Source organism: Anabrus simplex, chromosome 4 (assembly GCF_040414725.1).
Source record: "Anabrus simplex isolate iqAnaSimp1 chromosome 4, ASM4041472v1, whole genome shotgun sequence".
NCBI classification, from domain to species: Eukaryota; Metazoa; Arthropoda; class Insecta; order Orthoptera; family Tettigoniidae; genus Anabrus; species Anabrus simplex.
The window spans coordinates 241182211-241326389 of NC_090268.1; positions in this window are offsets into that span (position 1 = coordinate 241182211).

Sequence of the window (144179 nt, forward strand, 5' to 3'; positions counted from 1 at the left end):
GCATTCGGGAGATAGTGGGTTTGAACACCAACTACCGGCAGCCCTTGATGTTTCCACAAAGACGCACACAAAATACTGTCAGTTGCGAACACTAATTCATTTACAAACTGTTATACATTTGTCACACACATCAATAAAACACAATTTTGAACAACTGCCTACCGCGAAGCATAAGAAGGAGACTGCACCAGAGGCATGTCAACTGCCAACTCAACAAAACCAATTCACATACTTCAAACACGACTTCTGCACATGTCTCATCAAAACAACTCCTGTTAAGCAATAACTCAACTCAACCATCAAGATCGCCTCCTTACATACGGTATACCTGACCAGGCTTCTAAGAAGGATATGTCAGCATATCTTTTCTAGAGTGCTTAATCGCCTAGTTACAATGTATAGAACTTTCTACAACCATCTAGTGCCTTATTCTGCACAATATTATAGTGGAATATACTGAGCTACCCCACCCCCTAGATGCCTCAATTAATAAATTATAACACTGTGGAAACACCTATTTTTTGCATATGCAAGCAGCTGGGTATGAAGTCAGGGAGTCCATTGAACACCGATGTAGGCTCGGCACACCCAGTATTTTTCCAGCAAGCAGCGAAATTTTCAAATTCAAATCGAGCCGTTGGCTTGGTATCTAGGCACGCCGACCCAACTCCACTTTTCAAATTCAACGATGCGAGCTAGGGGAGGAAATATTTGAACGTCGGGAACACCAAGACAAGTAATTCAGGTTGACAAACTTTATCTTCGCAGAACCGGGATCTCTGAATTTACCTAGAAATATTCGCCATCTACCTAAAATTCCACAGGTCCCAATTAATAAGAAATTGGAAGTATATTTATCATTCATTTTTATGTGAAAATAATGGCCACCTGAGCGCTCCGGTATTAAACTTATTTGAACGTAAAACCGTTGGACTGAGGGTAGAACTGCTAGCTAGCCACCGTCTCTGTTAGTCGAGGAATCACCAGATGCTAAAAGGGACTGTGAGTCTATTTAAACACCCGTGGTGGCGGAAGCAGCCCGACAGAGGACGAGCTTGACTATGCTAGCGAGAACACGTACGTGTCTCTCGCTCCGCTGTCCCTCTCCTCGCCAGGTGATCTCTACTTCCTAAGTGCAAGCCAGGCAACTGTACTTGTTGGTACACTTCCGAAGCAGCATTTCTCAGAGCTTAGCACTTCTCAGTGCTCGCTTCTCTTTCAGGATTTCTATTTCAGGAGGGCTACTACGGACAACAGAGGGCAGCCAGATGAAACCGAGGAAGCCCGAGGAGGTTGCGAGGAGGTTCGGGCTCATGGTCCGAAACCTCTTCAGCCGAGTCCCACCAGCGACGGAGATCAGTATCGAGCCGGAGACCCCGGCACCCGAGCCAGAGCTGGAGCAGGAGGAGCCGGAGATCGAGGTGGAGATTGAGCCGTACAGGGACGGGTGCGACTCCCCTAACGACTTTTTCTTCTCTGAGGGCTACACGGACCCGGATTGTGAGGCGCTGCTGGTGTACTACATGCCGGGGCGCCCTGTCCCTTCTGAACGGGGCCTAGTCCTAAACAGAATGCGACGCCCTCGCCACGGAGGCAGGATCATCTCGACGACCATGTCCGTCGAGAGCTTCCTACCAGGAGGCTTCATCATTAGGCACTACGACCAGGAGCGGATGCGCGACCCGGAGAAGGAGCTCTCTATTCTGTTCCAGGTCATCCGCCTACCAGGGAGGGACGGCGTGTCAGGGACGAATGCCGGCGCCCTCAGGAGGAGGGCCGAGACAGAGACCACGGAGGCCATCACCCAGACGCCGAGGAGGCTACGGCATAGGGCGGTTAATACCGACCTAGTCCAGGCCACCCAGCCGGAGACCAACGACGCCACCACCCAGGTGGTGCGCGCCGCCCCGCGGAGCAGCGACTGTGCTACCCAGGCCGAGCGCTCGGCTCTGCCAGGTGGACGCAGACCAAGGCCTACCGCGAGGGGCCTATCACCCGGTCGCAATCCAGGAAGGCACCCCGGACGGTAGACGGCAGCACAGCAGTTTAGAAGGACGCCCCCTGGCGTTCTGAGGCGGCTGTCCAGGCCCAGCCTCTCAGCGTGTCTGTCGAGATGCAGACATCGACGTGCACCCCGAAGGACAGGGAACGCAGTCGGGTGTCAGCACCGACCGACGCCACCGCCAGGAGGAGGAAGACGCCGTCTCCACAGAGGGTTCACCAGCAACCCCTGGGTCACCAGGTCGGGAGGAGGGTCACCAGGAAGAGGCCTCTTCCCCTGCCGAGTAGAGACCCCCACCCCTGGGAAGAAGACGCCCCCGGATGAGGAAGAAGAAGACGACGCTTGCCCACCAGGAGAGGTCCGTCCAGCCGCAACCCAGGACTGCTCCCAGGATTGTAGTCTACCGAGGAACCAGTCAGGAGAGGACCCCAGCGGAAAGCGGCAATCAGGTGAGACCGAAACATCCCCTCGGCAGCTCTTGCAGTGTTTCCGCTCCTGGTGAGGTGCAACCGTTGTGGAGGTGATCAGCACTACACGGCCTGTGTAGCACGTAAGGAGGCGCCGGTGTGCGCCAACTGCGCGGGGGGCAACCCGGCCTCCCATCGCAGTTGCCCTGTCTAGTGGGCCATGGCGTGGGCAGAGAGGAAGGAGGCCCGGCGTCATGACCCACCCCGTTCCAGGAGGCGCCGCCCCGGCGGGCTTGGCCTCATTCTCCGGGATCGGAGACTCGGTACGAGGGACCCCAAGGAGGGGGCGCTGTGGGGCGGGACCTAGTGATGCTAGACGCATGGCTCCGCAGGCGGTAAGGCCCGCGCTAGTCACGGCAGTACCCAGACGGACTGATCCCCTGGCAGATGGAACGGCGAAACGACGGATCATGACTGGTGCATGATACATCTTCTCAACTAACACAACTACTGGACCTTTCCAGCCCACACCTTGGCATGTGCTATCGCAAGATGTCAGGTTTTACATGTAGGCTCTTTCTGCCTATGCGGCTTTCCCCTGACCGTTCAATACCACACCTTAACACTACCTAACCAACACAAACTCTTGCTGTGGTAGCGAGTATAACTCGGAAACCGGCAGATACTCCTTGTATCACTTCCCACTCTTCCCTGCTCTCTCTCTTCTTAGAAATTAATAGCGTGTCTGAGGCCATGCAGATTGATTCGATGGTCACGGCGGGGGGAGCGGTCTACGGTGGCCCCCCGTAAAAGAAAGGAAGCAGCCCCATTCGCCAGAAGTATTCTGAGTGAACTGCACGTTGTGCGTATTGATGAAAGTCAGTTTCACGCTATGCGCTCGTTCGTAATTAACATTTTGCTTATCTCTAGCAGTACTTTCAAAAGATAATTATTTATACCCTAGTAATATTTCAAATACGTTGAAATACCAAGTGCGGTTTGGTACCGTGCGGATGTAATAACTTCATTAATCTGAGATTTGTAACAACTCGAGACCAGCGAGTGAAATAGAAGTACAATTCAAACATAAACCAGTACCTCATGTCGGCGCTCGTGAGATATGTGTGAATCGTGTACGTTTCGCTTATTCTGAGCCGCAAAGAAAGACTGATGTTGATCGGGCCTAGACCCTTAATCTAACGACGTACGAGTCTGAACTAATAGCTTGCGCGTAGGCTAAGCCGATTGTAGCCTGGCATTAGAATCAACATTGTGTACTCGTGCACGCAAGCAGTGAAGAGGAGATCTTAATCTACAGTATATCTGCAGACTTTTCCAGGGACGGGAAGAAGACATCATGGCTGTACGTGGAGTTGACGCCAGTATACCCGTCAACTTCGGTCATCCCTGCCACGATGAGCTGAGCAGATGTGACACAGTGGATAGGTAATCCATAGTGAGTGACAGACACTTGCAAAAGATAAGTACGATATCCATTTAAGCATGTTCCGGAAAGTATAATACATTAGGATAGGGCAATTTTCAATATGTTTCGTGTAATTAAATGTCAGCCACTTTGACAAGAGCATGGTTCAAGTTTATTTAACGTTGAATCTTTGGCCGGGGCTGGTGTGCATGTAAAAGCCCAGGCGATGTGTGTATATATTGAAGATAGATGAGATAGAGGGAAATTGTTAGGAGTGACGTAGTTAGTTCATTTCGCTTGTTTAGTGCATTCTGCTATATTTTATGTCATTTTCATAGAGATTATCGGGTAGAGTTCCTTAAAATTTAAACAAGCTCTACGCCCACTGCGTTGGTATAGGTATATTACAAGAGATAACAGTAAAATTTAAGTCAGGCTTCTTTCTGCGCATGTGGAATGTATTATTTTTACCTACTACAAGATGTGCTGTGACTATGTGTCCATCGTTGGGATATACGAGGGTCATTTATATAAGCAAGAAGGCAAGTCCGGGAACAACCACGGGATTGAACCAAGGATATGCAAGGTGAAATGCTTGAAATGCCAGAGAGATAATTTTAGAGGCCAAATATGTGTGATTAGGCAAGATATGCCGTGTTATTGCTGGAGGCTATGACTGAATATGCGATAATTAGCCAGCTGATGAGTTGCATAAGAAAGACACAGCTGAGCGAAGAAATGTGAATGAGTATTTGTTTTCTCGTTTAAGAGGAGTAGTGTGGCTGAAGGCCAGGCTGTTTGTGTTAGCTCCCCAGGCATTGAATGCGCCTGTCTGACAGCGGACCGCTTTCCCCTCGTGTCGAGAGAAAGTGAACTTTATAAGATTCCGTTATGCTCCCCAGACTCATGCACTTCCTTGCCTGTCAGATTTGTTTTGATTTCACAACAGCTGATCGACCGAATTACTGAGAGAGAGAGAGAGAGAGAGAGAGAGATGGACCATTTGTGGCTGCATTCAGACGCAAGCCTACATAGCCTGCTGACTTCGGGTTCGATCCCCGATACCTCTTTGATGTACATCTTTGTATGTGTGTGGATTTTGTCCACAGGTGTGTTCCTTTCGTGTGTGCTATGTATGTGTGCGTTTGCATGTTATTATTTGTCCTGTGTTCTTTTAATTATGGGTTTATCAGCTCGATAGCTGAATTTTCTTGACAACCAGTTCTGCCTGGTATAAGTTTGCATAAGAGTACGGACTCATACAGTAGATTCAGTGTTACCTTTTAAGTTAGATAAGGGAGCCTCCCTGGGCCAAAGTGCTTATTTATTTGTGCCCGTATATGTTGGAATGTAAATATAGAGTGACAGATATTGCACTAATGTATTAGTATTCCCGGTTCATCACATAAACGATTCTATGCCGATGCTCCCGGGGAAAAATGGATGTTCAGACTTATCTGGAGCAACTGCAAATTATTATGTAATAAAGCTCAAAATTTCCATGTGAATAGATGTTGTAACCTTGTTTTTTGGGTCGTTACCCGCTTTTAGTCTAGAATGTATAGCTATTCAGGGTGTATCGCAGTTTAGGACCGATTTGGGGTCAGTGTTTAAATTATAATTCTTGATTTTGAAGTTAGTATGTGACATGAGAGGAAGGTCGCACAGGTTTTTACAGAGCAGATGAGAAAACAAAGGGCAGATGGCCTAAGATTAATGGAAAATATAACCTTTACACCGTTGCAAGACACAGATGGCAAGTTAACAATTACATTACACCGGTTTCACCTGAGACAGGTGAACCCTAAAGATCCTCTTAGTGGCTGGATTGCTCACTAATAGTGTTACCGGAGTTAAGAAATCCAAAACGGTGTACGGCCCATGAAATCTGGGGGCAAGCTTGCCCGCGGGAACAAAGTTTTTGACCATCACTTGGTCTCCTATTTTTAAATTGGTGGGCCTCCATCCGCAATCTTATCTTTCCCTAACCTTTTCATGAGAAATTTTAAGATTGGCCTTAGCCTTCTTCCATAGATCTCTAATGTTATCTGGATCTATTGTCTCAGGTAAAATATCACTAAGAGACCAAAGGTTAGAGAGCGGCGTGTTGGGCACGAACTTAAACATCAAGGAAGCTGGAGTAAGCTTATGAGATTCATGAACCGCCGAATTCAAAGCGAAAGCTAACCAATGCAAGAACGTGTCCCACCTAGAATGATCATCATGATGATAGGCAATAGAGCCGACCTAAGATTACGATTGACCCGTTCAGCTAGAGATGGTTGAGGATAGTATGCAGAAGTTGTTACATGTGAGAAGGATACATCAAAACGGAATTTACGGAAGAGATTGGGGGTAAAGGCTTTAGCATTATCAGAAGCAATATATTGACACTGACCAAAAGAAGCAAAAAGGGAATTTTAACAAGAAATGGTGGACTGAGCGGTAGCCAGCTTAGTCGGAAATAACCAGGAAAATCTTGTGAAACCATCTACACACACAAGGATGAATTTGTTGGCATTCCCCTTGGATTGGGGAAAGAGGCCTACGTAGTCGATATATAGGCGTTCCATGGGGCGTGACGCTTGATGAGAAGACAATAGCCGTTGCTTAGTGGACATGGTGGGTTTACTAAGCCAACAAGATTTACAGGCTTTTACCAATTCACGAATTTCACCGTCCATACCTTTCCAGATGAACATTTCTCTGATCTTTTCTCGAGTTTTGAAGATGCCTAAATGCCCCCATAATGGGGTCTCATGGTAATACTTGAAGATCATAGGTACAAGAACAGCTGGAACCACAACTTTCATCTTCTGATCATGCCTCGACGGGCAACATAAAACACCATTCCTCAATACATAAGGGACGACATGTTCCTCAGAAGAAAGGGTTTCCATAACAGAAGCCAGCACTGGATCTTCACGTTGATATTTTTCAAGATCCCTAAACAACATGGGAGCATCCGTTAGTGTGGCATTCACACCAGGAGGTACGGACTCGGGAAGTGAAGAACTGTTTTCCTGTTCAGAAGTATCTACATCATTGGAAAACATACGGCTTACTCCGTCAGCCACAGCATTTTCAGTTCCTCTTATATGCCTAACATCAAATTGGAAGACAGAAATTCTGATGGCTCAGCCGGCTATGCGACCAGTGCGACGCGGCCTAATTGAGACCCAACTTAAGGCTTGGTTATCTATCTCCAAGTCGAACTTGACATGTTCCAGATAGAGGCGGAACTTTTCTAGTGAAAATAAGACTGTCAAACCTTCTAGTTCATAAATTGAATACTTGGCTTCTTGAGCCGATAAAGTTCTAGACGCAGAGGCGATGGGTCGCCTCCCTAGTTCAGTCTCTTGAAGGAGGACTGCAGCCACCGCCGACGACGACGCGTCGGTTTGGACGATGAATTTCTTCGAGAAATCAGGCATGGCAAGAACAGGGGCATTACACAGCGCTAATTTGAGATCTTCGAAAGCGCCTTCTTGAGAAGGTCCCCACTCAAATTTGACGCCTTTCCTACGAAATAAGTTCAAGATCGCCGCTCTATTAGCGAAGTTAGGAATAAATTTCCTGAAGAAATTCACGATGCCAATGAATCTGGCAATACTTTTGATGTCCTTAGGAGGTTTGAAATCACGGATGGTCTGTGTTCTAGAATGATCTACAGCGACACCATCGGGCGACACAATATGCCCTAGAAATGACATGGAAGGCTTAGCAAAAGCAACCTTGGACAACTTCACCGTGAACCCTGCCTTACGAAGGCAACTCAGGACCTCTTTCAGATGATCTAGATGTTCTTCAAAGGTCTCAGAAAATACGACGACATCATCAAGATAATGGTATAGATACTCTAATTTGATGTCGGAGAAAACCCTGTCTAGCAGTCGCGTAAGCATAGCTGCTCCCGTCGGGAGCCCGAAAGACACGCGGTTGTACTCATACAAGTTCCAATCCGTGGCAAAAGCTGTCAAATGTTTAGATTCTTCAGCTAGAGGGATCTGATTATACGCCTGATTAAGGTCTAAGATGGTGAAGAACTTAGCTTTTCGAAACCATGAAAAAAGAGTGAAGGTGGGGAAGGGGCACGGATTGTAACACCACCTTCTGATTTAAAGCCCTATAGTCAATCACAAGCCTGAAGCCACCTTGGTGTTTCGGAACTAGAAAAATAGGCGATGAATACGCCGACTTAGAGGGCCGAATGATACCATCTTTCAACATCTGATCTATGATCTCCTTCAGAGCCTTCATTTTAGGTGGAGATAACCTATAAGGTGGAAATCGAACAGGAATCGAATCCGTAACTTCAATCTTGTATTCAATAAGGTCAGTAACACCAAGAGTATCGGAGAAAACCTCTGGAAACGACTGACACAACTTACGAATACTATCAGCCTGCTCCTCAGGTAGATGTCTAAGGTCTAAAAACATCTCATCCAGGGTAGGCGAAACAGATGAACATGACACAGAACTACATTTAAGTAAGGGGATTTTGAAATTACTAGGAAATTTGAAGGTGCACGACTTGCTCTGAATGTCGAGCACTAGACCGGTGTGAGACATGAAATCCGCTCCCAATATAATGGAGCAAGACAAGTGCTTAGCCACAAACAGTTTAACTTTCCAAGTAAATTTAGCAATTCTAATTTTGGCATACAGAAAACCTAAAATTTCTAACGGAGAAGTGTTAGCCGAAATGCATTGAACCGAAGACGAACCAAAGTAAAAAAAATAACAAACAGATTTTAATTTGGAATACCATTCAGCCGAAATAGTGGAACAAACACTGCCTGAGTCTAATAGAGCAGTTACACGTTCATTATTCAATTCAATTTTGAGAAATGGTACGGGTGCGGGGGAATCCGCCGCAATCCTAAGACATTCTTTAGGGCATTCAAATATGGGGTTGGAAGACTTCCTACCATGTTCCGAGCCTGGGATTTCGGCTGGTTTACTTGGGGCTGAGCCTCGGAAAGGTGAGTTAGCCGACTCAGCCGAAGCCACTAGTCACTTTTGATTATTGGTGGAAGTTGCACCCAAAGTTGAGCAGGAGGGAGTGCTATTAGAATTCGGGCAATTCTTGGCAATATAGGAAAAAGCGCTGCATTTGAAACAGCCTCTATATGACCCTGCTCCATTCTTTGCCCCGTTGGATCTGATGAAAGGGCACTTGTTGCGGAGATGGTCTGCAGACCCACAAGCATAACATTTGCGGGTTACGATGGTTCGGCGAGGTGGAGGCCGAAGATTACTTAAAGAAGGAGGGGGCTCCCTCGCCACACGTAGTGTATCAGCATATCTAACTCCCTCGGCTGAGACAGCCATAGCTTCTAATTCGGCAAAAGATTGCGGACGCGAAGCAAAACACAAGTATGACTTGTAAGATGGTGAAATTCCTTCCACAATGCCCTGTACAGTTTGATCTTCAGGGAAATGTAGAGCAAATACCCCCGTGTAAAATTTAATGTCTTGGATGAAGTCGGCAAGATTTTCATCCACTCGCTGTACTCTATAATAGTACTTCTGTATTAGAGATGACCCTGCCCTAGCCGGAATGAAGTTTGCTAATAGATGGGTGTGGAAGTCTTCTATAGAGGATTGATGAGCAATGGCTCGTACTATTTTGTATGAGAGGAGACCAATGGAATAGGGATAAATAATCTGCAAAATTTGACACGGAGAAAGAGAAAATACAAGAGCGTGATCTTGGAACTCAACTAAAAATCTTAGGAATGAAATAACATCACTGGTGGAGGCAACAGAAAACTTAGAAATACCCCTGAGCAACATTGCTAATGGATGAGGCAAACTACTGAACCCGGGTGACATAGTAGGTAACGGCCTAAGGGGTGGAGAAGCTGTTTCAGAGGGTGCATTATTCAACACAAATGGAGGGATGGATGTACGGCGACCTGAGTCGGTTTCCAATGGGGCAGATGTTTGTTGAGTTGCCACGGATTTTCTACCTCCTTCACCCGTGGGAGAATCCTCCTCGCTAACTATGTTTACCAGAGGGGGTTGGTCGGTTTTGGCGGGTACTGTCCCAGTTAACAATAGGCTAACTTTACTGGACAATTTAGAAAGGTTTTCGGGAAGATCACTAGCCTCCTTCCCTTGAATGTCATTTAACTTAAGAGCAATAGATCAGTAACCCTATTGTAAAAATGGAACAATCTAGCTTGTACACGTTTAAGTTGGTTAGGGGATTGATAACCCCCTTCAAAAACTAACTACAGTAGCATTATCAGTGATCGTGGAGAGCGCGTCGTCAATATCTTTCTCCCCCAAGATGGTGATACTAATCGGCAAATCAAGAGAATCTTTAAGCTTAGTGGTATCGGGCGCAACCAGATTGAACATTTCTAATAGTTAATTCATACATTAATTCCTCCTTGCGCAAATAGCCGGGATGGAGGAAAATAAGAAAGAAAATTCCAGCGACGGAGAAAATTGTTGGAGTTCAAAACAAAAGCAATGTTTAGCCGTCAAAAGGGGCAAAATTGAGACACATTCAACCACGCTCTGCTACCACTTGTTCCGAGATATCTGTGGAACAGCAGAGGTGAAAGAAGGTGCGGGCTGGAATGGGTCTAACAAGTCCTAAAGATGAATTAAAAATTTAAATAAAAGTTATATTTTCAATAGACAACAAGATTGAACCAATTTTCACTAGGTGAAATAACAATGAAAAAATCAGGTACAATTATAACTTTACAAACGAAAGCACAAGTTAAGGGGTCCTTACAAATCCTGGGCTTCGAGAGGGTAAAGCACTCTCTATACCCGATTTACAGTTAAATTAATAGGAAAATATTTACAAAAGCCGACACTAAGTTACATTTTTCGAAAGGTAGGTTACATTGAAAAGGTTTCGGACCTTCCCCGAGGGCTAAACTGCTGAGCTAGCAAGAATTAAAGATGTTAAAAGGCCATTACCTTGTAGAAGAGCTGCTGGTGGATGAAAGAGGGGCTTCCCGCCTCCTGCTATACTTCCATACACTAAGCTCACAACCACAAATTACCAAAGGGCAGAAAACCCCCAATTGCATGGAGCACTAGCTCCCACCTAGTAATGTCAAGCCTCCTAGAGGCACCTTTCAAAATAGCAGAAGGAGCTGACCCGCCCTCAATCTTTCAAGCCTATTCAAGGCAATACCTTCATTTACAATCACTTGCCATCAAGGCACAACTTACAAGAATTAAACAGGGGTATCTCGTACCCAGCCTACAGGGCCTTAAAAGAAAATAATAGGTTAATTTAAATGGCCCTAAATGCAAAAAAAGAAAGGGCACGATTTAGCACTCCTAAATATACCATTAAAACCTAACAGGCACTAGGACGATGATACAGGGGCTATTCCCAAACTAGGAAGGTGACTCGTATAAGAAAAATAATTTAACATATTAATGAAGAGAAGAAAATCGGTTATGAAAACGTAGTCACCTCAAATCAAAATTGAAGGGGAACTCGAGAGGGTAAAGCACTCTCTATCCCCGATTTACAGTTAAATTAATAGGAAAATATTTACAAAAGCCGACACTAAGTTACATTTTTCGAAAGGTAGGTTACATTGAAAAGGTTTCGGACCTTCCCCGAGGGCTAAACTGCTGAGCTAGCAAGAATTAAAGATGTTAAAAGGCCATTACCTTGTAGAAGAGCTGCTGGTGGATGAAAGAGGGGCTTCTCGCCTCCTGCTATACTTCCATACACTAAGCTAGATGTTGTACGAGTGGCCAAGAGCCAGGAAAATTAGCATTTATACTCTCGGGGAAGATTCGAGACCTTTCATGAATGATTAAGACACACCCACAAACGTTTATTGAGTAGCTTATAGTTACACATCGACATTGGTAAAGAAAGACGCCATTGGCTGAAAATTAATGACAGAAATTTACGACTGGCTAATTTCAAAACTGGCGGAAAGAAAGATTAATATTGCCAACCCACAAATGAAAGAACAACATTTAGTAAAGAACAAGCTTATGAATACAAAATATCTTCAAGAAAAGTTCCTTCACTTCGCACCAGGGTGCATGATCATAGTTTTTTGGTAGAGACATCTGTGAGAGAATGTCCACACTTCTCGATAATTAGTAAACAAAAACAATTCGTAATTAACACAGTGACATCTTCTGATAAACGGTTGAATTAATTCAGTTTCAAAGTTCAGAGTTTCAGCTGTAGAAGAGTACTTTAAGGCGGAAAATTCAAATGTGCGGCATATAGGTGCACCAACCGGTACAATAATAATAATAATAATAATAATAATAATAATAATAATAATAATAATAATAATAATAATAATAATAATGACTGAAAATGGAATGAAGAATGGGGTAAAATAGGTTGTAGAATAATGCGAAGATGTTGGACTGCCTTCGCAGACGACGTCGTTCTTATTACAGACAACCACCAAATAGCCAAGAAACAAACAAGTTGAAGAACTACAAAATGTTGCAGTCAAAACAGGGTTAAGAATCTCTTTCGAAGAACAGCATTCATGGATTCAATAAAAAAAGGCGACACGGACAGACTCGTTACACTGTATGGGGATATCAAGCGTGTGCAAAAATGTGAATACCTGGGAGAAATACTCGCCCCCAATGGAAATGAAAAGGAAGGATTTAAGGAGAGTGTGAAAAGGATGAAGTTGGCATTCAGACTATGTCATGACACCTATAAGTCCAAGTCCCTCTCAATTCAGGCCAAGTTAAAACATTACTGCGCAGTGGTTAGAACAGAGTGCCTTTATGGAACAGAAACCTTGACGAGGATGGCTGATCCAGTCCTTAAAAAAAGAGAAAGAAGATTCTTACGAAAAATCTTAGGCCCAAGAAAGTCGACGAGTGACCCAAACACATTTCGGTTAAGATAGAATTTGGAGCTCTACAAGACAGTATAAAGAATCACGACTGTGATGAGGAAAAGGAGACTGACGTGTTATGGACATAGCAAAAGAATGAACCCTGAGAGATTGGCCAGCAAGACACTTCTTCTGCAGGAAAAGTGGAAAAAACAACCGAGATGGCTTACACAGGTGCACAATGACTTGGCAGAAATAGGTATCAGGGAGGAGGATATAAAAGGAAGGACATCATTTAGGAAGAAGGTTGTGGGAATGAGGGATGCGTCTGAAGAGCAACATGTGAAGCCACGGAACATCTCGGTGGAAGAACGAGCAAGAAAAAGTCAGACTCAAGAATCTTTGGTGAGAGTGTAAAGAGAAGGGTATCAGTCTGCGTGATAGGAGGAAGATTGTGTAAATGTGGCCCACAGGTGGCCGTATAGATAAATTCATATATATATATATATATAATTCGAGCTCGATACTTGAATTATTTACCCATGGGTTAAAGAATATTGTTTTCAGGTTATATCAGTATATTACCCTTGCGTCAACCTGAATATATTTTTCCGTGTTTTCCATTTTAGCACCCGACAAATACCGGGACTGTACCTTAATTAAGGACACACCCGCTTCCATCCCACTCTTATCCCTATCCTATAGTCACCATAAGACCTATCTCTGTCGGTGCGACGTAAAACAAATTGTAAAAAACCTTCAATTGGCCAAGAAACGTGAAAAGCCGCAGTTTATAAACCTTCGGGGAAGGTTAGAGATCATTCAAGACTAAACTAGCCACACCCTCTCAATTTTATTGGTAGATTTCAAAAGTAACACTCAGAATCGAACAAGAAGCCTGTGATAGGTGGAAAATGAATTACAGAAATTAGTGATTGGCTAGATTCAAAACTGGCGGAAATAAAAGGGAAACACTGCCAACCCAAAAATAAATGAACATCAATCAGTTACAAAAACCTAGAAATACAAAACTTCTTTAAATTATAACTTCTTACACTTTGCACCAGGGTGCATGATCGTAGTTTCTTTGTAGTGTCATCTATGGGAGAATGTCCAAACTTCTTGATGAATGGCAAACAAAAGAAGGAGAAATTCACTCAGTTTAGGCAACTGCACAATAACAAAATTACATCATATTTCGGTGGTGACATCTTCTGAGTAAAGTTCTAAGTTGGTGTAGTTTCAGTTTCACTGTTTTACCAATAGAGGAGTTCATATAGACGCTGAATTTGAATTCGCGGCGTTGGGGTGTACCTCCCGGTATAATAATAATAATAATAATAATAATAATAATAATAATAATAATAATAATAATAATAATAATAATAATAATAATAATAATAATAATAATACTGTGGTGGATGCATTATATCACCCCCATCCACAGAGCCATCTGATAGTATTAGATAGTTATTATTATTATTATTATTATTATTATTATTATTATTATTATTATTATTATTATTGTTGAAAAACAGTCTTTAGATCTGTATGCAGCACACTTAAATTAGGGTTTGTACACTTGTTTTTGCTCAGTAGAAAAATCACTATAGACCAGTGTAAGCTATTGGTATTGGTTCAGTGGTGATGGTGGTAGTTACTGGTCTAAAAGGAAGTATATCTAGGAAACATCACCTCTTAAGAATAATCAGAGGAAAATTGGGAGATGTTCAACACTCCAAGAAATGAAGGTATCAGCAAAGGGGAGGGAAGAACCATTAAGGTCATGAGAGGGAAAAACACCCTAAACCTCACAAACACAATAAAATCGGTGTCAAAAATGAACAAGTGTTAGCCAAGGGAGGTTGGATAGGAAAGATAAAAGCGAGGAGACTGGCACAAGTAAGTGGAAGCAATGCCAGACTCAGCTAGGGGATCCATGGTCGCCATCCCATGCTCCCAAGCCTAGAGTCCCTGGTCCCTCTTTTCATGTTTCTTATGACAGGCCTAGGATACTGTGGTGGATGCATTATATCACCCCCATCCACAGGGCCATCTGATAGTATTAGTACTCTACGCTCTTCCTTAAGAAATTACCAAAAAATACATATGTACTTACGTCATAGACACAGATTAGTACAATAGACAGGAACAAGATTTTTGCAGCATGTACTTCCACAAACATCCACAGAAGGTTAACTGCTTCATTCCACAACGAAATGCATTTCTGTACAATTCTGTTGAATCTTAAGCTTGATCCTAAAAAAAGGGGGAAGAAAATAAGAGACAGACAGACAGACAGACAGTAAAACCTGTTTTAAATGGAATTGCAAGTTGACCAAGACATTTTTCCGCTGAAGCTAGGTTTCTAGGTGCTCTAGAAAATTATGTACTTTCTTCGCTTATTCATACTAGACACTTGAAATCATGTCGACCATTGTAAGATTACATTAAACTAATCAATAATCTGATCACCTTCCTTACCAGTGCAGCAGACACTCGAATAATAATCAAACATTAACAGAATATACAAAACTGATGTTTCCTTATCTATATAGTCCTATACATTCTCCAGCAGTAAAACTGAGTTTTCTTTATTGGAGTGTTCGTACTATTGATTGCCTGATGTTTCACTAACATTTCACCCTCAGAAGTTATAACGAACATATCCTAATAATTCCACTATAGGGCGAATTCCTGTACCACCTTTAATCTTCTGATGACATCTTGATGTCTTCAATGTGAACTCAAACATTTCTCTACTTCTTTCCCATAGAGAGAACTACTGAACCACAGATGTAAATTACAGAGATGGTAGCTGATAGTAGTTTATAGAGTTGAGTACCGTAATAGAAGGTCCGCTTAAGACAGGTTTTAATGTACATACATGTACGAGGAGAAATAGTTAACAAAAGGTGTTGCATGAATCAAACAAAAGATTTTGTTGTTAAGTTTATACGTGGGTATGTTTACAAACCTTAAATATGCTATTTCAATATTGTTTTTAAATTTTCTCGAAGTACGGTATTACGGAAAGGTAATATATAAAGAAGGAAAAGTTCACGTCGGTAGTCTTTTTTCTTCTTTTCTGATAAATATATCCATCTTTGCAAACAAATATGCAGATGTTAATCAGCAGAGCGGGCTGAGTGGCTCATATGGTAGAATCCAAGTTGGCTGGTTCGATCCTAGCTGAATTCAGTGGTACTTGAAGGTGCTCAAATACATTAGCCTCACTTCCACAGATATACCAGCACATTAAAGAATTTCTCCAGAACAAAATTTCACCTTGGTGGTTTCAAAAACTGTATAAGTAGTTACAGGGATGTCAGACCAACACCGTTATTATTATTTTCTCAGATTTTAAGCTGATACAAACTTTTTTAAAAGTTTTTAATAATGCAAATAAGATTCCAGACTTTGACCACTTATTGCTGACCAATAGATGACATAAATCCACAGTGTAACCAATAACTAAGCAATGAATAGTATCTGGGGTTTCCACAGCCTTTCGGAAAAAACATTATTAATTTCACGTGCCCAGTTTTCTAAATTCTCTTTTAAATTCTGACCTGAGTCATCCCAGTGTTAACATGGTGATGTTCTGAGAGAAGTCTTATTTTCTCCTTGATATACCGGTACTCATTTTCCCCGATTCACTGTATGTGCAATTGTAGATTTCTTCAAAGCCGCTTGCAGCGTGCTGAGCATGCATATGTGCAGGTGGCAGCAGAGTGATCAAACCAATCAATTCCCATTGACTCAAAGTATACAGCCGATGACATTGCTGAGGCTTCCTTAGTCTATCTTTGACTGTGAGCAGTTATACTTCACTTCATAGGTGAATGCTTTTGTATTGTCAGCATTCCTTTCCACACTTTCAAAAGATAAGACTCTCACAAACAAGTACGAATCATAAGAGACATAAGTTTATATAATTGCAACATAAATAAAATGGTCAATAGTGACAATTTCATAACTTAACAAAACAACTTAAGGTACAGATCCAGGTTAACGTCTTAATGTAACTTACTGGTACCGTACCTCTTTATTTAACAAATACCTTTTTATCCCAACTTCGTTCGGCTCCATGGCTGAATGGTTAGCATGCTGGCCTTTGGTTCAAGGGGTCCCGGGTTCGATTTCCGGTTGACTCGGGGATTTTAACTTTCAATGGCTAATTCCCATGGCTCAGGGGCTGGGTATTTGTGACGTTTTCAGCATTTGATTCCATCTTAGGTAGAGTCCGATCCTCACAGACGCACAGGTCACCTGTACAGCGTCAAGTAGAAAGACCTGCACCAGGCCTCTCCGTAGGCCACATGCCATAATAATAATAAATTATTTACTAATGCATAATAAATTATTAATATTTTTTTTTGCTAGTGGCCTTACGTCACACCGACACAGATAGGTCTTATGACGACGATGGGATAGGAAAGGCCTAGGAGTTGGAAGGAAGTGGCCGTGGCCTTAATTGAGGTACAGCCCCAGTATTTGTTTGGTTTGGAAATAGGAAACCACGGAAAACCATCTTCAGGGCTGCCAACATAGGGATTCGAATCCACTATCTCCCGGATGCAAGCTCACAGCCGTGGGACCCTGACCGCACAGCCAAATCGCCCGGTATTATTATTATTATTATTATTATTATTATTATTATTATTATTATTATTATTATTATTATTATTATTATTATTATTATTATTATGGTTCATGTTTGTGGGTTACTGTAGTCACGTCCTAGTTCGTGAACCATGGGCAACGGCTGAGTGGCCTAGTAAGTGGTCCTGAGAGTCGGGATACCAGTTGCTATGGAATGGGAGTGGGCATCTCGGACATATTCTGAGTCGTGGCCCTCCTTATGCTCAGGCGGCTAGGACTACACAATTCACCGGTGGTCCATAACCCGTTAGAGGAGAGATCCTCACTTGGACTATGTGCAAGTAGGGCAGCATCCTGCTTCATGAATTTACCGAGCTCAGAACACTTTAAGCAAGCCTCGGACCTATGGGAGTAATGGAGTCCCACTCCCATTTGACAGGCGAGGGACTCCTTGGAAACAACTTGGCGAACGAAATGGAATTCGATGGGGAGCTATCAATATTAATGGGGCTTATGGAAGAAAGAAGGTAGAACTTGCTGAGTCAGCAAAGAGGATGCATCTGGATGTGCTAGGAGTAAGTGATATTCGGGTAAGGGGAGATAAGGAGGAAGAGATAGGAGATTATAAAGTGTACTTGACGGGTGTTAGAAAGGGAAGGGCAGAGTCTGGGGTAGGGCTCTTTATCAGGAATACCATTGCACGCAACATAGTTTCTGTCAGGCACGTAAGTGAGCGAATGATGTGGGTAGATTTGTCAGTGGGAGGAATTAGGACAAGAATTGTGTCCGTGTATTCACCATGTGAGAGTGCAGATGAGGATGAAGTTGACAAGTTTTATGAAGCATTGAGTGACATCGTGGTCAGGAACAGCAGCAAGGATAGAATAGTGCTAATGGGCGATTTCAATGCGAGAGTTGGGAATAGAACTGAAGGATACGAAAGGGTGATTGGTAAATGTGGGGAAGATATGGAAGCTAATGGGAATGGGAAGCGTTTGCTTGACTTCGGTGCTAGTATGGGTTTAGCTGTTACGAATACATTCTTCAAGCATAAGGCTATTCACCGCTACACATGGGAGGCTAGGGGTACCAGATCCATAATAGACTATATCTTAACAGACTTTGAATTCAGGAAATCTTTTAGGAATGTACGAGTTTTTCGGGGATTTTTCGATGATACAGACCATTATCTGATCTGTAGTGAACTAAGTATCTCTAGGCCTAGGGTAGAGAAAGTGAAATCTGTCTGCAAACGAATAAGGGTAGAAAATCTCCAGGACGAGGAAATTAGACAGAAGTACATGGATATGATTAGTGAGAAGTTTCGAACAGTAGACAGTAAGCAGGTTCAGGATATAGAAAGTGAATGGGTGGCATACAGGGATGCTGTAGTAGAAACAGCAAGGGAATGCCTAGGAACAACTGTGTGTAAAGATGGGAAAAGGCGAACATCTTGGTGGAATGATGAAGTGAGAGCAGCCTGTAAACGTAAAAAGAAGGCTTATCAGAAATGGCTCCAAACAAGGGCCGAGGCAGACAGGGATTTGTACGTAGATGAAAGAAACAGAGCGAAACAAATAGTTGTAGAATCCAAAAAGAAGTCATGGGAAGATTTTGGTAATAACCTGGAAAGGTTAGGTCAAGCAGCAGGGAAACCTTTCTGGACAGTAATAAAGAATCTTAGGAAGGGAGGGAAAAAGGAAATGAACAGTGTTTTGAGTAATTCAGGTGAACTCATAACAGATCCCAGGGAATCACTGGAGAGGTGGAGGGAATATTTTGAACATCTTCTCAATGTAAAAGGAAATCATCATGGTGGTGTTGCAAACAGTCAAGCTCATGGGGAGGAGGAAAATGATGTTGGTGAAATTATGCTTGAGGAAGTGGAAAGGATAGTAAATAAATTCCATTGTCATAAGGCAGCAGGAATAGATGAAATTAGACCTGAAATGGTGAAGTATAGTGGGAAGGCAGGGATGAAATGGCTTCATAGAGTAGTCAAATTAGCGTGGAGTGTTGGTAAGGTACCTTCAGATTGGACAAAAGCAGTAATTGCACCTATCTATAAGCAAGGGAACAGGAAGGATTGCAACAACTATCGAGGTATCTCACTGATTAGTATACCAGGCAAAGTATTCACAGGCATCTTGGAAGGGAGGTTGCGATCAGTCGTTGAGAGGAAGTTGGATGAAAACCAGTGTGGTTTCAGACCACAGAGAGGCTGTCAGGATCAGATTTTCAGTATGCGCCAGGTAATTGAAAAATGCTACGAGAGGAATAGGCAGTTGTGTTTATGTTTCGTAGATCTAGAGAAAGCATATGACAGGGTACCGAGGGAAAAGATGTTCGCTATACTGGGGGACTATGGAATTAAAGGTAGATTATTAAAATCAATCAAAGGCATTTATGTTGACAATTGGGCTTCAGTGAGAATTGATGGTAGAATGAGTTCATGGTTCAGGGTACTTACAGGAGTTAGGCAAGGCTGTAATCTTTCACCTTTGCTGTTTGTAGTTTATATGGATCATATGCTGAAAGGTATAAAATGGCAGGGAGGGATTCAGTTAGGTGGAAATGTAGTAAGCAGCCTGGCCTATGCTGACGACTTGGTCTTAATGGCAGACTGTGCCGAAAGCCTGCAGTCTAACATCTTGGAACTTGAAAATAGGTGCAATGAGTATGGTATGAAAATTAGCCTCTCGAAGACTAAATTGATGTCAGTAGGTAAGAAATCCAACAGAATTGAATGTCAGATTGGTGATACAAAGCTAGAACAGGTCGATAATTTCAAGTATTTAGGTTGTGTGTTTTCCCAGGATGGTAATATAGTAAGTGAGATTGAATCAAGGTGTAGTAAAGCTAATGCAGTGAGCTCGCAGTTGCGATCAGCAGTATTCTGTAAGAAGGAAGTCAGCTCCCAGACGAAACTGTCTTTACATCGGTCTGTTTTCAGACCAACTTTGCTTTATGGGAGCGAAAGCTGGATGGACTCAGGATATCTTATTCATAAGTTAGAAGTAACAGACATGAAAGTAGCAAGAATGATTGCTGGTACAAACAGGTGGGAACAATGGCAGGAGGGAACTCGGAATGAGGAGATAAAGGCTAATTTAGGAATGAACTCGATGGATGAAGCTGTACGCATAAACCGGCTTCGGTGGTGGGGTCATGTGAGGCGAATGGAGGAGGATAGGTAACCTAGGAGAATAATGGACTCTGTTATGGAGGGTAAGAGAAGTAGAGGGAGACCAAGACGACGATGGTTAGACTCTGTTTCTAACGATTTAAAGATAAGAGGTATAGAACTAAATGAGGCCACAACACTAGTTGCAAATCGAGGATTGTGGCGACGTTTAGTAAATTCTCAGAGGCTTGCAGACTGAACGCTGAAAGGCATAACAGTCTATAATGATAATGTATGTATGTAGGTATGTATGTATGTATGTATGTATGTATGTATGTATGTATTATTATTATTATTATTATTATTATTATTATTATTATTATTATTATTATCTCAACTTTCATTTTTGATGGATTTTTTATTTCATGTACATGTTTAGCTATATGATTCATTGAAGAGTTTGACAAGTTTTGAGTACTTATGAGTATTTGGTGGATTTCTTAGGCTGTAGGTCTATTCTATAAGAGTTCCTTAAACTGTAGTTATGAACATCACATTACTGGTAAATTTGATATAAGTTCTACCACTTCCAAATTAAGAAGGTAGGATTGTATTGTATGGTACAAACAATTTTGAGGATATTAGTATCCTCAAAAATAATATTTGTTCTGACAGAATAGTCAAGGCCACAAAGTTTTCTAACGGCTCTGTCTCATACAACCTGAAGTAGTTCTAAGAATTCCATTTCTTGCACCAACCTCAAAATGACAAAAATGACACTTTCTCCACATGGTAACAATGAGCCACCTATGAGCAGAGTCTCAGCCCCAACCTCCTCACTAGTTCTCCTCCTCTCCCGGTTGCCCTTAACTTCCCTGTTACCTGAAGAACCTATTTCTGCCTCCTTTCTCTCTCACCACACTGTTCCACCTTGCTTCCGATTCTCTACTCTATATTTCCCTTTCATACTGTTATCTTACCTCTTGCTCCGCCCCTCTTCTGTAACTCTTTCTTGACCTCCATCTTCCCTCTGCTCATCTACCTGCAGTGATTCACCACTACCTCTCGTGAGCCCTCTTTTTCCCTTCCAGTTAAAATATTCAGCCAACTAAGTCGTTTAGTTCCAAAACGCGACGTAACTACAAAAATTAAAAAAATCGGATACTTTATGTTATATCATCTTTGTGATTCTTTATTTAATACATGATAATGTTTTGCTCCATAATTCTTCTTTTTACTGAGATATATAACCCTTAAAATTTCAATTCTGTTCAAAAACTATGTCCTCAATGTGTTCTGTTCTGTAACTTGACATATCCAAAGTAACCTGGTAACGGAAGGAAATTTATTGTTGTAAGAGAGTTTTGCTCACAACCTTCTAGTGGGCGCACATATCTGGATATCCTAGGCGCAAGTGCGGCGGCTAAATGGCCGCCCTTTGTTTTCACATAAACTGTGAAAGTCCGTCTGACTAAAGCTGCTGGTGCATTAAGACGGACATAGTTTACGGCGAACGATGTAACCACATTCTTTTCCACGATGTTCTACATCTTCTAGAGGGACCACACATTCATGAGACTGTCAAACAGATCTGTCAAATGCTCTGACATACTCGTCCCAGCAGCGACTTCAACCAACATATCAACGTCTTCTTGCAATAGTTACCTTACGATAAATTTTGATTAATCAAATTAATAAGATAATCTTTAATCGTTCGCCTCCCTTCCAGCCAATATCTTTTAGCTCCTGTGTTTTACATAAAAAACAGAATTCAATCTTAGCTTTTGTGTATTGTCATACCACTTTTGTTAATTGAGGTCTTGGGTTCGAAACCTGACCCCCAAGCAATGGTATGTTCAAACATCCTACAAAGAAGATCAACTTCAGTGTCGGAGGAGAGTTGTTTTTAGAACGTATATGACACAAAAATTATTTTTAGACAAATATTTTAAATTGTATAAAGTGATTTTAGCATTTTAGCAACATCCTTATCTTATAACAATTATTCCACAGTGTCATTTCTTTTAAGAAATCACATTTCAATTTTTATAAGTTATAAGTGATAATATCCCCTAACGAACGATTGTTTTAAGATTAGATAAGACTGATTATGCTCAATAAAAGAAGGGCGAAACATGTCTCTTTAATTTTAGTAATTTCTATGTTTATTCAACCACATAACCGTGAAATTAATTATGTTGAATAGGTGAGGTAATAAAGACACTCCTTTTGTAAACTTAGTGAGATAGCCGTTTTCAATACGGAATAAAGATGAGAGTTATGGTTTGTAAGTGGTATGTTCTGAGTTGTCAGTGGAGAGATGGCTTGGAAGGACATCAGTAGACGAATAAGTTTGAGTGGTGTCTGTAAAAGTAGGATAGATCACAATATGAAGATAAGGTTGGAATTCAAGAGGACAAATTGGGGCGAATATTCTTTTGTAGGAAGGGGAGTTAGGGACTGGAATAACTTACCAAGGGAGATGTTCAATAAATTTCCAGTTTCTGTGCAATCATTTCAGAAAAGGCTAGGAAAACAACAGATAAGGAATCTGCCACCTGAGCGCCTGCCCTAAAAGCAGATCAGTAGTGATCGATTGATATAGCAGCTTTTTACATCTACAGTCCGTACTTGGGTTGTGAAAATTCACCCTTTGGCACAAACGATGGTGGATTAATCATTGAATCATTGAATCGCATAGTTAAAAATCTACCCACATATTATCCATTTTGTACTGATGCTCATGTAGGATTTCTTTATATGCTGGAATTGCTGGAATTAGTAGGTTCAACAGCAATTCTTCTGTGAAAAATAGTTCTCTAGACAGATGATATAACAGTTACTCAACCTTGAGTAATTGGTAACTCGGTAGACTTATCGTAGAATTCCATGTAAACATCTTTGCTGCATAACCTCATATTTTGGTAGAAGCCGATGGCCAATATTTTGAATAAACAAAAAATACATTTTCCTTGAAAATTACGTGTTTTATTTACTACAAAAACCGGCAAAAACTTACGCATGCACCGGATAATATTACTGTGTGTCAGACAAGACTGAATTCAACGCTGAGGAATGTGTTTTACTGTATAAAGTTTAGTTTAGGATTGCAAATTAAAGTGCTAGATTTCTAAGGAGTCAAAAATGTTTGCTAATTTTCATATTCTACAGCTATTAAATGCTATATTGAGTCTCAGATGGCTGAATTCTTTGTACAATTTATTATTCATGGGACTGTCTTTTTATGGGGAAGTTAACAACTATTTTTATTTAAGTCTACTGTGTGCTTTGCGGAAATGTATATGAAGTTATTCATTTCAATTTCAATTTTTATAAGTTATAAGTGATAATGTCCTCTGACGAAGGGCGAAACATGTCCCTTTAAATTTAGTAATTTCCATGTTTATTTAACCACATAACCGTGGAATTAATTATATTGAATAGGTGGGGTAATAAAATACTCCTATTGTAAACTTAGTGACATACCACTTAGTCGAACAGCTCGTATCCTTTCTCCCAAGTCTTTCCAGCCTAAACTTTGCAACATTTTTGTAACGCTACTCTTTAATCGGAAATCACCCAGAACAAATTGAGCTCATTTCTTAAGTTTATTCCAGTTCTTGAATCAAGTAATCCTGGTGAGGGTCCTATACACCGGAACCATACTCTAGTTGGGGTCTTACCAGAGACTCATATGCCCTCTCCTTTACATCCTTACTACAACCCCTAAATACTCTCACAACCATGTGCAGAGATCTGTACTTTTTTTACAGTCATATTTATGTGATTACCCCAATGAAGATCTTCCCTTATATTAAGACCTAGGTATTTACAATGAACCCCAAAGGGAACTTTCACCTCATCAACGCAGTAATTAAAACTGAGAGGACTTTTTCTATTTGTGAAACTCACAACCTGACTTTTAACCCCGTTTATCATCATACCATTGCCTACTGCCATCTCACCACATTACCGAGGTCATTTTGCAGTTGCTCACAATCTTGTAACTTATTTATTACTCTGTACAGAATAACATCACCTGCAAAAATCCTTATCTCTGATTCCAGTTCTTTACATATACCATTGATATATATAAGAAAAAATAAAGGTGCAATAATACAGCCTTGAGGAATTCCCCTCTTAATTATTACAGGGACAGATAAAACTTCGCCTCTTCTAATTCTCTGAGTTCTGTTTTCTAGAAACATAGCCACCCATTCAGTCACTCCTTTGTTAAGTCCAATTGCACTCATTTTTGCCAGTACCGGTAGTATCCAATGATCTACCCCATCAAATACCTTACATAGGTCAATTCCGATACAGTCCAATTGACCTCCTGAATAAAGGATAACTGCTATATCTTGCTGGAATCCTACAAGTTGAGCTTCAGTGTAATAACCTTTCCTAAACCCAAACTTCCTTCTATCAAACCAGTTATTAATTTCACAAACATGTCTTATATAATCAGAAAAAATGCTTTCCCAAATCTTACATGCAATGCATGTCAAACTGACTGGCCTGTAATTTTCAGCTTTATATCTATCACCCTTTCCTTTATACACAGGGGCTATTATTATTATTATTCATTCATTCATATAATTTTTGCCCTTATGGACAGTGTTCGAACTCGGATTTCTCATGATGACACCAATTTTCACTTCTTTCTCTTCTTCCTCTTCTCTTCCCAAAATCTCTTCATCCTTTGGCTGTGCTCCTGTTTCCTTTGTTCTGTCCACAATGTTCCTGTCTTCTTCTTCTCATTTACTATAAATTTTGCATTCCTAATTTTGTTTTTGAATTCTTTTCTGTCTCCTATCATTTGCCTGTTGATCCATACCTGCCTTAAGTCTTCCTCTATTTCATGATACCAATTTGTTTTCTTGCTTGAACTGTTTACTACATCAAAGATTTTCTTTGTAAGTCTGTTGCTGTCCATTCTCTGTATGTGCCCATAACAAGTTAGTCTGCGTTTCCTGATCATGTCTGTTAGTCTGTCAGTGTGCTGGTACAGCTCTTCAGTAGGTCGTTTCATCCATATGCCATCTCTGTGTATTGAGCCAAATATTTTTCTGAGAATTTTACGTTCTATATTTTCTGTCTCTATGATGCCAGATGCTCCAATTGTGGTCGTTTCTGACACATACAATGCTTCTGGTAATACGACTGTTTTGTAGTGTCTAAGTTTGGCCTGTCTTGACATGCTTTTCTTATTATAATGTGACCATGTGAGTGTGTATGCTTTCTGGAGTTTTTCCGTTCGTTCTATGTTAGACGCCTTGTTTAATCCTCCTATTTGTATATATTCCCCTAAATATTTAAATGTTTCTACTCTTTTTACGGATCCATATACAGTATGCATGGTGTGCACATTGTTGTTCTGTCGTTCCATGTATTGGGTCTTCTCGTAAGATATCTGTAGACCTGTTTTGGCAGCTATTTCATGCAAGCGTTCCAGTGCTTCCTTTGCCTCCTGTGTATTATTGCTAAGTATGGCTATGTCATCTGCAAATCCCAGACATTTTATGATTGTTTTTGTTTCATACTGTATGTTCTTCCCAGCTGTATTCCTTTAACTTGTTTCTCCCACTGCTTGATAATTTTGTCCAACACCATGTTGAACAAAATTGGTGAGAGCCCGTCTCCTTGTCGGACACCTGTGTGTATCTGGAAGGGTTCCGAAATTTCTCCCATGAACTTGATCTTGGAGGTGGTGTCTGTAAGTGTCTGTTGTATAAGTGCTCTGGTTTTTCTGTCAATGCCATATTCTTCCAGTAAGTCAAAGAGCGTCTGTCCACAAGTCCACAAAGGTAACTACAGTGTTTCTTGTTTGTATGACTTTCAAAAGTGTTCTCAAGTTCCAGATCTGTTCGATGCCTGATCTCCCTTTTCTGAAGCCTGCCTGGTATTCACCTATTTGTGGATCTGCTTGTGGTTCTAGCCTGTTTAATAGCATCTTAGAGAAAATTTTGTACGCAACTGGTACTAGCGAAATACCTCTGTAATTATTTGGATCTGACTTATCACCCTTTTTATGTAATGGATGGATTAATGCACATTTCCATTCCTCTGGCACTTTCTCTGTGACCCAAATATCTGTGATAATCTTATGGATTTTTTTTATGAGGTTTTCATCTTGGAGCTTCCAGATCTCGGCGATAATACCATCCTCTCCTGCTGCTCTGTTATTTTTTATTTGTTTTATGATTTCCTCTATCTCTTCTATTGTGGGTGGATTAGAATCGGGGTTGGATGTAGTTTTTTGGAAAGTTAGTTTTTCTGTGGGTTAGTTTCAATTAAGAAGTTTATCAAAGTAATGCTTGAGAATTTTACAGTTTTCTTTCATGTTTGTTTCCAGGGATCCACCTGTTCTTCGGAAGCAGAGGCTAGGAGGTTGATAGCCTTTAATATTTTCTTTGAAAGTTCTATAAAAATTTCTTGTGTTATTTCTCTTGAAATCTTCCTCAATTTCTTTTAGCCTGTTATTGTCGTATGCTCGTTTTTCTCTTCCGATTTCCTTCGATGATTGTTTCTGAACTAAGTGAAATTTCTTCCATGTTTCTGATGTTCTGTTACTGCTGAACTTCTCCCATGCTTGTTTTCTTCTCTCAATGGCTTGATCACAACTTACATTCCACCATCTATGTTTTCGTTTTCTAGGAGGTTGTACCCAGCGCATTGCCTTCTGATAATTTCCCGCATATTTTTCTTGGAAATGGCCACATGATCAATTTGGAATTCTCCCCACACTGTGTTAGGTGCTTTCCATGTTGTAAGTTTTCGTCTTGGCTTTTGAAATTGCGCTGACATAATTTTGAGGTTAAAATTTTGACAATATTTTATGAGGTGTTCCCCATTTTTGTTTGTGCGAATGTGTGTCGAGTACGGGCCTGTTATTTGTCTGTATTTTCTCTCCTTACCTAATTGCGCATTGAAGTCACCCATTAAAATTTTCACATGTCTTTCTGGTACGTTGTGGGTTACTTCTTCCAAGTCTTCCCAGAAGTCTTCAATTTCTTGTGGGTTCTTTCTGTTATGGTCATTTGTACGTGCATGTGCATTGATAATTGTGTATGCTTTATTACCTGATTTGAAGCAGAGCGTGGAGATACGTTCTGATATGGAATTGAAGTCTATGATGTTATCCACGACTGATTTGTGTACTGCAAATCCCGTACCAAACAATAATGGTATGCCTCTTCTGACAGCAGGTTTGCCTATGTAAATCCTGTAATTTTCTGTGTCGAAATTATTATTATTATTATTATTATTATTATTATTATTATTATTATTATTATTATTATTATTATTATTATTATTATTATTATCGTATGACATTTACAAGCATAATGTGTAAAAGTGTACAATGGACATATAAATTAAAATATAGGAGTAATTACCACTCCGTAACCTCCAAAAATGTAAGGTTACGAGTAATAGAAATATTAATGTTTGCTACCATTGTGCATTCACGTAGTTGCACACTAACACCAGACATGACAATATGTACGAAATTAAGACTATAAGCACATTAAGCACAGAAAATAATAACAGGATAACCATCATGACGGCTAAGAAAGGATAACAGGGAAGCGGCTGGGAACCATATCCAGGCAGTGGAAGGTATTGGCAATGCTGAAGAAGTGAAGTCAAATGTAATCCTAAACTTTACTTAACAAATTTAGATGCAAATTAAAACATAAATCAATAACAAAATACACCATTAAAATTTGAGAACAGAAATCCAGCAGTAATTACAATTTGCCCCGAGGGTAGCATTTAGTTATCTAATCTTATACCGGAACATCACACATGACGTTCCACTGTTCGTGTCGACACTTTTAAAACACATTAAACAGTTCGAAAGAAAAAAAGGAAAGTAACGTTACACTATAATGCAGATGTGCATGTAAGAAAGGGAACAACATTTAAAATATAATCTTGGTGCAGAGCATCTTCAGTAGGCAGCCCCCCAAATACACTTCTGAGAAAGGGTTCCCGTCCTAAAGGTGAATACTCCAAGATGAAGCAGAATTAACGAGACAGCCCCAGGGTGAAATTTACATATTATGATTAAATCTAAAGGCGTCGAATAAATAATTTACAGATTCAACAAAGTGGGAACTGTCTCTTTAAAAACGTGACGCGACTTACCGAAACGGCTAAGTCATTTTAATAAAATTTGGAAGCTGAAGGAAAACCAGGGGTAAGCTCCGGCAAAATAAATTAAATGAAACACTACATTTGAAACTAAATACCTGAAAGGTGAAAAACAATTAAGTGCTTACCTGATGGAGGGGCTAAGCAGACCCGTTACCTTGAAGGCAACCTTTCCCTTCACTGGTCAAACAGAAAAGACACCTTGGCAGAGCGACAACGCTTCTCTCCGGAAATTAGGAAACCTTACAACAGCCAATGAGCGTCCGATCTTTGTCCTTCACCTACCAATCACATTTACTTTTATTTTCTCCAATTAGAGCTCAGCGTTAGTGCTGACCAAGAAAATTTGGGAAACATCGAGAAGTTACAAAATTGATGCAATATACGGAAATATCTATGCCGATCTGGCACGTGTGCTACGGGGTGTTTGTTTTAATTTTACCCACGACAAAGGAACAATCTTGAAGCCATAATAAAATAAAACAATTCCAAAATTCACATACCGAGGAGAAACAAACAAATGCATAAAATATATACAATTCCTCACCGTCTTCCAAGTCCAAGTAATCAAATCCAAGTAATCACTACATACACCCCCCTTTAATTTGGAGCACAGCTCCAAAAATAGAACAATTTTATTCACTTTATTTTGCAGTCCAAATTCTGCATAATTTTGAAAATAACTAATCACTTATAAAAGAAGTCACTGGAAAAACAAAGGAAAAACGTCACTGAAAAACAAAGGACGTATAACATAATGTTCACTGAAAGAGAAAGCACATAAAATATACACTAAAGAGATAAAAAGAATTGTATACTGTTCCTCTCATATCCGTCAAACACTAACACGGAAATTATTTTCTTTAAAAATAACTCAAACATTCCCTGGAAAAAAAATAAAAATAATCTGGACACAAACGAAGAAAGACATCTTTTGGATTGAGTTCTTGAGGTTTGTTTTTATTTGCACTATAGGGATTAGGACACCTGTGGGGGGAGGTTTGGTCGAAGGCAGAAGTGAGAGGGATGAATATACTGGAAAGGAGAATTAGAGATATCCATAGGCAGAAATTATTGGGGGAAAGCAGACTAAGAAATTCGCTGACGGTTTTGACGAAAATAGAGGAGATAGCAGGGTTGAATATTAGATACGTCGATAGGTCAAAACGGTATGGGATGATGTGGTGGCTTTTAGGTTTCCAAAGGAATACAGGTTGGATACAGGGGAGGGATAAGACAAGATGTGTACTTTGCGGAGATGTGAATGATGATTTTCACTTGCTAAGAGACTGTGAGGTAACGAGGGGGTTAAGGCATGGATTATTGAGTGCCGAGCATCGGGAAATATTGGGTAGAGGGGATGAGAACGCAATCCTGAGATGGATTATTAAACAATGGGAAAAAGGGGGTGAATTGAACAGGTATTTATGTGCGACAAAAAAGGCATGCGAGAGCAAAATGAAGGAGAGTGAGTTAGAGGGTAGGCAGGGGAATAGGGGGGTGGAATAGTTATGTATATAAGGGAAGGGGATAGTATTAAAAAATTCTAATGGATTAGGGAATATAGGGATAGAGTACTTAGTTATGTGGAGTTGGGTAATGATAAAGGATTGCATGGTCTGTTTGTTTTAAAGTTAGCTGGAATGCAAGTGCTGAAATGCTGAGTGTTGTTGTTTGATTTATTGATTAGGTGTAGGTCAGGAACAATAATGTGACGCAAGTACAGAGCACAATAAGGACACTGGATGAATATGTTTGAACATTGAGTGAGGGACTGCTACAGCTAATGACTGCTAGATATTATTCTTATCATTATTATCCTTATTATTATTATTATTATTATTATTATTATTATTATTATTATTATTATTCTTTATTATTTATTTTACTTTGCATGTGAACATGTATAGGGGCGAAGTCGCCTGTTATGTTCAATAAATGTATGTATGTATGTATGTATTTGCACTATGGCGTCACGAGTTCTTGCTGCTCATGTGACTGACGACACGGCTGCTGTCTTCAGCCTCCACATTACAGTTCAAACTGGGTAACTGCGCACCGTCTAGCAGGACTGGCGTCATTAGCATATCCGGTTACAGCTTTGTTGGTAGAAATGTCCAAGTATAGATGAGACCACGTGCCACTAATGGCCACGTCAGTGTATGTCTGGTAAATATCTAATTAGGATCTTTGGCATGGGATAATTGTCACCACCATGCAGACGGTGCCCCTTTTGGCTAGGGACGCCTAGTTGTCAGGCAGGAACAGTAGTTGTCACCTGGACATCTGGTCACTGGGTTGCAGTGCAGGACGGCAGAGCCCAAGATATAACGCACGTGTCCTCTAGGCACGACAGCAGAAACGGGGATTGTATCCCCCTCCGGCCACTACAACAAAAATTTATCCGCAGCAGACAGGGAATTTCAAAAGCTAAAGCCACCCTGGTGGACAAGAGCTTGGAGGCACCCAACTGGTGTCTCCCCGACCTTCATTCGGGAGGTTCCCCCACAGGTTTGGGACTATCTTAGCCCCCCATTCAGGCAAGCACTATGGATACCTCAAGATAAAATTTAGGAAATGGTTAAAGAAACTCAAAAAATCTACCGGAGTTTACCCTGATTTCAAAATTTTGACAATAATCCCCAGTTATAGTAGTGATTACTTGGATTTGATTACTTGGACTTGGAAGACGGCGAGGAGTTGTATATATTTTATGCATTTGTTTGTTTCTCCTCGGTATGTGAATTTTGGAATTGTTTGATTTTATTATGGCTTCAAGATTGTTCCTTTGTCGTGGGTAAAATTAAAACCAACACCCTGTAGCACACGTGCCAGATCGGCATAGATATTTCCGGATATTGCATCAATTTTGTAACTTCTCGATGCTTCCCAAACGTTCTTGGTCAGCACTAACGCTGAGCTCTAATTGGAGAAAATAAAAGTAAATGTGATTGGTAGGTGAAGGAAAAAGATCGGACGCTCATTGGCTGTTGTAAGGTTTCCTAATTTCCGGAGAGAAGCGTTGTCGCTCTGCCAAGGTGTCTTTTCTGTTTGACCAGTGAAGGGAAAGGTTGCCTTCAAGGTAACGGGTCTGCTTAGCCCCTCCATCAGGTAAGCACTTAATTGTTTTTCACCTTTCAGGTATTTAGTTTCAAATGTAGTGTTTCATTTAATTTATTTTGCCGGAGCTTACCCCTGGTTTTCCTTCAGCTTCCAAATTTTATTAAAATGACTTAGCCGTTTCGGTAAGTCGCGTCACGTTTTTAAAGAGACGGTTCCCACTTTGTTGAATCTGTAAATTATTTATTCGACGCCTTTAGATTTAATCATAATATGTAAATTTCACCCTGGGGCTGTCTCGTTAATTCTGCTTCATCTTGGAGTATTCACCTTTAGGACGGGAACCCTTTCTCAGAAGTGTATTTGGGGGGCTGCCTACTGAAGATGCTCTGCACCAAGATTATATTTTAAATGTTGTTCCCTTTCTTACATGCACATCTGCATTATAGTGTAACGTTACTTTCCTTTTCTTCTTTCGAACTGTTTAATGTGTTTTAAAAGTGTCGACACGAACAGTGGAACGTCATGTGTGATGTTCCGGTATAAGATTAGATAACTAAATGCTACCCTCGGGGTAAATTGTAATTACTGCTGGATTTCTGTTTTCAAATTTTAATGGTGTATTTTGTTATTGATTTATGTTTTAATTTGCATCTAAATTTGTTAAGTAAAGTTTAGGATTACATTTGACTTCACTTCTTCAGCATTGCCAATACCTTCCACTGCCTGGATATGGTTCCCAGCCGCTTCCCTGTTATCATTTCTTAGCCGTCATGATGGTTATCCTGTTATTATTTTCTGTGCTTAATGTGCTTATAGTCTTAATTTCGTACATATTGCCATGTCTGGTGTTAGTGTGCAACTATGTGAATACACAACGGTAGCAAACATTAATATTTTTATTACTCGTAACCTTACATTTTTGGAGGCTACAGAAATTATTATTATTATCGTATGGAATTTACAAGCATAATGTATAAAAGTGTACAATGAACATATAAATTAAAATATAGGAGTAATTAAACTAGATTGTCCTGCATCGACAACCAGTCCACTGCACTTGGTGTCAATTCGTGCAGAGCCCGTAAATCGTCCTTAAATGCTGACAGTGCACAGATCTCAACAACCTCAACAACATGAAGCAATGTCTGCTTCTCAGCACCACACTCACATGCAGCACTTTCACAATATCCCCACATTTTCATCGTATATCAGCACCTGCCGTGGCCTGTTCTGAAACGGTTGAGTTTTGACCACTTATGTCGAGGTAGATAGAAACCTGGCACTTTCTTCGTTGGGTCTTTAAGCAGAAAGGCGTTTGGTGGGGGAACATTTTTCCCATCTGTCTCCATTCTGCTGTTACACTGAATTTTTCATAGGAGAGTAGATCAGTCCAGAGTGGGTTCCGGGATTTAAACCTCATCAGTGGTGGATCTCGTAAGGCATTGAACAAGTGTAAGTTCCTGTGTGCAATGGTCTTCTTGAGCAACTGTACTTTTGCTTCTTTTCTCCTCAAATCTGGAGGAGCATTTTTTGCTAAATCAGGCAGCCACTGAGTAGGAGTGGACCTCACTGTACCAGTAACAACTCTAATGGTTTCACTGAGCTGTACGTCAATCTTGCTCGAATGTACGCTGTTCCCACAGAGGAGCACAGTACTCACCAGCAGAGTATGCTAGAGAAAGTGAAGCAGTGTGAAAAGTGTGCGTCTGCACCCAGTTGCTGCCTGCTAATTTATACAACAGATTTACTCTTGAACTCAGCTTCTCTGACAGATTCAAGCAATGCTGTTTGAACGACAAGAATCGATCCAGTGTGGCACCCAGATATTTTGGGAAGAAGTTGTGGGAGACTGCTTTTCCGTTAAAAACCACATGTAGCTTCCGATTAGCTTCCATGTTATGCAAGTGGAATGCTGTTACTTACGTTTTACTAGGGGCTACTACTGTATAGTAACTCTCCATTCATTTGGTATAGCTCCTTCATGCAAACAATAATCAAGTAAGTTCTTCAGATATGGTACTATATCCCAACCCATTGTCTTTAGTATATCCCCCGAAACCTTATCAATTCCAGCTGCATTTCTAGTTTTCAACTTTTGTATCTAACTCTAAATGTCATTGTTGTCATAGGTAAATTTTAATACTTCTTTAGTAGACTATTAGTCACCCTCTCTACCTGGACATTATCCTTGTAACCAACAATCTTTACATACTGCTGACTGAATACTTCTGCCTTTTGAAGATCCTCACATTAACACTTCCCTTGTTCATTAATGATTCCTGGAATATCATTCTTGAAACCTGTTTCTGCCTTAAAGTACCTATACATACTCTTCCATTTTTCACTAAAATTTGTATGACCGCCAATTATGCTTGCCATCATGTTATCTTTAGCTGACTTCTTTGGTAGATTCAATTTCCTAATAAGTTCCTTCAATTTCTCCTTACTTCCACAGCCATTTCTAACTCTATTCCTTTCCAACCTGCACCTCCTTTTTAGTCTCTTTACTTCTCTGTTATAATATTGTGGATCTTTACCATTCTTTAACACCTTTAAAGGTACAAACTTGTTTTCACATTCTTCAACAATTGCCTTAAACCCATCCCAGAGTCTGCTTACATTTTATTTACCATTTTCTATCGGTCATATTTACTTTCTAAAATATCCCTCATGCCCGTTTATCTGCCGTATGGTACTGTCTTCATTTTAATGTCTTCCTCTCGTGCACATTTATTTTTAACTACCACAAAAACAGCTTCGTTCGGTTTTTCTATAGAGATCATCTTGTTTTATCAGCACCACATCCAGAATATTCTTCCCTCTAGTTGGTTCCATAACTTTCTGACTCAGATGCCCTTTCCATATTAAATTATTTGCCACTTGTTGGTCATGCTTCTCGTCGTTCGCATTACCTTCCCAATTGACATTTGGTAAATTGAGATCGCCCGCAACAATCACGTTTCTTTCTTTTTCGTTTCCCACATAGCTGATTATCTTATCAAATAATTCTGGATCAGTGCCTGCGCTACCCTTTCCCGGTCTGTGCACTTCAAAGACATCAAGTTGCCTATTATCTTTAGAGATGAGCCTTACACCTAGAATTTCATGTTTGTCATCTTTAACTTTTTCGTAGCTTACATATTCTTCTTTCACCAGAAATAATACTCCCCCCCTACCATTCCTATCCTATCTCTACGATACACCCTCCAGTTCCGTGAGAAAATTTCTGCATTCATTATATCATTTCTCAGCCTGATTCAACTCCTATTACATTATCTCGTTTGTATATATCTATTCAATTATTTAATTCTATTCCTTTATTTACAATACTTCTACAGTTCAGCACTAATATTTTTATGTCATCCCCACTTGATATCCAGTTCCCTTTTCCCTTATCACCGCTCCCTAGGCCACCCCGTTTCCCTGAATGTACCTCCCTATAACCCTTCTAAACAAATTTTCTAACTTACATGTACCACTACGGTTTAAGTGAAGGCCATCTGCGCGCAAATCCCTATCTCCTACCGAGCCATTAGGATCTAGAAATCTCACTCCCAGTTTCCCACATACCCACTCCATAGTCTCACTTAAATTCCCAATCACCTTCAATTCAATATCCCTCCTACACAGTATTCCACTGATAACAATCTCCGCTTACTTAAACTTCACCTGTGCTGCACTTACCAAGTCCCACATATCCCCAACTACCGTATGTTGGTACTTATACCTGCTTGTTTTACGTTGTTAGTACCAATGTGAAATACTACCACCTTCTCCTTTCCCTCCTCCTTCTCTTCTACGTTCCTCAGCATCTGCCTTAACCTAATTCCTGGATAACACTCTTTCCTGGTACCCTTTCCTCCACACACACTTTCCCGACATGTCTAACGATGGAATCCTCCATGACCAGAGCCTCAACCCTACCCACCTCATTTGATCCCCTCCCTTCATGGTAAGTCCTATCTTTCCTGACAGCTGCAGAAGCTATTTCCTCCTCCCTTTTCTCCATCCCATAACATTGTTTCAGCTGTATTTTCCTGTCCATTACTCCACATTTCCCTTTCCTACCCTTTCTCCTACTTCCACTTTTCTCAGCAACCCTGTTCCTCATCTCCGTTCGGTTGTTCTACCTGCAATGGCTCGTACCGATTTCTCACAGACACCCGTCCTGAATTTTGATCCCGAATTAATCCCTTAGCCAGCAAACTCCTTTCCCTTAAAACATTAGACCACTTGTCTTCTAAAATTCCCTCCTTTCCTTCCCATCCCCCTTTTACACCTACTGTATCCTGTACATTGTTTGAGGAAGGCCTACTTTCCTTCCTGTCCTCTGAGAGAATCCTAATAATCTCCCTCAAACTCTCTAACTCCTCCCTCATATACCTTAATGCCTGGCCACACCACAGTTCCTACATTTGCACTCCTTAGCCATTCTTTACTGAATAATGATAAGAAAAAATATGATAACTTATTCTGTGCAAAATAAAAATGAAAGGATGGAAATATTGTCTAGGATAGTTCACGATGATCACACGACAATAAGTTAATCAATATAGACTACTACTACTACTCTACAATGCTACTTAATTGTACTATATTTTATTCCTACAACACCCTAACAGGATGAAAACTGCTGTTAATTACTGGAAACAGAAAATAATGCACACGAATTACACAATTCTAAACTGCAATTATGTCTACCCTAATTACTACAACAGAATTCTAGTAAGAGATTTACTACGGATACCACAGATACTATACTACACAAATATTTCACAGTAATAGAATAAACACACTAGTTTCTAATAAGATATTATAATACACTACAATAATTTTAAACTACGTTCAGACTATGTTCAGATACTGCAATACACTACAATAATTTTAAACTACGTTCAGACGTATTCTAATTACAGCTGGTTATTACCAAGTACAAACATGAAAGGAAATTACAATTAAATTTCGAAATTCGCAAAACTACTCAAAATAATAGAATAGGCACCTAATTTCTAATATGTCACTATAGGCTACTGCACTACAGTAATTTTTAAACTACGTTCAGACGTAAACTAATTACAATAGATTATTGCTAAGGACAAATAGAAATGAAAATTCCAATCAGGTCTAAAATGAGATATTCGCAACCTACCGGCACCGGTACTCAAGGATTACCAACAAGGTTAAACACGTAGACAGATTAATGTTGGTACTACTTTATCCTACTATGCTCTAATAGAAATGAAACCTGCCGTTTGCACAAAATACACACGAATATAACAGGCAAGATACTATCTAATATACCGTATCTACACTACCATTCTCAACTGAAATGTGGTTATGTGATTATTACAGATAGTGGATTACTATCATTTTCCTGCTCCACGGGACGGGGAATGAAAGTGTCCTTAAATGCTGAAAAATATGAGGTTATTTACAATAATTTCATAAAAGTATTTCTGTCTATACTACGCCAGGGACTTGAACTGCAATTATTGGGATGTACGAACTTGATTACTAGCTAACCGCTCGTAAATTCTGAAAGATCGAGGGTGTGAAATATAAATTACGGATAGTTCAACTGCCTACTTAGAACTACAAATGATCGGAATACAAGAATCAGCTGATTTTTATTAATATTTTCTTGATACGCTACACCCTTTGTTCACGACTGTAGCCAACAATGTCAATATTTGAATACGAAGAGCGACAATAATCAATAAAAATACGATTGTTATATATTTCGCCAGTGAAATACTGTATATTCTGTTGAAATCATTTCTTAAAACAAAATTTACAGCAGTATCACGTTATTTAAAGAAGTTATTACCTTCGTAATAGGTGGAACCGTTGAACTGTTATATGAAATACCCTGTCAAATGCCTAGACTAATAAACTATAACCGCTGCCGAAGTTATGACTCTTTTCAATATCCCGTCTTTGTAAGTATTTTATCAACAAACCTACTGATATTTTAATGATAATATTAAAAAGAAAGAGATATTTCTTCTTTCACGCACTCCTAAATTACAGGTTGTAACCTAGCGAACGCCTACGGAACTACTCAGTATGAAAATTGTAAATAAATACCACGAATCGCAGATTACTACAAACAAATACTAAACACCAACATTTGTGGAACTAAAGGTATCACACACACACACACACACACACACACACACACACACACAAATTTGCTAAATTTCTACACTATGAACTACTTTATCACTGAGATAATATAGAGCTCTTGGAATAGCCAACCACTCGCTAGCGCATCCAACAATGGAATCTTATTATTATTATTATTATTATTATTATTATTATTATTATTATTATTATTATTATTATTATTATTATTATTATTATTATTATTATTATTATTATTATTATTATTATTATTCAGAACAAATTGACACCTAGGACATACAAGAATAACCTCCTTGTAAAGTTACAACTTTATACGTCAAACGGTTTTGGAGGGATGAATAATTTTGTTCCTGGAGCTAACCTCATTTGCTTCCTTAAGTGCTAGGCTGAGTGGCTCAGACTGATGAGGCACTGGCCTTCGGAACCAACTTGGCAGGTTCGATCCTGGCTCAGTCGGGTGGTATTTGAAGGTGCTCAAATACGTCAGTCTTGTGTTGGTAGATTTACTCTTGAGGGACTAAATTCAGGCACCTCGGCATCTCCGAAAACCGTAGTAGGAGTAGTAGTAGTAGTAGTAGTAGTAGTAGATAGTGGGACATAAAGCAAATAACATTATTTTTAATCCGTTAAGGGTAGAATGTTTTAAAATATATCCTAATTTATATTTAGCACTGAAATATATATATATATATACCACCATTTGGAATTTAAACGGTTTCAGAGGAATTAAAACAACCTGTGTCTGAAAAGTTCGGTGAATGGTCGCTTAGTTTGTACACCGTGCTAGTTCGGACGACGCATTGCGGGACATGACACCAAGTGCCCCCTATTGGTCAACTGAACACAGTTAAACATAGTTGAACGCTGCAACACATCGGACGGAGTCAATGTGAGGACTCGTGTCATTGCACAATGGAGTGCAAAACGGAGCAACGCGTTAAGATGAAGTTTTGCTTCCACCTAGGCAAAACGGCAACGGAAACACACGCAATGTTAGTGCAAGTTTACCAGGCTCAAGCAGTGAGAAAAAAGTGCGTTTTTGACTGCTTTTAAACGCTTTCGAGATGGAAAGCAAGGTGTTGAGGACAAGGCGCGTTCGGGTCGACCAACCACAAGCACATCTCCATACAACATCGAACGAGTGCGACAGATGCTTACGAATGATAGCAGGTGAAGTGGGTGTAGGCAAGGACAGTGTAAGGACCATTGTTCACCTACATTTGAAAAAGCGGAAGATTTGTGCCCGTTTTGCACCGCACAACCTGACAGACAAGCAGAAGCAAACTCGGAAGGAAACGTCGGGAGATTTCATCGACGTTTGTGACCAAAACCCGGAAGTGTTGAAAACCATCATTACAGGAGACGAGGCGCTGTGCAACCAGTATGATCCGGGGACCAAGGTACAGTCAATGGCGCGGTGTTCAGTATCTTCTCCACCTCCCAAGAAAAGTGGGCGCACTAAGTCCAAGATTAAGATAATGCTGATCGCCTTTTTCGACAGCAATGGTGTCAGTCATCATGAATTTGTACCCCAGGGTACACCTGCCAATGCGGAATTCTACGAGGGGGTCTTGAAACGGCTACTGCAACGCTTCAGACAGGTTCGGCCTGAACTGTACCGGAGTGGACAGTGGAAGCTCCTCCACGACACTGCCCGTTCGCACACCGCGATCCGCGTGACCCAGTTCTTCGCTGAACACCAGGTGACTGTTTTTCCACACCCTCCGTATTCTCCAGATTTGGTGCCGGCAGATTTTTTTGTTCCCCCGTCTTAAATTAGCCCTGAAAGGCCACCGGTTCGACAGTGTAGCAGGTATCCAACAACGCGTTTCAAGGGTTCTCCGGGAGATTCCAAAAGAAGCGTTTGCTGCCAGCTTCCAGCAGCTTTACAGTCGATGTTAAAAGTGTGGTAGCTAACGGAGATCACTTCGAAGGCCGGTAAAGGAGTTTTGTGTGTAACTTACGTTGTCTTTATATCATGAGACTATTCACCGAACTTTTCAGACACAGGTTGTATTTTGGTTTTCAGGTTTTAACCCCCCAGTTAACACCCTAAAGGATTAATCTATTTTTCACATAGTTTATATGCTTGGGCTGTACCTTAATTTAGTCCTTTGTTATCCCATAGTCACCATAAGACCTACCTGTGTCTGTGCGACGTAAAGCAAATTAAAAAGAATCAAACCTTCTGTTGTGCAACACATATGATGTCGTTTGTAATAACATGGTCTTTTGCGGTATTATTTGATTCACGTTTAAAAAAATCACAGCATTAAATCCATCATAAATGAAAATGTCCCTCGATGATCACTCCTTCCTCACTATTTACATTAGCAGCTCTTAGCGCTAGCCTGCATGGTAACTTAGGGAAATCTGCTAAAACACTTTGAACCTCGTGGCTTGCACGTTCCCTATTGTTAAGTCATACAACGAATATTTTGTAGTAAAGTAAAAAATGACATAATTTTATGTATAATACAATCGTAAGTTTAAATAGACATATTTTGTCCTGTTTATACAAACAATTTCCTCCTTTTTGAAGCTTTTTGTCATCCTTTTCTATGATCTGAGTCTGGATACCCTGGGCCCATAGTATTTTGAACGACAGCACTGAAGGCAAGTCAAATAAAAGAGATTATAGAAAATATAGATGGAAGGACCACGAGCTTCTTCAACAACATAAGGTCTTGACTGATCAGATGAAGCCGCACAGTGACAAAGCTTGTACTTCCAGGATTAGTTTCTTCAGCCACCTATGAATCCATAACCGTGATACGTTTCAAAGACATCCTTTTCCTCACCAGGAATTGAATGCCTATGATGATAATAGACACAAGATTTATGGATTAATTTATACTTTACCTTTAGAATCTCCAGTATCTTCTTGAAATGATACTTTAGCTATGGTTCTTTGTTTTTTCTCATCTTCCTGATTGATTAGTGAATTATATGTAGACCTTCATGCATGAAACAAAAGAGAATATAATTAGTCACAAATCAGAAGTATTCTATCTCAAGAGGTACATTATGAGTGGCTTTTTCACGCATTAAATTGCTCTCTCTCTCACTCCGAAATTACTTCATTCAAATATGGATATTAAAATAACAAATACAACCAGCAAATTATTAAATGGCCATAAAGTAATTCCAGAATAACTCAACTTATATTTTAGTGTTGTGCAATCAATCAATCAATCAATCAATCAATCAATCAATCAATCAATCAATCAATCAATCAATCAATCAATCAATCAATCAATCAATCAATCAATCAATCAATCAATCAATCAATCAATCAATCAATCAATCAATCAATCAATCAATCAATCAATTAATCAATCAATCAATCAATCAATCCATCCATCCATCCATCCATCCATCCATCCATCCATCCATCCATCCATCCATCCATCAATCAATCAATCAATCAATCAATCAATCAATCAATCAATGAGTTATTTCTATTCTACACCGTATGGGTAGGTGGGCCACCAGCCGAACGTGCAGCTCTTGGGCTTTAGGAAAGGAAGGGAGTATCATTATTACAAAATGAGGGAAGTATGTGTGTACATACGTAAAAGGATATGTTGCTGTCCTCGCAGAGAAACCACCGCGACCCCCAAATGAGCCCCAGAACAGGCCCCCGCCGTACCTGCCATAGTTCCCCCCACGCTATACCACGTTTATTGTTGCAAATAATACATCATGATACAATATGTATAAATACCCTGGAGTGGGTTGTAGTAAACAGTGTCTCTGTCTCGTCTATGGCACTGGTGTGCAGTAGTAATTATATGTAATTATAAGTCTCTGTGCCTCTTCTTTGGCATCAAGTAAACAAACAAAATATATATGAACATCGAATCGTGGAAATACAATGTAAATAAATGTCTATCGTGCATCTGCTGTGGCACTAATGATAGTTAGAACCAGGAAGTAAACAAATAAAAATTATGTACAATAACAACCGTACAAAAACAAAAACAAATCACTAACAGTTACACAAAAGATGTAGTTCTGGGTGGTACTACAATACAATAGTGAAAGTACTTTGTGCTGTTTCTGGTAGTAAGATATAAATGCAGACAAAAATACTAAAGCTCAACAGATTATGTGAAAGAATTTTAATGTAAGAATAATAAATTTAAAGTCTTTAGCTTCTGCTTGAGGCACAACATACATGATGATATAATTAGGCGTTATAACATAGAAGAATAATAAGTAATAAAGTAAGTATATAATAAGGTATATATAATAGTTAAGTAACATTCTGGGCAGGAGTATGAATGTTGCCTTAATAATTTTAGTAGTAACAACAAAAACATATATCATTTGTAAATCTATACCAATGAATTACAGAAAATAGAAAAAACGAAGGAGAACAAGAAGAAGGAAAGAGAGAGTAAATTAATTTAAAAGTAAGCTAATATGAGTGTAAAAATATAAAGACATAGATAGGAACACTATAAGACATTTGCGTAACAATTTGTTTATCATATTAAAGAAATAGCGATCATCAATTATGTAGGAGACAGCAGAAAACATGAAAATACACTGGGTATAACAAAAAACTAGTAACTTAGTTGAGAGAAAAGGAATCTTAGTATAAACACTTCACTGGTATCACAATCACTTGACAGATGTCACTGGTGGTGCCATAATTGTATTCCGATGGAGAAGGTAATGTTCCACCGCAGTCAGGAGCGTTGTGACACTTTTGCACAGAAAAATAATAATATAAGGTGTTATGGTGCGGTAATAGGGAAGAGAGGGTGGATATTAAGATGGTGCTTGAGGGAAAAGATAGGTATGCTGAGGGGTTCAAGTGTCATAAAAATAGCTGTGGCGAAAGATTCTGGAATAATGGGATTATTATTACGGATTCCGGTAATGAGATAGTTACAGCGTAGGGCAGGGGCTCTCAAACGCCCAAAATCTCACGCGTGCAAATCGAGGCGCAGAGACTCCGTGCACTGTGCATCGGTCCGACTCGGCTCAATTCGGTTTGACTCGGATGGTGTAGTGCGCTGAGAGCGACGAAGCCTTCGGTGATAGACGATTTGTTTGTCAGTGAAATAGATAAGCGCAAGACAACAACATACTAATGGAGCAACCTGTTTCAAAGAAAACAAAAACTTCCGAAAGTCCATTTTAATTGAACTGGGAACTTTCGTATTTCTTTGTCAGTCGTGACGATAAAGCCAAATGTTTAATCCGTGGGAAAATAATTATGTGATAAGTTAATTAAAAAGGTCTATTTTCCAATACAAAGGCTTTGCTCAAATTCTACGAGAATTTGTCGAAGGAAGATTTTCCCAAGCTGCATCCAGAAGTACCTAAGATTATTTCTATGTTTGGTTTCCATACGCATATGTGAAAGGTATTTTTTCCTGTTTTGACTTCTACAAAAACTAGATTGCGAGCAAGTAGGCCTATTTCTGATCGTAATTTAGAGAAGGCTCTCAGAATTGCTGTCAGCCGGTCCCTTGTTCGAGGCATAAATGGTATCATTACAAAGATAAAGGAGAAGAGCTAGAGAAGATAAATTGTCTGCTCAAACCAAACAGAAAGAAGAGTGTTTTAACACCGGTAATCCCATACAGCAGTGTCACCGCTCACCACACATAAACATTTCGCACTGAGGGGAGAATCAGTGGGGAAGGTGGAGAAGTCGAAGACAGGCCGAACGGGTGACACAGGTGTAGGGGAACTGGAGTGGGGGTTTTCACTCTGGTCAACCTAGTGAAGTTGTCTCCTGCACCTTGCGCCGTGCAGTGCACGGGCGCATGAACCCTGAGAGGCCCTGGCGTAGGGAATGGATGTGTGTCAGGATATTAGGGAAGGGGTAGAGAGGTTGAAAGTTGGTTGAAGGGGTGTCCTGTTTCCGTTGATATGAAATGCATAGTGCATGTCTGTCATATTTAAGTAGTCCAAGGGATGGGTATTAATCCAAGTCAAGGATGCATATGTGATTACAGGGTGGATAAAGGTTTTGTAAATATTTAGGATTTGTTAGGGTTTTAGTCCCCAGGTATGTCCAGTGAGGGAACTAATGGCTCGGAATCGACTTAGGGCTTTACGGTGGATTGAAGAAAGGTGTTGGTTCCATTTAAGGTTATTTTGAAATTTGATTCCTAGGTGTTAGTTGGTTAGTTTCAATGAAGGACTTATTATACATGGTTAGTTGGACTTAATGGGTTGGGTGACATATGTGGGATTTGGAGCGGTAAACAATGCATTGGGTTTTATTAGAGTTAACGGAAAGGTGCCAGGAATTGAACCAAAGTTCTAGGGTATTTAGGTATTTTTGGAGTTTAGATTGAAGGGAAGCATGAGTATGGCAAAGGGCTAAAACCTTACGGTCATCGGCGTATTGACATAAATGTAAGGGAGCGCGTGGTTTGGAATGTTGTATGTAAACAAGGAGTATAGAAGGAGGTGGGGGAGGGGTGAGCCTTGGGCAAGTCCCGAGGCGACTAGGAAGGCGAAGGAGTGGGTTCCGTGAATGTTTGCGTCAGCGCAGTGGGAATTGAGGTATATAAAAGAAACGGAGTATGGTAGTGGGAAGCAGTAAATCACTAAGTTTGTAAAAATGGCCTGGATGCAACACGCTATCGAAAGCTTTGTCAACATCCAGGCTTATCAGAGCAACGGGTCGATGGGATTTAAGGTATGTGGTAAGCGAAGAGGTGATATGAAAGGGGTGATATTGTGGGGAGAAATGAGATCTAAAACCAGCTTGGGATGAGGGAATGAGGCTTAAAGAATGTAAATATTTGGACATTCTCTTCGTAAGTATACCTTCACATATTTTGGATAAGACTAAAAGAAGGTGTATGTCTGAGGGAAGTTTGTTGGGTTTAAGGAAAAGAAGGATGTTTGCCTTACCCCAGTGTTTGGGATAAATACCGGTGTAAAGCATAGTAGTGTAAATACTGGAAAAAGTGTTGATAAGAATCATAGGGATTTCACGAATCAGGCGTTTGGTAATGCTGTCACTTCCAGGGGCTGTGTTACGACGGTGTCGGAGAAAATAAAGGATTTCTTGGGGGTGATGGGAGCATTAAAAGGGTGTGTACAATAAATAGTAGGAAAATAAAGAAAGGAAGGTTGTAAGTGGGGGAGATCAGGTTGGTAGTATTGATATACGGTGGGTTTATCAGGGTGGTCATGTAAAGGGTTGGTAGAAGGGGAAAGGATAGTGGTATAGTGAATGGCATATTCATCAGCTTTTTCTTTATAATTCAAAGGAGGCTGAAATAAAGTATGGATGGAGTAAGTAGAAAGTGGTGGTCTAGTTTGCATCATGCGTCAAAAAGTATTCTAGAATTTTCTTGAGTCATGCATACTGGAAAGTTCAGAGCAGACAGTTGTCCACTGTTTATGTTTAATGGCTTTAATATAAAATCATTCTTGTGTCATTGTTTGTCGATGTTGCCAGAAGGTTGTAGGGTCCCGGATTATTACATATGAATGGTAGGAGTCATGAAAAAGTTTTACTAGGGAAAGGGCTTTGAGCGGGATAGGTAGTCCGGTACGGTAGTATGAGGGACATGGTATATCGAGTTGATCTGCTCTAGTAAGAGCCAGTTCTACTCTCATGATTAGGGAAGGAGATTAGGAATAGGGGTGTGAAGTGGACAGTCTGTAAGTACTTCGGTTATCGTTCGTCTGTAATTGATCCAATTTGTTTGTGAATAGCGCCTGGTAGGTGGGGGTCAAGAGGTATTAGAACGATTTTGATAGGTTATAGTAGGTATGGCCTCGTAATCTGCAGGCCTTCGGGCTGAGCAGCAGTCGCTTGGTAGGCAAAGGCCCTTCAAGGGCTGTAGTGCCATGGGGTTTGGTTTGGTTTGGATAGTAGGTATAGTAATGAGAGCTGCGGCATGATCTGAATATAATGCTAATGACTGGGTAATAGTAAGATAGGAAGCTTAGAAAGGTGAAAGAATAAGGGTGTCAGGGTTGGTACTGGAAATGAGAAATCTAGGGAAGGGAAAAGGGATTTGTACGACTCGAAGTTGAGAAGCCAAATTATCAAATTCTGTTTGTAGTATAACTGTGTAGGCTTGAATATTGATATCAGCAACAAAGACATCATTTTTAAATGTGGTATCTAGTGTATATGTTTAATAAAATCAATAGGGGTGGTGTTCTAGGTGGTAAATACAGTGTTGCAAATACAAGAGAGGAGTTATTAGGGGAAACAGTCTCAGTGAGTAAATATTCTATAAAATTCTATAAATATTCTATAAAATAATTAGAGAAGTTATAAAAATGTTGTTTAGTAGTGATGCCATTCTTTACACCAACAGCCACATCGCCTCGAGCTTCTCCGGGTTTATCCGCTCGGAAGAGGTGATATTGTGGAAAAACTTTGCTGTTGTTTAGAAGTTAAGAAAGTTTCATTTAAAATAAAAACTTCGGGATCGTACAGAGAGAGGGAGGTGTCCACTGGAACGTGATTGGCCTGGGCAGATCTAATGTTGGCATAGTACGCCTTAATTACCATCAGCTAATCGAATGCATTGCATTAAGGGGGAAAACATGCAAAATGCGTTTTGCTCCCCAAAGAAGCTACTTCCAGATGGGTATTAAAGACCAATCACGCTGCCAATTGGATTTGAGTCAGGATATGGTGGCGATTAAAGGGTAGGACATTCTGAAGTACCATTTGTATGAAGCGAATGATATTTTCAGAACTTGGGGAGAGGAGAGTGGAAGCGGAGGCTGGAGTAGGCAGGTCTTGGGATATGTCTGGTATGATTAATTCAAGTTGGGAGGGATTAGGTGCAGGTTTGGCCTTACATTTATAAGAGAAGGCGGGATAAGATAGAGGACAGTTTACACATTTTGGTGTAGCCTTATTGCGACCCGACTACAGATGGCGCATACCTGTTATTAAATGCAGGAGGTGCCAGGTGGACGATCATATCGCTGGCACCGGTCGCAGTGGGTCCTCTGCGGCGGCGCCAGCATTGACAGCTTCACCTGTTAGTGACGCACGTAGATAACGGCACCAACCCGAAGCAGCACGTCCAAAGTATTGATGTCCTTTGATAGGATCCGGATGAATGAAGCGAGGCCTCGTTCACTGTGGATGCGGACGATTTTGAATATTTGGTGGCCCCCTAGCTGGAGTTGAGCGGCCACCTTATTGTTAGTCCAGTCACAATTCACACCGTAGGCAACCACGGACATAATTGGTGAAGGTCGAGATGGCAGTGCTGGACATCATGCAGGCTGTTACAAGGTAAGAGTAGTGGCACGGACATGAGGCTCAAACTGCTTCACCCCGATGGTCAGTATTAAATGATTATACCGTTGACCCTATGGTACGGTTCCAGATGGAACTGGATGAGGTATATGTAGAGCCTGTGGTGTTCGAGGCTACTTCCCCATACACTTTCTTGCGTTCTCTGTCCGGTGCTGGTGATACCGCATATTGTATTCCATGGGCTTTTTGTTGTTGTTCATTATCCATAGTATTTGGAAAACCTTTCGTAGACCTTGGAGGTATTCAAAGCAGTTGACTCATCTTAAATAACAGAGAATAGTCTTGATGACACTATAAGTTTCTTGAAGCTTCCACACGTTAATTGAGTAAAACTCATAGCAGCAATGTCATTTAATGACCGACGACATATAATATCGGCAGTTTTTGTCCCGCGTGCGAACTTTGAATCATTCATACTGGACTGCATAGTGTAGGTGAGGTAAGTGGTAAACTGTCTTTCACTGTCCTGTTTAAAAATATATGTCTTACAAGGTTTAATTTTCTCTACAGATTTATGTCAGAGAATTTGATCTATTCTCTTTGTGCTGGTATTCGGTGGAGAAAACCGAATCATAAAAGACTCCATGTCCAGCTCCATGGCTAAATGGTTAGCGTGCTGGCCTTTTGTCATAGGGGTCCTGGGTTCAATTCCTGGCAGGACCAGGAATTTTAACCATAATCAGTTTATTCCACTGGCATGGGGTCTACGTGTATGTGTCGTCTCTATTCTTATTGCATCCTCATCATCATGCCCGGGTTGCCTACAAGCGTCAGATTAAAAGACCTTCATCTGGCGAGCCAAACTTGTCCTTCGACACTCCCGGAACTAAAAGCCGTACAACATTTTATTTTATTTTATTTTTCAAAGACTCCATGAACTTAAAGTTGTGTTAGGAGTGCGACTGACTCTATATTATGGAAACTGAAAAGTGTTGCTATGAGTCTTTGAAATTGTTCTGTAATTATTCAAATTTTCCCTCCCCTGTTTATGATGTTGTCATGTTAATGTCTACCCACTCTTGTTTATAATTCTAAATATTGCAAGTTTATTCTCCCTTTATGATAATTATGTATTTGCTTAAATTATCTCTTTATCATGTTTTCTGTGTATTGTAAATGTAATGTACAGTGTATGGTTGGGTAGAAATTTAAAATTCAACGCTAGATTTGAAGCTTATGAATGATGTTGATCATGAAATAATATTCACTGTTTGTCAAAATGTTTTTACTGCCCCACACTAAGGATGTTTATTGATTCTATAAATTCTTTATTGGCCTCTTATTATGGACTGTTAGTAGGCCCCGTGGTGTAGGGGTAGCGTGCCTGCCTCTCGCCCGGAGGCCCTGGGTTCGCTTCCTAGCAAGGTGAGAGATTTTTCTCTCGACCTGAGGGCTGGTTCGAGGTCCACTCGGCCTACGTGATTAGAATCGAGGAACTATCTGACGGTGAGATGGCGGCCGCGGTCTCGAAAGCCAGAATAACGGCCGAGAGGATGCGTCGTGCTGACCACACGGCCCCTCGTAATCTGCAGGCCTTCGGGCTGAGCAGCGGTCGCTGGGCAGGCCAAAGCCCTTTCAAGGGCGTTAAGTGCCGTGGGGATATGGACTGTTATTTGTAATATACTTTACTGAATTAATGAATGTCATAATTTGACTAATGTTTCATCTTACTTCCTATCGTGCCTTCCTCTTTGTCATAATGGTCAAAAATTATGATAAGGTGTGTCATGAGTGAGGTTAATATTGGATTTCCTTCATATATTTATGGCCTGCCTATGTTTTCCTTGTACCATCCACATCCAGCCTCTATGGTGGCCCATCTTTCCTTAACGATTCATTGATTCTTCGTCACCTGCCTTGTCTTAAAATGTTATTAAACGCTTCCAGTCTGCTCTGTTAATATGCCTCGACATCACACGTCATGATAACTATAAATTACACTCAGAAACTCTACAAATATTTCACAGGTATTTCAGTATGTACCTGTTTATACATCACAGAAAGTATGCATCTTATAGATTCCTGGCACTTGGATAAGAGTCCATTGGCTGAATCACAGATAGTTATAACTACATAATTCTACAACATTTGTTGAAACAAAGCAATCATATTGTGTATGGACATTTGAAACTCTAAGACATAGAAAATACCCTACAAATACAAAATTATTGCTTACCTACGCTGTATATATGACAGAGACATAAATCCATGATGGAAGCAGTGAATTTGTATTATTGTAATGACAGAGATAAGGGCTGGTTCAAGCAGGTTTATGAAGAGATTTCCTGTGCTATACTTTTGCAGTCCAAGAGTTGCTTGCCTGTAACATTAATGGGCCAAGTAAATAAAAGTAAGGATTGGTTTTCATAATTAAGTATTGGCTAAAACGAATTCCTATCTAACATTTAGTATTAGCATCAGTATTAGCTTACCAAAACCATGGTCTAGAGGTATCATGCATGCCTCTTACCCAGAGGCCCCGAGTTCGATTCTCAGCCAGTTCAGGAATCTGAAGGCTGATTTGAGGTCCACTCAGCCAATATGATTACCATATTGAGGAACTATCTGACGATGAGATGGCAGCCCCAGTCTAGAAAGCCAAATTAATGGCCGAGAGGATTCGTTGCACAGGTAACACGTCATCTCGTAAGCTGTAGGTCTTTGTGTTGTATGTCCGGCGCTCCTTTCTCGCTCCGCCTGCCAGCTGCACGCGCGCCTGTGTATCATTCTGCTAGCTTCGACGCGCAGCCCTCAGTGCGCGTGCCTGACCATCGAGTGTACTATAAATAGGAGCTCCCTGTCTGCTCACTTGCCCACTTGCCCCGGTGTCCAGCTCCAGAATACACCCTACGTCGAGCACGGAGGCTACTCCTCTTGAAAATGTGCTTCGACCAGGTGGACTGAATTTCTGGCAGTACGAGGTCTCACCTCTGGTCACCGCTCCCTTACCTATTTCCGCTGCCTATGTTCCGTAATTCTTTTACAAGCCATTTTCATTCCCTAATTTACGCAAGCTCCCTTAGTTTCGCTAGGTGGAATTTCTTCAATCAATTGAACTTGCTTTTTAGGAATTCAGGCACTTCAACAAACAAGGACTCTCAAAGACATTTATGTTAGTGTGCCAGATAGTTTTCGACTATCAACGTGTCAATTCACAAAGACTATCTTTTCAAGATAGAAGTGTATATAAAGACTGTAAACCTGTACATATTGTATAAAGACAGACTTTTCTCAAGATTCAATATTCCTTTTTGCTTCAAAATAAATTTCTGTTATTTGTGTAAATATCATAAAGTGAAGCAATAAAAGTTGTGTTTTGTAAACTTCAACCTGGGTTACAACACTTTGGGCTGAGTGTTCGCTTGGTAGGTCAAGGACCATATGGGCTGCTGCTTAAATACATATGAATAATTCTTGCTGATGCTAACTAGCACTTCCCTGTGAACCATGTAACCTTGACGCATTAGGGAAGCTTATGCATCCCACTGAAGCAGATAGCCGAACTGTAAGTGCAACTTAGTCAGACGGGTGTCTGTCAAGAGATCAGACATTAACGAATGGTTCACTGAAAGGGGTGTAATAGCATTTCGGAAGTTGCAAGGGCAGCAGTCTGGATGATTGACTGATGTGTCCTTGTAATAATATTTTACGTGGCTTAGTTGTATTAATACTGCTACACAGCTAAGAGCAACTGAGAGCAACTTATACTCCACTTATATCAACTACATCTGAGTTTAGTCTATCCATTTACCTTTTCAGATTCTCTAACCTACGACAAAGATTCAAAGATTCGTCGCCACCACCACAGTCAGAACAACGGATAACTTACAGTATACTTGCGTCGTACGAAGGGTTAATCCCGCTCTGCCTTCTGACCTCATCGTCCACGACCTTCGCCAATCAGGACTTCCGGTACAACGCGCCACCCGGATCTTCAACGCCGATGGACCTACATACCTGCTGCGCCTCCATCTCCTGACGCCTGAGTCCGCACAACGCTCCATCGACCTAGGATTGAATCTCTACGGCCGCCATCATCGCGTTGAACCTTCCCGCTCTTCTCCTCTCCTCGTCGGCGTCCCCGGTTAGCCCCACCTCCCCAACCTCATACTTCCAATTCCCATTTAAACCCACGCCCACCTAGTTCTTTTTCACCACATCCGCTTTCCTCCGACAATCTTCACCTTCTACTTATCTCACTTGTTAACTTCTCCTCCTTTTATCACCTCTTTGCTCTTCACCTTTTCCCCTACACATCTTGCTAACTCTCCTTACTCTGCATGTCTTTATGCACTATCTGTTAATAATGCCTTATATAAAAAATAAACATAAATAAAAATAAATAAAAACGCTCACAGAATGTTCCGATGCCCTATATTACTCGTGAAAAACCTAAAAATGGATCCAAACTACACCAATAAATACACCCTTCAGGGTGGGGAATGAAAGCGTCCAAGTGAGCGAGCAGACTCATACAACAAACGGTATAACGGACTTATAATCTTCTCAGAAGCTCCAAGTCTTTTAGCTCGGCCGGGTGACTCACATCTTTAGCTCGCTACCCCGCCGACCCTAAAAAGCAAATAGGCTGGCACCGAGTTGGCAGTCGGCCTCCCCAACAATGTACACCTGTCTCATTCCTGACGTTGACCTGGCCCTCTCTGAGGATGACATCTTCACCGACCTTCACACAACGGGCGTCCCAGTCTATGATGTCTTCAGGCTGCTGGACGGCACTAAATGCTCACCATCAACGACGGTTCTACTCTTATCTCCGCCGAGAGGACGACATGCTCCGACTCCAAGACACCGGTGCGTCTCTTCCCCCACCCAGTGGTAGCGACTCCTCAGATCATCCTCGATCAACTTTTCGCCGACCCATCTCTTCCTCCCGTCATCTCCGCGTCTCAACCCCGAACAACGCCCTCATTTTCTACTTACCCCACCACTACCACCACTACTACCACTACAACATCCGCTTATACCCCTTCCCACGTTCCAGTCACTACGGTCTCGACTTGTCACCCCTTGCCTATCATCTCCTCATCACTTCCCCTTTCTTCGAACCACGCCCAACCTAGTCCCAAACAACTTCCCACCCTCCCACTGGATTCAACGCCAGCAAGAAAACCGTCGCCTTCACCACCACCTCAAGCAGATCCTCAACATTAGCGATGTCAACACCGCCAACGCTGCCCCCAACATCTTCACCTGATATGTCTAGTTGTGTCATCCGTGGGATAGACCATTCATTTCAAGCCAGGATATCCTTCGAGAACTACTGTATATACCGCAGCCGTCCCCGCCCGTTGTGCATTTCGAACACAGACAAGCACCAGCCCAACCTACATGGTACGACTTCATCTACCGACTGCAGCCGACGTCCAGAACCTTATTGCATCCAGAGTCTACATGCACCGTCATCCTCAACTAGTTCGCTCTCCTCCTAACGACACCTACTATCGCCCCAGGCCCGCTCCTCCACCTGTTCCACACCCTCAAGTCATTTGTCCACTCCCTCCCCAATCTAGCTACTTCGTCCCACCCCTCCCGACAATAGATATCCTTCACCTTCTCGTCACGTTCCTCAATAATCTCACATCTACCCTCCACCTACTCATCATGCATCTTCCTATATGCACTCTCTTCTAATCTTTACCTCTCGTACTTCGTATGACTCCTCACTTTCTTTCATCTCCTCAGCCACGATACACCTCATACAATTTATTCCCTTCGTCCTTCCATTATATTCTTCCCATCACACCACCTTTCTCCCCACAGCTCTGGCCCGAGAGACGGCGTCATCGTTTAAGGGGACGCCCCGTCTTTCGCGAAGGGAATGAAACACTAAAAATGTCTCATAACACCTTCGCCGTCCACAACGCAAGTAGTGGGATGTATATCATATATTTTTCCTCTGCGTCCAGCGTCAATTTCGATACCGAACGAGGCCACGACAGTTTATTGATGTTTGAAAAGGTCACAGGTGGACTAAGTGATTGACGAGGGGTGCCACCTCAGGACTCTGTGAGACTCTCCCATCTTCATTCGGCCGGATTCAGAGAACCGCAGGGATCCTGAGCTTGCTCAAGGGTCAACTGGGGGTCTCCCCCTTCTAATCCTGTGAGATAAAGATTCGTCATAGCACCATGTTCAGTACTGACACCACCACCTCCACCACACAACCACCACCACTACCAAGGTTTCGCTATCATCTAGTGCTTCGATGATCACCACTCCAGCAGTCACTGCTCCGCCCCCACCATCACACCATATCTTAACAGAGCCAGCCCCACAAAGAACTACCAGGATCACCGTGAAACACTCCATCTCAAATCCAACAGATGACGACACCACCCGGAAGCGTCTTTTGGAAGCCGCCGCAACATCAGGAATTGTCTACATCGTCAAACACCGCCCCCATGGACACTTCAAATCTCCCACCAGATATTAACTCCATCTCCGGATTTCCGCTCTTCCACCGAGCCCGCCGACCAATTATTAACCTCTGCACACTTCAGAAACTCCCCAAAGGTAAGCACACCTTTTCCCTGCACAAATCTTCACCAGCATTCCGCCAGCCAAGAAACATCTTCACCACGCTCGTCAGATTCAACATGCAGCGCCACGAGGTAGCTGACATCCGTCCAACTTCTAATGGTGTAACCATTAAAGTTAATGGGGACGACGCCACACGCCAGCTCACCCTCACCATCGGAGCCACTCAGTTAAGATTAACATCACCCCTGAAGCCCTTATCCACTCCCACCAAGAACCCCCTCCACCATCCCCTGTCACAGCCTTTTCAGTTCTGTTATCCGGGCAGTGGATCCGGATATCAGAGAAGACACCATCATTTCCGAGCTGAATGCGGAGGGCGTTCCCATCCGGAAAGTCTTCCGCATCAGAAACTCATCATGACCCACATTCATTGTGAGGATCCTCCTCCCCACCACTGAGGATATGGATAGACTCATTGCTAGTGGGGCTTCCATCTTTCGCCACCATCACAGGGTGGAACCTTCCCGCGCTCCAGGCCCCCAACCCATCCGTTGTGAAAAGTGTCCAACAGCACACGGCACCGCCGAACATCCGGTGTGCGGACATTGTTCAGAACCGCATCCTACATCCCGTTGCCCCAATGTTCAACGAGCAGCCAAATACAACACCTGTGGTGACCTGCACTCCACATATTCCCGTCAATGCAAGGCCCGTCTCACCCTTCCTGAAAACCACCCTGAATTAGTCGCTCCCATCCGTACCATTGATACCTCCACCCAATCAACTCGCTCACCCTTTGCCCCTCCTACCCTTGAAGACATCATTCGATTCATCACCATATCTCTCTAACATTCATCTATTCCAACGCCTCATGGTCCTGACCCAACTGCAATCCACGGACAACCAAACCCTTAATGTGCACTTTCAAACCCCCTACTCCGGCCTTAACAGCCATTTCCATTTCACCCCCCCCCCCTTGAGACCATAGTTTGATCATGGATAGAGTATCCTCCCGATCCTGGTCTCCAAAGCCCATCTCTATCATCTTCCTTAACATCCAATCCTTTCACTCCAAACACCTCCACTTTCAAGCCCTCGCAGCCCAACACCCCTCCCATGTCCTCCTCAATTAAACTATGCTATGGCCTCATCAGTTCGCCCATCTCCACGGCTTCAATCTAAACCACTCGGACCACCCCATGATATCGGCCGAGGTCGTTCCGCATTAGCTTCATGCACATCACTCCCAGTCCGCATCCACACACCCACTTACCCTCTCCCTTCCCTGAATCCATTGCCGCCACGATATATTTCCCCTCCCCAATCTTACATGTTGCCACCATCTACCACCGGTCCCACCCCTGTGACACATTTCCCCTTTTTCTGTTCCTAGCAGACCTTAATCTAACATACGGCGCCCACGTCAAAATGGATCGTTCGCAAAACCTACTTAACTACATAAATTGCTCCCTCGTCCCTATTCCTGGAAACACCCGGCCTTCCTCCAACACCACCCCAGACGCAATCATCGCCCATAATTCAATTGCCTACCTCCTATAAGTCTGTCTACTTCCAAGTGTTGGCAGTGACCACCTCTCCATACTTCTCCCAATCCCTCTGCTAACCACCGTTATCCACCCCACCCCCTATCTGCATTATCAACTCCGCCCAAGCAGACTGGCCCTCCTACCAGACTCATCTATCCCAAGCCCTGGAAAAAACCCTGTTCCACCGAACGGTCAACTATCCGTAGGCACCCTGAACAGCTATATCGTATCCCCAATTACTGATGCATTCTCGGCACATATTCCCACCACCCTCCACTCACATTCCCAATCCCGACTTCCTCCCTGTTTCTTCCACCTCCAAAAGCTCTCCCAATTCTACCTTCACCAATTCAAATCCATTCGCGATCCTTACTTCCTCCGCCTACATCGACAGACCCTCCTCACTACCCGTAAATTCTTTGCAGCTCACACCCATCGCTCCTGGCCCATACCTGCACCACTCTCAACATTATTCACACACACCTATCCAAATACTGGCTAAAACTGAACACTCAACTTGGTCAATCCTCTCCTCCTAAATATCTGATCATCGACTGTGGCATCGCTCCAGCTAACACCACGGAAAAACCGGAGATCTTCACCCAGCATTTCAAACGCCATTTCAGCACCCGTGCTGACTCTAACTTCGATATTTCAGGCAATCAATTTTTACCTAAACCTAGCCTCCTCCCCCGCACTCACACTCTCCATGAACAGCACCCTCACAGACAACCCCCATATACAGTTTTATCACCCCATCCGACATCCGTCCCGTCCTAACCGAAACCCATAACACTGCCCCTGGACCTGACAAGACCTGCTACCTACACAACCGTCAAGCCCCTCCTATCCTTTTCACCATCCTAGCCACACTCTACACCCTTATCCTTAGAATTGGCTTTTACCTTTCATTCTGGAAACTCACCATCATGCTCCTTTTCCACAAATCCGGGAAAACTCCCTCAGACCTCGACTTCTACCGCCCCATCATCCTTATTACGGTCCTTGCCAAAATCCTCGTTCGCAGTCTCCACTCGCATCTACACAGTAACCACTTGCTTCCACCTCCCAATTCGGCTTTCGTCCTGGCCTGTCCTCCACTGATCAACTCCTTCCTCTCTCCTACATCCGATTTATCTCCTCCTTCCTCAGCAACTTCCCGACTCAAATCTCCATCAACCAACAGCTCACCTCCTCTGTTCCTCTCTCACTTGGTGTCCCACAAGGCTCTTCACACTCCCCACTCCTCTTTATCCTATTTGTAGCAGATATACCCCAGCCTCCATCCCGATCCAACTACTTCAATTTGCGGTTGGTACCACAATCCTAACCCCACTCTACTCCATCCAGTCTACTAACCGTACCGTACAACCTTACCTAGATTCCTTCATTTCCTGGTGTTCCCGGTGGCACCTTAAACTCAACCCATCTAAAACCCAGTCCCTCCTATTCTGCTGCAAACGCTAGAGATTCAGCAGCATCCATGATCCCCACAATGTCCACTGCCGTATCCGTGATACCCGCATTCGCACCTACTCTACCCTCAAATGCCTAGGAATACATTTCGATGAACACCTAACCTTTCGTCCCCACTTCCTCCACCTCAAAACCAAAACCGCAGCCCGTGTCTGGCTGGTCCGACGGTTAGCCGGCGCTCTTGATCTTAACTCCTCTGTATTCCTCTTAACCTACAAGTCTTTTGTCTGTTCCCCATTACCTGCGCTCTCACTGCCTGGGCTGCTGTGGCCCACTCGAATCCTACCTTGTACTGCCCACTCCTTTCCATAGAATGTCACCATGTCCGTCATACCCTACGTCTCCCCTCCCCCTTCCACACGTCCGACCTCTATGGCATCTTCCCCTTTCCCAAACTGGGTTCCTTCATATTCATCCCCTTCCAACGGGCCGTACTTCGCGCCCTTAACCGAGCCCATTCTCCCCTAACCCCTTAATGGCCCACGCCCTCCTTGTCCCCTCTTCATCCAGTCCCCTCTTCATCTCTATCGTTCCCTCCCCCACCCTAGGGTGGTGGCCAAGCTAGGCTTGTGATGGGACTTTCATACTGGACTTCCTCCCTATTCCTTTATCACCCTCAGCAACAATAACAGTAACAGCAACAACTAAGCATTCTTTATCACCTCCAATTATAGTTATTCTCATCTCGTGCGTGAGGCCGTGTCGGCGTCCCATGTTCTATACTCATTTCATTTACAATATGACTCCTTTATGAGTGTTGAACTCACCAATCATCCATATCTTGTAGCAAAATTCCATCCAGTCATTATAATTTACACTTATGTTTAATAGAAAACCAACTGTGTACACGTCTAACTACTAATATTATTGTCTTAAGCTTTCCCATCCATTACTATAGTCAATGTTATATGTCCTACATATATTTCTGCCAAAATAAGATTATATTAATAATCAACATATGATAATGAAAATGTGTGTCTTGTCCATATCCATATCAATTAGCTCGTCATGTCCTTTGTCCCCATATGTTAATAAAAACTATTCCCTCAGTTAAGTTAATGCCCATACCACCTCCCACCACTTTTAAAATAACTCCATACCCATCTTACATATCCCTCACTCCCACTCAACGTCTTCATCTCTTGGCCAGAGGGAAGGCATTCCCTTCTAGGTGGCCCGGTCCGCCCCTTCAGAGTGGGGAATGATATCTTTAGTAGATAAGGATAGACTCATAAATTCGGTAGATGGAGAGTGGGTCTCGACCCATAAGTGGCTATGGCTGGTCCGCGGCCCAACAGCTCTGCATTTTGACCGGCCAACCGAGCAGAGGGGGGTGGCCACGGCTCCCTCTGCATTCGGGAGACGGGACAGGGCTGGACTACCCAGCTGGCCCAAACCGTCAGCTGTTCTGTGGTTTCCCGTGGTTTTCCATTCTCCTTCACTAAGGTGAATGCCAGGACAGTTCCTAGTATAGGCCACAACCACCACCACCCTCACCTTCTCTGAGCAACTCCTTCACCGTAACCAATCTCCCGGCCTGAGAGACGGCGTCACCGTCTTAGAGGCCCACCTCCACTTTTAGGGGAGGAATCTAAACATTGCAGTAGTAGTAGTGGACTCATGATGTCGGTAGATGCAAGGTGTGCCTCGGTCCACAAGGGGCCATGGCTGGTCCATGGTCCAACAGCTCTGCACTTCGACCGACCAACCGAGCAGAGAAGGGTTGGCCACGGCTCTACCGTGGCTCTACGCCTCTGCATTCGGGAGATGGTACAGGGTTGGACTTCCCAGCTGGCCCCAACTGCCGGCTGTCCTGAGAATGGTTTTCCATTGTTTTCCAATCTCTTGCACTAAGGCGAGTGCCGGGACAGTTCCTAGTATAGGCCACGGCAGCCAACCCCCTCACCGTCTCGAAGCATCTCCTTCACCGTAACCAATCTCCCGGCCTGAGAGACGATGTTACCGTCGAAGAGGCCCGCCTCCCCCTTGAGGGGAGGACTGAAAACATTTTAATAGTAGTAGTATTCATAAATCATCCAACTCCACTGTCTTGTGTGAGCCATGATGGACCTCACTGGCATCACTGCAACTATCATTGCCAAAACCACCACCGCATTCACTACCACTGTCGCATTCACTAGCAGCGCGTACGCATTAAACACCATAACCACTCTGTTACTATGTACCCCTTATTGGATCCTCCCAGTTACCGGCATTTGTTGGTACAGCTGCACCTAATGGAGACTCTAGGATTTAATAAAAAAAGAACTGCACCCGAAGGCTAAGGATCAGCACCACAAAGACTTGCCACAGATGCCTCATCTCAGATGTCAATCGGAAACAATTACACCGATTCAGCAACTACTATAACAGAAAGTAAAGAAATTGAATCATCCAACTGCCCTCCTCAACTCAACTCCAAGGCAGAATTCCCTCTGCTACCACAATCACAAGCCATTCGAAGCATTATCAATCCCCACACCTCTCATAAAATCCCATCTGGCACACACACCTTCCTCCTCCTCAATCCTGCGCCAGAGTACTGTTCACCATGCACCATATTCATTACACTTACCCGCTTCAACATGCAACGTGTCATCATCGAAGTCAACGCGGGGACCCCGCACGCTGTCTCACCCATATCAAAAGGGCATCCCAGTTAAGGTCCTTTTCACCTCTAAAACCACTCCCCTGCTGGGAAGCCCTTCCGCATCAGGAGTGTCTGTGGGCCTACCTCAATGGTGCTCATCCTTCTCCCCATGACCGAGGACCTTAGTCGGGTTCTCGCAAGTGGGGTTTCAATATTCAGGCACCGCCATAGAGTGGAACCATAATGCGCCCCTGTCTCCAAACCCTCCACTGCCAACGGTGCTTGACATATAAAAAAATATGATTCCGCTCACTATAAAGCCGACCATCCGGTGTGCAGTCACTGTTTACAGGCTCACCCTACATCCCGCTGCACAAATATCCAACTGCCCCCAAGTGTACCACCTCCTGCGCTGATCCTTACCCAACCTACCCCTGACAGTATAAGCCCCTCCCTGTCCCTCCAGAGAATGACCCCCGTCCAACATTATAAGATATCATCTGTTTCATGACCATCTCCCTCCTAAACATCCACTCCTACCACCTTCCCATGGGTCCAGCCCAACTTCAAGCAACAGACAACCAAACCTTAATCTTTCACTTCCAAACTTCCCATTCCAGGCTTAACAACACTTCAGCTTCACCCTCCTTGAAACCTTGGTTTGATAATGGCCCTTGTCCGATTTAGGAAACATTCTCCTCCTCCCATCTCCCTCATCTTCCTAAACATTCAATCCTTCCATACCCAATGCCCCCACCGCCAAGCCCTTAACATACAACTCAATTCCCATGTCCTCCATCTCAACAAAACCATGTTACGTCCTCACCAGCATGCCTACCTATCCGGTTTCACCTTCCACTATGCCGATCGCCGCCATTACATAGGCCACGGGGCTCAGCAATAGCCACCCGGTCTAACCTCCTACTCTGTACCCACGCTCCATCCAAACCTCCTTCCTTCCCCAATCCATAATCACCACAGTCTATCTTCGCTCCCATATCCTCCATCTTGCTACCTTCTATCATCGCTCCATGTCTCTTCATCCTTGGATTTCCTTTCATATCTCGCAGATACATTTCCTCATTTAATCGTCCTAGCCGACCACAAACTAACGTTCTGCTCTGGTCAAGAGATGAGCAACCTCCAATCACTCCTCAACGACAGAGACTGCTCCCTTATCCCTATATCTGGCAACACCAGACCATCCTCCATCACCATTCCTGATACCATCACAGCTCACAATCCCCTCACCCATTTCATTCACATTCCCCCCCTCCCTAGCATAGGTAGTGATCACCTCAATGTCCTTCTCCAAATCCCTTCCACTAAACCCTCTCCTTTCCCCCAGCCCCTATTCCCATCATCAAATTTTCTAAAGCTGACTGACTTTCCTACTATGCCCAACAGTCCCAATCCCTAGAAAGGAACACCCCCCTCCCTCTCTTCGAGCAAGCATCCGTAGACTCCCGCCACATGTTCATTCTCTCTGCTATTTCTGTGCCGTGAATATGGGGAACCATATTTTTTTGAAGTTATTTGGCTTGTGTACTGGGATTTCATTCCCCTAAGAGTCTATTATTTAGAACAGCGGTCAATTGGTGCGATCTACAATGCCAGTACATTTAAATCCGTGATCTGCTATTATTACGTGGAATCTGATATCAATCAATCAATCAATCAATCAATCAATCAATCAATCAATCAATCAATCAATCAATCAATCAATCAATCAATCAATCAATCAATCAATCAATCAATCAATCAATCAATCAATCAATACTAATCTGCATTTAGGGCAATCGCCCAGGTGGCAGATCCCCATCTGTTGTTTTCCTAACCTTTTCCTAAATGACTGCCGTTGTCGCAATTACCGCATTTTCTTATCTTTCTTCAAAGTGTCTAGTTCGCTCTTAAGGTCATGATATTTTTCGGAAAATAGGTTGCAGATTTTCATAATTCTTTATTTTCTTCCGTTAGAACTTTACGGTACTCTTCAAGTTATTTTGAAAATTTCACCATAACCTCATTTATTTATTTATTTATTTATTTATTTATTTATTTATTTATTTATTTATTTATTTATTTATTTATTTATTTATTTATTTATTTATTTATTTATTTATTTATTTATTTGTATGCAAATATACAGGCTTTAGCCCAATTACAATGTTTGCTCCTAACTTCTAATCTTATAAAATATAATTAGAAAAATACAGGAAATAAGATAATCACAAAATAGAGTATGAAATAAAGAGTTATCTAACTACAATATAACAACAGTGATGAAGATAAAGAATGCAATAAAAAGAAGAATAAAAACAAAACAAAAACAGGCAATATGGCATCATTCATCTAGCTAATTATGTGTGAGAAATTCTTACAAGTTCACAAAAATTCGGATTTCTTATTTTGAAATAAATCTATATTCAGAGGATGTAATTTATTACACAGTGACACCATTCTGTATAGGGGTGAATTTACATGTTTGTTTGTGTTAACTCTTGGCCAGAAAAACAAATTCCTAAATTAACCTGCCGGTTTTCTAGGTGCATAGAGTAGGAGTTGACAAGTTAAATCAGTACTGTCTATTTCATTGTTAACCAACTTAAAGAGAAACATCATCGACTGACATTTTCTTCTGATATCAAGCCTTTCAAAATCAAACATTTCAATCATTTTATGATATGATAAATGTTTAGGATATTCTCCGCTTTGCCTGAAGTATATATATTTCAAGAACGTTTTTGGGTCCCTTCTACCAAATCTGTATGAAATTTTGTTGATTGGTTCCAAATAAGAGAGGCATAAACCCCGACTTGATTGAACTAATGAAAAATACAAAGAAAAATATTTATTACTTAGGTTACACGAATGTCTCATTAAAAACCCAAGGCTCCTGTATGTCTTATTCACAACATTTTCAATATGAGTAGTGAAACGTTTATCACTAGTTAATATACTCCTAAGTCATTAATTTAATTTATTTGTTGCAATTGAGCATCATTAATTGAGTATGTAAAATTTATCTTATCCTTTTTCATTGAAAAAGTGATCTTCCTGCATTTATTAAGTTAGTATTGAAGGGTAATTTGTTAAATTTTATCCATTCAGACAAGTTATTTAAATCAACGTGCATTCCTAAATAATCATGCACAACTGATATTGATTTATATAATTTAATACGTCAGCAAATAATAATACCTTTGAGAACTGAATTTTGCTAGGAATATCGGTCACAAACAACAGAAACAGCAAAGAACCCAAATTAGAGCCTTGTGGTACTCCATATTTTGCAATGTATTTGTAGGAAAACATGTTTCTGTAACTTACAAACTAACTTTTATGCTTAAAATATGAAACCAGAAGAGACATAAGAGACTGATCTAAATTATTATCCATTAATTTACTGATTAAACAATCGTGATATATCTCACAAGATACATACTGTACAAAGTTACATAAATTGGTTAGCGCGGATTTCTTCGGCATAAAACCATGCTGATTGCATAGTATAATTAATTTAACATGATTAAAAACGTGAACATATAGAATATTTTCAAATGTTTTAGCTGGGGACGATAACACTGTAACTGGTCTGTAGTTATCTATTAACTGTTTCTTCCCAGATGTATAAATTGGCGTAACTTTGGCATATTTCCATTGCTTGGGAAAGGTAGAGGTAGTTAAGGTAAGAATGAATAATATCTGAAGAGGTTCAATTAATATTTCCCTACAAGCCTTAAATACATAAAGAGGTATCCCATCGGGTCCGGCAGACCATTTAGATTTCAGATTACTTATAGCTCCATCTATTTTTCGGCCTTTATACATTTGATATATAAATTGTTTTGTATATTTAATTGCATACCTCTATTTTTATCCACTGATTAACGAGTTTCATCTTTTGTACATACTGACTGCAAATAATCAGCAAAGGCATTTGCTATATCTTGATTTTCAATACACATTTCCCCATTATATTCCATCTGCACATTGTATACATTCTGCTTTCTTTTATTTTTAACGAAATTCAAAAAAATTCTCGCATTGCTATTTATTTCAACATCAATATGATTAATATATTCATTAAACGCGATATTTACATCATGTTTGGTTTTCGAGCTAAGCGCTTTAAACTGAGTCAAGTTGTATTCCGACAGATGTTTTATCTTCCTGAGCTTATCCTTTAATTTAAGGTTCATAATGATATCTTTTGTAAACCATACAGGATACATGCGTTTAAAGCTTATACTTTGGGAATACATTCATCAAATACTGAGTAAATTTTGTCATAGAAAACACCAACGGCTTCATCAATATTTTGACCCTTCATTTCGCCCCATTCGCAATTTCTCAAAAGAATATACAATTTCAAAAATCAGCTTTTTGAAATTATAATTACCTGCCTCATTTTAAACAACTTTAACACGTTATAACTAACACATAGTGGAGGATGATGATTATTCTTAGCTACTAAGGGGTCAACATAATCAACTATAACTAAATTAATAGTATTACTTAACACTAAATCAAGTGTAGTGTCATTAACTTTCCTGACATCATTCATTGACTCCATATTAATTTAACAGATTTAAAAAATCTAAATAACAATTTGGCTTTTGTACTTCCCTTTGACAATTCATACGCAGTTCCTTTTATTTCTAGTATGTTGAAGTCATCTATAATTAATATATTAATATCTTGAAATAATGACACCTAGCGTTCGAATTGGTCAAAAACTGTATATAAGTTCCTACGTTATTATTAGGTGCAAAATATACAACACATGTGTAGTATTTCTTATTATTATAGATTACTTTAAGCAACAGTGATTCATTTCCTGATTCCAAAATATTTACCCTTTCAGAACATAATGTAGATTTAATGCTCACAAGATCTCCTCCACCAGTTTTCTTATTAGAACCAAGTAAGTCTCTATCTTTTCTGTAAACTACGTATCGATCGTCGAATATTTCAGAGTCATATATCCCATCTGTCAACCATGTTTCAGTAATACATTATCAAACAGTATTCCAGTTTTTGTTCTAAGCCCTCTAATATTTTGATAGTAAATCTCTAATATACCATTAATATTTACATTAGCCATTGGTACACTGATTCCTTTCTTCAATCAATCAATCAATCAATCAATCAATCAATCAATCAATCAATCAATCAATCAATCAATCAATCAATCAATCAATCAATCAATCAATCAATCAATCAATCAATCAATCAATCAATCAATCAATCACTACTGATCTGAATTTAGGGCAATCGCCCAGGTGGCAGACTCCATATCTGTTGCTTTCCTGGCCTTTTCCTAAATGATTGCAAAGAAATTGGAAATTTATTGAACATCTCCCTTGGTAAGTTATTCCAATCCATAACTTCCCTTCCTATAAACGAATATTTGCCCCAATTTGTCCTCTTGAATTCCAAATTTATCTTCATATTGTGATCTTTCCTACCTTTAAAGACACCATCCAAACTTATTCGTCTACTGATGTCCACCCACGCCATCTCTCCACTGACAGCTCGGAACATACCACTTAGTCGAGCAGCTCGTCTCCTTTCTACCAATTCTTCCCAGCCCAAACTTTGCAACATTTTTGCAACGCTACGCTTTTGTCGGAAATCAACCAGAACAAATCGAGCTGCTTTTCTTTGGATTTTTCCAGTTCCTGAATATTGTAATCCTGGTAAGGGTCCCATACACTGGAACCATACTCTAGTTGGGGTCTCACCAGAGACAAATATGCTCTCCCCTTTACATCCTTACTACAACCCCTAAGTACTCTCATAACCATGTGCAGAGATCTGTACCCTTTATTTACAATCATATTTATGAGATTACCCCAATGAAGATCTTTCCTTATGTTAATACCTAAGTATTTACAATGATCCCCAAAGGGAACATTCACCCCATCAACGCAGTAATTAAAACTGAGAGGACTTTTCCTATTTGTGAAACTCACAACCTGACTTTTATCCCCGTTTATCATCATAGCATTGCCTACTGTCCATCTCACAACATTATCGAGGTCATTTTGCAGTTGATCACTATCCCGTACTCTGTACGGAATAACATCATCTGCGAAAAGCCTTATCTCTGATTCCACTTCTTTACACATATCATTGATATATACAAGAAAACATAAAGGTCCAATAATATTGCCTTCAGGAATTCCCCTCTTAATTTTACGGGGACAAATAAAGCTTCACCTACTCTAATTCTCTGAGTTCTATTTTCTAGAAACAGAGCCACCCATTCAGTCACTCGTTTGTCAAGTCCAATTGCACTCATTTTTGCCAGTAGTCTCCCATGATCTACCCAATTGACCTCCCGAATCCAGGATATCTGCTATATCTTGCTGGAATCGTACAAGTTGGGCTTCAGTGGAAAAACCTTTCCTGAACCCAAACTGCCTTCTATCAAATCTGTTATTAATATTGCAAACATGTTTTATATAATCAGAAAGAATGATTTCCCAAAGCTTACATAAAATGCATGTCAAACAGACTGGCCTGTAATTTTCAGCTTTATGTCTATCACCCTTTTCTTTATTTACAGGGTCTACTCTAATAACTCTCCATTCATTTGGTAAAGGTCCTTCATGCAAACAATAATCAAACAAGTACTTCAGATATGGTACTATATCCCAACCCATTGTCTTTGGTATATCCCCCGAAACCTTATCAATTCCAGCTGCTTTTCTAGTTTTCAACTTTTGTATCTTATTTTACACGTCATTTTTGTCATGGGTAAATGTTAATACTTCTTTAGTATTAGTCACCTCCTCTATCTGTACATTATCCTTGTAACCAACAATCTTTACATACTGCTGACTGAATATTCTGCCTTATGAAGATCCTCACATACACACGTATATTTTACTCATAATTAAAAGGACTGTGCCTAGGATTATTACTAAATTCGTCTGTGCAAGTTTCAGTGAACTGTTCTGGGAGTACGGACGTGAAGGGGACCTCAATAGCCAGCATTACAAATGGATGGATTTTGTGGCTGTGTTCCACCTGTCTTTCACCATCGCCAACGGAGGAGAAATGCAGGGACACCTACCCTGAACTGATCTATTAAGGACGTCCCCTAACTCAACATGAAGCCAACAGTTTAAGTTAAGTCGACTACGTCTTTGCTAAATATATGTTCTATGTAATTGTTTAGTACTTTCTTTATTCTTATGGTGTGGTCTTATAGTCTATTATTTGGTCGATTTCTAATCTTTCTTATTTTAATTGTTCCCTAAATGAATAAGTTGAAATGTGCATCTTATTCAAATATGTGAGTCACATGATATACATGGCCATGTGTTACATGCTCTTGACAATGACGGATCATTGAAAGTTAATCCGTGTCTTATCGTGATCATCATCCTGTATTTAATGATTATTATGACATTTGTGAGTTGATACGTGTCATTTGAATCTGGTATGGTAACATATTCCATTCATTTTTAATATTTCGGTAATATTTGAACTCGCATTTATACCTCGTGGTGATTGAATAGTATCGTCAGGATATTAACTCTGAAATCAGATCTTTGTTTAATTTGGAGTACTTGATTACGTATGGTAGATTTAATACTCGAGACTGATTTAATAAAATCAAGACTTATTTCTCGAATGATATTTTGCGACTTTTCCCCACCACATGTTCTGTGATTTACGGTTATGGATGATAATGGTCGGCGCTGTAAGTTATTCAATGGTACTATTGAGTTAATGAAGAATTAATGAATGTGATGGTAGTCGTCACATAGTGAATTCCGACATATTTTGCGCTGTGATAATTTATTTTTTGACATTTGAAGGTTGATGAAGGTGAATAATAGTGTCTTCAGGTATATGAGATTGTAGTCGCATTAATACAGTCCTCTAATAATAATAATAATAATAATAATAATAATAATAATAATAATAATAATAATAATAATAATAATAATAATAATAATAATAATAATAATAAGTTGTTTGGCGCACTCAGAAATTCTGAATTAATTTCTGAGAACTAAATTTATCTTGGTATAAGTTAATGAGATCATAGATTCAAGGTTTCGAGTGTATTTGAATATTTACTGAAAAAAATATGAATTATGTCGCAGATTCAAGGATGATTAATAACATGCCGTAGTTCGATTCCAGGCGAACGTAATTTTAATCGCACAAATTTCGAAACACGTGAATCTTCATTTCCTCATTTATATCTCCGAATTGATTTAATTGGAGAATGGGAGTATTGATTCATTTGTAGATATTGTGTAAATACTGCAGATAGTTCTTCTATAGAATATTTCTGTAGTTAGATTGTAGAGTTTAATCATATTTATAATTATTAGAGATGTTCGACAGTGCGTGAATTTTCATGGATATGTTTTAGAGGCAGATGGGATAGTCAATGATATTTGTGTTCAATTATGCTGTCCGTATTTCAGCGTTGCTAAATTTTGGTTCCCTTTGAGAAGTGTTATTTATTTCAGTTCATTTGAAATGACTACTTAGCGTCAATCAATCAATCAATCAATCAATCAATCAATCAATCAATCAATCAATCAATCAATGCTGACCTGCATTTAGGGCAGTCGCTCAGGTGGCAGATTCCCTATCTGTTGTTTTCCTAGCCTTTTCTTAAATGATCGCAAAGGAATTGGAAAATTATTGAACATTTCCCTCGGTAAGTTATTCCAATCCATAACTCCCCTTTCTATAAACGAATATTTGCCCCAATTTGTCCGCTTGAATTCCAACTTTATCTTCATATTGTGATCTTTCTTACTTTTAAAGACACCACTCAAATTTATTCGCCTACTGATGTCCTCCCACGCCATCTCTCCACTGACAGCTCGGAATATACCACTTAATCGAGCAGCTCGTCTCCTTTCTCCCAAGTCTTCCCAGCCCAAACTTTGCAACATTTTAGTAACTCTACTCTTTTGTCGGAAATCACCCAGAACAAATCGAGCTGCATTTCTTTGGATTTTTTTCAGTTCTTGAATCAAGTAATCCTGGTGAGGGTCCCATACACTAGAACCATACTCCAGTTGGGGTCTTACCAGAGACGTATATGCCCTCTCCTTTACATCTTTACTGCAACCCCTAAATACCCTCATAACCATGTGCAGAGATCTGTGCCCTTTATCAACAATCATATTTATGTGATTACCCCAATGATGGTCTTTTCTTATATTAACACCTAGGTACTTACAGTGATCCCCTAAAGGAACTTTCACCCCATCAACACAGTAATTAAAACTGAAAGGGCTTTCCTATTTGTGAAACTCACAACCAGACTTTTAACCCCTTTATCATCATACCATTGCCCACCGTCCATCTCACAACACTATCGAGGTCACCCTGCAGCTGCTCACAATCTTGTAACTTATTTATTACTCTGTACAAAATAACATCATCTGCAAACTGCCTTATCCCTGATTCCACTTCTTTACATATAGCATTGATATATATAATAAAACATAAAGGTCCAATAATACTGCCTTGAGGAATTCCCCTCTTAATTATTACAGGGTCAGGTAAGGCTTTGCCTACTCTAATTCTCTGAGTCCTCGTCGCCATAAGATCTATCTGTGTCAGTGCAACGAAAAGCAAATAGCAAGAATAAGAATAAGAATAAGAATAAGAATAAGAATAAGAATAAGAATAAGAATAAGAATAAGAATAAGAATAAGAATAAGAATAAGAATAAGAATAAGAATAAGAATAAGAATAAGAATAAGAATAAGAATAAGAATAAGAATAAGAATAAGAATAAGAATAAGAATAAGAATAAGAATAAGAATAAGAATAAGAATAAGAATAAGAATAAGAATAAGAATAAGAATAAGAATAAGAATAAGAATAAGAATAAGAATAAGAATAAGAATAAGAATAAGAATAAGAATAAGAATAAGAATTCTCTGAGTTCTATTTTCTAGAAATATAGCCACCCATTCAGTCACTCTTTCTTCTAGTCCAATTGCACTCATTTTTGCCAGTAGTCTCCCATGATCTACCCTATCAAATGCCTTAGATAGGTCAATCGCAATACAGTCCATTTGGCCTTCTGAATCCAGGATATCTGCTATATCTTGCTGAAATCCTACAAGCTGAGCTTCAGTGGAATAACCTTCCCTAAGCCCAAACTGCCTTCTGTCAAACCAGTTATTAATTTCGTAAACATGTCTAATATTATCAGAAAGAATGCAATCCGAAAGCTTACATGCAATGCATGTTAAACTTACTGGCCTGTAAATTTCAGCTTTATGTCTATCACCCTTTCCTTTATACACAGGGGATACTATAGCAACTCTCCATTCATTTGGCATAGCTCCTTCAACCGAACAATAATCAAATAAGTACTTCAGATATGGTACTATATCCCAACCCATTGCCTTTGCTTTTAGTTTACTATTCATTCTCGTATGAAATAATTGATAATAATTTAGAATTTTTACTTTTTCTTTCGTAAAGCATATTCCAGAAAAATTAAATTATAATAAATGTTAGTTTTCAAGAATGTAAATTCACTTAAAATGTTATCACCAAAAAATTCAATTCTGTGAATTTTTTAACGTTTTCTATTCCCAATTTTCAATTAAAACTTAAAGTATTTTTTCAGATTTGTTCGAGAATTTGTACGTCGACTGCCTCGTTACTCATTATTTAAATAATTAACTTGTTAAAGGAACTTTTTCATTTATCGAAAGTGTAATTACTACTCCATTCCGTTAGAAAAATTAGGGCCAATAATTTGCTTGTACCATTCCATTTGTTTGGAATATTTTTATGTTTCATCAGGAGTCTTCATAAATTCATATTAACATATTGATCATTCCCATAATGAGAGCTAGTCAGGATGGCAAGACATTTTATTTTCATGAATAAATGATGTAAATAGTTAATATGATACCGATATTTATTTATTATTTCCGGACCTACTGTTTTATTCTGCCACTTATGTTTACTCAGCCATTAACGTCAAGTCCTTACTGAGCACCCCTGAGGTGTCTTTAGCTCTCCGACTTCTCTAAACGGGCGCAATATATACAAAATTAGAGTTTTGTCTGCACATTGCTCAGAATTAAAAGAGAATGGTATTTCTGTATCGGTCGTGTCCACAGTAACAAGGAAATGTACTCTTTAATTTTCCGTAATGTCTGTCTGTCTGTCTGTCTGTCTGTCTGTCTGTCTGTCTGTCTGTCTGTCTGTCTGTCTGTCTGTCTGTCTGTCTGTCTGTCTGTCTGTCTGTCTGTCTGTCTGTCTGTCTGTCTGTACACACATCACGAGAAATCGGCTGAAGAGAATTTAATGAAAATCGATATGTGAAGTCAGGGAGTAAGTTGTTATAATCTAGGCCATAAATAATTTATTCCCACAGAGTGAAATGGTAATTTAGGGGAAAGCCTAAAATTTAATTCTCAAATATGCATGTTATTAATGGTCCTATCGATAAATACTACATAACTTATGTTATATATTATTAAATTTCCGATCATTTATGTCTTATACATTTTTACCACGAATACAGAGATATTCATGAATAAAAAATTGGTAAACGGAATTTAATGAGAAACGGTATGAAAAGTCGGGAAATAAGGAACTACAGTCTAGGCTATAAATAATTTTATCCACCCTGGTTGAAAATGTAGTTTAGGGGAAGGCGCCTAAAGTTTAATTTTTAATTACCGATGTTATTGGTCCTATCGGAAAGTACTGCATAACGTAAGTCGTAGAGAATACAATTTCCGATCATTTATGCCTTACCACACCGATTGTGATAAGAGTGGTGGTGGTGGTGGTGGTGATTATTGTTTTAAGAGGAAGTACAACTAGTCAACCATCCTCTATATAACATTAATTAGAGAGAAAAATTGAAAGGTTCCGACAATTTGAAAGAAAGGAGGACTCGCTTTACATTAGATGCTCTAATATCACAGAATCAGAAGAAAACTAAATGTGACGGACTGCAATATCGAAACCTCATAAAATTGCTCAACAACAACATTACATTGACCATTGTTTTTTGTGATGTGCTTTGTGTCTGCTGTGCGCATCTCCGATAGGTGAGAGTACTGCTGCGTACCAAGTATAACAGCCAACCTAAATATTGGCAGAAAGTAGCTGGGGAGTTAGATAACTCTCTTCTTTAGCATGCCATTCCCCTGGTTCATAAATTTTCTGATAATACTGGTACGTAACACATTGGTCCGTCATAGTACTCCAGCTATTCGAACCCTACTCTGAGGCACTGATTGGAAAGAGCAGTGTGCACACTTAATCTAATAATGGCAGAGGGGTGTTCACGGCTGTCTGCAGTCAATTAATTCCAGCTCTGGAACTTTGGACTATGAAATGAAATGGCGAATGGCTTTTAGTGCCGGGAGTGTTCGAGGACAAGTTCGGCTCGGCAGGCGCAGGTCTTTTGATTTGACGCCCATAGGCGACCTGTGTGTCGTGATGAGGAGGAAATGATGACGAAGACGACACATACATCCAGTCCCCGTGTCAGCGAAATTAACCAATGATGGTTAAAATTCCCGACCCTGCCGAGAATCGAACCCGTGACCCCTGTGACCAAAGGCCAGCACGCCAACCATTTATCCATAGAGCCGGACACTTTGGTCTGTTAAATCGGCAGTGTAGTTCTGTTCGTCAAAAGTGAGAAAGTGTGCAGTTTTTCATTTGATCGAGTATTTCATATGATATCAATGCTTTTAATCATGACTTTCCTACTGATATCATTGTAATGATCTATGTTGACTCCAGTTGGGAAAACCACAAAGACAGTCTTTCTGAGGATGTAAAAAGGCAGGTGGAGAGTGAGTGTCTGCCATTATAATGAAAAATGCCCAACTCAATTCTGTCTGGCGGTAGGCAAGTGGGCCTACCATCATAATGAAAACTCCCAACTTGATTGTGACTGATAGAAGGTAAGGGGGCCTGGCATTACACTGAAAAATCCCTAACCCAGTCTGCACTTGAGAAAAGACGTATGGTGACTCCTCCTCACGTTCCTGGGGTGCTGTTTAGAGCTATGCGATTTAATACATTCTTAGTCACAACGTGTACACTACTTAACCTAGAATTCTGTATGCAACGTCGATTTCTGCAGCGAAGCACGAGTACATCAACTAGTTGGAGATAAAAGCATTACCCTAGACACAAGACACAAGCACAGGACATACTAATATTAATCCAAATAATGCTATCCTAAATACATTCAAAAATCCCAGCAATGATACTAAAAATGAAACATTTGCTTCTACTATTAGTCCACAAAGCTGTTAGTGGTTGTAACATGCAGATACTGATTACTTAGTTTGAGTATTGGCTTATTTCTGCAAAATTATAAGTAATAAATTACGATGATGGATTAAAATATTTGGTATATCTGCAAGTTATCTGACAAGGCAGCAGTTAGTTTGGTAGACCAAAGGCCAGCCATCTATGTTGTCTTTCTTATAAACGCTGTGCATTAACAGAGAAATACATATATACAGCTATACTTGGCAATCAGTATGAGAATGAAAACTGACAACAATTTCCATTCAATTGTATAACGAATCATGTTTTACAAAATACACGGTTACCGTTATTAAAAAAGATGGACCATATTTAATGAATTTGAATTTCATGAAATATGCATTGGACATGAACAATTTACATACGAATGAACAGTGAAAGGTTAAAATAAATGCACAAAGTATTCAAAATATGTGGTAACTTACATTTCTTCAGAAATTTGAAGCTTCAACCAATAATTTTCAAAATGATCAAACTGGTATGTATAAATTAGCAACAAAATACTCAAGGAGTAGGCAACGATCAACAGCCATAGTCCATACAAAATGCTCCTCCAGACTATGTAAGAGATCTAAAACAAAAAAGAAAAAAGTGTTTTTAATGAATCTAATATGTATTTCTCACTTTTTAAGTGAATCTCACAGTTAAAAGTCATCCAGCTAATTAATTTCTCGAAGTTACATTTCTTTACACATGCAATTCTGATTTAATATCAACTTCTTATGCAAATTTCATAGTTATCTCATGTTTCTCCAGAAATGGGCTCTTTTAGGCCATGTATGGTAACTCAAAGTTATGCCACAGCATGTTATTGACTAATTTATAATTTATGATAACTGATTTGCGGTCACAAGCCTATTCCTAAAAATTTAATAATTTTACTAATATTAACATATGTGAACACCTTAGTCCCATTTCTTTATACGGCGTGGGGGATGGGGTGAGATGAATGTATATGGCATGTTTTTACAGCCAGATACCTTTCCTGAGGCCAACGTCAGTTGAGGAACTAATGAAGATGAAATTCATGTTGGAGAATGAAATTGGGTAAGGAGGTGGAAGGAATTAGCTGTGGCCTATGAATAGGAACTGTCCCGGCATTTGCCGGAAGTGAAAACAGGAAAGCGAAAAAACCATTCTCATGAAGGCCGATGGAGGGGTCAAACCCAAGTGTTTCCTGAATCCAGAGATTGGCTCCGTAGCCATATTGCGTTAACACGTACACCGCACGGTAATTATACTAATATTAATAATATGTGTAAGTAAAGAAACCACAAATTATAAAAGTGTTGATGGTTATTGTTTTAAGAAAAAGTACAATTGGGCAACATCCTCTCTTAACACTGATCAGAGGGGGAAAAATGGAAGAATCCCGACACTTCCAAAATGAAGGTATCATCAAAAGAAACTCTAGGATTTGCGAACCTAATACTGTTGGAGATGGGGAATAAGAGTTGATTAAGTGGAGTCAGACAGAAAAGATGAAAGAGAGGAGCCTGACAGAAGTAAGAAAGCAATTACCCACCATCCTAATCCTGCTCTCATACAGCAATTGACTGAAGCTGCTATCTGAGAGAGTGATAATCTGTCCCATAACAAACTGGATTCTTTGTTGCTGAGTATGCCCATTATGTTAAAGCATGCCTCAGGGCCCAAAATGGCTATATATGGTATAGATCTGCCACAAAATGAGCAATAATATTGTGTTCAAAATGCCGCAGTACCACCTTTGTGCTTTTGTTGTATCTCAGCTGCTTATGCATTGCTGTCGACATGTATTTTTTTCTTTGTATCGGTATGCATCCTTCGTAATATACTGTATAATGCACTTGCATATAGATATCAAAATAAAAATGGCACTAAAACTAGTATGCAAAACTTTGTTTGAGCTCTGTATTAGGGCATAGCTCTATTAGAGCCAGATCAATAGGTATGAATTAACTTTTGAGATAGATCGTGCGTAGGAAAGTATATTTGAGCACGTGATTCGACGTCAATGTGGGCATCATAAATTAGTTTCCTTTCTTTAGAGGAGAAAAATTGCATGTCCAACATTTATAGTTGCACTTTACAGGTTTAGTTAAGAATCTATATTCTTGGTGGATATTATGTCAATGTAAAATGTGCAAAATGGTGTATGTACTTGTAATATATTTAGAATGGGATGTGATAGGAAACTTATTATGTACAGTAAGTTCCCCTGCCCCCTTCCTAGTTCAATGCCACACTAACTCAGATAGGTTCGCAGTGGCAATAGGATAGGGAAGGTCTAGGACCAGGCAGGAAGCAGCCAAGGCACATCCACAACACCCATTCGATGCAAAAGTGGGAAACCACAGAAAACCATACCCGGGGCCACCGACAGTGGGGTCCGAACCCACCACCCACTAATCGCAATCCAACTGCCACATGGCCCAAACTGGACAGCTATCTATCCCAGTGGCTACAGTACCCTACCCCCTAAGGCAACATTCATTTCGGGCCTATATCTTATTACATTTGGGTAACTAAAAGCTCATACTGGTACAGGATTCCCAGAAGACCGATATTATTAGTCAGTACAATGCCCAGTACTTTGGTCTATCTAGTTCACGTAGTAGAAATAGTAGATGGTCACGGATTCACCTTTGGAGGAAAAAAATATTACTTTTGGCAGTCGCTCTTGATGAAGATGGAAGTTTTACGTACAGTAAATTTGCATAGTTCTTTCCTTGATACATTCAGTATGTCATGCATGTGTTCAAATATTTATAAGTACCTAAATAATTTTTACATATCAGGGCAATGAAATGGTACATTTTCCTTCCCTACTTAGGATAAATAAATTTTCAGTTAATTTATTTCCATTTCATTTCTTTACGTAAATGGAACTTTTCATTGAACTGTTTGTATGATTCTGTCACTTTTAATTCTAACATGATATTTTAGACTCTATTCCTGATCTTGTTTATAGTATAACTTCATGTTGGCGGTATTGTATACATTTCTATATGTACCTGTCAGATTCTCTATAATATAGACGTTGTTATCTAGTACCTTCTTTATAACGTAAAATAAATGGACAAATTTAGAAAATATGCGTTCTGATACATTAGAGCTAGGTGATTTTCTTATCAGCACCATGTCATTATTCTTGAAAGGTGGATGAAATCTTTTATTCTGAACTCTTTTCAGTCGCCTGTTAGTTTGTCTTTTCAGTCTTTCATTTACCATCTGGTTGATTCCTCCGCTGCTAGGTCTTAGTTCATTGGTCTCCCCAAATATTTCATCCCATGGTCTCCTCGGATATTGATTTAAATACACGACACTATGTATCTGGTCGGTCGACTAATGGGCAGTGTTGTTAATGCTTTCTTCTATTATGCTTATAACGTCAATCGACTTCCAGTGACTCTCAGAACAATAGATCCTACAATATTTTGATATCTCCTTCATACATCGCTCTACAGGATCGGCTGACGAATGCCTAACTGAGCATATATGTGTTTAATTTGCATCTCACGCATCGCTTCTTGAAACTCAGCCGATGTAAATTGGGTGCCTCTATCAGTTAGTATTTTCTTCGGCTTTCCCATTTTAAGTATTGCGCCTTTATTTATTGCTCTTAGTACCTGCTTGGTAGTGGCTCTTTGAATTGGCTGCAATGTTATCAATTTCGAAAATATATCCAAGATGACAACAATGTATTTACGTCCTTTAGTTGCAGATTGTAATTTGCCGAAAATGTCAATAGCATAGATTTCTCTTGGGGCTGTCGGTAATATGGCAATTGGTTTGTGCCTTGTTAACAATGTATTGTGCTTCGTTCTTTGACAAGTATCGCAAGTCTTAATAATATTTCTGATTGTTTTTCTCATCCCTTTTCATATGAATCTTTCTAATATAGTTTTTGTTACTTTCTCCACTCCCCCGTGTCCTGTTATCCTATGAGTATGCCAAATAATTTCTTTTTTGCAACTCCCGTGGTACTACTATCCTTAATTTATTTGTATCTTTGTTAACACAATTCATTAGCATTCCGTCCTTCAGTACATACTGATTGATTTCATTTGCTCGCCTGTTACCTTCTGGATCATCATGCTCTAATCTTATAATTTCCGGCGCTAGTTTCTCATCTGATCTTTGCAAGAAAGTAATATTTCTTGGCTTTTCTAGAAATTCTTCATCCTGCTGTACTACCTCAATCTGTTGTACTATTTCTTCTTTTATAGGCCCCATTTTATCTCCAATCTGGTCACGCGCTATAATAAAGTTCACTTCCATTGTTTTGTTTGTCGTTTGTACATTTTCGTTTATCCTTTCTATCTTTTCTTCGTACTGATTCCATTTTTCCTGTGAGTCAATCCTTATTGACCCCATATTGTCCGTCAATCTCTTGATATCGTCCTCTTTCAAACTTTGAATATAATGCTTACTTTCCGTCAACTCCCCTCTGATTCTATTAATTTCTTCGTAGATTTCTTTATTCTTATTTTCCATTGTCTCGATCATCTCGGTTCGGAGATCGGTTAATCCACATTTTATTTGAAAACTTCTCTTCCGATTTTTCCATTTTCTGTTTTCATCATCTCTTTTTGTCTCTCTTCCATATTTCTTATCTCTTCCATCTGGTTTCGCTGCAATTCTCCTTGCATTCCTCCTTTTTCTGATTATATTCCTCTTGGTTCTGTTGGTATTCTTCTTGTTTCTGTTGGTATTCTTCTCAAAATTTCCAAATAATTCTTCCAGCTGCCTTTTTTGTATCTCTTCTTGTTTTCTCATAATTTCTTGTTGATTTTCTTCTTGTTTTCTGCTCATCTCTTTTAATACTTCTATTATTCCTTTCTGCTCTTCTTTTGGCTTTTTTACTCCTCGGTTATCTTCTCTATCTCTTCATCCCTTTCCTGTAATCGCTCTTTCTGCACCTTCTGATACGCCTCAAGCAGTTGATTTATGTTTGAAATTATAATATTTGTATTATTAAATTTCGCTAAAGTTCCTATTTCTCTATATATGTATGGAATATAATATCAATAAATATATCAATACTTCAATCCAATTTGGGATTGACGATCTGACTTCCTCCAATAAACCGACTGTCCTACTATCCCAGTCATTCATGAAACTTAAAGAGAAACATTATTGGTATTCCTTAAATTATTGTCCTATTGACCATATATATATCTTAATATAAAATCATATCATAATCTAAATTAATACTATTGATTATCTTAGCCTACCAATTATTCAAAATCATTATTGTAAATTTTATTATTATTATCTATCTCTTCTCTCACGACATAAAATACTAAGGTAGAGCGTATAGCACGACCAGGGATTGTACCAAGAAAACAAGAATAATAGGTACCAGATAACTTACCGTGCAATCCCAATAGAAAGGTCGTCGCAATGTGTAGAAGCAACAGGGCCAAGAGGCCAGGCGAATCAATTAAACAAATAAAATTAGCTAAAGGCTGGAATAATAACCACTGAATGAAATTTGAAGAAAAGAAAACTTTAATTAATATTAACTTCTAAAGAAAAATAACCGACCTCTCAAACTACAATTGTTTTAAAATTTAAAAGTTGCAACTGGATCAATTAAAAGGGCAAAATTAACAGAAAATTAAACCATCAAGGTCGATGCATTAATTTAAAGAATCAAATCACAATTAAAATCTATAAATTCACAGTTACAGACTTGAAGGTGAAAACTTCTCCAATGACAATCTCGGTCATACCCTACCAACCCATATTACTTCGGTAATCTTCAAGAAATAACCCAAATGAAGGTACATGATCCACAAGAAGGATAACTAAGAGAACATTACATCAGAGACCGAAACTTAAATCACTTGAATATCATCAAACAGCAACCGGTCCACCACAAGGCGACCAAATCAAGACCATTACATCACACGGTTCTAGCAGTCAATAATCAACTCAGATCCTCGCCTGTCACAGGCAACAGGACAACGCCCACCCACGTGTGCATTCTATTACATCGTACAGAAACAAAACAGAGTCACAGTAATTCAAAATGGCTACGCCAGTACCGAGTAGCTCAAAAGAAAAGTTTTCATCTTAACAATATTCCAATATTACCTAACACCCTCGAATAGGTTTGAAAAATTTAGTAATCAAATAATTATTATTATTATTAAAAGGGAAATAAGAAAAATGAATTAGGTTACACCGATACTACATACATATTTACCAATGAGGAGCTCCCCAAATATAAAAATCTTGTTTCATGCGCATGAAACCTTAAGTGACAGAACCAAAAGTTAAAATTAATATCATAGTTACCATTGAACCTTGAAACCCCAAACCTAGATTGAATTTTACAAGCTCATAACAAGACCAGTAGGAAAAGTCCTTCACTTTAAATACTCAAAACAAATGTCCGAAACATCAAATATTCCATTTCTCAGATTTCATAGCCATAAATTTTCTCCATGTCTTCAAACGTCATTATTAGTAGTTTCTTCGGCGATATCAACCCAATTCAGAAGTACATATGAATCTACTTACGAGGTCGGCTAGTTAGAAGTGAATACTCTTTTCAAATGACAAACCAAACTACGAGCCTAAGGCTCAGGTGGAAATCCTTTAACCCGGATCAAAATTCACCAACATCTTCTTTCTTGAATAAATAACTTGTTGTTAAACCACAACCAAGAGCTTAGCTTCAGAGCGTCTCTTCAATTCAGTCCCAAGAATTAAAAAAAACGCTCAGACATCATTGTCGAGGACGGAGCCTCGCCAGGTAAACTTCACGTTTCGCAGACAGATCGCAGCACACACTAGCCACCTCGTGTTTCTATAACCAAGTCCACCGCAAGATGGCTCCCCGTGCGCAAATCCGAGAAGGGACCATGGTATCTCGAACTCTCAATTCGTGGACACGCACACCATAATATTAAACTATATAAATGGAATCCAATATATGTAGTTCTAAGGTAATGGAGTAATACAACTCCATTACATCTTCCTTTGCTCCCATATGCATTTGCATAAATTCTCTCTTGATTCTTGATTTCCCCTTCTTTTCTTTTTCTTCTATATAGTAGCGTGCAATAATTTTTGTTCTACTATCCTTTTCTTCTCTTGACTTCAATCATGAGTGTCAATTTTGTTAATCATCTTCTCCTTCCTCTCAGTCTTACTTCAAAATTGTGCGTCAAGTTTTCTTAGTTATTCTTTTTGGCCATGCTATTCTCCTTCTCAGTCTTGCATAACTACTGGGCATCAATTTTCTTGTTGCTCTCAACACTTATTTTTGTATCCACACTGGGCATCCTCAGTCTTGCTCCGATGATGGGCATCCTTCAATCTCTCAGTCTTGCCCCACGTTGGGCGCCAATTTTCCTTGCGCCTTGCTGGGTTATTGGGTGTCTAATCTTTCCTCCAATTAGCCACACGCTGGCGTCCAAGAAAATCCACGGCTATCTACGAAGAACGTCTCAGGGAATAAGTTATAACAAAAAATTTTAACGTGAATCCGACTGAGAATCATCACTTTTCCTATCTTTCAGTACATGTGCACATCTATCGGATCATTATGTCAAAAATTACTGACTTAAAGTTCAATTAATCATCAACAAATATGAGACTGTCTTAAATTACTCCTATAATCTATAAATAACAAAAGTAATAAATTAAATTCTTAATTACTAAGATATCTTCCAAAATAATAATAGTATGTCAAGATAAGTTAATATTTTTTCAATATAATTTGTGTAAACATAGGTATTGCATCGTGCGAATTGTCTTGAAGTTATTATTTTTATCATAACTTTCGATTCACAATCAGCAATCTTCAAATATTTTATATCATCCAAGGTCTCATCTTCGTAGGTAAAAACATTCCTTTCCTAAAATTCTATGTGGATTGAAATTATTCAATGGAAGTTATCTTGATCTGGCATGAATTACATTCTTCATCTTCTCATCCTCTTACAAAAAAATAAAATTGAGTAATTCTTTATATTGACATTAAGAAAACAATCATTTCAATTAACTTGAAATAATAGAAATGATATAATGAGAATAAAATAAAATGAAATTCTTTGAAAATAAAATCTTAAAAGTTATAAAATTCTCACGAAATACTGGACTCTAACAGATGCCAAGTTCTAGCAAAATATTAAGTTCTGATATGATATCAAGTTTTTACATAATACCAAGTTTTAATGTCAAAAATCCAAGAATGTTTCTTTATAGGAAAATATCTAATCTGTCTTTGTTGTTCGCGACTAAATTCATCATTAAACATACGCAGAATAAGAAATGTTTCACCTCTGTAGCTTTCAATAGCTACCTATCAAAATATATAAATGAAAATATTATTGATTTATTAGACATATATTCAAGAAATTCCCTAATAAATAAGTAAAATTCTCCAATATAGTCTCAACAAGTTTGCAAACAGGTCATATTTAGGTCGTATTACTTCATAAATTCAATCATATGGTTGCAAGTAGTCAAGGAATACCATAGATGAAACTTCTTAACTCATTAATAGCGATAAGTTGACATTATGAAGACACTAATATCATATCGGCATCAATAATCTGCCGTGTCAGCTTAAATCAGTTTGAATATTAAATAACATGTGAAATTCTCTTTGAAGATGCCATCATATTCTTAACTATAGGTTATTTGAACTTATTTTTGATGATCACACTCTATAATTAACCTGTACGTCCCTTATCAAATTGCCATCGACTCATTTTATAGGTTATTCCTTATTTCACGTTGCTACTAGCGTCAAATATACCTTGATCCATATCTGCGTTACATATATTAACATTAATTAACCTTACGTAAAATTCTTTCCTCATACGCCGTCATATTTATCATAATTCCTCACCTAGTATATCCAAGAATACTTATCATTCATAACACTCATAACATTCATAACATTCCTTACCTCATATTTCCATCATATCTCTTTTCGCCGCATTTATAAACATCATTTAATCTATTGAATGTAACGATCAACTCATATAATTCCACATCTCAATAAGATTAATGTTTTATGGATCAACAACTACCATTCCTGTCAATATGCACTTCTTTTGTAAAAAACACTAATATCTATATTTTCTTACTTTTGGCAATGAGTTGACGTTGCTTATGATCTCGATAACCTACAATTCAATATTTACCAACTTCGCACTTCAAATACATCATATCACATTATTTATGGCATAACTCTTTGAAAATAAGCTGAAAACTGTTGGCATAAAACTTCATTGGCGAATGTAACCTTCCATACACATGGGTGTCTTTATATGTTTTGAAAGACTACCTAAAACCTTCATTTAAACATCACTATCAATACACTTGCGTTGAAACTACATAATTAAGTCAGTTCTCGAAGATATATCAACCTACCCATTACAACAACACAATCAACAATTCACTACAAGTTAAAATAAACATAACTAATTTTGAATAGAATTCGTGAAACTTATCTTATTCTGCCTGTGTTTTTGGGCTGGGGTAGTTGTTATTTTGTCCTCATACGGGACGATCATCTCTGCATTACAGCTGTGCCATCACCGAGTCGCGGTAGGTCTTGTGCTCTCGGGAAGAGTCGGTTGGATTTCCGCTAGTCGTCAACCCCATCTGCAGTCTAACAGGCCATCACGACGTTTTCATAGACATGCATACGAAACATATTCAAAGATCGTTAATTTCATGATCTTCCTAGTTACAAAGCCTTCTTGTACTATCTCTATGTTCTTAAAGGTAGAATATGGCGTCGGAAATTCTGCTACTGTAGTTTCAATGATACAAATGGTAGCTTAAATATCGCCTTGTTTAATGTTAAAATGAAGTTTGCGTTTTTCTAACGTCTTCTCTTATAAATGCTCGTCAATCTCTAGTTCAATCCTAATATGCACTCAGCTATTTTCTTTATCTCCTTCTGAATATTCCGCTTAGGATTTTATATACACTGCTGTTTGTTGAAAGTGAAACACCAAGACCGAGACCTGTGATCACAATGCAATTTATTCCACATATTAGGGACATGACAAGACACAAATGATTAAGATTACATAACTGTACATGCACGGTGACCGTGGAAATTCAGTACGGCGTAGCACCAAAACGCGCTGCAATCAGAGCTGCTAGACGTCGTGGCATGGAATCAAAGAGCGCCTGAATATGCTGCTGGGGAATACTCTGCCGCACGGTTTGTAGGCGCGTCCATAAATCATCAACAGTGGCTGCAGGACAACCTGAACGAACAAGTTGCCGACCGACCATATCCCAGACATGTTCAATGGATGACATATCCGGCGACCGGGAAGGCCAGGGAAGCAGTGGTATCCGTCGTTCTTCGAATAAGGCTTGCACATTCCTCGCCACATGCGGCAGGGCATTGTCCTGCTGGAATAGGGCGTCTGGAACGCCCTGCAGGAGGGGCAGTGCCTCGGGCTGTAAAACCTCCCTGATGTAGCGGTAGCTGTTCAGATTGCCCTCAAGACGTAGGAGTCAAGATCGCATGTTATAGGCAATTGCGCCCAAAACCATCATACTTGGCGTTTGCCCGCTGTGCCGCTCAACAATACAGTCTGACCTATGACTTTCACCACGGCGGCGACTAACGCGTATGGGGCCATCACTGTAGTACAAGTTAAAGCGGGACTAGTTCGAAAACACTTTATTTTGCCAATCAGCACGCCAGTGTCGGTGTTCACGTGCCCATTGAAGTCTGCGGCGTTGGTGGTTGCTGGTCAATGGAAGCCGGCGCAATGGCATGCGTGCCACCAGTCCGACCCTCAGAAGATGGCGTCGAACCGTCGATGCAGACATCCCCACACACGTTGCAGTGCTCCAACGTCGAGCCTACACCGTGGACGAAGCTGTTCTGTTCGTTACGGTTAAGTGGACAAGATGGCGGTCATCTCGCGCTGTGGTCACATTGTGTCGTCCAGTACCCTGTCGGCGCTGTGTACGGTCCCCTTCTCTCCACTGATCCCACATATGCTTCACTGTTGAAGCAGCGTACCCTGTACGACAAACCCATCTACCGGAGCCCTACCATTCTGCCCCGTTCAAACACACTCACATGCTGATATTCCCTCCTGTGATGTCGGCGAAGCATAGTGGCACTGAGGTACACGTTTCCACTTCGTATGACGGCTCCGCACTGACTGAGCGTAGCGTAACACTGCCCTGGCCGGTCACACACAGAAGGGCACTGCTGGGCGTACGTGCACGCCATCTCTCTGCAATTTAAATCACTTATTATGGTTCCACTGTTCTACACGTCCTCTGATTTTGGCGTGTTTCAGACCATTGCTTCTGAGTGTTCCACTTCTACAAACAGCAGTGTATATATGAGAAGTATAGTGTTATGACTTTATATTCTAACTGATTTTCTCGATAATTTCGGAATTCTCTTCTTAAAATCAGCTATTTTCTTTGCGTAAGTAGCTTCTTAAAAATCTTCGTGTCGTATTCCAATGCAATGTTTGATTGTTCCTACTGTTGGTTTAACAATTAGAAATTAGTGCATTTATCTTAATCACGGCCACTTGGATTCCGTTTGTCTGTATATTTTACTTGATATTCATGGCCTCTTTAATTCCAGTTGTCTGTATATTCGAACTCGTATTTTCTGACCCTTGGTTTATGACACTTTATCATTATTCACGGCAAAATGACGATTTTAATATTCCGTTTTAAAATAATCAGGGCAATGAACTGGTACACATAACTTATGCTATTTTAGGCAAAGAAGAGTTTGGGTTCATGATATATTACTATTGAAAGAGGAATTGCAAGAATTTTAAACACTGATTTCCCAAATCTTAAAAGTTGTCAAGGATTCCCGAGTGTCGCACTAGTGAGAGCACTCCTCGCGCCAAATAGCACTAATTGTCATAAGTATTTATACCAGCTGTAACATCTCGAATTACGAGTACCATCGCATCTATATGTGGAGTCTTTATACGTTACAATCTGAAGGTTCATCAAATATTGGTTTATGGCAGTGAATAATAATAATAACATTAATATATTTATTTATTTTATATTTTATGGCCTACATTGGACCACTCTAGTTAAATAAACCAAGGATTTCTTGAATTCCTATCAGCCCAATATTTTTTCATTCTAAGAGACGCTGCCTTCCTTTGTTCTATTGAAAATGCCCTCCCATTAGACCTTATATTGATCTTGGTCTGTAGCTTGGTGTGTGTGTCTTGAAGTATCTTAAATTTTCTGTTTTGTTTTTGGGATTGTCTATTGTTATTTGTAGTTCTTTAATATCCTACTTAATTTCCGTAATTCATTTAAATCTTCGTCATACTATTGCATCAATTTTCAATTATTCTTCTAATTCTGGTGTCAGCTGTGCTGATAAGATGTGCAAAGAATGATATACATTTTTTCCTAACCGTGCTCCAGACTGGCTTAATTTCCTTATAAACTGTTTTATTTGATGCTATTCTCCATTATCCATTAACTTGATACTGTTTGTTTATACATGTTCTAATTATTCTTAATAAAAATTGCACCGGGAGGTACACCTCTACGCCGCGCACTCAAAATTAGCGCCTAAAAGAACTCCTCTATTTGTGAAACAGTGAAACTGAAACTACACCTACTGAGAACTTTACTCTGAAGATGTCACCACTAAAATCTGATGTAATTTTGTTATTGTGAAGTTTCCTGAACTGTGTGAATTTCTACTTGCTATGTTTTCCATTCATCAAGAAGGTTGGACATTCTCTCGTAGATGACACTACCAAACACTACGATCATGCACCCTGGTGGGTGGTATAAGAACTTATAATTTAAAAAAATGTATTCATAAGTTTCTTTACTAATTGATGTTCATCTATTTTTAGGTTGGCAATATTTATCTTTTCTTTCCGCCAGTTTTGAATCCAACCAATCAATAATTTCTGTAATTAATTTTCTACCAATCACAGTCTTCTTCTTCTCCTTCTTCTTCTTCTTCTTCTTCTTCTTCGATTTTGAGTGTAACTTTTAAATTAACCAATAAAATTGAGAGGGTGTGGCTAGTTTAATCTTGAATGGTCTCGAATTTTTCCCGAGGTTTTATAAACTGCTAATTTTCACGTCCCTTGGCCAATTGATCGTCATTTTACAGAGTGTATGTGTCAAGCAGGAGCTGGGAGGCCCCTTTGTCAGCTGCTAGAATTTCTACCAGGTAATCGCCATATAACATCTTTCCTTCTTTCTTTTTGGCTAGCTCCGCAGTTTAAACCGAGGGAAAGGTCCGAATCATCAATTATGTAACGTTCTTTTCTAAAAATATAACTTTCTGCCGGCTAATGTAATAACTTCGTAAAATCTTCAACTGTAAATCGGGGATAGAGAGTGATGTACCCCCTCGAGCTCCCCTTCATCTTGGTTTGAAGTGCCACGTTTTGTTTCTGCAATGTATTAAAGTTATTTCCATGCGTGCTACCTCAGTAGTTTGGGAAAGCCCCTGTTTCGTCGGCCAAGCGCCCTATAGCTGTTAAATTTTTTTGTAGCGCAGTCTTCGACTCCATTCAAATTGTACTCAGGCCGTTTATTTAACCTGTTCTTTTTCACTAAAGCCCTGTAGGTTGGGTACTAGATACCTCTGTGTAATAAGATTTCTATTTGTAAATAGTGCCTTGTAAGGCCAGAGATTATTGGAGTTTCAGGCTATGTTGCCTTGAGTAGGGTTGGAAAATTGAGAGCACGTTAGTTCTTTTTCAAATGTTGTAAAAGTGCCTCTGGGAGGCTTGATATTGTAATTTAGGGAGCAAGTGCTCTATGTGTCAGGGGATTTCTGCCCTTGTATAAATTTGTGCTCTTTTGTAAATATGAGCTAGGAGCTCAGGAAATGTGAAGCAAAGCCTTGAAGTCCATGATCTGTTAAAACCACTAATCTTGGATGTTTCCCAATCTTGTTTAATGTTCGCTACTTGTACCTGTAAAAATTGTGAAGTTGGAAATTGTTCAAAATAGAACCTTTAAATTCAATTCTTTACATTGTAGTTAGACCCATTCACCCCGGCACCTTCTTTCACCTCTGTGTTCCACGGCACTAAATCTCTGGTAATTCTACTGAAATAAACTTATAATGCAAAATTCTACCCCCAAGTAGATATTGCTGCTTCAGTATCAGCCCAGCACAAGTCTCTACTCAGATCCTTACCACCCGACGAAACAGGTTTGTACACGTGATATTTTATATCTCGAAAATGCTAGCAATTTATACTCAAATTCTCTGATATTAATAAATCCCGCGGATTCAGTTACGCGTTTTCAATATAGTATGTACTAGGCTTAGAAATGCTCAAATTCCCGTTCCACGGCGAACATCACACATCTACGTCCAAGCCGTTCCGAATCAAATAGCAGAGTGAGTCTCCTGGACTGCGCGGGGGTTCCTGTCGTGCGCTTGCCTCGTGGCGTAGAGCTTAGGGAATCCCCTGATCAGTTGCCTAACATCCTCCCTTTAATAGACACATTTATGAATTACAATAATTTACTAGGATATATCGTCTTAATTTTCCGACTACATAGAATGAATCTTCTTCAACACTATCTCCCTGCGGATTTTTACCAATATAGTAGGGCTTTCATTTTCGCGTCCATATTTTTTCTTACTCAGCTTCCAGAGCGCTGTGTTTTGATTCGCTGTTCAGAAGTCCTAACAACTTAATTTTTGAGTAGCTCATCGCATATTTTCTCTCTCTAGAATGGAAGATTCCATTGCTTCTCTCTTGTGCAATCGATCAAGCGGGATTTCAACATAAATCCGGCATCTCGTGTAAATCCACTTCATTATTCCCTTGACTTTATACCATTTTTAATATTATATGCCAATGATTATATACCACTAAGTAATTTCTTTGTTTACTGCAATCCCATCCTCGTGATGACCACGAAGGGGTAGTTCCTGTTTACGAAGGAAAGTGATAACCTGGACAAGACGACCTAGAATTTTTCTGTTTGCAGCCATTTTATCATTTTTAACAGCAGCAAGGTGCGAGCTTTCAGAAATTGCACGCTCTATTCGACCTCGACCTAGCATGCAAACCATTTTGTTTAACAGTCGCCATGTTATTTCGAATTCTTTATTGAATTCTACTATGCAATTCGCGAACTTTGTTCCTCATCATATGCTGAACTAGTAGGCATATAGACCTGCACTATTATGGTGGGCATTGGTTTGTTGTCTATCTTGACAACAACAATTCTTTCACTATGCTGGTCGTAGTAGCTTACCCGCTGCCCTATTTTCTTATTCTCTATTAAACCAACTCCTGGATTTCCCCTGTTTCATTCTGTAGTCGCCTGAACAAAAATCCTTTTCTTCCTGCCAACGTACTTCACTTATACCAACTATACCTAACTTCAGTCTATCCATCTTCCTTTTCAGATTCACTAACCTACCACAACGATTCAAAGTTCTAACATTCCACGCTCCGACTCGCAGAATGTCAGTGTCCATCTTCCTGAAGATCGCCTCCTCTCGTGTAGACCCGCCCGGAGATCCGAATGGGGAACTAGTTTACCTCCGGAATATTTTACCCGAGAGAAAGTCAATCAGTAAATCATTCATACAGAGAGAGCTGCATGTCCTCGGGAGTTAGTTACGGCTGCAGTTTCCCGTTGCTTTTAGCCGTGTAGCAGTATCAACACAGCTAAGCCATGTTGAATATTATTACAAGGCCATGTCAGTCAATAATCTAGACTACCCTTGCAACTTCCGAAAGGCTGCTACCCTCCTTTCGATGAACCATTCGTTGGTCTGGCCTCTCGACAGATACCCATCCGATATGGTTGCACCTGCGGCTCGGCTATCTGCTTCATTGGGACACGCAAGCCTCCCCACCGCGGCAAGTTCACATGGATCGCAGGGGAAGTAATGATGGATATAATAATAATAATAATAATAATAATAATCTATACTAATATTATAAAGAGAAGAAAATTTGCAGGTTGGTATCTTTGTAATGGATAAACTCAAAACCTACTGAACCGATTTTAAAAATTATTTCACCTATAGAAAGCTGCATTACCAGTGAGTAACTTGGACTGTATTTTATTGTCAAAACAATTAGAGATTCCTACGAAAATTGAAATAATATAACCGAAGGTATCAAAAATTATAGGCCAATATAGATGAGATATCGAATTTGTCCCGCTAGGACGAGGTAAAATCCTGTTTAAAATGCCTAAAACCAACCGTTATGGAGATATTGCCATCACATTCCCGCGCTCTAGGAATCGGGTGAAGAAATGACCAGCCGTAATCATGGCATCGTCAGCTCAAGGATTCTACAGCAGAATAAAGGCCTGCAATTCGAAATAGGCACCTGCGTATATGTAGGCTAAACCAAGGAGAGATTCTGCAACACATATGACAACAAAAGCACAGTTACCCCTATGGGTGGAGGTGGGGAGGGGGTTGTATATGAAAATAATGGAAAATATTGTCGAATCGATAGGTTTTGGGATCGCTGAGATGAACAGTGACACTCCACATGTAGTTTAAGTCCAACTTCAGCCTCCATCGGCATGAGGGTTGAAAAGGGGTGAAAGGGGGGAAATCCAAAATGGCCCAGATTATGGATTTATGTGTGAGCACCCCTTTGGGTGCGGGATAGAAAGGGGATGAAGTATCAGTCAACGTTACAATAACGAACTCTACAAAAATTCGCTTCACACATAATTAACAGGTAATAAAGTAGCTAAACGTAAACAATCAAATAAAGTGCCTGGGCAACACCGAGTTATATAGCCAATAATAATAACAATAATAATCAGAAATAGTAGGATTGGGAATGTAGTGGCCGTGGCCTTAATTGATGTACAGCCTCGTGTGAAAATGAGAAACCATGGAAAACCATCTTCAGGGCTGCCAATGGGTGGGATTCGAAGCTCATTTTAAGCCTCACGACGCAAAGAACAAAAATCGGTAAGGCCCTACAGGACTCTAAAATTAGATATGAAGTTAGCGTTGCTTCAGTACTTACCTGAAGTGTAAGGATAAAAATGAGAGCAATGCAGAGATAAATAATACTGAAAAAGTTCATCTCTCTCCTTCGGACTCCAGCCACAAAAACGGCTATGACTACCACCCAAATCCAGTATTTGGTTAAAATTGCTTTTGACTGATGGGCAGTTTTCTTCATTCCTCTTCTGATTGCTGCAAATTAAAAGCAAAATTATATTCAATTTACCCTGAGTTGTATTTACAAAAGTTTTATTGTGAGGAAGCACTCTTCGGCATTGATGGCTTCTCAAATTTAACAAGTAGTAATAGAAGAAAAAATATTGACTAAAGCAAAGAAAAAAACATTTTTACAAGGAATACGTTTTAATATAAACAAAGATTCTTAAGACATATCTAGAATCACAAAGTGCTAACTGAATTTAACAGAGCAGAAAATTCTGTTTAAAAAATCCATAATTTTCCTGGCCAGAGATGAAACATTATTCTAAAAAACACTTTCTTTCTGAACACGAATATGTCTTCTGTTTCATTCTGTCATATACAGATTTACTACGAGGGCAAATCAAATATAAACGGGAATTTTTTAAAAAATGTATTGCATCAACCAAAAAATACATATATAGAGATCACTTTTCTACATAGTGCCCTGCCTTCGATACACATATTATCCATCGGATTGGTAAGTTTTGATAGTCTCCTGAAAAAAGAAGAGGGGCGTGTGTGCAGCCAGTTGCGCATGAACTCTTCTACACTTTCATCATCATCGAACCGCTGTCCTCTTTGGGCGATAAATCTGGACTGTATGGAGGGTGTTCCAGAGATGTCTAGTGAATTTTCTCCAGTTTGTCCTGTGTTAAAGCGGCAGTATGCGGCCTTGCATTGTCATGGAGAAGAATGACATTTCAGATCGTTTGCCAACGTCGCTTTTTGCGACACGCAGCTCTTGCTTTATCCAAATGGTGACAGTAATAGGCTATTGTTCTCAATGCAATTTTATTTTGGTGTAAATAAATATCTCACGAGATACGCTCACTTCCTTACATACAATCACTTCATTGTCGCTACGTCTTTTCCTTAACAACACACACGCTACACTATTATTATTATTCTTTTACAATTCGTTTTACGTCGCACCGACACATATAGGTCTTATGGCGATGATGGGATAGGAAAGGCTTACGAGTGGGAAGGAAGCGGCTGTGGTCTTAATTAAGATACAGCCCCCAGCATTTGCCTGGTGTGAAAATGGTAAACTATAGAAAACCATCTTTAGGGCTGCCGACAGTGGGGCTCGAACCCACTATCCCCCGGATGCAAGCCCATAGCTGCGTGCCCCTAACCGCATGGCCAACTCACCCAATGCTACACTATTAAGGGAAACACAATGAAGCAATTTACTATCAGTTCTGTCAAATAAAGATATCAACAAGTTCTCGCACTGGTTATTCACTTCACCATCACACAGTCGATTCTGAAAAGTACAGATATCAACAGTCCACACACTGATTATTCACTTTGCCATCGCAAGGCAAGACTGACTACCCTCTCACTGAAGTTGATTCTGACAAATACAGATATCAGTTCACTCTAACCCACGCTCTACATTCTCTAACTGTACTGTCTCTCTTTGTCACTGTCCCGCTGACTTCACCACGGAGTCCAACACTGACTCCGAATCCAGCACCATCACTGGCTCCACCAAGGAGCCCAACACTTACTTCACCATGGAGTCCAACGCTGACTGACTTTTGGCCTGTCAGCTCGACATATATACTGATCCAAGAACAGTCTAGAAATATCGAGTTCTGGAAATGTTCTTGCAACCAAGTTGCAACAATCTAAATGAAACACACAAGGGAAAATCGATCAACCGGCCTCTCGATTGGAGTAGATCAAACTCGAATGATCGGTTACCGTTTACAAAGACACATGGGCATGTCTACAACGTTCCTAATGTTTCTACATGTATCTAGATAATAAATCATTACTGCAAGTTTCCAGAAATCTCCATATGTATCAGAATGAATATTACAGATTTCTCTTCAGTTTTCAACTACACAGATTTTGAGGTTAGACGTATTCACAATATGTATTTTAGGTTATACAAATGTACAATACATATTTACAGACCAATTATAAAATTTAATTGAAATATATTAACAATAATAATTGAATGTTTTACAAGAGTTAGGTTATGTGTAGGATGGCGAACATACGGCGAAGCGGCATTAATTTTCCTTTGTTCGTGAAGAAAATCCACCAGCATTATGACTGTGGAGTCCCAGAAAACGGTTGCAAGCACCCTTGCAGCAGATGGGCGTCTTTAGTCTTTGACCGGACCTGTTTCATCTCTTCACTGCCACTCCATGCTTGCTTGCTTTGACTCTGGAGTGTAACGATGCACCCCAGTTTCATCACAAGTCACAATATGATGCAAGAAATCCTCTCCTTCCTCCTCATAGAGATGCAAAAGCCTCTGAGAAACTTCCTGGCGTAAAGTATTTTTGTTCCTGGTTAGGGAGATGAGGAACCCACCTGGCGGACAATTTTCTGAAATGGAGTTCATCTTGGATGATGGTTTGAGCACTTCCGTAACTTATTTCGATGTATAAAACAATTAGCGAAATTTTTATTCGCCGATCTTCACTAATATTGTCACGAACGGTAACAATTTTGTGTCCAGTGATGCTTGTCCTCGTTCTCCTTTCATGAGGTTCATTTTCCACAGCTTCTCTTCCTGCCACAAATTTTTTATCCCACCCATAAATTCGAGTCTGTGAAAGTGTTTCTTTTCCAAACTGTGCGCGGAGCCGTCTCAAAATTTCAGAAGGTAGGGTGCCCTCTTTTGCGAGAAATTTGATGATGATGCGTTGCGCAGCAGAAGTGTGCACCTCTTGCTCACTCAAGGCGTACTGAAGCAGACCAGCTCTTCACCGCCGTTCGCGCGCACAATCTCCTTCTCCAGACACCCCCACCAACATCCTGGCAAAGCCCAGCCTCAGATTTATTACTAACAGCAGTGGTGAATTCAAATTCCCATTTATATTCGATCCACCTTCTATTTATTGTATATGATTGTTGTTGTTTGCTAATAGTTTCATTTTTTGTAACTACTACATCCTACATATACTAGCCCACCTGGTGGCCATGGTCGTTAAGGCATTGAAGTATAAACGGTCTGACGCCGTGGTTAGGCGGTTTCAGTCCCATTGGTCGAAAAATTTCACCATTAGAATATAGGCTGGCAGGGTAGGGGAGGTGGTGATCTACAATTTCTAATCACTCGATTGGGTGCCAAATGTCTGGATTAAATTCCAAACCTCTCCGCAGTGCTCATATGGAGTGAGGGCACATGCCGCTGTTGATGGTGATTTGTCCATCGGATTCGGACGTTAAGCCTTGAGAAGATCCCTTGGTTCTATTCGACAGGAGTAGGCTACGTGCCGGCACCGGGTTTCACCCTCTCGCTTCCTACCAGTATATCTCGTCACTCATTTAATCTCATTAACTCCTTGAATGAGGTTGTCGTCAGGAAGGGCATCTGGTCATTAAAATCCACCACGACAGATTCATCTTACCTCATACCCGACCCCCTAGAGAAACGGGACAAGGGTTGGACAAACAAACAAACAAACAAAGAAACAAACAAACAAACAAACATCCTACATACAGTACATTCTAATTTGTTTGTCATATTCATACCTTGGTCTACCCCTACCATTTTTACTGCTTACACTTCCCTCAAAAACTGATGTATCCTCAAAGATGCTCACAAAATGCTGTCAGTTGCGTGAAATGAAATCCACAGTCTGTTTCCAGTCATACGGTCGGGTCACGAAATAGTCTGAATGAAGCCCCAATCTAGCGGCGAGGAAAGAAAGGCTACCGAAGCCTGTCGCACACCTCTGGGGCAATGATTAATGACTGACGGATGAAATGAAATGATATTGGAGAGTGTTGCTGGAATGAATGATGACAGGGAAAGCTGGAGTACCCGGAGAAAAACCTATTGCTCCTCCGCTTTGTCCAGCACAAATCTCACAGGGAGTGGCTGAGATTTGAACCACGGAACTCAGCGGGCTGTCAGTTGCGTACAAGAGTTTATTTACAAGTCATTTTTAAAAATTCTGTATACACAAACTAATAAACGGCCATTATAAGGACAAAACACTACTACAAAAATGAGAAGACTATGACTGCCATCTTGAAACAGCTGACTGCTACTGTAGCATGTCGGCATAAGCACAACACGAGTTCACAGTAACAACTCAATTCACACTCACAAGACTGTCTCCTTATACATGATGCCTGGCCAGGCTTCTAGAAAAATGACACAACATACCTTCTCGTGAGCTCTAGAGAATCCAATAGCATAGTTACAATGTAAGGAAGGTTCTACATAGTTCTCGTCGTACATTCTGGATATTACGTTGTGTTGCACAATATTGTAGTGAATTATACATCATATATACAGCTAATAATAAATTATATACTATCTACCACCCCCTCCCCTGCTACCATAACACAATAAAGTACACGACGTGTTCTCGCAGACACTTACCTCACTTACCTCTCTTCATAAATTGCCGTGGATGGACTGGAACGAACTAAAACAGTCCGGAGCTGGACCCGTGCGGAAACAAAAGGGGAGCAAAAGGATAGAAAGGCAATAACCCGTAACCCCCATGAATAAAAGAATGAATCAAAAGAGAATGGGGTTTATTACAAACACACACAATGTTAAAATGAAAGCAAAATGGGAAGCTGCATTAAAAGTTACTTACATAACTGCAGAAAAATAGAACATCAAGTAGGATCCCGTTCAGTGACACAGTAACTTTTGTGTTACACGTCGACAGTACACATGGTCGCACTAATCACTTCCGTATGACCACATAAAATACAAACTCATTTCAGGAAAATAATGTGACGTGGAACACGTTATCGAAGGAATCAGAAAATGAAACCACGAAATTAATACTGCAGTCGTACTAATGCGGATCGCGCACATATCAACAGTTAGCATCCGTGCTCCTAACGAGCGTCCACACGATGCTAGCGCGTCACAACAACGATGCCAAAGCACAATCTCCCAAAGGAGGAGGAGCAAAAGAACAAGAAGATGTTGCCACAGTTACAAAAACAAAAACTAATCGCCGAAAATGGAGCAGATAACGGCCCAGAAACATCAAATAGCACACCACACATGGCTCTAACCGGCCAAGTAAAACGAAAAATAAAAGAAAAAGAAAGAAAAATAAAAATAAAAATTACGAGATACATAGAGTACTATAAACCGTACACAGGCAGACAGCACAGAGACGCACACACACGTATGAACAAGAAGAGAGACCCAGTATAAAATCAACCCAGACCAGACCGGTATGTCAAGGCGCGACGTATTCTATCGCACAGGATAGCGACGGATATCATCGACTCAGGAGCATGGTTCGAATTTCACAGATACAACGCTGGAACGCTGCAAAAATAGGCAAGGCTGATCCAAATATAATCGTAGCAATCACAACATTCGTCGACCCGCTACCCGGGACATCCAAATTGCCTCACATAACAAACATGGATTAAACCCCGTAGCGTCAAATCACACAATATACCAATGCTCAACCATGATTCCAAATGATGAGGAAACAGAAGTGCACGGTCTCAAAACCCACAAACACACAGGCCCAAACAAACAGATAGGTAAATACCACTCTCCATTCTCACGCGTGTGCACACAAAGAAAGACAATTTTAAGACGTGTACAAAATTAATTAACTAAGAGCCTGCAAAGACAGGTGATAAAATACTACCGAAATACAATCACATAGAACCGTTCTTGTAACTATGGCACGTAAAATGAAATAAAATGAATGAATACCTGGGAGCAGCAATCAGGTATCTCGAAATAATGACTCCCAGCAGAGAGCCGAGCCTTGAAATAAGTAAATCCACAATAATTGCAATTCGTAGATCAAGAAGCACGTTTTAAATTCCAGTTTGTTCATCATTTTCGATCCCTCCGTTGTTGGTATCACGAGCGGACCAACTTAACATTCGGAGAGCGCAAGGAAGACTGTGTATCAACACAGATGGCTAGAGCGCCATCTTCAATGAGAAATTATAAGTTTCACGTCACATTCGAGTAACGTTATCGCTAAAGGCGACAACGACGGTCAAGGAAAAGTAGGAATAAAGGAAGTGCATCACCAAGGCAGGCTTGGTTCGGCACAACTATTAATTACGGATTCTTACATTAACTAAACTCATATTAATATATACACAGCACATGTTTCATGCCATAACCTCACAAATAATACGATCATGATTTGTACCAAATAAAGTCCGGACAAAAGTACGTAAACAATAATAATAGTATTAATATTAAATGGATGTAAACACTTCATAACTATACCTGACAAGTCATAATAATAATAATTATGATGAACAGATGTAAACACTTCATAGCCAGTACTCGCAAGTCATAATAATAACAATAATAATAATTCGAGTTCGATATTGGCATTATTTACCCATGGGTTAAAGCATATTGTTTTCAAGTTATCTTAGTCTAATTCACTTGCGTCAAAACCAAACGAACAAGTCCGGGGTGCCTTAAGATATGTCCTATAATGCTATTCTTCTTCTGGTCAAATTTAGGCAAATCAATTTCTTCTCACCAATTCGATTCAGTATCTCTTCATTTCGTGATTTGATCCATCCATCTTTCCTGCAGCATTCTTCCGTAACACCACATTTTGAAACTTTAAATCTTCTTTCTGAGCTAGTTATCATCCATGTTTCACTTCCATACAATGCAACACTCCAGACAAAAGTCTTAAAAAACGTCTATTTTCTTAAGAAAGGCATTCCTTGCTTGTGCTAATCTGTACTTTATGTCCTCCTTACTTCTGCCATTTCAGTTACTTTACTACCCAAGTAACAATATTCATCTACTTTTTTAGGATTTAATATCCTCCTTTACAAGTAATCATATTCGTATTGGTCCGTATAGTTATTTCAAGATTTTAATTTTCTACTCTAATATTTCCAGCATCACCTGACTTCGTTCGGGTGTACTCCATTACTTTTGTTTTGAAATTATTAATTTTCATCTTGTACCAGTTCACAAAGGATCTGTCCATACCATTCTGCAATTTCTCCAGATCTTCTGCAGACTCAGATAAAATAACAATATTATCGGTAAATCTCGGTTTTTGACTTTATCTCTTTGGATTGTGATTCCTTTTCCAAATTCCCCTTTGATATTCTTTACGACCGTTTCTATTATTATTACGCTTTTATGGCCACATTGTACCACCGTAGTCAATTTCTGCCCGGTCTTCTATGATGTTTTATGGTTTTTCCTTTCGGTTCTTCCAGTATTTCTTCATACAATCTGATTTTCGTGTTAATTCTTCTTCTGAAAATACCCTTTTAGTTGTTTCTCTTGTATCAGTTTTTTGTAGGAATCTAATTTTACTATTCTTCAATTTATTTACTTTGTTTCATTTATTCTTTAAATCACTCAGTGTTAAGTCTAATTCTTTCAAATCTTCTTTTATTTCTTTTATCCAGATAGGTTGTTGTTTTTGTTTCCAAAGCTTCTCCAAAATTCTGCATATTAACCTGTCTTGAGGTGTTCTCAACAAATGACCAAAGAATTATAATTCTCTTCTTTCTTACGAAATCCGTTATAGGTTCTATTTCCTGATATACTGCTGCATTTGGGATGATACGCATTTCTCCTTCTTTTTGGTACTTCTTATTAATGCATGTTCTTACTATTCTTCTTTCTATTTTTAAAATTCTGTCAATGTTATTCTTTTGCCTTAGTATAAATAATATTTCACTTATTAAGTTATTTCAGGTTGGACTACAGTCTTACAATGTTTCAATTTTGTATTTACTGACAAACATTTCTTGTTGTATGTATTTCTGGTTACTTTTTGAGCTCTGGATAATTTATTCGTTCTCTCTGTCCAAGAAATTTGTTCATTTAAATCGTGTATTAAACTTTCTCCAAGGCATTTAAATTGTTTTGACATTTATATTTTATTCCCATATATCAGAACACTGCTTATTAAAAGGGGATCTATTGCCATTATTTAAAAACTGAAATTGTTAAGCCTATTTTTCCAACAATAGATTGGAGACTTTAATTTGATTCCGAGCTTCAATAAGGTAATAAGCCAGTAGTGCCAGATCATCTGCAAATCCTAAGCAATTTAGGCTAATTTCATCTTTATTGTGCCCAATTTATATATTTTCGTTATTCTCGTTATACCACCCTCCCATCAAATATTCCCGAGTACAATTAAACAAAACTGGTGATAATACATCACCTTGTCTTAGTCCTTTTCTTATTGTTAATGCTATGCATAATTCTCCTCTAAAATTCACATTTGATTTAGTATTTGTTAACGTTAAGCTTATCATTTTAACTAATTTAGGATGTAATCCAAAATTTCGTAAAACGTTTAATACTGAAGGTCGGTGATTGCAATCTTAAGCTTTCCGAAAGTCTACGGAAGTGATAATCAATTGTTTCTGTCGTCTTTTGTAGATGTCCATTAATAATTTTAGTCTTATGATTTGATCTGGACAGGTACGCCATGATCGAAATTCTCCCTGTTACTCCCCAATTCTTTTTCCAGTTGACATTTGCACCGATTGTAAATTGTTCTCGAGAATATTTTATAAGTACAATCCAGGCGTGATATCACAAATACAGTAGAGACAATACGCGACACTCAGCGAGATATCGAGGAACAGCTATTAGAGCTCTCTTTAGCGGATTGACCTGAGAGCTACTGATTCTGTCATAAGAGCACGTGTATTTGTGTGTGAAGTTTTTGGTGTTATTTATGCGTTTTCAGTGAGTTGACATAATTAAATAGTAATGTGTGAAATTGCTTGATATCTCCTCTCAACATGAGGGGAAAGGTATGTGCTGTGTTTGGTTGCAGTAACTATGAAGTAGAGAAGAATGCGTGGTCTTTCTTCCGTATCCCTCGTGACAAGAAAATGTAAGTAATATTGTGTTTGTATGTATATTCTTCCAGTGACAAAGAGATTTTCATAGTACTTCATAATATTCTGACCTGCTCGACCCGCACTTTAACTGGCTTAAAATATAATACGCATATTTTATTGTACAGTGCAGCAGTCAACCTTCAGTACCGATGCGTTGTTGTAGGTGTGATCTGGGGTTTGATTTAATTCAGGAAAATACATATGCATATGAGTGTGGCTGGTTGTGTTCCAAGTCACCCCATTTGGAATGCCGTAATGCGTTGTCAAGCACTGAAGAAAATATGGGTAATTTAAGAAATGTACATATTTTGTAGAAACAATATGATGCAAATTTGCTTTACCCTAATGTAATGGCATTATGGCAAGTATTGCTTATAGGGAACGTTTGAATGTTTTTGAGGATAAATTTATAGATTTTCTTTCTGTTAGTAGGCTTCAAGTTAAAAGGAAAATTGTCCAGCTTTTAAATTTACATTCATTGAATCATGTGTGTAAGGAATGTGCTGATATTTTTGTTGACAAGTGTTTTAATATGATGATACAAAGCTTTTCAATGAGAAAAAAGAAAAATGTAGCCGTGAACGTTCAGGCAGGTATTCTAAAGCTATCACAGCAGTCCATTTCACATCTTGATTACATGTCTGATTTCAGTATTTAAATAATAACCTGTTAAATAAGTCTTCATTCATTTATCCAGAATTGCTTTGGCACCTTTGAAGTTAATATCTTAGAAACACTTTCTTTCTAGACGTAATTTATTTATCCATTTCCGTATATACATTTCCATTGATATTTGAATTTAGCGCGAATTTTCAGGTCAAGCAACTAGGAACACCACTTGCGACTTGTCTCCCATTTTAACAAGGCTAAATCCGGAAGTGTCGCGTATTGTCTCTACTGTATTTGGTGATATTTCTCTATAGTTATCAGGATTTCTTCTATCTCCTTTTTTGTGTGTAAAGGGAGAATTACTGCAGTTGTCCAATGGTCCGGTAAATTTCATCATTCCAAATTTTTATCAAGCTTTGGTGAAGAGATTCTCTAATTGATTCCGCTACATTTTTTCACAACTCGGCAAATGTTTGGTCTTCCTCACAAGCTTTATCATTTTTCAGTTCTTTAATGACTTGATTAACTTCATTAAAGCTGGGTGGATCGATATTTTGCTAATGGGTGACGGGCGTGCGTAAGACCGACTCCTCAGTTTAAGTGAATTAGAAGGTGTTATTCTCAAGGGAGCTATATAATAAGTGGTACACGAGTTGTGATACAGTATTGATTCAAACCAGCGAGTATCAGTCATTGTAACAATCAGTTCACCAATATTAAGTAGTGAGTTCTCAGGCAATATGGGCCGCAGCAAGCGCAACACCAGTGACCCGAGCAGTAGTGCGAACCGCAGCAGTGCCAACCCTGTTGAAGAGGCAGTCACCATGACACTAAACGAAACCATCAGCTCTGGTAAGTTCCTTGAAAAGATAGTAGCCGCCATATTGGAGCGTGTGACAGAACTCGTCATAAAGGAATTAGAAAAATTTCTCCACTTCAATTCTGAAATAGTGGCAGAATTGAACGCAAAACTCGAGAGCAGGGATAAAGAAATCCGTGAGATGAGGGGAGACTTTGCTGCAAGATGTAACTCACTGGAACAATACAGTAGAAGAGCTAACGTTAGAATTTTTGGGGTACAAGAAAGTGTGAGTGAAAATACGGACGAACTTGCAGTAAATGTTTTTAGGGAGATAGGTGTGAATGTGAATTTGCAAGACATTGATAGGAGTCACCGAGTCGGACCTAGATATCCAGGGAAACCTCGGCCTATCATTGTCAAATTCACATCATATCGAACAAGGCAGGAAGTGTTTCGCAATAAGCGAAAATTGAAAGGTACCCCAGTAACTATTCGCGTGGATCTAACCTCCATCCGATTGTCAAAGGTTGCTATTCTCCGTTTTAATTAGAGCAATTTTTGAACCGCGAGTGGAGACATCATTATTAAGAAACCAAATGGCAGTAAAATTAGAATTAACCGGCTAAGTGACATTCCTAAGGACAGTGACAGCAGCTAAATCTAACAATTCACTGAACTGAGTGCACCAAACTGAGTGTTTATATTCCTAGATTAGTCCATGTTTATTTTTCTCAAGATCGTTAAATTTTATCTTAGAATAGTTTAGTGAATTATCATTTATTTTCGTTTAGCTTAGTTCAAATTTCTTTTTGCAACTATTTATCTATATATTTTACTAAATAGTTGAATTTGCTTTCTTATTTCTTTATGATTAATTATTCACTTGACAACTTTCATTTTTAAATACTGTTAATTTTTATTTTATTAATTTAGACACAACACCCTTAATTTACTACTGATCATGGAACTCGGACACCAAGATCCGGCAGGGGAGTAACTGAGGTATCCCAGGTCGTCAGCAAGCGAAAACCTCAGAAGTTTGGAGAAGGGATTAAAATAGGGACATGGAATACAAGAACAATGCTAAAAACAGGAAGACTAGAAGAACTCAAACGAATTATGGATGAAAACAAAATAGATATCATGGGATTATGTGAAACTAGATGGCCTGGCAAAGGTGATTTCCACAGTGACCCATTCAGAATTGTGTACAGTGGAAATGAAAATGGTGGACAATATGGAGTAGCTGTAATATTAGGAAAGAAGTGGGCAAACAACGTGCTAAACACATATCATGTTGATGATAGAATAATGATGGTGAAAATAGCTGCCAAACCAACAGATATGGTAATAATACAGGTATACTTCCCTACTACTGGACATGACGACGATGAAGTTGAGGAAATGTATCATAAAATAGAAGATATAATTAAACTAAACAAAGACAAAGATAACATAATCATAATGGGAGACTTCAATGCTGTGGTTGGCAGCAATATTACTAGAAAAGTTGCTGGCAGATTCGGTCTAGGACGAACAAATGATAGAGGAGAACGTATGATGGACTTCTGTGAAGAACAAGACATGATCATAATGAACACTGTATTTGACATGCCTAATAGAAGACGTTACACATGGAAGGATTTCGGAGATAATAACAGATACCAAATTGACTACATTCTAGTTAAGAGAAGGTATAGAAATCAGGTAACTTTATGCCATAGCTATCCTGGCTTAGACATCGACAGCGACCATGTCCCAGTATTAGCAAAATGTCGAATTAGGCTGAAGAAGTTTAGAAAACCAAGAAGCAAGAAATGGAATCTAGAAAAGTTAAATGATTCATTAACACAAGTAGCATTCGAAGAAAAGACAGATACGATCATGTACAACAACTGCAACGAAACAGATTGGGACGCTGTCAAAGCTTCACTTACAACGGCAGCAGATGAAGTGCTAGGAAAAAAGACGCTTGAACCCAGGAAGAACTGGATGACCGAAGAAATACTAAATCTCATTCAGGAAAGAAACAAAGAGCATCGGAAAAATACCCCAGAAGGAATGATAAACTATAAGAAACTAAAAAACTTAGTTACACAGAAGTGCCGAGAGGCGAAAGAAAGATGGATGAATGACATTTGTAAAAGCATAGAACATGATATGAAAATCGGAAATGTTGACAGAGCATACAATCAAGTAAAAAGAACACAATTCAAGGCTAAAATGAAATCCAGTGTAATAAAAGATACGGAAGGAAGTCTGTTAATAGAAGATGAGGAGGTAATGAAGAGATGGAAAGAGTATTTGGAGGATCTATATAATGGAGAAGAAATTGACAATGTAGATGAGTACATCATAAAACAAGACCAGGTTTCACAAGATGAACTAGGTCCTCCCATAGTGAGAAGTGAATTCGAAACAGCACTGCAACAGCTGAAAAAGAACAAGGCTCCTGGACCAGACAAACTGCCTGCTGAACTGTGGAAAAACTCTGGAAAAAAAGCTGAAGGATGAACTCTTCAAAATCATCCAGTACTGCTATGAAAACGGTGATATGCCAGAGGATTTTGTTGAAAGCAAAGCAGTACTTCTGCACAAAAAAGGAGATTCAACAGAATGCTCCAATTACAGAATACTAAGTCTTGTTTCACATGCAGCAAAAATATTCACATGCATATTAAAAAACAGAATCAAAATGAAAATTGAGCAGAATCTAGATGATCAGTTTGGGTTCAGGAAAGGAGTAGGAACAAGAGAAGCTATTATAGCACTTAAAACCATCTTGGAGAGAAGACTGGAGCTTAACAGAAATACATATATAGCTTTTGTAGACCTGGAAAAAGCTTTTGACAATGTTCATTGGAAAAGGCTGTTCAAAATTATGAAGGACATTCATTTGGACTGGAAAGACAGAAAAGCAATACTCAACCTCTACATCAATCAAAGAATAAACATCGAAAGTAATGATAAAGTATGCAAGGTGAGAATCAGGAAAGGAGTAAGACAGGGGTGTTCCTTATCACCATTTCTATTTAATCTGTACATTGAAGAGGCCATGAAAATTTTTAAATCCAAAACACCTGGCATTAAAATAAATGGAACAACTGTACACTGTATTAGATTTGCCGACGATATTGCACTTCTGGCTGACAATGAGAAGAACATGCAGATCATGCTCAACAAATTAACATCCATCTTAAAAGATTTCCAACTTAACATTAATGTAAATAAAACTAATGTTATGGTTGTAAGCAAATCTAAAATGAAGCCAGAGGCACAGCTCAGAATTGGAAATATTTTAATAAAACAGGTGCACAAGTTCTGCTACTTAGGATCAGTTATTACCGATGACAACAGATGCACTGTGGAAATAAAAAAAGGATTTCCCTGTGTAAGAAAGCCTTTGAGGAGAAGAAGCAGCTCTTAACTAATAAATCCTTAAATACTGAACAAAAGAAATTATTTATCAAAACGTTCATTTGGAGTGTGCTGCTATACGGCTGTGAAGGATGGACTCTCTTGAAGGAGGACGTGAAACGACTAGAGGCAGTGGAAATGTGGCTATGGAGGAAGATGACTAGAACTAGCTGGATTGAGAAGAAAACTAATGAAGCAGTGCTTAGAGAAATAAACACCCAGAGGCATTTAATAACAGCGATAAAAAGGAGAAAAACATCAGTTTTCGGTCACATTCTCCGGCATAATAACTTCATAAAGAACTTGTTCGAAGGCAAGGTGATGGGAAAGAAAGGCAGAGGGAAACCACGGAAGAAGATCATTGAAGAGGTAGTTGAGATGATGGGATGCCAATGTTATGGAGAGATGAAAAGGATCGCAGAGAGAAGAGATCAATGGTTGCAGCGACAAGGCGAAGCCTTTAGATGATGATGATGACCCTTAATTTAGTCGCACTTGAAAATAATAGATAATGATAGGCACAGTTGATTATATTCCTGCACCCCACTGCTTCAATTCACGTTAAATTCCTCCTAGCCCTTTGTGTTTATCTGTACATTTTGTTAACTCTCGTCGTTCCAAGTTAGCAAGAGTTACAAGTGACAAAACAAATTACTCTGTCGTCACTAGTCGATTTCAACTGCCATCTTATGTCGCCTCAGACCAGCTACCCTCTCCCGTCCTGCCGCTGTCCCCACTCCCCTCACCCTCTAGCACCTTGACCAAAATACCGCTAGTATCCTCAAGAATTTCGTCTCGCAACATCCCAGACCCTACACGTCTGTCATATGAATGCGCAAAGTATATTAGCAGCCAACCGAATGGACGAGATTGTAATAACATTCACTCCACCTGTTTTCCATGTCCTGCTAGTGTCTGAGTCATGGTTAACAGATAATAGCCAGTCTCTTTGTGTTATCTTGAAGGCTACTCGCTTCTGAGAAATGACCGTACTCACAAACGGGCTGGAGGGATATGTGGCTATTTCCTAACCAGCCTCAAACCATTCACCAGGCAGGTATGAGAGGAAACCAGAATACATGTTTGTAGAAATAACAACGAACGGGATTAAAGCTCTTGTAGGAGTAGTTTACAATCCTCCGAATACAGGCCACTTAGAAGATTTTGAAGCTGACTTAACTAAACTACTGCCAGACTACCCTCACACAATAATTATGGGAGACTTCAATACGGACTTAACTGGCGCAACTTCTTCCGAATCCATACGACTCAGAACATTGTTTCAAGCATATAATATGGAAATTTTACCTCTCTCTCCGACTCACCATACATCTCATTCGCACACACTATTAGATCTTATAGTTACTAGCAACTCAGACAGAGTTCTCAATGTTGGTCAAACCTCTGTACCTGGTATATCTGCACACGACGCAATATACATCTCGTATAACCTCCGGCCACCGAAACCCTCCCAGAAATTTATAATCTATCGACCACTGAAAAAGTATAAATAAGGATAGACTCTTAGAGGAAGCAGGCAAAATACCCAGGCATGACATAACGAACTATAACAATCTAGACGACAAAGTTAACTTCTTTAACAGCAAAGTAACGGAACTATTTGACAAGCATGCCCCAAAGCGGCGAGCGAGAATATCGAATGCACCCTCCCCGTGGTTAAATGATGAAGTTAGACAACTAATGAAACAAAGAGTCTGCGCTCACAGACAGTACAAAAATGACCCTACCGTACAAAACTTTGACGAATATAGGAGGTTACGAAATAAGACAACACAACAAATACGAAATGCTAAACTGCGACACGCTTACAGTTTAATTACGCCTGGCGGTAGAACATCGACGACATTTTGGAAATCTATTAATAACCTTGGACTTACGAAGAGCAAGAACAGAGAAGAAATTACAGTACCTCTCGAGACTCTTAACGAGCACTTTACTGCTAATTGCTCCGCAGTACGACCTGACGACAAACAGAGACTTATGAATTATTATGGTACACACCCTACCCCTGACAGAGAGAAATTCTATTTCTGTCACGTGACGCCCCTCCAAATCAGAAAAGCAGTCCTCAGAATAAGCACGAAAGAAAAAGGAATTGATGGCATTGGGAATGACATGGTCAAACTAATTCTTGATTGTTTAAAACCAACCTTAACTCATATAATCAATTTCTCTCTTCTATACTCCACGTATCCAACTCTCTGGAAGAAGGCTATTGTGTTACCTCTTCCGAAAAGTCAAACGCCTTCGAACGAGGGAGACTATCGTCCAATCTGTATTTTATCAGCTATATCTAAAATCTTAGAGTATGTAGTCTATACACAAATGTCTGAGTACCTTCGAACGCACAATCTCCTTAATCCTCTCCAGTCCGGTTTCCGACAAGGACATAGTACAACTACAGCCTTACTTAAAGTGACTGAGGATGTTAGACAAACAATAGACAGAGGACGATTCACAGTTCTGGTACTACTAGATTACAGTAAAGCTTTCGACAGCGTAGATATTGATATTTTACTTGTAAAACTGAAGGCTCTACATTTTTCTCAGAGTACTATTGATTGGATGCATTCTTATCTTCATGGACGTAAACAATGTGTAAAAGGTAATAATGGAATCGTTTCCTCGTGGTTCCACGTGAACAGAGGAGTCTCTCAAGGCTCTGCACTTGGTCCTCTTCTTTTCGCACTCTTTGTGCATGACATATCATCGAATTTAAAACACTGCAACTACCATATGTACGCTGACGATATTCAACTCTACACAGACTCTACAGCACGAGACCTCCAGGAAAATATCGACTTACTAAACATTGACTTACAGGCTGTTAGTGATTGGTCTGCTGCGCACGGCCTGAAATTGAACCTTACCAAGTCGCAAGTAATTTTTCTTGGCCATCAAAGTCAAATAACGAGTATAATTAAACGTCCGTTGCCAAGAGTAATCCCTCAGGTTGTTCCAATTCCTTTTGTATCAGAAGTGAAGAATCTCGGTGTCATCATGGACGAACGCATGACTTGGTCTCCACATGCCTTACATATCTGTCAAAAAGTTTACTCAGCTTTACATTCTTTGTATAAATATAAACATCCATTTCCAATAAAGCTTAAAGATAAATTAATTGAAGCTCTTGTAATGCCACATTTTGACTATTGTGATGTTTCCAATGACGCGAGGCTGCAATTTTCTCTAAGGCTACAGCGCGCTCAAAATGCATGTGTGAGAAATATTTGCAATTTAAGAAAATATGACCACGTGTCACCATCTTTCCTAAAATTAGAGTGGTCGCGACTCCATGTTCGTCATAACCATCATACTTTGTCTCTCCTCCATCGAGTTCTTACTACATCCTCCCCATCGTACCTTTCTTCGCGTTTCCATTACTTCTCAAATGTTCATGACAGACATACCAGGACTCAAACATCCAACCTGTTCATCATCCCTCACCAACGGATTGCCGCATATAACAGCTCATTCTCGGTGTTTGCCACACGAGAATGGAATCGTTTACCGGACGACGTCAGAGGAATACCAACTACAGTGTCATTTAAAATAGCGTTAAGGGGTACAGGAGGATGCGAGTAACCTGTGCATTTCTGGCCTTTCAGTGATCGTGCTACTACAATATCATTACTAGCTATTTTATTATTATTATTATTATTATTATTATTATTATTATTATTATTATTATTATTATTATTATTATTATTAATGTTGTATGTATGTCTCACTGTGGTGGAATTTTATTTCATTTATACTTTGATTGTGTTTAAATTGTGTCTTCTATTATTAATTACGGTAGTATTACTTATGACTTAAATGTATACTAATTGGTTTAGTGTAAGAGAGGGCCCAATGGCCTTAACAACGCCAATAAAGACATTTATCTATCTATCTATCTATCTGTATTTTCTGGTGGATTTTTAATGAGCATGACCTTGTTTATATGAAGTAGTTCTTTTGGTTCTTCACAATTCGATAATTTATTGAATGTGTCTGTTAGAATTTGTGTATTATCTTTATTATTATGTGCCATCTTTCCGTCCTTATCTTTTAACATAAGTGTTGGCGGTTCATCTTTTTGAAGTTGTTTACTGAATATTTTATAGTAATCCCTAGAATTGATCTTCTTGTGATCTATTTCTATTTGTCGAATAATGCTTTTTTGATGTTGTCTTTTAATATTTATTTTTTAATATTTAATATTTTAATATTTTTTTAAATATTTATTTTATTTTTTTGGGTTAGTTTTCCTTGCTTGGCAAAGTCTTCGTGCGATGTCTCTGTTTTCTGACTATGATGATTTAACAATTCCTGGCGTCTACTTACAAATGCACTATCGCATACCTCATTCCACAATTGATGTTTTTTCCTTGGACTTCGTAAGGATATTTTCTCAGCTATGTATTTTAGTTTCGGGATGATCTCTTCTAATATACCTGTTTTATCAATGTCTCGAGTTAGTTCTTTATACTGTTCAGTGTTTATTAGTTTATGCAGATCATAAACTTTTCTTAATTTCAATTTCGATTTTGGTTTCTTTACTGGTATGAATTTAATTTTGATTTTTTTTACCCTGAATATCCAGATCTTATGTCTATTCCTTTAAGTACTTAAACATTTTGGATTTCCTTATGATAATTCTTTTCCATACAAACATGATCTAACTGCCATTCTCCTTTGCTCCTATCTGGTCCCCCTGTGAGTGGGGGCGGTAGAATAACACACACGGTATCCCCTACCTGTCGTAAGAGGCGACTAAAAGGGGCTTCAGGGCCTTTGAACTTTGGAGTGTGGGTCGGCGACCACGGGTCCCTGAACTGAGGCCTGGCATTGCTTCCCCTTACTTGTGCCAGGCTCCTTACTTTCATCTATCCTATCCGACCTCCCTTCGTCACCTCTTGTTCTTTTCCGACTCCGACGGTATTACGTATGGAGGCCTAGGGACTCTTTCATTTTCATGCCCTTCGAGGTCCTTGTCTTCCTTTGGCCGATACCTTCATTTTTCGAAGTGTCGGACCCCTTGCCTTTTTCTCTCCGATTAGTGTTTTATAGAGGATGTTTGCCCAGTTGTACTTCCTCTTAAAAGAATAATCACCACCACCACCATCCTCAAATCTGGGTGTTTCCATGTCCTAAGTTTATTGGATTTCTCATAAAAAGGTAGATTTTGGTATCATATTATGATTTCTACAAAAGTCTATCAATCTTATGCCATTTTATTGGTCTCTTTTTTATGTTGGCCATTTTCTTATTATGTCCCTGTATCTCTTTTCTTTTCCTAATTGTCCACTGAATTAGCCTATTCAAATTATGGTATGATTTTTATTTATAATTGACACTGTTTGATCTAGGAGGTCCCAGAATTCATCAATTTCTTCTCTGGTTTTCCTCCCATTGTTTTCATCATTTGTAGAAGCATGGGCGTTAATTATTGTGTAGATTTTATTAGATGCCTTTGTTGTCAACGTCGCGAGTCTAGGGGATTACGCCTGAAAATCTATTATCGAATCAATTATTTTCAAGTTTACTATAAATCCTGGACCAAATTGTTGACAATTCCTCATCACTCTTTCGCCAGGGATGCCTTTGACTCTCTATACTCGTATTGACTATATATAACTTGTGAAAATTTGTAGCTTTTTCAAGTTTTTAATTTTCTACTCTAATATTTCCAGCATCACATGGCTTCGTTCGACTGCAGTCCATTACTATTTATAAACATTGGAAAGGAAGGGGGACAAACGTCAGCTTTGTCTCACTCCTTTTGGGATTGCTACTTCTTTTTCAAAGCCCTCGATTCTTATCTTATACAGATTGTAGATAATTTTTATTTCTCGGTTTCTGATCCCGATCACCTCCAGAATCCCAATTAACTTGATCCAGTAACATTACCGAATGCATTTCCTAGATCTACAAATGCCTTGTATGTGGGCTTGACCTTTTCAATTTAGTCCCCTAAGCTCAGACATAAAGTCAGGACTGTTTCACATGTTCCCACATTTCTTCTGAAGCCAAAATCTTCTCCCAACTCAGCTTCAACTTGTCTTTCCATTCTTCTGTAAATAATACGTGTTAAAATTTTGCAGTGATGAGATACAAAATTAAAGGTGTGGTAGTTTTCACGCTTGTCAGCACCGGCATTCTTGGTAATAGGCATAACAGCATCAGCCAAAATCGGAAGGCACATCTCCTGTATCATATATCTTGCAACTAAATGGAATAACCTTGCCATGCTGGCTTCTCCTAAGGCAGTCAGTAATTCTGAGGGTATGTCACCAATTTCAGGTTCCCCGTTCCTATTTAAGTCACTGAAAGCTCTATCGAATTCTGACCTAAAAACTGGGTCTCCCATTTCATAAGCATCAACAGCCTCTTCTTGTTCCAGAACCTTATTTATTTTCTTTCCTGGTTACAATAATATAATATAATCCTGCCATCTTTCTGCTTTGTCTTCCTTCCCTAGAAAGGGTCTTCTATCTGAGCTCTTTATATTCATACACCTAGTTTTCCTACCTCCAAGATTTCCGTGAATTTTCTGTATGCAGTACCCTCCTTTTCTCTTTTAGTCATTTTCCCTTAGCTTCTTTTCTGCCCTCCACATTGTTTTCATTCTTGTACTTTCGTCATTCGACAATCAGGTCTGGTATCTCCTGTGTTATCCACCGATTCTTAGGTGATCTTTCCTTTCTTCCTAAACGTTCTTTAGCAGCCCTACTGACCTCATTCTTCATGACTGTCCAATCTTCTTCCATTGTGTTTCCTTCAGCCTTTTTATGTAGTGCTTATGCAACATGTTTCTTAAAACAATCCCTCACACTTTTTTATTTCAACCAGTCTAAATCCCTTCTCCTTGCATTCTTTTCTTTCTTAAATTTCTTCAACTTCAGACGGCATTTCATGACCAACAAACTACTCATATTTGTTTGCTCAGAGATACACACAAGGGGGGTGGTGGGTCAGAGATATTTATCCATAAAAGTGGAAATTAAAAATATTTAATAAATTTGAAGTGAAACAGCTTAATCTGGGTTGAGATTTGGCGAGATATCTCAGCTGGTAAGTCCAATTCAGGTAGTTTGCATATAATTGGATGATACTATCCTACGAGGGGAAATTTCCTTTCTCAGACTAACAATATTCCTTGTTTTATTATTGGTGATGCAAATATTGCCACTTTTACTGAAGATTATTTAAAAAAGCTGTATATAAAAATACTATCATGCCATGAGTTCACACTGTGTAACAAAATGTATGCAACACGCACGACTGACAAAACATCAACTCTTCTGGATCATGTAGCAGTTAACATAGATAATGACATAAGTGATCAGAACATACGTATCACAGATGCTGTGTCCGGCTCCATGGCTAAATGGTTAGCGTGCTGGTCTTTGGTCACAGGGGTCCCGGGTTCGATTCCCGATAGGTTCGGGAATTTTAACCATAATTGGTTAATTCCCCTGGCACGGGGACTGGGTGTATGTGTCGTCTTCATCATTTCATCCTCATCACGATGCGCAGGTCGCCTACCTGAGTCAAATCAAAAGACCTGCACCTGGTGAGCCGAAGTCCTCGGACACGGCCCGGTACTAAATGCCATACGCCATTTCATTTTACATAAGAGAACCTATATCCAAAACAACAACACTATGCCTTTACCCATTTTTTAAAATTTCATGTCGCTATTTCTAGCCGGGTGCAGCCCTCGTAAGGCAGACCCTCCGATGAGGGTGAGCGGCATCTGCCATGTGTAGGTTACTGCGTGTTATTGTGGTGTAGCATAGTGTTATGAGTGGGCTGTGAGTTGTAGAGATTTTGGGATAGCACAAACAGCCAGCCTCCGAGCCATTGGAATTAACCAATGAAGGTGAAAATCCCCGACCCGGCCGGGAATCGAACTCGGGCCCCCTGAACCGAAGGCCAGTACGCTGACCATTCAGCCGATCAGTCAGATACTTTACCCATAAAATGCATGGATAAAAAAATAATAACACAAATTTCCTGCCAGAGAGTGCAAGACATTCTGCCCAGGAAATTAAGATGAACCACATGTACAGCTCCCTTATTGCTCAAATCCGGAATGAAACACAAGTAGAGGCAATCACCATACCATAAAGCAGAAAAAACGTATTCAAAACAGATGCTGCAAACTCCTTGGACAATATCTGAATTGATAAAACTCGTTTGCGACGTAACACTCTTCACTCTAAACTTAAGACTTCGTCGCCATAAGACTTATCTGTGTCGGTGCGACGTAAAGCCCCTAGCAAAAAAAACTTAAGACTGGGCAACACAAGGATAATATTCCCTTGAGAGAAGTATGCATTAAATGTAGAAATTCATGAACCGTGCATGATAAAAATCCTACGGAAACGTGGGAAATTTTGAATGAAATTATATATAACAACAAACACAGCTCAGATCTTGCATAACTCTATCAATAGGGAACGTGGTAATTAATGATAAACACGAAATTGCTAATGAAAAGTATTTTACATGCATAACCGATAATCTTGCATCTCAGAGAACCACACATGTTTTCACAGATCTGAATAGTAACCGCCAGCTCCAACAGATAACATGGAAGTCATATGTATAATTAAGAATTTAAAAAGTAAAAAGAGTTGTGGAGTAGATGGGATTACAGCTACTATGGTCAAACTGTTTGATGAATAGCTAATAACTAAGCTTGTTACATTAATTAATGAATCCATGATATCTGGGGTCGTACCGCAGGCTCCAGATTTGCTAAAGTCATCTCGATTTTCAAAGGAGGGAACACTAGTAACGCAGGGGACTATAGACCTATATTCATACTACCCATCATTTCCAAAACATTAGAAAGCATTATAAAGGTAAGAGAAATGGCTTTTCTTCAAAGAAACAGATTCTTTATGGTTTCAGGGAGTATTCCAGCACAGAGCTCGCAGTTATTGATCTTGTGTCGATGCTTCAGGAAAGCGTTGACAGTAACCAGGTTGCGGTCGGATAGTTTTTGATCTCCCTAAAGCTTTCGACACGGTAAATCACGAACTTCTGTTATCTAAATTAGAAGATGCTGGAATTCGTGATGTTGCATTAGAGTGGTTCTGCAGCTAGGTCCCTTAGTGGAAGAAAGCAATTTGTTTCTGTCAATGGTTATCAAAGCATGGACTAAGAGGTGAATTGGGTGGTTCCACAAGGATCTATCTTGGGCCCTACATTGTTTCTGATAATCATAAATGATACAAATATTCTAAATTTATAAGGTAAAATTATGTTTTACACTGATGATACAAATGTATTCTACACTGGTGACAAAGTGGACTCGGTAATCAATAATATGCAAGAAGACATAATCGCAATATACAAGTGGCTCTGTATCAATAAATTAATTAGAACATAAACAAAACTAAATAAATGATAATAACTAAGCCGAGTATAAAAATATTAATCATTCAAAAATATATATGAATAACACAGAAATAGGTGAGGTAGATCAATTTAAATATTTGGGTCTAATAATAGATAAACATTTAAGCTAGGTAGAGCATGTTGATTACATTGCAAAAAAGATAGCTCCAGTATCTGGGCTATTGAGAAGATTAAGATATATAGTCCGTAGGAAAGTTCAACTCACAGAATATTACTCACTCATTCACAGTCACTTACATTACCCAAACGTAATTTGGTCTCGTTGCAGAAAATCAGTCCTTAATGCACTTATGGTAATACAAAATAGAGCAATAAAAGTTATCTATAATCTTCCTTTTGTCACACCTACTCGAGTTCTCTACGCTAATAGAAAATTTATGCCCTTATCTATGTGCACTGCTTTTTGATCATCAATATTAATTCACAAAATTAAACTAAACCATGTCCTGCACGACAGTAACTATACACTGAATTATAATAATAATTATAACACACGACAAAGCTCTCTTTCATATACTCTCATGAATGTATGACAAGTGTATTTTTAAGTTCTCAGCCATTCAATCATATAATCATCTTCCAAGAGATTTAAAATCAGTTTCCAATCTGTCATCTTTCAAAATGAAATTAACGAAAGTGCTATGGAATCAGTACCTAAGTAAGAAGGCGACATTTTTGATAAGACTTTGTGTAATGGTAACGTAAAGAAAATATTGGAATATTTAGAGTAACGTTCATTATAACAAATTTATGTATTTATTTGCAGCCAATGTATATGTATTATATTAATTTTAGGCGCTAAACAAATTGTATTGTACAATTCCTGTATATGAGCCTTTGGCTCGTTGGAATTAATTAATAAAATAAACCAAAAGACAAAAACAGAAATAATTTGTCGTCAGAGTCGATGTCTGCTCCTAGGAAAGTCTTGCAATTCAATATCTAATTTTTGAATCTCTGCCTAATCATACTGAAGTCTATTTGATACCATCCAGTGTCTCCAGGTCTCGCCCATGTATACAACCATCGTTTGTGGCGATTGAATGAAGTAATAGCAAGGAATAAATTATGATTGGAACAAAATTCAACCAGCTGATTTCCTCTCTCATTCCTTTGTTCCAATCCAAATTCGTCCTACTCTATGACCTTTTCTTCTTTGGTCTACCACTGCATTCCAGTCTCCCATCATGATTAGATTCTCATCTCCTTTTATATATAGATCCGCAGTTCTTCTTCTTCTTCTTCTTCTTCTTCTTATTATTATTATTATTATTATTATTATTATTATTATTATTATCTTTGTTGGCCACACTGGACCAATTGAGTAGTTCCATGTTCACTTTCCCTTTGAATTAAACATAGCTGATATGTTCTGTGCTAATTATTGGCTAGCCAACCAATTATTGAAACAAAGTATGCACCAAATACTTGATCATTTGAGAATGATATTGACTGTAAATATCTAAAGGTACTTTTGCATTGCCATTTGGTATAGACTACCCCGAGTTTCATTCATTATATTAGGGAAGTGATTAATTATTGTTTGTAAAGCTGTCTTATACAAGTGTAAAGCTCCAGTCCTAATTCACGATATTAAGTGATAATGTTGGGAGGAATTATTCCTCTTAGAAATAAACTTTCATTGTCATATTTCCTCCAGTGGGAGGAATTCTATTATCAATCAGTCACTCCTGATCTACATTTAGGGCAGTCGCCCAGGTAGCAGATTCCCTGCCTGTTATTTTCCTAGCCCTTTCTTAAATTATTGCAAAGAAGCGGGAAATTTATTGAACATTTTCCTTGGTAAGTTATTCCAATACCTACTCCCCTTCCTATAAACGAATATTTTTCACAATTTGTCTTCTTTAATTCCAGCTTTATCTTCATATTGTGATCTTTCCTACTTTTAAAGACACCACTCAAACTTATTCGTCTACTGATGTCATTCTACGCCATCTCTCCACTGAGAGCTCAGAACATACCACTTAGTCGGGCAGCTCGTTTTCTTTCTCTCAAGTGTTCCCAGCCCAAACTTAGCAACATTTTTGTAACGCTACTCTTTTGTTGGAAATCACCCAGAACAACTTGAGCTGCTTTTATTTGGACTTTTTCCAATTCTCGAACCAAGTAATCCTGGTGGGGGTCCCATACACTGGAACCATACTCTAGTTGGGGTCTCCACAACTGGGAATACTGATTTTTTGAAACTCTTCCATCACCATGTGAACCACCCCTGAGGATATAATTCCTAATGCCATTTTCTAAATCAAGATTCCACCTCTTTCGTGTGCTATGTATTGGAAAATGTCGTTATTGCAGATCTCATTTTGTTTCAGAGTCTAGGAGCACTACTACCTTGCTATATGAGAAAACAGGCTATGGGTGTGAGTAACCCTGGTGTTGGTGTGTTGGTGGAACTGAAACGTGATCTGGAGGCACGGTGAAGAAATTTTTGTCAAGCCATGGCTTGGTTTAGAGGGGAGGATTTAACGAGTGTAAAGTTCAGTAACAATATTCAGAGTGCTGAGTGCGAAAAGTATGGCATCATTTCAGAATTATGCAGTAACATTTTGAAGGAGACAATTGGATCACACTGTGTGAAGCTATGCGTTTCATTTCCCTAGACTTTCTGGTGCTGGCATGAAGCCTGCTTTATTTACGTACCTTTGTTCCTTAGTAGAGAGTGGAAAATTCCACCATCAAGTTAGGAGATGCAGGAGGCTGCCCAGTTGGAAATCCTGCATGATGATTTGTTTATGCGTGTTGATGCTCTGGAAGCATGCCGTGAGAACATGAGGGGTACGCACTTGAGCACGATATTAGTGTGCAAATTATCATTTTGTGTTTTTTTTTTCGGCAGACATTTTTCAATAAAGCTCTTGCTCCGCAGGGAGTTCTGACTGTTGAAATGGGATGAATAAAGTAAGTCTCTTTGTTTTAAAGTAACTTTGATCTAAAATATGAGTTCCATGGAACAGTGCGGCATCCCTGTCAATTAATTTAATAATATAGCACTTGTCAGCATTACCATTCACATGTTAGTCCATATCAGGCGAACCTTGCTGTATTGCCGATAGTCAAAACATTATGTTCATTATTTAAGTTGTTGGCTGATTGTTTCTAGTAGCTTATAAGTAGGTAGCCCGCTGTAAAATGAACTCTTATGTTCCGCCTAAGGTTTGTGAATTCTATTTGTGAATTTTATTTATCCTGGCAGAATGAGACTCGCCTACCGTATAAAGGAATCCTCAATTCCACCTTTGGTTTGCAATCGGATATGTTGCCGTCTCACGCCACTTATCCTTGTATGTGAATATATTTGATGATAGCCAGGCTGAGTGGTTCAGTGGTTGAGGCGCTGGCCTTCTGATCCCAACTTGGCAGGTTCGATCCTGGATCAGACCGGTGGTATTTGAAGGTGCTCAAATACGTCAGTCTTATGATGGTAGATTTACTGGCTCGTAAAAGAACTCCTGCGTGACTATATTTCGCCACCTCGGCGTCTCCGAAAATCATAAAGTAGTTAGTGGGACATAAAGTAAATAACATTATTACTTTTAAATGATAATGTTTTAAGAATCCCCTTGATGTTTATTTTAGATTATTAGAGTTTTTTAAATTAATAACTGTTTAGCCTTAGCCTGATGGATTTTAAATTCTCTTTGATTTCGGTTTTCAGCCAGACGGTGCCTTCTTGAGTTGAGAACAGCACGTGGGTTCTGAAAGAAGGACCATGTTTTCAAGTGTCTGCGAACAACTTCGTACAGATATGAACTTCATACATTGTAAGATTATTTGTAATTTCTTTAAATTTTTGTTTCAAGTAAATTTTTGTGGTCAATTTTCATTAGATGTAGTTCCTTTTAGATATTTTGAACAGTTTTCTTTTGTCATTTTATTTCCTTATAGTTAATTAAAAGCTTAAATAATGATACACAATTTAAGAAAAATATATTTTTTAATAAATAATTTTCCAAGGAATCTGAATACCTTATACAGGAGCTTCAAATGTCACCAATCTACGTTTCCCAGCAGAGTTGTCAACATCTTCCACGTCCATTTGTCCAATCTATTCATAATCACCTTTAGTTTTCATCTTATTTGTTAATAATTTCCTTATTTTGTTTCGTGTAATGTTATCATGGAGTTAAAAAAACTCCTGATGGAACTAGCATTTTCTGCTAAGGACATTTCTCTAATTTGGCATGCTCTAAAAGAGTATTATCCATCACTGAGTATGACACAACACACCTCTGGTCAGTAATTATTCTATGTTTGATGTGCCTATACCTAGACAAACCAAAGATATCACTTTAAAACTTTTAACTTGAGTAACTCACCATTGAAGATCTTGTGACCTACTGTCTGAACAGTCAATACGTTATCTTCTTTTATTTCTCCCTTGTGCCTTGTCGCTTTTTCCCGCATGAAATGGCGCATGGCTGCCCAGAACATCAGGGTATAAAGACTCTGTGAGTAAAAGATAATAAGGGAAATTTATTTCCTCAGAAAATAAATATAAGAAAAAAAGAGAATTATCATAAATATGCAACGATACAGATCTACTCTTCAGTGGAATCTTTTGTGCTTATTTGTATGAAATAATGCACTGTTTGCAGAAAGCAAGAAATTGTACTATTCTATTAATGGTTTGATAAAACAATATGATTATTCGTCATCATCATCATCAGTTTCCCTTGCCCAGTTCTTGCCAGGTTGGGATGTTTAGGGCACCTTTCCATCTACTTCTATCTTACCACCATTGTTCCTGCTTCACTGTGTTGTAATCCAGGTTTCTTCAAATTATATTATTTTCCATTGTCGGACACCTTTGGCTGGATCTACCACTTGCCCTCTCTCCTCCTATGTGCATTGCGATCACCGCTCTGGCATTCTTCCCTCCTTCTGTTTGGGTCTTCATCTTCCATCCTCTTAACTTGTCCAAACCATTTCTCCATTCTGTTGCAAAGCTTTTCCACTCCTATTTCCTTCCTGATCTCCTCATGTCTTACGGTACTCTGTTTTTTTCTCGTCTATTGTATCATACTTTTACTGATCTCCAGGTCCACCGCGGCATCCTGCATGTTCACTTCTCAAGTATTTGAAGCTCTCCACAATTTCAATATTTTGTATTCTAATTTCTATATATCCTTTCCCTTCCTTTTATTATCTGATCAACATCATTGTCTTATTCTTTTTCACATTGATTTTCAGTAATATCAACATATCAAGTTGCCTTTGTACTCTCTCTTTGCTTCCCATACCACAATATTAGCTCCCTGTTTCTATATTTTTCCTTTGTCTCCTTCACAATTTCATGGTGACCGCACACATTCCTTGTCAGAGTCTAGTTTCATTTCCAAACCAGTTTGTCCCCTTTTCTGCTGGATTACATTGCATGATTTTGCTCTGGGCATACTACCGCAACCCTTTTCCAAATCAAGGAATGTCGTCACAATTTCTCTTTCAAATTCCCAATTTTTTACATTAACTGCCTCATACTGAAGATGGGGTCTAGTTTTGATCTTCCATTTCAAAAGCCATACCAGTCTTCTTGTAATTGTCCTTCCACCTTTCTTATTATTTTCCTAGTACTCTCAAAAGGTTTTGCTACCTGAAATATGAATGTGATTCCTTGATAATTATCACAAATCTTTCTGTCCCGCTTCTCAACTGTACAGTAGATGTTATTACTACTTTTTTCAGTCACTTGGTATAAATTTTTCTTTCCAAATACATATAAAAAGCTAATACAGCCAATGTAGACCAACGGATACTGCTGCCTTTATCATTTCCACACACACTTCATCCATTCTGTTGGTTTTCTCACTTGCATTCATTTGACAGCAGTTTCCAACTCTTCCATCGTAATTTCACTCTCAGAATCGGTCACCTCACTCTTTACCTCTTATCACCTTGTCAACAGCCCTTCTCGTGTTCAGGAGTTTATAAAAGTAATCCTTCCTTCCTTCCTTCCTTCCTTCAATAATCCTATTGTGTTGTTAAACCTTAGGACGAAAGTGTTTTATCTGTAATTTATGCAAGCTGTTTGCGGTTTTGTTCTACTGCCTTTGATTTTTTGTTCGTTTTATCTTAGTTATAATTGTATGTAAGATTCACTCCGGTAGTTTTATTTTGCGCTTCTAATGTGTTTCTTGTAGTTTCCTTTGCTTTTCTTACCTAATGAGTTTATTATCTCCATGCATGAGCTGGATTTACATATTGACCCAAGATGTATTTCAATTAGGAGACATATGGATTTGGAGAAGTAACGAGAATGCATGTCTCGCGTACTTAATGCTTTACATTTTTCTGTCTGGTTACATTTTATTTCTGTTTATTGATGGATTTGTTGTAATGATTCACATTTTCTGGTGAGCCATGTTTCTGTTTTTATTTTTATTTTCTTTCCTGTGCATTACTTTGGTCTACTTTGTCCCCTCTCTGGGTTATTTATTTTGGCTCTCCTATTTTTATTTATTCGTGGGTTTCTCCCCCTGGTGTTGTGATCTGTATTTTCATTATTCATCACATGTTCACTAACTATCTACACCTTAACATTGACCTTAGTTTAGATTATTTTGATAATTTATTGGAACTCAGTTAAATTATGTACATTACTATAAGGACACCAAGAAAGTTGAAAGCTGATTTTTCTCATTGGTTAGTTTTTACCTTTAGTATTTTTGCAATTATTGTATTTTTTTCATACCGCTTTTTTATGAGGGTTGTTCTGTTTTCTCTTAAGGGTTGTTGTGGGGGTCTTGACTGAATATGGCTGTTTTTCTCAGTGAGCTGTTGATTCTGTAGATCATCTTAATGCTTAACTTGAATATTTCATTTAATTCCCTGTGGTTGTGTCAATAGATTAGCATATTTACTTTTGTGGTCATTCATGTCTAACTATTTAATTTAATTATGTTGGGGAAATAAGTTTGAAACAGTGTTCAACTTTCTTCTTGAGCAATGAAACTTTGGTGCAATCAACATAAATTTCTTGGTATTTGGTCAGCATATCATAACTTCAAAAATTGCTTTCTGTGCTAAGACAGTAGCTATGTAAAAGAAACAATTCTCTTTCGTTTGGTATGAACCTGATATCTTCACCTGCTCCTAAGCCCTTCCTACAGCATTGGTCTAAACCTGATAACTGTCAAAGTTGCAATTTAGTTTTGGTCAGATCATTACAAGAACACTTATCACGTATAGACCAAACCATTGTCCACTTCAAATACGGTAATATAAACACAGGGAGTGATTACAGTATGTTAGGATCAAATGAAATGTTACTGTATAAGTTGGCATTGCTTGTCTGCAGTTGTCAAGCATGGCATTCTTAGGTCACAGTATCAATCATTTGTTAAGACTTCTTGTTTCCGATGCATATGTTGTTTTAACATCCATAATGAGTGACTTCTTTCGTGGTAAAGGAATGGTAGACACCCCCGTGGCGAAACAGCCCCGAAGGGCCATGGCCTACCAAGCGACCGCCGCTCAGCCCGAAGGCCTGCAGATTACGAGGTGTCGTGTGGTCAGCACGACGGATCCTCTCGGCCGTTATCTTGGCTATCTAGACCGCAGAAGAATGGTAGAGGCTGTACTTAAAAGCCACAGCAATAAACAAGTATTGGTAAGTAATCTACTTTTTCAAATACTAGACAGGATAAAAATGAATAAGTTTGTAACCTAGATATTTTCATTTTATCAGCAGATGAATATGTTAATAACAATACCTGTAATAATACGGTAACAAAATAATAGGCTAGTGATAATACACTGTGGATACCTTATTGAAATACAAGCTCAGAAAAATGAATTTTATATAATTATTTTAAAATGAATATATTCCATTGTAATGGCCATAACTTTTTCAATTTTAGCAATCAACGTACAACAAATTCCTGGAAAATAAAGAGAGAGTTGAAGTAAACTAACCAGTACCCACAAGTTCTACAGTAAGTACTGCGCATATTCTTAAGTCAGTGATCTTGGAATGAGATGGTGATATACGTGATGATGATAAATTATGACATTAATAAGAGAAGAAAGTCAGTAATACATTTGTCTGAATGTCACCAAGAAGTTTGGAGAATTTTAACTATTCACTTCAAAATAAACTCCAGAATCTGCACTATAAATAGAAGAGGTCGGCTGTCAAAAGAAAACATGCATTTGCCTGTCGCATAAGAGGACCCGATAAAGATTCAGAAGAAGGAATATGATGATCTGCTGTCCATATCAGAGCTTATTGATCCTCTGTACCATAGATTCTACCAGGAACTTTGTGCTTCAGAGAATGCTACTACCTATGTGAGTGATAGTGAAATCCAAGTACTCGTATTTTGTCTTTCTTTCAGATGGATATACTGTACAATTCTTAAAACTTATGAAGCACGTAGGCTTCTTCAAAGTGAAATATATGTAATTTGATATAAAAGTAATAATGCCTATTCCACTTTATATTGATTTCCACTTGTACATGAATGACTGCGGTAAATTTGTATCTACAAGGTAAATACGTAAATATGCAGATAAGATGTTCTGATTATGGGCATTTGTCAGACCATGATAACTCCATTTATTTTATTAATTACAATTTACAATCTATATAAAAGAATAAGCATATGAATATATTTTAAAAGCATACTAATGAATAATATTTACATCTGCATTTATATCAGTACCGGATCTCTGATTTTTAATTAAAAATAAAACCAAAATGCTTATATCTCAAAACAGCATCTTTGGAGATAACATGTTCTGACCAATCACCACAGAATTGTGTGGTGTTTAAAGATTTTAACAAACAAGAGTATCAGAATAATTAAACAATCAGTTGATTAAACACTATTTTTAAAGGAAATTAATAACTTATTTTACCTGCTTGATCCAAGATAAAACTTATTCGGTAATTATTATTACAAGCTTCTAATTCATCTCAGATTAAGACAAATATTTTGTGGCCTGTAATTTGGTTTCATTTATTTTATCTGACATTAGGCAACTTCAATCCTATTATTTAATTTGATGATTAATTTCAAGACTATTTTTCAAGGCTTTATTGATTTCATTTTTTATTCTAACTTTAATTGATTCACTTGAGTATCAAATTAGCTGTACCATCCTTTCTTTTAATTAAAGATTATTTTCTTTCCATATGGTGTAGTTTATTTGGCGTGTTTCTGGTCGGTGATGGATTGTCGAGTTATAATAGTCAGACCACGTATCCACCCTCCCTAATTAATTACTTAATGGGCCTGATTCCATAAATACTTCTTTCGAAATCAAATCAAAATCTCTTTATTTGCAAATGAGGTGTCTACCTTGGTGGCAAATGGTACACTAAAATACATTATTGTCAAGCACTAAATATTAAATTAACAAGAGAAGAAAATTTTCCTATAATAAAGTATTATATAATTTACGCTAACAATGTTTTCTATTAAACACGCAGTTCATCCTTAATAAATTTACATTATTTACAAAATTCAACATATAATATATCCTGTACTACTTACAAATATAGTCAACTGATATACAGTATGTGGAATTACTTCAAATGATACTGTACAACTGGTATTAGATTAAAATTTACATTGCATTTATATACTTTTTCTTTTCTTCACCCATTTTGGAACCTAAGTATAATAACGACCTGCTGCGTCTTAACCAAAGCCCCTTTTACCACCACTTTTCAGAGTTCCTGAACGGCCTTCACAGCTAACGTAGCGGTCCCAGGGCCCTCGAAGTCCCCACTGTACTTCACCCTACAGGCAGTCCCCTACTTTGGCTGTCCAAATTCCTTAGACCAGGGGATGGAATTAATTTATTCACACACATTTTTTATTTACATTAACCTGCACTGGCCGAATGCCCTCTAACATTTCATTTATTTTCTCTGTTGTTGTCTATCCTTTTTTTCAATATCTGTACAGATTTTCGAAAAGGATCAAACACTACCCCTGGTAAACTGTTCCGTTCCTTCACACCCTTCCCAATGAATGAAAATTTACCCCAATCGCTTCGACTAAAATTCCTTGTAATTTTATATTTGTGGTCAGTCCTGCCGATATAATTATTTTCCAACTGAAGCCTCTCACGGATATCTCCCCATGCTGCTTCTGCAGTATAGGCTCTATATAATCCCATAAGTATAATTTTCTCCCTTCTCTTACTTAAAGTTTCCCAACCTAGTTCCTTTAACATTTCTGATACACTACCCTTTCTCCTGAAATCCCCTGTTACAAATCATGCTGCTTTCCTCTGCATACTATCTATTTCTTTTATTAGGTATTCTTGGTGAGGATCCCAAACACTGTTTGCATATTCCTTTAATGGACGAACCATACTTAAGTAACTTTTCTCTTTTAATTCTTGGTTGCATCCTCATTATGACATGTAACGATCTGTATACTTTCCCAACAATGTCATCCACATGACCCTTCCAGTGCAAATTACTTTCAAATCTTACACCTAAGTAGTTGCACTTGCCATCTTTTGGGATAACTACCCCATCCAAAGTATATTCAAATTCAGTTTTAAAACTCCTGTTTGTAAATGTTGTTACAGTTGATTTGCCTCAATTAACCTTCATGTTATTCTATTCAACTCATTGTTGGATACTCTCAAGGTCCCTTTGTAATTCTGAACAATCCTCAATGGTATTTATTTCCCTATAAACAATTATGTCATCTGCATACAATCTTATTTTTGATGTTATATTATTCCCTAAATCATTTACGTATATTAACAAAAGTAACGGACCGATTATACTACCCTATGCAATTCCCTTCCAAACTTTCTCTTCCTGCGATACGTTAATTCCTACTTTGACTTTCTGAACCCTTGAATTTAGAAATGTTTTTACCCAACGTGTAACCCTTACGTCCAATCTTATTCCCTCCAATTTCTTTAATAATATTCCATGTTCCACTCTATCAAAGGCTTTGGAAAGATCTTATGGCTATGCAATCTAACTGGCCTCCTGAATCCAATTGATCTGATATGTCCTGCTGAAATTCCAGCAGTTGTGCCTCAAAAGAAAATTTCTTTCTAAATCCATACTGGATCCTCATGAACCAATTTTTATCATCACATATCCCTCTGAAGTGCTTTGATATTAAACTCTCCAGTATTTTACAAACTATACTGGTCAGGCTGATTGGTCTGTAGTTCTCTGGTTTCCTTTTATCACCCTTTCCTTTATAAATTGGTATTATTATAAGTTCCTTCCATTCCTTTGGTATTACACTATTATTTATGACATAGTCATAGAAACATTTTAAATAAGGCACTATGTACCATCCCATTGTCTTTAAAACCTCCCCAGTACAGTAATTTGATCACTTCCTGCTGCTTTTCCTTGCTGAAGCAGTTGTATTTCTCTGAAATTTGTGAATGAGAAGCTTCTTGTTTCCCTCTGTGTCTCTCCATCTTCTGTTTTGGTTTCCAACTCCTGACAATCATCTACTGAATCTCTGAATTCCCTACTAAAGAGGTTTGCTTTCTCAGTATCTGTTAAATAGTGTCCACTCCCCCTCTCCCACCATTGTAGGAATTTGGATTCCTTTTCCTTTTTGATTCCTGATATATGAATACAGCTTTTTCCATTTCCCTTTCTGGTCATTACGCTCTTGAAGAATGCCATTCATATAATTCTCTTTTGCTTCCTTTTTCACTCTATTAAGTTCCCTCATTAGCTATTTTCTACTTTCTCTACTCTCCCTACCTTCTTTGATTTTCCTGTTTACTATTCTACATTTTCTTTTTAATTTTCTTATTTCCCTTGTATAATAAACAGGGTCTGAGGTCATTTTACCCTTCTTAACAGGTACAAATCTCTTCTCTCCTTCCCAAATGATTCCTTTGAATTTAGCCCAAAGTGTATCCACATTACTCCCTTCACTTATCCAACAACTGAATTGTGATTTAAAGTAGGTCCCAAATTCATCAACTTTGGTTTTTCTGTACAATTTCTTGTTTTGTGTGACCCTCTTATTAAGCCTTTTTGGCACCAGTCCTACATCCATCATTACAGCCTTATGGTCACCTATTCCTTCAATTACCTCTGTTTTATCAACAATTTCCCATGGTTTAACCAAGAATACATCTAGTAAGTTATTGAGACGAGTCGGTTCTTGTACTTCTTGTGTAAATCTTCCCTCCCAAATTAACTTATTTGCCAGTTTCTGTTCATGGGTTTCACTTGCAGCTCCATTCCATTCAACTTCAGGCAAGTTTAGAACTCTCCCAATTATTACCACATCATTATTATTGTTTTTATGAGTATAATCTATTGTTTTCTCAAATATTTCCATGTCTCTTTCCTCTCTTCCAGGCCCGTATGTTCCTATATTTCCCACATCCTTCATATTATCACAAATTCATTTAATCCCTAATATTTCATCCCTTTCATCGGTAAACCATTCATGTGAACAATAAGTTTCCTTCACCAGACTAAATACCCCCTCCATTTTTATCTCCTCGGTCTCTACGATAGACTGTGTACCCTTCTGGAAATACTTCTCTATTACCCACCCCTTCTCTCAACCACGATTCCACTCCTATCACCACATCAGTCTAATAACATTCTATCAATGTACCGAATTTCAATTGTTTATTTACTACACTCTGACAGTTTACCAAGAGCAATCTCCAACCCCCTTCCTCCCTAAAACTTGACTGTTGCAATTGGGTAACTTGAATCAATCAATCAATCAATACTGATCTGCATTTAGGGCAGTCGCCCAGGTGGCAGATTCCCTATCTGTTGCTTTCCTAGCCTTTTCCTAAATGATTTCAAAGAAATTGGAAATTTATTGAACATCTCCTTTGGTAAGTTATTCCAATCCCTAACTCCCCTTCCTATAAATGAATATTTGCCCCAGTTTGTCCTCTTGAATTCCAACTTTATCTTCATATTGTGATCTTTCCTACTTTTATAAACGCCATTCAAACTTATTCGTCTACTAATGTCATTCCACGCCATCTCTCCGCTGACAGCTCGGAACATACCACTTAGTCGAGCAGCTCTTACTCTTTCTCTCAATTCTTCAGAACCCAAACATTGAAACATTTTTGTAACGCTACTCTTTTGTCGGAAATCACCCAGAACAAATCGAGCTGCTTTTCTTTGCATTTTTTCCTGTTCTTGAATCAGGTAATCCTGGTGAGGGTCCCATACACTGGAACCATACTCTAGTTGGGGTCTTACCAGAGACTTATATGCACTCTCCTTTACATCCTTACTACAACCCCTAAACACCCTCATAACCATGTGCAGAGATCTGTACCCTTTATTTACAATCCCATTTATGTGATTACCCCAATAAAGATCTTTCCTTATATTAACACCTAGATACTTACAATGATCCCCAAAAGGAACTTTCACCCCATCAACGCAGTAATTAAAACTGAGAGGACTTTTCCTATTTGTGAAACTCACAACCTGACTTTTAACCCCGTTTATCAACATACCATTGCCTGCTGTCCATCTCACAACATTTTCGAGGTCACGTTGCAGTTGCTCACAATCTTGTAACTTATTTATCACTCTATAGAGAATAACATAATCCGCAAAATGCCTTACCTTCGATTCCACTCCTTTACTCATAACATTTATATATATAAGAAAACATAAAGGTCCGATAATACAGCCTTGAGGAATTCCCCTCTTAATTATTACAGGGTCAGATAAAGCTTCACCTACTCTAATTCTCTGAGATCTATTTTCTAGAAATATAGCAACCCATTCAGTCACCCTTTTGTCTAGTCCAATTGCACTCATTTTTGCCACTAGTCTCCCATGATCCACCCTATCAAATGCTTTAGACAGGTCAATCGCGATACAGTCCATTTGACCTCCAGAATCCAAGATATCTGCTATCTTGCTGGAATCCTACAAGTTGAACTTCAGTGGAATAACCTTTCCTAAAACCGAATTGCCTTCTATCGAACCAGTTATTAATTTCACAAACATGTCTAATATAATCAGAAAGAATGCCTTCCCAAAGCTTACATACAATGCATGTCAGACTTACTGGCCTGTAATTTTCAGCTTTATGTCTATCACCCTTTCCTTTATACACAGGGGCTACTATAGCAACTCTCCATTCATCTGGTATAGCTCCTTCGGCCAAACAATAATCAAATAAGTACTTCAGATATGGTACTATATCCCAACCCATTGTCTTTAGTATATCCCCAGAAATCTGATCAATTCCAGCCGCTTTTCTAGTTTTCAACTTTTGTATCTTATTGTAAATATCATTGTTATCATATGTAAATTTTATTATTTCTTTGGCCTTAGTCTCCTCCTCTATCTCGACATCGTCCTTGTAACCAACAATCTTTACATACTGCTGACTGAATACTTCTGCCTTTTGAAGATCCTCACATACACACTCCCCTTGTTCATTAATTATTGCTGGAATGTCCTTCTTGGAACCTGTTTCTGCCTTAAAATACCTATACATATCCTTCCATTTTTCACTAAAATTTGTATGAGCGCCAATTATGCTTGCCATCATGTTATCCTTAGCTGCCTTCTTTGCTAGATTCAATTTTCTAGTAAGTTCCTTCAATTTCTCCTTACTTCCACAGCCATTTCTAACTCTATTTCTTTCCAGTCTGCACCTCCTTCTTAATCTCTTTATTTCTCTATTATAATAAGGTGGGTCTTTACCATTCCTTACCACCCTTAAAGATACAAACCTGTTTTCGCATTCCTCAACAATTTCTTTAAACCCATCCCAGAGTCTGTTTACATTTTTATTTACCGTTTTCCACCGATCATAGTTACGTTTTAGAAACCGCCTCATGCCTGCTTTATCAGCCATATGGTACTGCCTAACAGTCCTACTTTTAAGACCTTCCTTTCTATCACATTTATTTTTAACTACGACAAAAACAGCTTCATGATCACTAATACCATCTACTACTTCGGTTTCCCTATAGAGCTAATCTGGTTTTATCAGCACGACATCCAGGATATTTTTCCCTCTGGTTGGTTCCATCACTTTCTGAATCAGCTGTCCTTCCCATATTAACTTATTTGCCATTTGTTGGTCATGCTTCCTGTCGTTCGCATTTCCTTCCCAATTGACATCTGGCAAATTTAGATCTCCCGCTACAATCACATTTCTTTCCATGTCGTTTCCCACATAGCTGACTATCCTATCAAATAATTCCGAATCCGCGTCAGTGCTACCCTTTCCCGATCTGTACACTCCAAATATATCAAGTTGCCTATTATCTTTAGAAATGAGCCTTACACCTAGAATTTCATGTGTCTCTTCTTTAACTTTTTCGTAGCTTACAAATTCTTCTTTCACCAGAATGAACACTCCCCCTCCTACCATCCCCATCCTATCTCTACGATACACACTTCAGTGCCGTGAGAAAATTTCTGCATACATTATATCATTTCTCAGCCATGATTCAACTCCTATTACAATACCTCTACAGTTCAACACTAACAATTTTATGTCATGCCTACTTGATTTCCAGTTCCCTGTTCCCTTATCACCGCTCCCTAGGCCATCCCGTTTCCCTGAATATACCTCCCTATTACCCTTCCAAACAAATTTCCTAACTTATACGTACCACTGCGGTTTAAATGAAGGCCATCCGAGCGCAGATCCCTATCTCCTACCCACCCATTAGGATCTAGAAAGTTCACTCCCAGTTTCCCACATACCCACTCCATAGTCTCATTTAAATCCCCAATCACCCTCCAGTCAGTATCCCTCCTACACAGTATTCTACTAATAACAATCTCCGCTTTCTTAAACTTCACCCGTGCTGCATTTACCATATCCACACATCTCCAACTATGTTGGTACTTATATCAGCTTGCCTTACGTTGTTGGTACCAACGTGAAACACTATCACCTTCTCCTTCCCCTCCTCCCTCTCTTCTACTTTCCTCAACATCTGCCTCAACCTAATTCCTGGATAACATTCTACCCTGGTTTCCTTTCCTCCACACACTTTCCCCACGTGTCTAACGATAGAATCCCCCATGACTAGAGCCTCAACCCTACCCACCTCATTTGATCCCCTCCCCTCCTGGTCAGCCCTATCTTTCCTGATAGCTGCAGAAGCTACTTCCTCCTCCCTTTTCTCCTTCCCATGACCCTGTTCCACCTGTCTTTTCCTATCCTCTACTCTACATTTCCCTTTCCTACCTTTTCCCTTCCTCCTACTTCCACACATCTCAGCAACAGTTCCCTGTCCCTCATCTTCCCTCTGTTGTTCTACCTGGAGTGACTCGTACCGATTTCGCACAGACATCTGTCCTGAATTCTGATCCTGAATAGAGCCCTTAGCCTGCAATCTCCTTCCCCTTAGAACATTAAACCACCTGTCTTCTACAACTCCTCCCTTTCCTTCCCCTCCCTCTTGTACACCTACTGTAACCTGTACATTGTTTGAGGGAGTCCTATCTTCCTTCCTGTCTTCTGTGAGAATCCTAATTATCTCCCTCAAACATTCCAAATCCTCCCTCAAATCTCTCAATGCCTCGCCACACCCACAGGAAGTACACTCGCGCTCCTTATCCATTCTTTACAGAAAAAAATGAAATTAAAAATAAAATAACTTATTTGCAAAAAATAAATGAACAGAGGGATATATTGTCTGCGATAGTACACAACAATAAGGTAATTAATATACGACTACACTACAATACTACTTAGTCGTGCTCTATTTTTTTATCCTACAACCCCTAACAGGATAAAAACTGCTGTTAATGACTGAATATCTAAAGTAATACACAAGAACTACACAATTCCAAACTGCAATTAAGCCTATCCTAATTACAACAACAGTATTTTAGTAAGAGTTTCTACGGATACCTCTACTACACCAGTACTACACAAATATTTTACAATAATAAAATAATCACACTAAATTCTAATAGGATATTACTCTTATACTACTGTACAGTACACTACAGTAATTTTAAACTACTTTCAGACGTATCCTAATTACGATACCGGTACCGTACCCTACCGTATGTCACTACTAAGCACAACAGAAATGAAATTTGCAAGTACTGTACTCAAAGATTACCAACGAAGCTAAATGCTTAGACAAATTATTATTAGTATTACGGTCTAACAGATACACACGAAAGATAACACACGAATATAGCGGGCAAGATACTGCACTATCTAAATGTACTGTATCTATACTACAATGTATCTACACTACACTACACTGCGTTTGGTTAAATGCTTAAGTATCGAAAGGATTGCCGTACACGAATATAATAATAATTTCGTGTGGCTATTTCTAGCCGAGTGCAGCCCTTGTAAGGCAGACCCTCCGACGAGGGTGGGCGGCATCTGCCATGTCCAGGTAACTGCGTGTTAATGTGGTGGAGGATAGTGTTATGTGTGGTGTGTGAGTTGCAGGGATGTTGGGGACAAAGCAAACACCCAGCCCCCGGGCCACTGAAATTAACCAATGAAGGTTAAAATCCCCGACCCGGCCGGGAATCGAACCCGGGACCCTCTGAACATAAGGCCAGTACGCTGACCATTCAGCCAACGAGTCGGACGCCGTACACGAAGAAAACACGAATATAACTGGCAAGATACTATCTAATAATACCTTATCTTCACTACAATTCTACTGAAATGTGGTTATGTGATTATGACAGCTGGTGGATTACTATTATTTTCCCTACTCCACGGGACGGAGAATAAAAGTGTCCTTAATTAGGCCTACTGAAAAATACGAGGTTGTCTACAATTTCTCAATTATTTCTATCAAAACTACTACTACTACTCCAGGGACTTGAACTGCAATTACTGGGATATATGAACTTTATTATTATTATTAGCTAACCGCTCATAAATACTAAAAGATCGAGGGAGCGAAATACAAATTACGGATACTTTAACTACCTACTCAGAAGTACAAATGAATGGAATACAAGGTCAGCTGATTTTTATTTATATTTACTTGACTACACAGCTCCCTTTGTTCACGACTGTAGCCAACAATGCAATATTTGAATATGAGGAGCGAAAATAATCAATAACAATACAACGACTGTTAACTATTACCGTGTAATCTCTTTAACTTCTTTTTAAATAGAAGTTTACAGGCGTATCGTGTTTTTTAATGTAGTAAATTATTACCTTCGCGATAGTTTGAACGGATATCTATACGAAATACCGGAGAAGTTGCTGCAGAAGTTACGGTACTATTCCTTATGATAATCTGCCTTTGTAAGTATAACCAACGAACCTACAGATATTTACAAATATTTTTAAAGTTAATATTATTACCTAAAGTATTTCCTAAACCTAAATTCGAAACAAGGTACACCTAGCTAGCCTACTTAACCTAGAAAACGTAATTTACTGAAGACCAACTGAATTACTTGTTACAAAATTTAAATAAATACCACTACTCCCAATTTCTACCAACAAGCACTAAACACCACTGTATAAACAGCACTAAATGAATCAGATATACACAAAATTAAGCTATTTCAGTAGGTTTTTCACTACTGTATCACTACAATAATGCAAGAGCTCTCTCAACAGCCAACCGTTCTCAAGCGCATCCAACAATTCCTTACTTTCTTGAGTTTCATTTTGTAGTTGGCTGAGCCAGCTTGAAGTACAGCTGGCTCTTTCTACTAGTCTTCCTGGTCAGTATTATAACTCAAGGGAGTTGCCTTTTTTACAGTACATATCTTATGATTAATAAAATCTAGAACAATATTTGCTATCTTTCGTTTACCTGAATTGTTTAGATGAAGGCCATGCTTTGTGTAACAGTGCCTCTCGAAACTGCTGCTATCAATTACCTGTGTATTACGAGAATGTTTACAAATTTTAACCATATCTGTATTAACTTTGTCCACTTCAATGTTCACACACGAGTCTCTAATCAAATCATGCCTGTGGGGCACGTTCACTACAAAGATGTTAGTGTGAGTCAGCTTACCTAGTGTACATTTAAGTTCAGAAATGACATTCTCAGCGTCGTTGTGAGCTACCGTACGGCGTTCGTCCCGCCGATGATCACTACTGCATCACGACTTCCGAGATTTCTTGCCGCCTGCTCCGTGTTTTCCAATACCTTCATCATTGGGGCTCCAGGATAGATGACAGCCGATGCTGCGATATCTTCATTGATCATTTTCTCCCCAATTCCCCTCGCCTGGCTATCACCAAATATAAGAATGTTCGACACTTTCGCCTGTGCACTGTGTGGGATTTTAGGCCTAACTTTGCCGCTTCTCGTAACGGATTTTGCGCTATACGTTTGACTGCTTCCCATACGGATACCTTGCGTGTCGCTTACTTCCCTCAGGGCTGAAAATCTATTTTTGGTGTCAATTACAAAGTTGTCCTTATTTAACTGTACACTTTTCCTCCTAGAATCTGAAGCAACTTGACACCACGCGCTAGAATTCACGGAGCCACCTGTGTTCTGAGTGTTTACTGGTACCGGTACTTTCGATTCCAGTAAACGTACCTTCTCCTTTAAAATCTCATTCTCCGCTTTTAATGCTTGTAAATCCTGTTGCAATAAAGAGAGAATTACAAGTACCGTACATTATCATTACCTCCATCCTCCAAGGAATGAGACGCCAGCGATTCGTTGACCGTTGTAGGCCTAGGTTTGTTACCGCTATTCAAATTGCTCTCGCCACAGCTACCACAAGTCCAAGTATCTTCATTTTTAGCAAAACCAGCACTACATATACACTCAAAATGGTACCAAATTAGACACTTTTCACACTGGATACCATTCTTCACTCGCTTCTTGTTTACACCACACTCATTCCCGATTATTTCGCAAGAGAACTGAGACAAGGTAAGTGCTATTTATAGTTCATTATGGTGGCCTGTTTCTGTTTTGGTTTTCCTTATCTTTGTTGTTTTCGTTGTTTTGATGTTCATCTCAGTAATATCCACAGTAATAATAATAATAATAATAATAATAATAATAATAATAATAATATCAACAAAAATCTTAAAATACCGTTCAAAGTTAGCCAGTGACTTCACCACAGCATTTCATAACAGAGCGTTACCGTTACGTTAGCCAGCTTGAGCTGGTCTCAAGCCAAGGACAAAGCAATGACCGCTCTCAGTCCTTGTTAAACTAACAAGGAAAGAGGATTACTGCTGTTCACTTCACTGAGATAAGTTTTACCTTTCAAATATGAAAGGGTTTAAACAGAATTTAAACATAAATGTTTCTATATTTTAAAATTATTTTCATCACTTTATCACAAATTTAAGAAACTCTGCTTTGATAGAATAAGATTATGTTCTTACAAGAAGAAATCATGTCATTCTTTGTTTAATCGCGTATTTTATTCTTTGTTTCATAACGTTAAGTTTACATTTAATGTTATATTTAGTGCTCGACAGACCGGAGAACATACTGTCGTTACATCCAGATTTTATTCTGTTTACTAATGCCATCGTGAGTGTGCATATACATATTGTTTGATATCCTCTTCTTCCTGCCTTTAATCCAATTACTTGGGCTTGGCATTATTGTTTGGAATCCTTAGTGTTTGCCTGTGGGTTGTTGTGTTTCTTACACTCAGGAACAAAGATTTAACAGTCCATACCAAACTCACAGTCTACCAAGCTGTAGTAATTTCAGTACCGGTACTACTTTATGGATGTGAAATCTGGACAGTGTATTGTACGATGACGCTATCCCTAAAGTAGAAATATTAAGGAGGTTTGAATAAATACAACCGAGCTGGATAGCTTAAGTCGCTTAAGTGCGGCCAGTATCCAGTATTCGGGAGATAGTGTGTTCGAGCCCCACTGTCGGCAGCCCTGAAGATGGTTTTCCGTGGTTTCCCATTTTCAAACCAGGCAAATGCTGGAGCTATACCTTAAATAAGGCCACGGCCGCTTCCTTCCTTCTTCTAGCCCTTTCCTGACCCATCGTCGCCATAAGACCTAACTGTCGGTGCGACGTAAAGCAACTTTAAAAAGTAAATAAGCATACAAGGTCATAGAAATCCAGATTAGCAGAATAGCACAATACATAGAATCATCCTGGTTGTGCAAAAATCAAAGAAATGAGACTTGTATTATTAAAACGAGACAACAGTAGAAAAAACGAACGACTATTTTATCGGCAATCTAAGTATTCAAACGCAATTAAGCTAAGAAGATAAAAGTATATTATAAAACTGCAAGAAGAAAAGCAAATACCGATCTGGAAGCGTATTAAGAAGAGTAGCCTGCCAAATTAGCGATATCCGTTCGCAAAGAAGGAAGAAGAACACGCTTTTCCACGAAAAACACAAATTGGAAAACTGGGAGAGGAGTAGAGCATTATATACCTGCACAATCGCCGCACAGAGAAGAAAAACGTCAAAATTACAGATCAGCTATAAAGAAGCTCATATAAAGAGTAAATCTACGCTGACGTTATTCAATTACGGAAATAGTTGAGGGAATAATCACTTAAAAGAAATTAGAGGCCAGAGTAAACTATACAAGGGGTAAAATTTAATCAATTGAAAGACTGCTAGATAAAACTTCATTAGCATGTATTATTTGGTCCAATTCATCTGTTGTATTTTCATGAACGAACTGAACGTCATGGAGAAGTTTTAACCACGTGGGGGAAATTGATTACCCAGAGTGCCCGATCCAACCTAAGATGATCAGCCGAGAGCCCAGATGACAACAGCCGTGCCGCTGCTAGCCGCAAGATTCGCTGGCAGTGTTCAAGCAGACCGGTCCGTCCCAACATCGCGGAGGCATGGGATAAGTATCTTGTTATTTTAAGTTATTTATGTAGTTTGATAGAATACAATGTGTTTTCTTTGAACGTGTCAAATAATCGTTGTGCCTGTTGTGACCGACGAAATCAACTGCTTTGACATGCCTAGCTATCACGATTAACATATGTGTCAATCCATGTATATTGAAATACGAACTGACCGTAGTATGAATGAATCCAAGCCTGACCAACAGATTTTATACCGTAGGAGAGCATTACGAGAGGTTGTGTAGATCGCAAATCATAGCCAAGGTTAATAGGCTATAGATGTTAGTACAAAAATATCCTAGAGGTTATACGTTGTATTTACCGGGCAGTTGGCCGTGCGCAGCTGAGCTTGCATACGGGAGATAGTGGGTTCGAACCCCACTATCGGCAGCCCTGAAGATGGTTTCCGGTGGTTTCCCATTTTCACACCAGGCAAATGCTGGGGCTGTACCTTAATTAACGCCACGGCCGCTTGCTTCCCATTCCTAGGCCTCTCCTATCCCATCTTCACCATAAGATCTATCTGTGTCGGTGCGACGTAAAGCAAATAGCAAAGAAAACGTTGTGTTTAGTAAGACTGATTATGGAAGAGTAACTTTGTCGGACATGGGGAAGGTTATAAGAAAGAAGAGTTGGATCCTATGTTGTTATGAAGGGAAAAGAAGCAAGTAATACGTCGAGGGAAAATATTCCTGCAATGTAGAGTTGATATTAAGAAGAGATGTGACATGAAATGCAATAATTATAGAGTAGAAGAATTGATTGAAGAGAAATATGGATTATTAAGTACATGGAGATGACGTCGTAAGAAAGAAGAAATGGAATGTGAGTAGATAAATTGGGGGGTTCGGCCGCCTCCGCCTCCGCAGGCTCCCAGGGGCCTCCTCCACCCCCTCCACACGGGGGCCTTCCCAGGGGCCTCCTCATGCGCCTCCGCACGGGAGGCCTTCCTAGGGGCCCTTTCCTCCACCCGCGGGAAATTTGAATTGGTAAACAAAGCCACGTGCTTTTTGAAGCTGTCATCGACAACAACGCATCGCTAACTTCACTGCAGCCATCTTGACAGGCCTAAACCTCAGTGCTGCCAACTAAACCTCACTAGCGCGAGATCTGAATCAGTAAACACGTGCTTTTTGACAGCCACGTGCTTTTTGACAGCTGTCATCGACAACAACGCATCGCTAACCTCAGTGCTGCTATCTTGACGGGCCTAAACCTCAGTGCTACTAACTTAACATTACTAGCGCGAGATCTGAATCAGTAAACAGAGCTACGTGCTTTTTTGGACAGCTGTCATCCTCCATCTTGCATCGCAAACCTTAGTGCTGCCTTCTTTACGGCACTGCTGGTAATTCCGTCAGCTGTCATCCACCATCTTGCATCACAAACCTCAGTACTGCACTATTTAGCTACTTACCTTTGAGGACGGCAATTTGAAAAATTCTATTTGACAGCAGCCATCCTTAATCAACAGAGCACCGTGCTGCCCTCTTTAGCTATATACGTTTGAAATGCGGTGGTGAGTAATTCCACGTGACAGATGTTACCCGCCATCTAGCATCGCAAACCTTAGTGCTGCACTCTTTACGACACTGCTGGTAATTCCGTCAGCTGTCATCCACCATCTTGTATCGCAAACCTCAGTGCTGCACTCTTTAGCTACTTACCTTTGAAAAGTGGTGGCGGGTAATTTAAATTCCACGTGCTTTTTTGACAGCAGCCATCTTTCATCAAGAGAGCATCGTGCTGCCCTCTTTAACTCTCTTGTTTGGAAACCAACCTACGTGCTTTTTTGACAACCAGCCATCCCTAATCGATAGAGCACCGTGCTGCACTCTTTAGCTCTTTAGGCAGGCAATTTTTAAAAATTATATTTGACAGGCTGCCATCTTTAATATACAGGGCACCGTGCTGCTATCTTTATCGTAGTAGTAGGTAATTTATACTTAACATCTGCCATCCGCCATCTTGCATCGCTTACCTTAGTGCTGCCCTCTTTAGCTACTTACCTTTGAAATGTGGTGGCGGCAATTTGAAAAATTCCACGTGCTCTTGTTTAGAAACAAACCTACGTGCTCTTTTGACAGCTGTAATCCGCCATCTTTAATCAACAGAGCACCGTGCTGCTATCTTGCGGGCATTCCGTCAGCTGTTATGCGCCATCTTGCATCGCTTACCTCAGTGCTGCTATCTTTACGGTAGTAAACCTTATCATGGTGGTGGTGGGAAATTTAAAATCTACATGCTTTTTTGACAGCTGTCATCCGCCATCTTTAATCATGACAGCACCGTGCTGCTATCTTGCGGGTAAGTCCGTCCACTGTCATCCCCCATCTTTAATCAACAAAGCATCGTGCTGCTATCTTTAGCTACATACATTTAACATGTGGTGGCGGATAATTTGAAAAACTTCCGTTAGCTATCATCCACCATATTTAATCAACAGAGCATCGTGCTGCTATCTTTAGCTACATACATTTAACATGTGGCGGCGGCAGTTTGAAATTCTATCCAGATGCTATCTTTAATCAACAGAGCATCGTGCTGCTATCCTTTCGAATTGTGGTGACGGATAATTTGAAATTCCGTTAGCTATCGTGAACTACCATCTTGAAGGAGACCATACAACAAGATGCCCCTCCCGACGCTAATTACTACTTAGAGGTTACCACACAAGATGGCGGTGGCTGTTATGGCTACCTCCTCTACCACCACCTCCTCCTCCTCCTCCTCCTCCCCTACCTCCTCCTCTGTCAAGGCATAGCTTTATCGAACACGCATCGCGAAGGCAAGAGCATGCAGCGATAACATTACTGTGTTTGTTTAGACTTGCGGATTACAAAAGAAACATAACAAGAATAAAATCGATGTTGTTAACTTCAGCATGTGATTAGAACATTGATTGATGTGTTCGGATCACTAACTAGAATCGAACACGGTACTCGATTCAACATGTGTTTAGAACATGCCAGGAGATAGCTTTGTTCTAAGAAAATCAGATTGAAACATAACGAGACTAGAATCGAACACTGCACTCGATGTTGTTAACCTCAACATGTGATCAGAACATTAATTGATGTGTCCAAAACACTAAATAAGTGATCAAGACTACAATCGAACACTGTTCAACATGTGTTTAGAACATGTCAGGGGATACCTTTGTTCTAAGAAGATCAGATTTAAACATAGCAAGAATAGAATCGAACACTGTACACGATACAACATATGAACAGAACATCGATTGATGTGTTTAGAACATGTCTCGGTTATACGTTTGTTCTAAGAGAAAAACTAATAAGACTAGAATTCTGAAGAGCTTGCGTAAGATAGCGATTGTTATAACCTTATTTTCCTCTTTTTGCTTTGTCAAGGCATAGCTTTATCGAACATACAACGCGATCTTATGCATATCACGTAGCTAACTTGCTCAGTAAACGATATATAACTTCAGTGATTTGATTTTACCTAGTGCGAAAATAAAAAACATGCTGTGTAGCTACCTCGCTCAGTAAACGATATAGCAACACTTCAATGATTTGCCAGTACGAAAATAAAAACACACTGTGCACATACTGCGTAGCTAACTCGCTCAGTAAACGATACAGCAACACTTCAAATGATTTGCCTTGCCTAGTACGAAAATAAAAAAAAACACACAGTTCACATATCGCGTAGCTAACTTGCTCAGTAAACTATATAGCAACACTTCAATGACCTGCCTAGTGCGAAAATCGAAAACCATACTGTGTAGCTAACTCGCTCAGTAAACGATATAGTAACACTTCAAATGATTTGCCTTCTCTTGTGCGAAAATCAAAAACCATACTGCGTAGCTAACTCGCTTAGTAAACGATATAACAACACTTCAATAATTTGCCTAATGCGATAATTAAAAACACAGTAGCTACACAGTATGGTTTTTTGATTTTCGTACTAGGCAAAAAATTAAGTGTTGCTATATCGTTTACTGAGCGAGTTAGCTACACAGTATGTTTTTTTTTATTTTCGCACTAGGTAAAATCACTGAAGTTATATATCGTTTACTGAGAGAGTTAGCTACGTGATATGCATGAAATCGCGTTGTATGTTCGATAAAAGTATGCCTTGGCAAAGCAGGAAGAGGAAAAGGAGGTTATAACAACCGCTATCTTACGCAAGCTCTTCAGATTTCTAGTCTTATTAGTTTTTCTCTTAGAACAAACGTATAACCCAGACATGTTCTAAACACATCAATCGATGTTCTGTTCATATGTTGTATCGAGTACAGTGTTCGATTCTATTCTTGCTATGTTTAAATTTGATCTTCTTAAAACAAAGGTATCCCCGGACCTGTTCTAAACATATGTTGTACAGTGTTCGATTGTAGTCTTGATCACTTATTTAGTGTTTTGAACACATCAATTAATGTTCTGATCACACGCTGAGGTTAACAACATCGAGTGCAGTGTTCGATTCTAGTCTTTATATGTTTTAATCCGATTTTCTTAGAACAAAGGTATCCCCTGGCATGTTCTAAACACATGTTGTATCGAGTACCGTGTTCGATTCTAGTTAGTGATCTGAACACATCAATCAATGTTCTGATCACATGTTAAATTCAACAGCATCGATTCTAGTCTCGTTATGTTTCAATCTGATCTTCTTAGAACAAAGGTATCCCCTGACATGTTCTAAACACATCTTGTACAGTGTTCGTTTCTAGTCTTGATCACTTGTTTAGTGATCTGAACACATCAATCAATGTTCTAATCACATGTTGGAGTTAACAACATCGATCGATTCTAGTCTTGTTATGTTGCAATCTAATCTTCTTAGAACTAAAGGTATCCCCTGACATGTTCTAAACGCATGTTGTACCGTGTTCGGTTCTAGTTAGTGTTCTCAACACATCAATCAACGTTCTAATCACATGTTGAAGTTAACAACATCGATTTTAGTCTTGTTATGTTTCTTTTGTAATCCGCAAGTCTAAACATGCACAATAATGTTATCGCTGCACACTCTTGCCTTCGCGATGCGTGTTCGATAAAGCTATGCCTTGACAGAGGAGGAGGTAGGGGAGGGGGAGGAGGAGGAGGAGGTGGTGGTAGAGGAGGTAGCCATAACAGCCACCGCCATCTTGTGTAGTAACCTCTAAGTAGTAATTAGCGTCGGGAGGGGCATCTTGTTGTATGGTCTCCTTCAAGATGGTAGTTCATGATAGCTAACGGAATTTCAAATTATCCGTCACCACAATTCGAAAGGATAGCAGCACGGTGCTCTGTTGATTAAAGATGACATCTGGATAAAATTTCAAACTGCCGCCGCCACATGTTAAATGTATGTAGCTAAAGATAGCAGCACGATGCTCTGTTGATTAAATATGGTGGATGATAGCTAACGGAAGTTTTTCAAATTATCCGCCACCACATGTTAAATGTATGTAGCTAAAGATAGCAGCACGATGCTTTGTTGATTAAAGATGGCGGATGACAGTGGACGGACTTACCCACAAGATAGCAGCACGGTGTTGTCATGATTAAAGATGGCGGATGTCAGCTGTCAAAAAAGCATGTAGATTTTAAATTTCCCACCACCACCACGATAAGGTTTAGTACCGTAAAGATAGCAGCACTGAGGTAAGCAATGCAAGATGGCAGATAACTGCTGCCGGAATTGCCCGCAAGATAGCAGCACGGTGCTCTGTTGATTAAAGATGGCGGATGACAGCTCTCAAAAAGCACGTAGGTTTGTTTCCAAACAAGAGCACGTGGATTTTTCAAATTGCCGCCACCACATTTCAAAGGTAAGTAGCTAAAGAGGGCAGCACTAAGTTTAGCGATGCAAGATGGCGGATGAGAACTGTTACGTAGATATTACCTACTACTACGATAAAGATAGCAGCACGGTGCCCTGTAGATTAAAGATGGCAGCTTGTCAAATATATGATTTTTAAGTTGCCTGCCTCAAAGGTAAGTAGCTAAAGAGTGCAGCACGGTGCTCTATCGATTAGGGATGGCTGGTTGTGAAAAAAGCACGTAGGTTTGTTTCCAAACAAGAGAGTTAAAGAGGGCAGCACGATGCTCTCTTGATGAAAGATGGCTGCTGTCAAAAAAGCACGTGGAATTTAAATTACCCGCCACCACTTTTCAAAGGTAAGTAGCTAAAGAGTGCAGCACTGAGGTTTGCGATACAAGATGGTGGTTGACAGCTGACGGAATTACCAGCAGTGTCGTAAAGAGTGCAGCACTAAGGTTTGCGATGCAAAATAGCGTATAACATCTGTCACGTGGAATTACCAACAACCATATTTCAAAGGTATATAGCTAAAGAGGGCAGCACGGTGCTCTGATGATTAAAGATGGCTGCTGTCAAATAGAATTTTTCAAATTGCCCTCCACAAAGGTAAGTAGCTAAAGAGTGCAGCACTGAGGTTTGCGATGCAAGATGATGGATGACAGCTGACGGAATTACCAGCAGTGCCGTAAAGAAGGCAGCACTAAGGTTTGCGATGCAAAATGGAGGATGACAGCTGTCCAAAAAGCACGTAGCTTTGTTTACTGATTCAAATCTCGCGCTAGTAAGGTGAAGTTGGTAGCACTGAGGTTTAGGCCCGTCAAGATAGCAGCACTGAGGTTAGCGATGCGTTGTTGTCGATGACAGCTGTCATAAAGCACGTGGCTGTCAAAAAAGCACGTGGCTTTGTTTACTGATTCAAATCTCGCGCTAGTGCGGTTTAGTTGGCAGCACTGAGGTTTAGGCCCATCAAGATGGCAGCAGTGAGGTTAGCGATGCGTTGTTGTCGATGACAGCTTTCAAAAAGCACGTAGCTTTGTTTACCAAATTTCCCGCGGGTGGAGGACGGGCCCCTGGGAAGGCCTCCCGTGTGGAGGCGGAGGAGGCCCCTGGGAGCCTGCGGAAGCGGAGGCGGCCGAACCCCCCAGTTTATCTACTAATGTGTTGAGTAGTAATACAGGTCAAATAGGATCATTCTTGCCCATGAATGTATAAGAAATGTTATTGTCTTAGAGAATATGTATTCTACCACAGTTTCAACGTACTTAAGCCGAAATACGAATTAAGATATTGGAGTATAGTCACTTAATAAGCTCAATATTGTAAACAAATGGTGTAATACTAGGTTACGATTTTGGTTAGTCACCCCATATTTAGCTACAGTCTTTAGGATGAACCAAGTCAGGGTTGAAAGCTATGAAATAATTTAGGTTAGTGGCACACAAGAGAGGGAGTATGTGATTTTGTGAAGTAATATCTTAGAATATTGAGAGCTTTAATGCATTTTAATGGCACACAAGTAGTATATGAGCTAGATGTGACACATTTGATCTCGTTAATGTTGTATATGTGTTGAATATGTGAATTTTAAATATGATATTGAAATTAGGTATAGCAGATTAATGGCAGCGAAATTTGAGCTGCAGGTTACAAGAAACTCGTCGAATATTCTGATGCGTAAATAGTTAAAAATGTCCATGATGAAATTCCGATTCAAATTCAGACTGATATTAAAGAAATAATGATAGTTGAAATCTACCTTAAGAAGATTAGATACCGGTACTTAAAGTTTAGGTCATTTACAAGGAACTTATATTGGAAGATGAATGATTCGATATCAATGTAAATATGATAGGAAACATGTCTATTATCAACTGAAAGATGTATTTTAAAGGATAGGCTGTACTGAGAGATAATATTTATGAGATTTAAGAAGAGTAAAGAGCCTAATTTAATTAAACATGAGTGAAAGAGGACAGCAAGAAGGATTATGTCATTGTGTAAATGTAGGATCAGCTGTTCAACAACACGCACTCAATGTAATAAGCATTTGGAAATATTATCATTATTTTTCTCATCAGATTTGTTTTTATTCATTTCTTCACATATTTACTTGTCAATAAATAATGCTAGTTTAAGAAAAACTTACTTGAGAATTTATTTATGAATATCATGTTAGACTATGGTATAGTAGTTAAGATTTTCATTGACTGAATGTCCTTACTGATGAGTCAGATGGAGATGTCCATCGGGGAGGTAAAAAGGATTAATAATGCACCAGGTTGAAAATGTGTAACCTCGTATCAACGCATCAAAGTATTATTCGGATCCCACGCTAAAAAATACATCGCAACTGCAAGAACCCCTGAGAAGCTGGTTGGGAATTTTTTTACGTTGACCTACCTAGAGGCAGGAAGAGCGTAGTATACTACCATAGCATAAAGAAGCTTGTGTGATTTCATTTGTAGACACACTACTCCATTTTGAACATAGTGGGATGGTTATATCACCACTCTTGCAGTTTTATTACTCTTCGCAGCTTTGCATTATTTTCATAGTGAGTTGGAACTCATATTCTATTTAACCATGTGAACGAACTTTGAATATTTCTCCTTGGAAATAACTTTGTCTTCGTTAATCTTCCTTAAGTAAAGAACTTTGATACATTTTGGCTTCTTTAATCTTTCTTAAGTGAAGAGGTTTGGTATTTCTCAGTGAAGATAAACTCTTTCATTTAACACGAGTGAACCACTTACAATTGTGAGTGAACACAGTTTAGTTTCCCGTCACCATGAGTGAACGTTTTGTAGACTGCAAATAGTGTCGACTGAACTTGTTATTCTTATTGTTCATTTGGATGCTCAATTTTACACATTCACGCCCGTATCCGAGTTATTGCTCTGGAGCGTAACCGAGTTAGTCCGGATAAGCGCAACCCGGAATTGTAGCCGATCCTACACAGCTGTGGTTTATTTTTGTCAGAAATATGTGCGCCAGAGATGAGAGATAAATGTTTCTACCTGCTTCTACTCACCAGAAACCACTTGGCCTTAGAGATTTTCCCTTCCAATAATTTTTGTTATTCCATTTCTGAATAACTAGCTGCGTAATTGGTTTGTGATTGCACAAGAATGTGTATAGTCACGTTCTGAAGAGTAACCATGGCATTTAGGGACAATATAAGTGTTGACGAAATTGCCGACATCCTATTCGATGAAGACCCAGGTGATGGAACTAATTCCTGAACTAAGTGAAAGTGACAGTGGTGACAGTGAAGAAGATTCTCCCGGACACGTGACATAAAGCACAGTACCTGAAGGTTCGCCTTTATTTCCCCCCCCCCCTCCTGCTATCCCATTTACGGCTAAACCAGGTTTAAATATTGAAACAGAAAACTCTAATGAGATGTCATTTGTAAATCTATTTCTCACAGCTGAATTTCTGGAAAAGAATACCTGTGCGAGCAAACAAATCTGTATGTCAATCAAGTAATCAGTGCTGCGTCACGTCCCTCCTCTAAACACTCTCTTACACAAACCTGCAGTCCGGTGACGGTTTCAGAAATGAGACAATTTCTGGGTTTGATACTCACTACCAGCATCATTAGTAAACCGAAGATCCAATTTTCTCCACTCCTATTTTCTCAAAAACAGTGTCACAAAATTGTTTCTAAAGTATCCTGCCAGTTCTCCACTTTAGTGACAGCAGCGAATACGAGCACAGCACTGACTGATTATAAAAAATTAGACCCATTTTACAGAAACTGTGTGACAGATTTACAGAGCTTTACAGTCCCAAACAGAAAATTGCTCTGGGTGAGAGAATGCTAGCTTGGAGAGGGCGCCTAAGATTCCGCGTATACAACATCGGTAAAATAATAAAATATAGGATTGTAGTGAGGATG